This window comes from Mercenaria mercenaria, chromosome 4, assembly GCF_021730395.1.
Source record: "Mercenaria mercenaria strain notata chromosome 4, MADL_Memer_1, whole genome shotgun sequence".
In the NCBI taxonomy this organism is placed as follows: domain Eukaryota; kingdom Metazoa; phylum Mollusca; class Bivalvia; order Venerida; family Veneridae; genus Mercenaria; species Mercenaria mercenaria.
The window spans coordinates 100,461,600-100,594,661 of NC_069364.1; the positions used below are offsets into that span (position 1 = coordinate 100,461,600).

Genomic DNA, 133,062 nt, shown 5'->3' on the forward strand with positions numbered 1-133,062 from the left:
GACATTCTACAAAGTATCAATGCTAGAGACAAAGCTTTTAATTTGTACAAAAAGAATAAAACAACTGAACATTATGAAAGTTTTAAACAACATAGAAATAGTACTCAAACTCTTATTCATAATGCAAAGAAAAAATATTTCAAAGAGAGTGTAGAAAGCAATAAATCAGACTCAATAAATCTCTCTGGAAATGTTTAAAACAGCTTGGTTTGCCATCTAAGAAAGGTGTTAGTTCTTGTAGCAACATTGGTTTGAAAATTGATGGAGAAGTCAGCTTTGATTTTTTAAATGTTGCTGAAAAATCCAATAGATTTTATACAATCGTTGCATCAAAATTAATTGAAAAACTGCCAAGTAGTTGTTTTAAATATGGTTAATCATTTGTAAATAAATTATATTTATCTAAAGGTATTTTTCCAAATAGTTTTTCATTTTCAGTTGTTTCTGAAAACAAGATTCTGAAGTATCTTAATTGACTCAGTGCTAATAAGGCTACTGGTTTAGATGGCATCCCCTGTAGGTCTTTAAGGGACAGTGCTTCAGTTATAGCCAGTCCTTTTGACTCATATTATCAATCTTTCAATTATCCAGGGTTCTGTTCCCGATGATCTTAAGAATGCCCAGGTTATCCCTCTTTATAAGAAGAACGATAAAACCGATGTTGGTAACTATCGTCCTGTGTCTATTTTATGTATAATTTTCAAGATTTTTGAAAGGGTCATTTATGATCAAATGGAAGGTTACTTGATACCTGTCTTTATCCATCTTTCAGATTTTGTCAAGTTTCAAATGGATAAAGGTAACGTGGTTGGAATGGTTCTGCTGGATTTACAGAAGGCGTTTGATACAGTTAATCATAGTATTTTGTTAATGACACTTAATGCAATTGGCCTTAGTTCAGATGCTGTTCTCAGGTTCCAATCATATCTTTCTGATAGACACCAGTTAGTTGCTGTTTCAGGCGTCCATTCCAATCGTGCCCCTGTAACCTGCGGGGTTCCCCAAGGTTCAATCCTTGGTCCCCTTTTATTTTTTTATCTATGTCAATGATATGTCAGCTGTGGTCAAAAAATAAGTTATTACTGTATGCTGATGACTCTGGAATTCTTGTATATGGTAAAAGTATAGCTGATATTGAGTCTAGTTTATCTATGGAAATGGAAAATGTAAGTGAATGGCTTATTGACAACAAGCTTTCACTCCATCTTGGTAAAACAGAGTCTATTCTCTTTGGGACTAAGCCTAGGTTAAAGACACAAAATGCTTTGAATGTTTCTTGTAATGGTACAAACATTCAAGCAACAAGTTCAGTGAAGTATCTGGGTGCTATACATTAGACCAAAATCTTTCCGGTGATAAAATTGCGCGTTCAGTGGTCACAAAGTCTAATGCTCGGTTAGAATTCCTTCATAGAAAGAATCAGTTCTTAGATCTTCATACTAAGAAGCTTTTAGTAATGTCTCTGATACAGTGTCATTTTGATTATGTATGCTCTAGTTGCTATAACAAGTTTGACCAAGTATTGGAAAAATAGGCTTCAAACTACTCAAAACAAAATGATCAGATTTGATTTGAACATGGATAGTAGGTCTCGTGTTGGGTCAGAGCAATTCAAGTCTCTAAATTGGTTACCTGTCTCAAAGACAGTAGATCAGATAACTCTCTGTCATGTCCATAGAATAAAGTCAGGCACTGCACCGGAATATCTTAAGGAGCATTTTACATCCCATTTTCCAGCCCATGACCATTTTACCAGATCTAGATTGTCTGCACTTCCATCAACAAATTCTTTTGATTCCAATTATTCCTTTGTTGATACTGGTCGGATTTCTTTGCCAGAGAGGATGGGTAGCTTTGTTAGAAAGTATTTTGCTTACAATGGGATTGTTTTGTGGAATGGTCTCAACATCTTAGGGATATTGAATCTTCCCATTCATTTAAGTATGCCATCAAAACAAAGAAAAATATCAAACAGGGAGTGCCACGCACCAAAAGCGCAGCCTCCTCAAAACGAACCCCACAGCACGCAAACGCGTGCACCACACACACACTCAAAGCTTACACATCAGGACAAAACGAACAACACACACACACACACACACACACACACACACACACACACACACACACACGCACACACACACACAAAGCCAACACATAAGGACAAGACGAACAATAAGCATACACACACGCGCGCACACAAAGTCAACACACAAGGACAAAACGAACAAACAAAGGAACACAGTGGGGCACCGCCTTGGAACGGTCAGTGGCAAAAACACCACTGGGGAGCTTAAACCGGTTTATGGTGCGCACCCAACCTCACTCTTACCCCCACCATGTTCCAAAGACATGGGACAGTGTAAATAAAAGTTATCCCCTCCAGGTGAATCTCTAACACACGTAATGGAAACAAAAAGGCATGGCATGTAAAACACAAAAATGCTCGTGTATAAATACATGTATATAAAAAGCAAACCTTAAGAACCAAAAACGTATGTACTCAATGCCTTTTCAGAAGACAGAGCAACAAGAGAAACACCCTTAAGGGCCCGACGAAACAGGCCAGAAGACAAATATCAAAACAGTTCAGTCCTGGTAGGATTTAAAAACTGCTCATCATAGAGTCCTCCCCCTCTTCCGTCAGACGCAATCAAAGAGGGAAGCGTAGTGTCCAACTGTAAACGGGTTGAACACTAAACATGCGGTATGTCTCAAAACAGTTGGGTCGTAACCTCTTTTAATAAAACGTTTGATAATCTTTTCAAATACATTTGGAAAATTACCATGACCCAAGATCTTACAAAGTTTGTAAACCACATCCCCATAAAAAACGGGTTTAGAAATACCTTCTCGCAGAAGTGTCTTTAGATTACTATTGAATTTTAAAACTAAATCAGAATTACGATAATAAAATTTAGTAAAATATTTACGCAATTTGTAATAACGGTAGCCTTGCTGAAGAAGTTTACTTGTAATATATTGATTACGTTCATTGAAATGCTTGACATGACTACACGCTCTGGCAAACCGAATTAATTGAGAAATATATACCCCATAAGATGTAGCATGAGGTACATCCCCATCCAAATGGGGAAAATTTACAATACTAAAATTAAAATCATCCCTCTTGTCATAAATTTTGGTATGTATAATATTGTCATAAATAGAGAGATGTAAATCTAAAAATGAAGCATCAGTATCCGAATTGTTAGTTTTAATTAACTGAAGCTCCCTAGGATAAGTAGTACCCACCAAATGACCAAAAAACGGATTATCCAAATTAAGAATATCATCCAGATAGCGTGATCCTATTTAATGCCTAATTGATTTTAATAGTCTTTTAGTCTTTCAGTTGTAGTATATTAAAATCTTTTAATTGATTTAAACAAACAAGACTTAGAAATATAATTCTTATCTCAGTCATTTATATTTTTTATTTTTGCTACTGTACTGATTTCATTTAAATGTAGCTATACTTGCATTTTTAAAGTATAAATATTTTTATTTTCGCCAGAAGTAGTAAGTTTTCTATTTTGGCTGACAACTTTGTGATCATTTTATCATTCACTGATCATTCCTCATGAAATATTATGTGATAAATCTTTTACTGTGATACATATATGTGATCTCAATTAGCTTTCATAAATTATTTAGTATTTAAGATTATGTATCTTGCTTTATTACTCAAAATATAATAGTTAAACATGACTTTCTGTGTCATGCCGCCAATAACAGGGACCACAATGGAAATAAGAAGAATCATTTCATCTTTTTTGTGTTATCCCTGGTATTGGTGAGCATTACATGGCTTTGCTGAGTAATATGATATAACTGTCTAATGATTTGTTGGTTTGTCACTATGTAATATTTATTATGCATTGATTTGTCATTTGTTTTATCGCATTATTGCCATGTCATGTACACTTGTGCCAAATAAAACTTACTTACTTACTTGTGAGAAAAGTGAACCAACATATTTTTCGTTAAAGATTTCCGTTATCATAGTTCAACCTTATTCCTTCACAATCGTCTATAATGAAAGGTGGTATCTGCTACATACTGCCTATTTACCAGAGAATTGTTGTATCCCAATTCACAGAAATCTTGAAAGGTTGAAGGGCATACACGTCCCTTTACTACAGTAGACATTTCTAAAATAGAAAAAAGTGGAAACTCCACAGATCGACCAGCACGGCAAAAACGAAAATGTTGCGGGCTCAGTTTGATTGAGGCTGTTCATGGACGGTAGTGGAAATGCATGCTACCGTCTTCTAAAACCGGCATAAAATGGGTCTTAATTTAATCATTAAAGACACTTACTGAGTTTCTTGTATGAGAGACGGGGCAAATATTTCTCAATATAAATAGAATTTGTTCAAACTTTATATATGAACACTGTTTCATGTTAGAAACAGATCAATGCAAAAACAATCATAGGTCACCGTGCTTGTTAAGGAATTATCTGCCCTTAAATCTGGATTTTTCTTCCGTTGAAATTTACATATTCAAGGGCATATAACTCCTGAACGAGCATGGTGACCTTCGATTGTTTTCATAATTCTGTTTCTAACATGACACTGTGTTCATATACAAAGTTTAAACAAATTCTATTATTGGGATTTTTTTTACCCAAAACTGCTGCAACCGTCCTTAACAGCCTAGTACGACCTTATACACTGTTACCGGAATGTTATTTTTTGTTCATTCAAATGGGTGATAAGCTTATGATTTTATGTTCAGATAATTGCCCTTTCAATGCATTTTTGAAGGTCTATAGGTCATAAAAAGGTCGTAAATACTAGATACGACCTTATATTTCCTCGACATTTTAAAAGTCATTTGTTTATTGTAAACCAAATAACTGTACTCGCTTGTGTATATAGTGTTTACTTTTGCACATAAATTAGTCAGTTTTACGTGCAATTTTGGTGTAGAATAGCTAGAAATATTAGAAATATACAATTTTTCCTGTAGAATTTCAAAATTCTCTGAGCATCCCCACCCCACTCCCTTGTACACACACACTTCTATCTGTTCTTTACGCAGACTAGTAAAGTGTCATTTTCAAAACTTGATTTGCTGGGATTCGTATTTGTCTTAAATGGCTTTAAATACATAATTTTGTCTTGTAGCACTTCAAAAGTTCTCAAGGAGGACGTTCAAGCCCCAATCTCATCACATACATTCAGTAGCATGTAGGGCACTAGATGATTTTAATGAGATTGCGCGAACCCTAGCCTGCTTAACTGTACTTTAATTGTGCAGACTAGTAGTGTGTATTTTTCAATTTGATTTGCTGTTTTTTTCGGGGTAGCTGTCTAATCCAACTTTTGACTTCATAAAGAACCAGTAAAAGTTGTAAATTTACAATTCTTCAACCAATGAAAAAACAGTGAGACTGGACAGAATAAATACATGCATCCTTTAACTGGCTGAAATTAATATATTGTTTCAAAAAAAAATTCGTTATATACAGTAGACATTATCTCTAATGACGTTTATCGGAGAAGCACAAAAGATTACTGTAGACAGGAGGTATATTTGTACACGTAATATTGGGGTTTTACCTCAGTCATGATTGGTTTTTAGTACAACAATCTTGGAACTCCAAATTTATGTAACTATTTATTTATAGTGTAGTTGACGGTAGTGGTGAGCTCGGCTACCTCCGTAAACTCCGTAATGTACTTACGGATTAATATCTGTGGCTTGGTTAAAACTTACAGTAATAAATGCAAGTGTTTATTTTATCTGGGGACGAAATGCCGCTTTTCATGGAATTACACGCCTCAACACGTGTATCATTGAAGGTTCCATGTTCACCGCCGTTTGAATACATCTGCGTATGTCTCTAAATTGCTTTTTGTACTTTTAGCATGTGTAAATGTTGAGTTCTGCTCAACCCGGGGCTAGAGGGCGTGGACGGTAGCATGCATTTCCACTACCGTCCATGAACGTGCTCAGTCAAACCGAGCCTGCAACATTTTCGTTTTTGTTGTGTTGAGCGACCTGTGGAGTTTCCACTTTTCTCTATTTTGATATGACGTTGAATCACAAATTATGGTAAAATGTCGTCTATTTGCTGGTATATCTTCCGAAATGTGTTAATTACAATTGTACAGTAATATTTGAACTCTTTTGTAAAGCGTTATAATTTTGTCAAGAAGAATTATCGTACAGTGTATTCACAAAATTTCACCTCCTTATATATTTTTCTTTTCTTGTGGAAAAATAGTATTTTACCTCATTTGTTTTTATATATGAATGTAAATTAATCTTGTTTTAGCTAGACCGGACCTCAGAAGATTCTATTTGTATAATTTCTTTTAATTTTAATTCAGTCGACTGACACAGTGTAACAACTGGAAAGGTCATCTATGCCCATGTGTGGTGAGACTATGAAGGTTTCTAATGCCTGTGCCATAATTAACTTTATTTGAGAGAAATTACAAATATTTGTAAATATATTCATGATCAGGAATGGTTGCTTTTATTACATCTTTAAGTTTTTGTACATAATTCTGCATTTTGCTATCAGATAATTTTACGGAGTAGGTGCATGTACACTGATTCAGGTGGTGGCATTCAAATATACTGTAGTGTTTATGGGAAAGGCTACGATTTGAAAATTAAATGTGATTTTAGATAATTTGTATCGCTTATGGCTGGACAAGTCAACAATCTATCAAAATAAGTTCATTTCAATATATTTCACCGAAGTAAAGATAAGTACACTGGGAAGGAATTAATGAGATAATTTAGATGCTATATCCCCCATATATGTGTGTTTTGGACCTGGCGCGCTAAAGAACCGGCGATTCTTCCTTCTGTATCTTGTACTGTCCTCCCACTACACATTGTTAACTGGAGGAGTTGGTCATATGAATTATTGGTGGCGGCTATAAATAACTAGTAGAAACCACTCTAGCATTTTGGAGAGGTCAAAGAAATAGTGGTGCTCTTTGTAAAACTTTGGGTTAGATACATGTTTTCATGTTCTCGGACAAACAGTATTCAGCTTAAAAGCCGAACATTTCCGAAGCCGTAATGGAGTGAAAATAAATTAACGAAACAGAGCATATAATTTACAGTTTTACTTGATATTTGGACATGATGACGATAAGAATATCACCAACGCTTATTTCATTGACACTAATTTTATATGCTTTGCAATTAGAACCTGCATCATGCAAGGTAAACGCTTGTAAACAGAAGAATAGACGCATCCAAAATCATGAATGACAAATAAATTCACATACATAATTTGACAATATTTTTTTCATGAAATGAATAGATGTAGTCTTGGAAATTAGCGGTGGTCCGGTGGCCTGTGACCAGTGAAAATTTCCAAACCACTGGCCCGGTTGACCAGGAAATATTTTGGCAGGATGTGTTGATAAAGTCCTAATCTTTGTATCAAAGTGTGTCCGTCATTTTTAGCTCACCTGAGCCTGAGGCTCATGGTGAGCTATTGTGACTGCTCAATGTCCGACGTCCGGCGTGTGTCGTCCGTCCGTCAACCACAGGCACCAGTATCGGACCTGGGACAAAAATATGTTTGTTTTCATCCTAAATGAGTTAAAAATGAAAAATATGTAGTGAAATATGAGCCCCCATCAAAATATACATATGTCTACTGAAGGCCAGAATCTCGAGAATCGAGCCTGCGAGCAATGGGTTCACTTCCCGGGCCGTTGTGAAATAAATTCTCCAGACAATTAAACAAACTACCTATAACCATTTCTCGTGTACATTTAGCTACAAAATGAGACCGACCTCAAGTCTCTAGCCCTACCCATTCATGAAATATCTATCAGAAAACGAGTGCCTTTCTGCTGAAAGTTCCAGGTAGACAGAAATGTGGCACAACGAAACGGTACGAAATCACGGACTAAAATATGTTTGTCAGCCAAGCAAGGGTCAATTTCAATAAAAAATACTAAATAGTATAAATAAATACATAAACTAGGGCCACTCACAATCGTCAGTAGCTTCTCAAACACGCGATATTGGCGTTTCAAATTTTTCCTTGGTCTTTCAATTGAATGCTACGCCATTGAACAGAATTCGTAAGGTATTTTTAAACGCAATTTCTGATTGGCCAATAGCGACACACCTCCGACAGAACCGCATCGTTTCGCACAAAATTACTCTGATATTATCGTATCGGTTTCAATGGCGGAAAGTACAATTGAAAGACCGACGGAAAAATAAAAAAGTAAATATCGCGTGTAGCAGATGATACTGACGGTGGTGAGTGGCCATAATTTGCATATTTAGTAATACTTGTTATTAATGTCAAATGAATTTGACCCTTGCTAGGCTGACAAACATCTTTTAGTCCGTGATTTCGTACCGTTCCGTTGTGCCACATTTCTATCTACCTTGAACTTTCAACAGATAGGCACTCGTTTTCTGATAGATATTTCATGAACGAGAAGGGCTAGAGACTTGGGGTCGGTCTCATTTTGTAGCTAAATGTACACGTGAAATATTGATAGGTAGTTTGTTTAATTGTCTAGAGAATTTATTTCACAACGGCCCGGGAAGTGAACCCATTGCTCGCAGGCTCGATTCTCGAGATTCTGGCCTTCAGTAGACATATGTATATTTTGATGGGGGCTCATATTTCACTACATATTTTTCATTTTTAACTCATTTAGGATGAAAACAAACATATTTTTGTCCCAGGTCCGATACTGTTGCCTGTGCCGTCAACATTCCAAAATAATCTTCTTGAAAACCACTGGGCAGAATTACACCAAACTTCACAGGAATGATCCTTGGGTGGCCCCCTTTCAAAATTGTTCAAAGAATTTAATTCCATGCAGAACTCTGGTTGCTATGGCAACCAAAAGGAAAAACTTTAAAAATCTTCTTGTCCAAAACCACAGGTCCTAGGGCTTTGATATCTGGTGTGTAGCATCATCTAGTGGTCCACTACCAGAATTGTTCAGATTATCCCCCTATGGTCAAATATGGCCCCGCCCCGGGGGTCATATTGTTTATATAGACTTATATAGCGAAAACTTTGAAAATCTTCTTGTACAAAACCACATGGCCTAGGGCTTTGATATTTGGTATGTAGCATCATCTAGTGGTCCTCTACCAAGATTGTTCAAATTATCCCCCAAGGGCCAAATATGGCCCCGCCCCGGGGTCACATGGTTTATATAGAGTTATATAGGGAAAACTTTGAAAATCTTCTTGTACAAAACCATATGGCCAAGGGCTTTGATATTTGGTATGTAGCATCATCTAGTGGTCCTCTACCAAGATTGTTCAAATTATCCCCCTAGGGTCAAATATGGCCCTGCCCCAGGGGTCGCAAGTTTTACATAGACTTATATAGAATTTTAAAAAAAAAAATCTTTTTGTCTGAAACCACAACTCTTAGACCTTTGATATTTGGTTTGTAGCATTGTCTTATGGTCCTCAACCAAAATTATTCAAATTGTACCACTGGGGTGAAAAGAGGCCCTGCCCTGGGGGTACCATGTTTTATATAGACTTATATAGGAAAAAGCTTTAAAAATCTTCTTGTCAGAAATCAATTAATCATACGACCTAGGCTTTTGATATTTGGTGTGATGCATTATCTAGTAGTCCTCTACCAAAATTTTTCAAATTATGCCCCTGGGGTTAAAAGAGGCCCTGCCCTGGGGTCACTTAGTTATTATGTGAGTTATATAGGAAAAATACTTAAAAAATCATCTGATCCTATTTCCAAGACTATTTAATTATAATTACCTGATGACCCCAAGTAATATGATGTCACTTGATTGTGACCTTGATCTACTGACCTACTTACTTGTTTTTTAAGATACAGCCTTGAAATTTTGATGACTTACACAGTTTTGCACACAAATCGTAAAACTGAATTTCATTGACCATGAATGTGACCTACTGACTTTCTTAATATTTTATCATTAGTTTGACATTTGAAACATGTAGCTCATACATTTTGTATTACTCAGGTGAGCGATCCAGGATCATCATGACCCTTTTGTATGTACATTTATCGCTTATTTCTCTGTAACATGCACCACAGGGAATTCCATAGTGATGTCATTCCTATTAAAGATAACCATTCAATCCAACGCATCTTGTGGACAGGTCTAAAATGCGGTGCTGCCGGGTTTTATTTCAGCAGAGTGTGTGACATTAGTTTGGTCGATATGAATTAACAAAATGAACAAGACCATCATTTTTAGCTTGACTATTTGAAGAATAGGGGAGCTATCCTACTCGCCCCAGCATGAGCGTCACACAAATGTTAAAGTTTGCCAAATATTTTCAAAGTTCATTGAGATATTGCTTTCATATTTTGCATACTTGTTTACCATCATGACCCCAGTCTGTAAAAAGGAGGAGGCAACTCTGTCAAGCATTTTGACTGAATTATAGCCCCTTTTTGACTTAGAATATGCTTATTCAAGTTATTGTAATGTTAAAGTTTTACTCGTTGCTTATATTATACTATCAACAGTCAGGGGTGTAACTGTTTCAAGTTATGTAACTTATTTCAGTTATTTTTTCAAGCATTTTATAACCTGTATTAGTTATAAAAGTATAGTTAACTCAGGTAAGTTATTCAAAAAAAGTTGTTTTGCTGTTCTCACAAAGTGACCTTTAATGTATAATTAGTAGCAAACTGGCAAACCAAATTCTCTTTTAGTCTGAGCATGACCTGATAAGCATAATGGGATGGTAAGAGTTTTATAGCTGTAAATCTTTATCAGCCTTGCGTAAAAAAATTTACTGCATAGCTGGAAAGATAAAAGTTCAAGGATTCAGGAAATAATTGCATTAGTCTCATTCATAATGAGGAATTGGCACAGGAGGGCTTTGTTATATTTTATGATAACTGAAACAAGTTATGAAAGTATAAGCAGTAACTCAAATGGGTTATAAACTGCGATAACTTTAAACAGTTACACCCCTGACTGATCTAGCACTGAGAATAGTCGAGCGCGCTGTCCACTGACAGCTCTTGTTTGATGATCATACACAAAATATCTTGGACTTCATATATATATTCACAAGGAGCATATATTGTATTACTGTATAAAGAATAAATATGTTAAGCTTTTTTAGCTCGACTATTCATAGAATAGTGAGCTATTGCACTCGCCCATGCGTCGGCGTCCGCGTCCCGATTTTGCTTAAGGTTTTGTATGTAAGCTGGTATCTCAGTAACCACTTGTGGGAATGGATTGAAACTTCACACACTTATTCACTGTGACAAACTGACTTACATTGCACAGGTTCCATAACTCTATTTTGCTTTTTTACAAAATTATGCCCCTTTTTTCGACTTAGAAATTTTTGGTTAAGGTTTTGTATGTAAGCTGGTAACTCAGTAACCACTTGTGGGAATGGATTGAAACTTCACACACTTATTCACTGTGATGAACTGATCTACATTGCACAGGTTCCATAACTCTATTTTGCTTTTTTACAAAATTATGCCCCTTTTTCGACTTAGAAATTTTTGGTTAAGGTTTTGTATGTAAGCTGGTATCTCAGTACTTACTAATGGGAATGGATTGAAACTTCACATACTTGTTCACTATCATGATCTGACATGCACTAAGCAAGTCAAAAACTCTACTCTGTTTTTTTTCAAAATTATGCCCCTTTTTCGACTTAGCAGTTTTTGGTTAAATTTTTGTATGTAATCTGATATCTCAGTATCCACTAATTGGAATGGATTGAAACTTCACACACTTGTTCACTGTCATGATCTAACATGCACTGTGAAGGTCCCATAACTCTACTTGGCATTTTTACAAAATTATGCCCCTTTGACTTAGCAGTTTTTTGTTAAGTTTTTGTATGTAAGCTGGTATCTCAGTATCCACAAATTTGAAAGGATTGAAACTTCACACACTTGTTCACTGTCATGATATGACATGCTGTACAGAGGTTCAATACCTCTACTTTGCATTTTACAAAATTATGCCCCTTTTTCAACTTTTGTATTCATTCAATTGACAAGGCTGTTGAATAGTCGAGCGTTGCTGTCCTCCGACAGCTCTTGTTTTTGTTAGCCCTGCGTTTTCTGAACATGATTGCAGAAAAACGCGGAACAGTCGCCATTTAGACTTGTCCACTTTTTGCCCGGCTTTGTACCCTAGGAGAGACAAAAAGCCGGGTAATTTAAAGTCTTAATATTAATAAATCAGCTGAATTTTGTTGTTTTCTTTTCTTTGCTTTTATTTTGAAAAAGGAAAAAAGAGAAAAAAATATTGAATGTAAAGTAGATGTAATTAAATGAGCACAGTACCACTACATAACCAAAGATTCAGGCCAGTTGAAAATGATCCAGGCCAGTAGATTCTGCAAGCTTGGTGGTCTGTGGGTTTCAGATCAATTTCTTTGACTGTAGATGGATCTGCTGTATACCCCTGACTTTGCCTGGAACTCTGATCTTACCCAGTTTTCAATCAGGAGTGCCTCTAATTATCTGGTATAATAGTCTCAATTGCAGACTGATTTCATAGCCCAAATGGCTCTTTGATATATAGAGACTAAAACGCCCTCCACGCACAACCTGTTTGTTGTGTATATACATGTAGAACTTACAAATCATGAAGTTTAAATCACGTCGATTTCCATCACAGCTTTGATCCTAAATATTTGAGATGTAGAGGCAGATATACAGTACAGTAAATGTCAGTCTGTGAAATTGGTTGTATCCCAAATCACATAATATGCAATCTTAAAAGGTTGTAAGTGGCAGGAACGTCCCTTTTCTACAGTAGATATTTTTAAAACCAGCATAAAATGGGTCTTAATTTAAGTAACAGATACCACATACCCTTTTACCAGAATATCATTTTTTATGCACTCCCCACCCCTTTGAAGAAGGTGGGGTATATTGTTTTGCAGATGTCGGTCGGTTGGTCTGACCGTAAACCAATCCATTTACGGATGATAACTCAAGAATGATTGGGCTAGGATCATGAAAGTTGATAGGGAGGTTGGTCATGACCAGCAGATGACCCCAAGTTTTGAGGTCAGTTTGTCAAAGGTCAAGGTCACTGTGACCCGGAACAGGTAAACAGATTCTGGATGAGAACTCAAGAATGCTTGGGCCAAGGACCATGAAAGTTGATAGGGAGGTTGTTCATGACCAGCAGATTACCCCTATTGATTTTGAGGTCAGTAGGTCAAGGTCACAGTGACCTGCAACAGTTTCCAGACGATAACTCGAGAACACTTGGGCCTAGGATCATGAAAGTTAATAGGGAGGTTGGTCATGACCAGCAGATGACCCATAATGATTTTGAGGTCAGTAGGTCAAAGGTCAAATGAAAGTTCTGGTAATTGCCCTTTCAATGCATTTCTGAAGGTGTACATATTGTAAACCAAATATTAATACACGTTTGCAGTGTTTACTTTTGCACATAAATTAGTCAGTTTTACGTGCAATTTTGCAAATATCAAAACAAACATACAAATCAAGCGGGTGAGGTTTAAAAATAGACTGATCGATACACAGCTTTACATGATTAACTTACTAAGGTAGAAATTTAACGGTGTAAGCAGAAAATACATTGACATACATGGAGTTTAAATGTGTTTTGCCTACAAAATGGAGGTTTTCTCATTAGTCAAGACATATCATGATTGTATTTGGAATGAGCTTTCCAGACATGTAATTTTTAGTGTGAAAAAAATTGGTTTAAATATGTATTTGAAGCCTCCAAAGTGATTTGCGTCACTGATTATATACACTATTGTTTTGAATGGTAAGTGGGTTGTGCGCGGAAGATGTAATGGTCTCTATATATCAAAGAGCCTTTTGTGCACAGTTAGTTGGGCTAATTATCCGGTACACCTGCAGGATGTGCTGAATAGTTTGATCAAAACATCACTGTGCATTATGATTTAGGTGTACCAATCATGTGGCAATGATTGCCCTGTGTAATATGAACTAAGGCAACTACTGTGACCTGTCAAATAAGATGACTGTTGGGTAGTGTCAGTTGGAATGTTGTGTTTCAAAGAACAAATAAATTAATTCAAAACATTGTACTTGTACCTTTTACCAACCGTACCCACACACTGCTCACAATATTTGTACTTTGCATTATTAGGCATACACACATTGAAGTGCTTATATACAGGAAGGCCTTGCAGATCATTATCCACATGATGGGTGTGTCAGTAGCATTTTCTATGTTTGGCACAACAACCTATCATGCAGGGTTTCCTCTGGGTCAATTTCACTTTGCGCCAACAAATTCACCAATCAAGAAAAGTTTGCGCCAGTGGCTCTCAAGTTGGAGCCAATAGTCTGTGATGGGCGACATACCATTTTCTTTTTCAATCTCTTTTTCATTTGATTCTTTACAGTAACCATGCAATTTGCTCTTGAACCAGTCTATCCTAATATCACATTGAATCAAAAATAGTTTTTAATCTTCTCAACTATTTTCAAGAACATTTTCTAAACAAAAGTAATTGCTAAATCTATAAAATTATCCCTTTATATAGTTTGCCATTTTTAATTATCTCCCTTTAAGGGTCATTTTCACTAAATAGATGTTTTTAAAACATGAATATTTATCCTAATATCACATTGAATCAAAAATAGCTTTTAATCTTCTCAAAAAATTTCAAGAACATTTTCTTAACAAAAGTAATTACTCAATCTATAAAATTATCCCTTTATATAGTTTGCCATTTTTAATTATCTCCCTTTAATGGTCATATTCACTAAATAGATGTTTTTAAAACATGAATATTTATCTCTTTATTCTTTTAACTTTTTATTTCAAAATTTATTTATGTCATTTATCAAAAACAGTGTTGTTTTAAATTATTTTGTAACTTTTGAAAAGCTTTTTAAAATGCTTAAGTTTCATTATATATAAAACTAAATTTATATCTCTACATACTAATGTATAGCGAAAATACCATCTACAGATATTATTAGCACTTTGTTTTGAAGCTTTGGGATTGAGCTTTTTAAATTATCCCTGTGTATCTATGCTTTACGTTGGGCAAGTAAAAGAACCAAAAGAGCTGCTTTAGTTCATTTGTATCTCAGAAATTCTTTGATTGAAATTATACGACCGCGACTGTAATTTACCAACGGGCGTAGATTTATTTAAAGGCCTAGATTCGCTACTATATAAGTGTCCCCCCCCACCCCCCCCCAAATCCAATATACAACTCCCATCTTATCTGCTGCTTGTCAGCGATTATGTAACCATAACTGATTAGAGGGCAATTAGCACAGCAGGGACCCCAACTAGACCATGAAGATGTGTGCAGTGGAGTTGAAAGAAATTAATTTTTGTTCAGTGAATGTGGAATGATAATAATATTAATTATTATTTTGATATTATATAGATGATAATAAGTATTACTTTAATTTTATAACAATGATAATAATAATAATAAAAATAATCTTAATAATTATTATTATTATTGTTATTATTATTATTATTATTATATTACATTAAGGATGATTAAAGATACAGTAATAATATTGAAAATAATAATGATAATAAAACACAAGTATAGTGAAAACTTCAGGAGTTCTTTGTGCTGACAAACAATATTTTTTTAATTGGAAACTGGGTTTCTTGTATTCATGTAATCAACATTATTTGAACTTAAAATTATTGTGTTCCATCTATACTGAATTTTCATTTTCAGTATGTTGCCAAAAGTGACTTTTTTTCATGCTTTGCTATGTAACTTTGAAATGCACATACTGTTTTCAATTTTTAGACAAATGTTATTTACAGTATTCTGCAAGCTTTAGATGAGTGAAAGTCACAATTTTCTGAAATATCACAATTCTCCAGACAGACTTTGAAAAAATAAAAACTTGCATATTTCTTTAAGTAAGTTTATCAATATTTCATTATTGTGAAAATAAGTTTCTGATTATCTTATTATTGTGTTTGATCAGCAAGTATTTTTCTTTACATAGAAATGCCAAAAAAACCCAACAAACTAGTATAACTTTAAAAGTTATCAATTATATATCAATTTTACATTGTTTCCCCTTCTCACTAATTGATACACTTGTAAGGTAGACTGACTCTCCAATAAACATTGACCCTTGTTAATTGGAACCATACTGTGATGGTCATTAGCCCCCAACTGTGCTGGTGAAGACAGAAATCCCTTGGCCCACTGCCAAAATCTAGGCCTTTAACAACGCTTATGCAAAATTTATCTATTTACAATCGGAGAATATGTGTATCTTTTGATCGCGCTTTGACGTGTCATTATTTCCGGCATTTCCTCGGTCTCGATTACTTCGGCGAATCGGATTGTCATTAAAATAACCTGTAAATTTATCTCGCGTTTTTTGCATCATAAAAAGGTGGTGCATTAGACGAAGCACGCAGCTAATATTTCGTTTCGTTTGCTTTCGTGTAAGTAGGCGGGGCTAAATTTGGCGAATCAAATTGACTGATAATCGTTCTTGCGTGGAGGAACGCTCTATAGTGACTCGGAGAAGTTTTAAATTATGCCCCGAGGTGTAAATCGATATTGACACGTTGTGTATTGTCTTCGTGGAGTGTTAAATATCGGATAATCCTTTATTGCGTCCTTGAGAAAGATCAGAAGATCAGATCGACGGTTATCTTGTAGGCGCCAATGAAATTCGCCAATTGAAGATTTTTAGCGCCAGAATTTATATTTTGTCGCATTTGGCGCCATTGGCGACCGACAGCGGGAACCCTGCAGTATGATAAAGTTTATCACGGTTACACTGACAATTAAGGTCTCGGAATATAGAAATACTGTTCAGTCATCTGTTTGTCTGTCCTGTCTTTCAACCTAAAGGAAATAAAATGTTTAAAGTTTTTGCTTGAATAAGAATTGTACTATACTTTTCCTAGCTTCAGCATTGCCATTGATGTTTTTTTTCAGGTTAACTTCTCAATTTCATTATGTCTTCTTCCTCTGTCAACGTTATCATCAAACTTGATATAAAGTTTGGTTTTGTAAAATGACAGAAATCCTGTGGTTCAGGGACATATACCCAAAAGATCAAGGTCACTGCTGGTGTCAGATATTGCTATAGGTGTAGTGTCAGTTAAAGTTTTATGGCAAGTTTCTCAGTTCCACTACTTCCTTTTAACTATTGCTCTTGATGTCGTCAAACCTCACATGTGGACTGGTCTTAGAAATAGGGAAGACAAATTTTGGTTAAGGGATCCCAAAAGTCAGTGTCACTAGTGACTTGTCACACTTCAACTTTTCACTACCTTATAATTTCTCTCTATGTTATTACTTCGTTTACTTGAATTGTGTCATGTTTCATTAATTTTGTGGAAAGTGAGTATAAGAGTATATTGTGGTAAAAGGCAGATCTATGTATTGATACAATATTATTGATTTTTAAAATATGTCAGATGTTTACAGTTGATAAATTTGTTTTTAAGGATGGTACTCCGTCAAAGACGAGCTTTGAAGATGCTAGATGTAAATGTGTGTGTCCAAAGTTTAAGAAGGACGACAATAGCACACTAAGTGATAAAACAGTCTATATCAGCCCAAATGCTGACCCATCTAATTGGTATGTGGATTTTTTCGTAAAAATTTATTATATCAAATCAGTTTCTAAACATTGCGTTTTCACATGTATATGTTTTGCTGGAAATAAATTATGAGTTTTTCCTCAGTTTTGTCATCAATGTTTTCTTAACTTTCACCCTGCTAAATTTCTAAAATGGACTGGTCCATCATTCAATTTGGGCAGTACCATTTATTATTCAAAGGGATGTTCACTGAAAATTTACTGACTGACTAGCGAACAATACAATACAAATTTTATTTAAAGTCAGTGCATATATAAACAGAAAACATAAGCTATCTATAGCTATTTACTGACATATGCAGTATGTGCAGGCTGATCTTGGTCTGTACTGGTCGCAAAGGCATAACCATTTGTCGCCAGCAGGCTAAAGGTTAATACTGTCTACACAGTTCTCTTTTTCCCAAATGCTGTTATATTTTCTAGTTTGTGAAACTTGAGGATCATGGTTATTATTCAGTAGCACAAATTGAATATAATTCAAGTATCCTTAATACAGTTGAAACCCAGTATCTCAGATTCTTTTACTTTGAGATAACTGAAATTTGGTGAAAATGTGAAAATTTTCTCACTTCGAGGTGAGATATATTCTATATTCACAAAAAACAGACAAATTTTCTTTTTATTTTATGCTCAGTTACGTTGAGATGTGTATTTTGCAACTATTTTAATCTCAGCGCGGGTAACAGATGCGTGTAAACAGACATGACGTCAGACGTGCTGTGACGTTATAAAGACGCATGCAACATAAAGTACCATTTTGTTTTATTTTTTGCTGCAAAACAGTATGAAATTCTCTTTAAGTAAAATAATTTGAATCGAGAAATATACTATAAAGAACAAAGTGCGTCTACAATTTTCATGCAGTTTTAAGGAAATAATTTATAATTCATACACAATGTAATGAGGGTGCGGAGCTATATCTCGCACAGTGTGAAAATATAGATTTCATATTTTCACAGTGTAAGTGATGAAATATGAATATATTTAACTGATAGAATACAGTATTTCATTAGTTAGCATAAAATAAATATTATTATTTAACTTTAATATCTTTTCAAAAACTGTAAATGATTTTTTTTTTTTTCAGTAATTGTCCTTTTGTTGTAAACCAGCCATTTTGTTCTATGTGTGAGTGCAAGTATGAGAACAGAAATACAACCACAATCAAGGTAAGGCATCTGCTTGGAATTATTTTTAAATGTACAATGTTGAATATAGAGAATAATAGGTTAGTGCCATAGATGAGAAAGTTTATCTGGCGAGGTGGAGGAGGTTATTGGGTGAGCCGAAGGCGAACCTGATAACGTTCGGAGCCGAGCCAGATAAACTTCCTCCATCTTAGGCACTAACCTATTATTCTGTTTATCTTGTCATTTCTTCATTTTCCAATATTTGGCAATTTATTTTACAAAAATAAGTGTGCGACAACCATTTTAATGGCGTCATATTGGTAATGACGTCATTTATTTAATGACGTAATCATCGACAAAATCACAATAACTTCTTCGTTTTTGAATAAAAACTCATTATTTGACCACTCATTTTCTTACTTTGGACATTTCCAACACAATGGTGATGGTTTCAATGCAAAATTTCTTATGACAACAATATCGATCATAAGGTCACATGATCAACTGACCGTATATCACTGGTCACATGTCAACTGACGGTATATCAAGAAAGATATACGGCACCCTGATATCAGGTAGAAAATACTGCAAGTGACAGGATAAAAATCAAACAGTTTGATAATAAGTTTACATTTAGTAAAAAGATAGATGTTTGCAGTTGGTTAATGAAAGTTCAACTCCAGTTAGTAAAAAGATAGATGTTTGCAGTTGGTTAATGAAAGTTCAACTCTCTTGACATAAAATTTGTAACTGAAATGTAATTTAAACATACAAGTTAGTACAGTTCATTCTTTTATGCAGCTGGAATGAAAACCAAAGAAAACATGAACATTTTCAGGGGTTTCCTCTTATTTTTCTCTTGTGCCCAAAGTTAAGGACTCGTACAAACCCTAATTTTTTAAACACCTAGAAATTTACTGTAGAAAAATACTTGTTTGGGCACCAAAATTATCATTTTTTAATTATCTTGAAATGGGAGTTTGGGGGTAATAATCTGATACAGGGTTTTGTGATGATGGTCTCTTTCAGGATATGTTATGAATTATCTGTTACAGGTTGTTGTGATAATTATAATCTGTGTGACTTCGCTGTTGCTAGTGTACATGCTGTTTTTGTTGTGTCTGGACCCACTGATAGCGCGAAAACCAGGCGCCTACCAGGAGCACATGGATGAGGTGATTAATTTGGTAACACTTTTACACGGCTTGGGCAGCCTGATACTTTCTAACAACTAGACCAGTTATCGATCATTAAATACAGTTTTTAAGGCACAGAGGCAACATGCTATAGTTAAGTGTTGATTAGAAGATTTGATTGATGTATAGGCATGAAAGAGGCTCCTGGGTTGTTCAAGCGTTCAGTTTTATCTTGTTCTCAGTTACATTGTCTGATATACGGTTGAAGGGAACTGTGACATTGTGTCATAGATGATGCAGTGTCTATCTCAGTTTCACCTGCAGATAGACAATTATTTACTTCTCACCTTACTGTTATTAACACAAATGGATAGGGATTACAGAAATTATTTAAGGGTTATAACTTGTCACAAGGATAAAATATTAGTCTGAATCATATTTCCCAGTATTTCCTGGGAATTACCAGTATTTTCCATCATCCGAAACACGAGTATTTCCCGCTTTAATGCCAACCCTGGATGGTCTTATAAAGACTCTTAAATTTCAGAACTGTTACATTTTTCAGTTGTATTTCTGTCATGTAAGACATTCTTTCAAGATATTTGAACTAAAAATACATTTAGCAAAGCAGTTTTATCAGTTACTTCGTCTAAATTAAATTTTCAAATTTATAAGAATTCTTAAACAATTTACCCCTCACCGAAGTGGGTTCAGAATCTCTCTCAGGATGAAGAATTGTTTGTGTGAGGCAGCATTTCCAGCAGGCTTAAGGTTGGTCCTGGATGTACCAAGATGCTCGACCATGATGAAATAATTCCTGCTAGGTCAGCAGGGTCTTCTTTCACCATCAAAAGCTGGAAAAGTCACCATTTGACCTAAATTGTATTGTTATGACTTTGAATCAAATAAAAAAGTCCTAAGAATTCATGCAAATTAGGAAAGTTCAATAAAATTCAAGTGTTTACTTACTGCAGATATTGCCATAAGTTCAGAAGGACTGGGTATTGAATTGTTTGAAGTTAATTAGAATGAAAATAGAAATGTGTTTTAAAAGAATGATAGTCATTGTCAATATCATATAGATACCATGTTTGCCTTAAAATTGCATTACATGTAGTTCCCATACACTTTAAAAAATAAAATTTCCATTTGCTTTAACACTTTTCCAAATTTGAATGAATGCATAAATTTCAAAAGACAGTTTACAACAGTGATAAACTGGTCAATAACTGGTCTATATATGTTGTTGTAGAGTAGAATCATGTAATCTCTAACTTACACTTAGTATACCTCACCAGCACCTGCACGTGTACAGTGGTGAGCTGTTGTGATTGCATTTCATACCTCTATTTATAAATGGCATCTGCCCAGAAACTCCTTGGCAAATCTTGGTGGAACTTTAAAGAAAAGATTCTAATAGGGGAGAAGAAAACAATTTAATATTTTTTTTCACAATTTATTTTGGTTGCCATGTATCTTTTGGCAATACATTTATTTAAACTCAAAAAAATTAGCTGAAGCTGCTGATAGAATTAGATATGATTTACCAGAAATAATATCTAGAATAATGTCCTTCAAAATTATTAAAAGAAATTTAATAGAATTTGCTTTAAAGTATTTTGTTGCTTAAAATCATGGGTGAAAGGCATGACAGGAGTTCATGTCTTCCCCTTATGACTGCATGATGTATATAGAAAGTTTCAAATATCTTCAGATGGCAAGGCTTAGACCCAATGTATTTTACATAACCTTGTAGTCTTTTTACCAGGTTTGATCAATCCAGGTCCTGGGAGTCAGATTTGGGTTGTCACAGAAGAGTTTCTTCGCATTAGTTAAATACATATAAAGGGTGTAAATTAATTTTGTTTAAGCAGATGGCTATATTATTTTACAGAGATGTAAAAGACATTTGAAATGGTCTGTACTATAATGTATTCACTGAAAGACTATTTATGGATGATCATGCTTTAGGTTTTTAGCTCACATGTCACAAAGTGACAGTGTGAGCTTTTGTGATCGTGCAGCGTCCGTCGTCCGTCCGTGCGTCCGTGCGTCCATCCGTGCGTAAACTTTTGCTTGTGACCTCTCTAGAGGTCACATTTTTCATGGGATCTTTATGAAAGTTGGTCAGAATGTTCATCTTGATGATATCTAGGTCAAGTTCGAAACTTGGTCACTTGCGGTCAAAAACTAGGTCAGTAGGTCTAAAAATAGAAAAACCTTGTGACCTCTCTAGAGGCCATATTTTTCACATGATCTTCATGAAAATTGGTCAGAATGTTCATCTTGATGATATCTAGGTCAAGTTCGAAACTGGGTCACGTGCCTTCAAAAACTAGGTCAGTAGGTCAAATAATAGAAAAACCTTGTGACCTCTCTAGAGGCCATAATTTTCATGGGATCTGTATGAAAGTTGGTCTGAATATTCATCTTGATGATATCTAGGTCAAGTTCGAAACTGGGTCAGCTGCGGGCAAAAACTAGGTCATTAGGTCTAAAAATAGAAAAACCTTGTGACCTCTGTAGAGGTCATACTTTTGAATGGATCTTCATGAAAATTGGTCAGAATGTTCACCTTGATGATATCTAGGTCAAGTTTGAAACTGGGTTACGTGCCGTCAATAACTAGGTCAGTAGGTCAAATAATAAAAAAACCTTGTGACCTCTCTAGAAGCCATATTTTTCATGGGATCTTTATGAAAGTTGGTCAGAATGTTCATCTTGATGATATCTAGGTCAGATTCGAAACTGGGTCAGGTTCGGTCAAAAACTAGGTCATTAGGTCTAAAAATAGAAAAACCTTGTGACCTCTCTAGAAGCCATATTTTTCACATGATCTTCATGAAAATTGGTCAGAATGTTCATCTTGATGATATCTAGGTTAAGTTTGAAACTGGGTCACGTGCCTTCAAAAACTAGGTCAGTAGGTCAAATAATAGAAAAACCTTGTGGCCTCTCTAGAGGCCATACTTTTGAATGGATCTTCATGAAAATTGGTCAGAATGTTCATCTTGATGATGTCTAGGTCAGGTTCGAAACTGGGTCACATGCCATCAATAACTAGGTCAGTAGGTCAAATAATGAAAAAACATTGTGACCTCTCTAGAGGCCATATTTTTCATGGGATCTGTATGAAAGTTGGTCTGAATGTTCATCTTGATGATATCTAGATCAATTTCGAAACTGGGTCAGCTGCGGTCAAAAACTAGGTCATTAGGTCTAAAAATAGAAAAAGCTTGTGACCTCTCTAGAGGCCATACTTTTGAGTGGATCTTCATGAAAATTGGTCAGAATGTTCATATTGATGATATCTAGGTCAAGTTTGAAACTGGGTCACGTGCCATCAATAACTAGGTCAGTAGGTCAAATAATGAAAAAACCTTTTGACCTCTCTAGAGGCCATATTTTTCATGGGATCTGTATGAAAGTTGGTCTGAATGTTCATCTTGATGATATCTAGGTCAGATTCAAAACTGGGTCACATGAGCTCAAAAACTAGGTCACTATGTCAAATAATAGAAAAAAAACGATGTCATACTCAGTTCAAAACTGGGTCATGTTGGGACAGGTGAGCGATTCAGGACCATCATGGTCCTCTTGTTTAAAATGTTGAATAAGTTCAGATGAATGTATGACATCTAGTGAAAGTTTGCCCCTTTTCAAAGATTTTGTAGAAAATGGTATTTTTTCCTAAATTTCATGGTTTTAGGTCACTTCAGACTGAACATCACACATACATTGCAATATGATTAGAAGTTATATATTTCATTTCACAGTATTGTGGCATGGAATTTTATCAAGTTTGTTGAAGTTGTTCAGCTCGACTCCTTTTAGGGGCAGCAAGAGGACTTCTTACAAACCATAGTTTTGAACAATTACTTCTCACAAGACACTTGATGGGACTTCACTTAATGTAGTCTGTAGCTTCCTTGGTTGGATCTCTGAAGTTTTATAAAAATGGTTCCAGTCCTATAATGAGCCGCTTGACCTAAAAATACAAAAACTTTAAAGCATCTTCTCATTAGTGAACCACTTGATGGATTTTCACCAAACTTAGTCTGTAGCTTCATTGGATGGACCTCTCTGAAGCTTGTCCAAAATGGTTTCACTCCTTTTATGGGCTAACAGAGCTGAAAATAAATCAGTCTTAGAGCAGTTCACCAAATTTTCATCTGTAGCATCCTTCTATAGACTTCTCTCAAGTTTGTACAAATGATTCCTTTTGACCTTTTTTAAGGGCCACCAGAGTAAAAACAGAAAGATAGATAAACCTACAAAAGACTTCTTAGTTGTCTTCTCATGGAAGGCTAGATGGATCACCAATCTTGATCTGTACCATTCATGGATGGACCTTTCACATCATGTTTAAAAAGGGAAAATTAAAAAAAAAATGTTAAAAAATGCAATATTTTTGTCCTGGTAATACTGCAGTTGTTTTTCACCTTGTATGAACATATTGCCAAACCTGGTAAGCACCACCTTAAATACTGTATGGTTCGCAATTACAAGTTGTACAGTGTAATATTGTAATGTAGAAGTTTGGACTTTCCAAAGGGGATTTATCAGTTTTCATTTTGAAAATTTAAAAATGTTTTCCAAAAATGTGAGGTTTTCACCAGAGATGTTTCATTTACAATATTACCTAGTGGTCCTTTTACTTAGCATAGCTGTCTTGTTTTTAAAATCTAATAAGGAAATGCAGTGTAAATTGATATATCACTGATGACTGATAGTATATATGCTGTGAAATCTCATCCTTTCTTTTCTGATAGTTGTACGTTTATCATTTGTAGTGAAGTTTGCCATTTGTAGTGAAGTTTGCCATTTATAGTGAAGTTATTAGTAGTGTTAGTACTAACAGTGCTTTGTATGGAATCTGCATATTGGATTTTTGCTTTAAAAAAAAATCTTCTTCTTGAAAACCACTGGGCAGAATTACACCAAACTTCACAGGAATGATCCTTGGGTGGCCCCCTTTCAGAATTGTTCAAAGAATTTAATTCCATGCAGAACTCTGGTTGCCATGGCAAACGAAAGGAAATACTTTAAAAATCTTCTTGTCCAAAACCACAGGGCCTAGGGCTTTGATATCTGGTGTGTAGCATCATCTAATGGTCCTCTACCAAATTGTTCAAATTATCCCCCTAGAGTCAAATATGGCTCTGCCCCGGGGGTCACATAGTTTATATAGACTTATATAGGGAAAACTTTGAAAATCTTCTTGTACAAAACCACAAGGCCTAGGGCTTTGATATTTGGTATGTAGCATCATCTAGTGGTCCTCTACCAAGATTTTTCAAATTATCCCCCTAGGGTCAAATATGGCCCCGCCCCGGGGGTACCAAGTTTTACATAGACTTATATGGGAAAAAAAGTTTAAAAATTTTCTTTTCTGAAACCATATGACATAAGCCTTTGATATTTTGTTTGTAGCATTCATTGTCTTATGGTCCTCAACCAGAATTGTTCAAGTTGTATCCCTGGGGTGAAAAGAGGCCCTGCCTTGGGGGTCCCATGTTTTATATAGACTTATATAGGAAAAAACTTTAAAAATCTTCTTGTCTGAAACCACACGACCTAGGCTTTTGATATGATGCATTGCCTAGTAGTCCTTTACCAAAATTGTTCAAATTATGCCCCTGGGGTTAAAAGAGGCCCTGCCCCGGGGTCACTTAATTATTATATGAGTTCTATAGGAAAAATACGTGAAAAATTATCTGATCCTATTACCAAGACTGTTTAATAATAATTGTCTGATGACTCTAAGTATTATGATGTCACTTGACTGTGGCCTTGACCTGCTGACCTACTTCCTTGTTTTTTAAGATAGAGCCTTTAAATTTGGACGTCATGTACAGTTTTGCACACCGATCATAAAACTGAATTGCGTTGACTATGAATGTGACCTACTGACTTTCTTAATATTTTAGCATCAGTTTGACATTTGAAACGTGTTGCTCATATTACTCAGGTGAGCGATTCAGGGTCATCTTGACCTTCTTGGTTTTTTAGCTGGACTATTCGAAGAATAGGGGAGCTATCCTACTCGCCCCGGCGTCGGCGTTAGCGTCACACACGTTAAAGTTTGCGTACCACCCCAAATATTTTCAAGGTCCATTTAGATATTGCTTTCATATTTTGCATACTTGTTTACCATCATGACCCCAGTCTGTAAAAAGTAGGAGGCAACTCTATTAAGCATTTTGACTGAATTATGGCCCCTTTTCGACTTAGAATAAATGTTAAAGTTTGCGTACCACCCCAAACATTTTCAAAGTCCATTGAGATATTGCTTTCATATTTTGCATACTTGTTTACCATCATGACCCCAGTCTGTAAAAAGGAGGAGGCAACTCTATCAAGCATTTTGACTGAATTATGGCCCCTTTTCAACTTAGAATAAATGTTAAAGTTTGCGTACCACCCCAAATATTTTCAAAGTCCATTGAGATATTGCTTTCATATTTTGCATACTTGTTTACCATCATGACCCCAGTCTATAAAAAGGAGGAGGCAACTCTATCAAGCATTTTGACTGAATTATGGCCCCTTTTCGACCTTGAATATGCTTATTGTAATGTTAAAGTTTTACTCATTGCTTATATTATACTATCAAGCACTGAGAATAGTCGAGCGCGCTGTCCACTGACAGCTCTTGTTACTGTTGTTTGGTTAGACTGCCTAGACAAAGAGTGATCAGTTTTACTGTTTAACTCAGTCTGTCTCAATTATGAGAGCTTCAGGGTGAATTGTCAAGCTCCAATATAGCTGAGCAACTAGAGCTGTAGAGGCCCACCCACTTTGCTCAGTAGGAAGAGCGCAGATATGCAGATTATCGAGTTGTGAGTTTGATCCCCAGATGAGGTGTTTGTTCTCCATGACGATTTGAAATAAGACATTGTTTCTGAAATCATTAGTCTTCCACCTCTAATTCATGTGGGGAATAAGGCAATATTGAGCAAAAGCTATCTCAGTAATTACTGTATAAGACGGAACTGTCAAGCAAAGTTTAGCTCAGTCAGAAATGAGCACTTTAGAGTCTAGCTTAGTAAAGTGTTTATGTCTTGATGTAATTTCCTGCTCATGCTTCATATCAGATTTCAGACTTGCTTTATATAAAAATTGCTTCAATTTAGCACATGCAAAATGAATGGCACATTATATACACTCCTCACTGCTTTAAAGGCTGCTAGACAGGAAAAATGTACCTCAGTTGTAATGTTGAAGTGACTTACAAGAGGAATGCATAGATATTGATCCAGCTTGGTGTGATGAGAAGGAAACTTATAATAGAAATTTTCTTGTGCTTCATTAAGGGAAGTGTTCTTGTCATTTTTTTCTCAAAGTTGTACTTGTGCTTCATTTCTCAGAGTATGTTTGCACTGGTGTGTTTCTTTACTCATGTGTGATTTTGTGTTTCATTTCTCAAATTGTGTTTGTGTGCATCAGTTCTCAAACTGTGTTCTTGTGCTTCTTCTACAACTCAGAGTGTGTTAGTGTGAAGTGTTTTCATTGTTTGCTATGTGATAAGTTTTCTTTACAAAGGAGGAAATATCTCTTCTTCTTTTCTCTGACAATGCAAACTGGCAAAGTGTTTTATTAGTTATTTGATATTGATAACCATTTAAATATGTTGCAAGATTTTCTGACAAAAATGCTCTACTTTTAATTATGTTAATAAATTTTTAGTGTATGTGGAGCTATCCTACTCGACCTTACATATGCATCTGCATTCACAGCTTGGTTAAAGTTTTGATAAACTTTCTCTTCATTTCTATTGTTACAGGATGGATTTGCTTCAAACTTAAAATAGTTGTTCCTCATTATTGCCCACATATGACACACTAGCTCCAATATTTTATGAAGAAATTCAAATTTAAGTATTGATGCACTTTCACTCCCTCTGTGTTCATATTGAATGGATTTGATTTAAACTGAAGAAAGTTGTTCAACATCATCACCCAGCATCATAAAAGACACAGTCCATGAAGTTTAGAAGTTAGAAGTGTGTCCCATTTTTTTTACAAGATGGATGAAGATAAAAGATACATAACCAATTTTCTTAACTTATTTGAATCTATTTTGTCAATTCAGAAATGTTCGTTTCTTCAGGCAGTGCAGTATTGTAGGGTTATGAATAACTCAAGTGATAGCTCTAGTTTCAACACATGTGTCCTATTTTACTGTCAAGCATTGAACTTTGTAGAGTGCACTGTCTTCTCTGACAGAACTTGTTTGGCATTGCAGTTGAAGACTGTGTAGTGTTGTTCTTTCAAGCTGGTATATGTATGTTTATGTTTTGATGTCCAGTTATTGAAATTTTGAAGAGGCAGTGATTCATAAAATTAAAGGTCATTATTGTCTCATATTTCGTTCAGAAAGAAAAATCTTGTCTAGTTGACTCATTCCTTTCATATGTTCTAATGGAAATTTTTGTTGTAATAAAACATTCATCACACAACATCTTACCTTCAGTATATGCCTATCTCTTTGTTACAGGATGACCAGACAGTGTCACAGGTACCTCAGTTTGAAAGTGGAACGCGGCCACGCATGAATCGCCAGAAGTCCGTTATCAACTACGTCTCTGACGAGCAGAAACGATGGAAGAGTACAGTTCAAGAACAGAGAAGGAATATCTATGACAAGCATACTATGTTGAATTAAGATGTTATGAGCTGTGTCATGAGAAAATCAGCATAGTTGCTTTGCGACCAGCACGGATCCAGACCAGCCTGCGCATCCGCGCAGTCTGGTCAGGATCCATGCTGTTCGCTTTCAAAGCCTATTGCTATTAGAGAAACCGTTAGCGAACAGCATGGATCCTGACCAGACTACGCGGTTGCGCAGGCTGGTCTGGATCCATGCTGGTCGCAAAGCCACTAGGTTGATTTTCTCATGGCACGGCTCATATTTCTGTATAGATCTGGCATGTACATTCTGAAGGAACACCAAGCAATATCATAACATTTAATTTATTGAAGAATACAGTTGAATGTTGTTTGTTCGAACTCAATGGGACAGTCAAGGTTTGTTTAAGTTATTAGTAGTTTGAGCCATGGGTCAATATACACTATATAGATATACACAATATACACTGTATATTGCCGTGACCTGATGATTGATACGAGGGAAGGTTGGTGTTCGATTGATCCGAGCGTACAAAGTTTGACTTTAGGTGTCATATTTCTACATTCCAAAATGAAACTGAGTAGTCTAGAAAACTTGAATTGATTTATTAATATTTTTCTGAAATATTTCATGAAAACTACATAAAAAGCTATGTAGAATAAATTGTTCAATTTATTAAAAAATATGATGAAATGTATATAATTCCAGGAGAGTAGTCTGTGAAACAAACTATTTCTGATAAATGCTTTGGTTAATGGCACTTTCAAACAAAAATATATGTAAACTATTCAAATTTCATCTACTTTTCTGTGTTCAAAATTCTTAACAAAGCAGGACACAGTTACATCTAATACCAGAAGTAAAATTGTAACTGGGCACTTCAGGTAATCATATTTCAAAAGGATTTGGATTTAAAATTTGCAGTGTAATAGTTTTTTAAGGGTTTATATCACAGTTACTATATAAGAATGATCATGTGAACATAAATTTTGGTGTTTGATATTGAAAAAATCATCAAACTTCAAGCACCAACATACAGAATAATATGTGTTTGACTGTCTTCTGTAATAGTAAATTCTGTCACCTTAGATTTAATAGTATGCAAAGTGTAATGTGATATTTTTATTTAATGTAGTTTTTTATTTGACATGGTAGAAATATACTGAACAAAATACTCCCTAGATTGATTGCTAATGTTACATGTAGTACAATTTGTATGTACTATTTTATCTTGAGCTTTTGAATGAAAGATACTTATAGCTTCTGCTGAAGGTCAGTATTGGTTTTCAGTTTTTCTTTCAAATTACCTATGGACGTCATGATGGAAATCTGGAAAGAAGCACCAGTCTAAAACATCTGGATCATTGAAAGCTTTGAGACCCTAGGTTGACATTTTTTCATGTTCACTGTTTGCTGTTGCCCTCAAGTGCATGTGATATTTATAGTATTGGGGATAGTTTTGTTCAGTATACTGTCTGTATGTAGACACCATGCATTTCTTATTTCTATTGTGCAATAAACATAGAATCTATCTAATTCATGTTGTATATATAGGTTTCAGAATGTAATGTTAAGACTTATTAATGATTGTAATATGTATATATGTATATGTAATTATATAGGTGTTGAAAGTATATATACACTATCATTGTATTACATAGTTAAAACTTGTTTAGAATTGATTTTACATTAGAAGGGAGTAATATTTATAAAAACGGTTGAGGTTAGTGAAAAAGTTAAAGCCTTTAAGTATTTAGAATGTTCTGCTGTTCATTTACCTTTATTTGGACTAAAAACCTTCATAAATTTTAAGTAGACAAATAAGTACCTCATACAACTTGCACAACATTATAGAAGATTTAGTTTAATTGAAGAAGAAGTGTTAATTTGTCAAGTAAAACCTGATTTTCAGTATATTTATATTATGAAAAAAGCATTCCACAGCTGATAGTAATGTATTTATATATATTGTATTTGTTTTGCGGGAAAGTTGAGAAAGGTGAGTCAGTTTTGACATATTTGAGAGGCTGCAATTTCAATACTTGTATGTGTATGTGTACATTTAGTTAATCCCTATTCATAAACCTGGCTTGGGGTGTGGAATTCATTCATGTGAGGATACCTGGCTTGGGGTGTGGAATTCATTCATGTGAGGATACCTGGCTTGGGGTGTGGAATTCATTCATGTGAGGATACCTGGCTTGGGGTGTGGAATTCATTCATGTGAGGATACCTGGCTTGGGGTGTGGAATTCATTCATGTGAGGATACCTGGCTTGGGGTGTGGAATTCTTTCATGTGAGGATACCTGGCTTGGGGTGTGGAATTCATTCATGTGAGGATACCTGGCTTGGGGTGTGGAATTCTTTCATGTGAGGATACCTGGCTTGGGGTGTGGAATTCTTTCATGTGAGGATACCTGGCTTGGGGTGTGGAATTCTTTCATGTGAGGATACCTGGCTTGGGGTGTGGAATTCTTTCATGTGAGGATACCTGGATTGGGGTGTGGAATTCATTCATGTGAGGATACCTGGCTTGGGGTGTGGAATTCTTTCATGTGAGGATACCTGGCTTGGGGTGTGGAATTCTTTCATGTGAGGATACCTGGCTTGGGGTGTGGAATTCTTTCATGTGAGGATACCATTCATCTAGCTTACAGATGGTCGGTGGTTCTACTTATGTCTGCATTAGTGCCATGAGAGATACCTGGGATCTTCCTTCACCACAGAGAGCTGGAAAGTCACTGTATCACCTATGATTGTGTCTGTGTGATGTTAAATGCAACAAAAATCTCAATACATAATAATAAATATTTTTCTAAAAAGTGTTTAACTCAAACACTGAAATAAAGAAGCAAATCCTGCACAATCCATACAAGTATTGGATCAGAACCTCAGTAATGTCTCAAAGTACTTTAATCCTGTGTGTAAAGAAGAGAATATAGAAAATATACAAGTAATCAATTTGATTCATGTTTGTTCATGTAAAGAGAATTTGTGATGTAATTTATGAGCTAGTGCTGCCATAACCTGGACGTTTGTTGAGTTTTATATTTTACTTCTGTTATTGTCATGCAAATATAGCTGTGCACCAAATGGGCATTTTAATGTATCTCTTCAGTGATATGTAAACAGTGTTTTGATTAATAGCTCTATAAATATAGCCATCACTTTATGATTTTATTTGCAAAACATCACTGCCTGTCCACTTGTTTCGGTAGGGAGAGGGCGAGTTTGATCCAGGGGTGAGGCTAATGTTCATGTGACATTTTGATAGAAGACATTGCTTCAGGAATCATTTCCTCATCCACCTCTGATTCACGTGGAGAAGTTGGCATTTACTTACAGAGAATAGGTTTGTACTGGCACTGGTACAGAATCCAGGAGTATTGGACCGGGTAGTTTAACTGCCTACCGTTACATAACTGAAATACTGATGAAAAAATGATGTTAAGTCCAAAACAAAAAAGGAAACAACAAAACATCACTGTCACTTTATGCTGTTAAGATGTGTTGTCATTTTTTACTGTTCATTCCCAGGCAGCAGGTTTTGTCACGCTCCATGTTTGAAATACAGATATAATGCTTTTCCTTCATATGACCTTATTATTTATTTTAAGCACAAATTCTTGCATTTTGTGTGCTATTCCAACTTAAAACAAACATGACTGTTTTCCAAATGGATGAGGGTTTTGTATGTAGGAGTTAGGAATAGATTCTTGGATTCTTAGGGCATGTGACCTTTCAAGAGAGAATGTAAGTACATTAAGTTGATATCAGTAACAAATCCACGTGTTGTTTGCAGTGTACTTTTAGCTAGCATAGATATGTACAGTTGACTTTTAATGTGCAAGGATATTGTCCGAGAACAAAATTGTAATCATGTTTAGACTTACATTATTTAGCCTATGTAAACTTGTTGATGATGTAACATTGTCTGTTGTTGAATAAATTATTAGTAAGATTAAAACTGTTTTTTATTTTTAGCCAGGTTTTAGAAAAAAAAACGGTTATTAGAATGAAATTTGTCATTGTTTGGGCGGTGGATGGTGTAAAATAGATCATTTCTGCTCAGTAACTTAGTTTGGGTTGAGATATTGGACTGAAATCTGAAATTTGGCCTTTATACCCCAGTCACACATACGGCGCGGATAGCTATGTCTAGACAGAAACGTAGTAATCCGTATCGATCCGTACCTGAGCTGTACCTCAGAGTAGTCATTCGTACTAATCCGTACCAAAACGTGGTCAAAACATATTCAAAACTTATTCCAAACTTGCAAGTTTCTCCAACTTTTGAACATGCACAAGTTTGAGCGAACCGTAGCCATTTGAGCGTGACTTTAGTCCAACTTGGCTGAAACTTATTCATCCGTAAATAAACGTACTTAAACGTAGTTATCCGTGCTGTTACGTATCTCGCCGTAGCCGAATGTAGTTATCTGAGGCTGCTCGTACTTCAGCGTAGTTCAACGTAGTTTACCGCAGACCCGTCCGTGCGCTGGGCAAGTTGCAAGGTGCAGTAAAACGTAATTCAAAGTAGTACCTCGTGCCTATCCGTACTTATTCGCGTCCTGTATTGTTTTGTTTGTTTCCTGTTTCTCGCCATTTTTCCCGTAGTAAGGCGTACTGCTCCGTAGTTATACACCTACAGACTAATCTTATCTGCACCGTACCTCAACGCACGGACATATCCGTATGTGTGACTGTAGCTTTAGGTAGTTTATAGTAAATTCAAGATTGGGGCTGATCAGTAGAAAAAAATGTCGGCTCAAGAACATTGGGTTGATGTATTGAAATAGGTAGCCTATTGGAAAAACCTTGATTTGGATTGCATATGGGGTCATTCAGGTCAAAGGTCAGGCTAATTTAATTAATTTGCAGACTGTTCAGATGGATTCAGCAAACACAAAATATCTTGTTTCATGGCATTGTCACATTTCTTTTGTAAAATGAAATGGTAAGCTAGTGGTAATGAATGTTTAAGACTCCATTTACTAGTAATCTTGACAAGTGTTTTTAGCTCACCTGTCACGATGTGACAAGGTGAGCTATTGTGACCACTTGATGTCCGTTGCGTCGTCCGTCGTGCGTCAACAATTTGTAAAAAAATCTTCTTGAAAACCACTGGGCAGAATTTCACCAAACTTCTCAGGAATGATCCTTGGGTGGCCCCCTTTCAAAATTGTTCAAAGAATTGAATTCCATGCAGAACTCTGGTTGCCATGGCAACCATAAGGAAAAACTTTAAAAATCTTCTCCTTAAAAGCCAGAAGCCCTAGAGCTTAGATATTTGGTGTGAAGCATTGCCTAGTGGACCTCTACCAAGTTTGTTCAAAACATGACCCCGGGGTCAAAATTGACCCCGCCCCAGGGGTCACTTGATTTTACATAGGAAAATCTTAAAAAATCTTCTCAAAAACCAGAAGCCCTAGAGCTTAGATATTTGGTGTGAAGCATTGCCTAGTGGACCTCTACCAAGTTTATTCAAATCATGACCCCGGGGTCAAAATTGACCCCGCCCCAGGGGTCACTTGATTTTACATAGGAAAATCTTCAAATTTTTTCTAAAAATAAAGCAGAAGGCCTAGAGCTTAGATATGTCACATGTAGCATTGCCTAGTGGACCTCTACAAAATTTGTTCAAATCATGACCTCCGGGGTCAAAATTGACCCTGCCCCAGGGGTCACTTGATTTTACATAGGAAAATCTTAATAAATCTTCTCAAAAACCAGAAGCCTAGAGCTTAGATATTTGACCTGTAGCATTGCCTAGTGGACCTCTACTAAAGTTGTTCAAATCATGACCTGGGGTTCAAAATTGACCCCGCCCCACGGGGTCACTTGATTTTACATAGGAAAGTCTTCAAAATTTTTCTAAAAATAAACCAGAAGGCCTAGAGCTTAGATATTTCACATGTAGCATTGCCTAGTAGACCTCTACAATATTTGTTCAAATCATGACCCCCTGGTTCAAAATTGACCCCGCCCCAGGGGTCACTTGATTTTACATAGGAAAATCTTCAAAAATTTTCTAAAAATAAACTTGAAGGCCTAGAGCTTAGATATTTCGCTTGTAGCATTGCCTAGTGGACCTCTACAATATTTATTCAAATCATGTCCCCCAGGTTAAAATTGACCCCGCCCCACGGGGTCACTTGATTTTACATAGGAAAATCTTAAAAAAAGTTCTAAAAATAAACCAGAAGGCCTAGATCTTAGATATTTGACATGTAGCATTGCCTAGTGGACCTGAACAAAAATTTTTCAAATCTTGACCCCCCCCAGGGTCAAATTGACCCAGCCCCAGGGGTTACTTTATTTTATGTTACTATAAATAGCTTATTTAGTAACTTCTTTATTTTTGGCCTTAGGTAAAAACCAAGACCACTTTTCTGTGGTACAACATGGATGATACCTCCAATTTTTAGGTGTATTTTGACATATCTGTACCTTTAAGAAAATTTCAACTATATTTACTCATGATTCTTTTGATTGATCTTGATTACGATTTTTTGACCTTCTTGTCCTGAAGTGCAATGATAACAGGTGAGCGATATAGGGCCATTATGGCCCTCTTGTTAGCACATCTTGCCTTTTTCATAGAGAAATGGATTTTGTCTGTCCACCATTCTCATTGCCCGGCCCTTGCACTGTGTCCTGTCCAAACGTCCGATAGCCATCGAGGGATTTTGAATTACTTTGCACAAATGTTCTCATAATGAGTTGTTTCGCGCACAAGATCAACATCCTCAGCTCCAAGGCGAAGGCCACACGGAGTTCAAAGGTTAACAGGACCTGTTCGTGTTTTGTTCGTAACTGCCTTCAAAATTACGAGACCCAAAATATTGCAAATAATAAAGACGATGGGTCCGAACCCCTTACTGGTATCTAGAGTCATTGACACTTCATCCAATAGTGATATACCTTGATAACGGTGATGATATAGTTGCACATTCAAGTACAAAAGTAGTATCTGAATTACTAAATCATGATTCAGCTGTTGTTAAGCAATTATAGAGAAGGCATGTGTGGAAAGTGGAAAGTCTGTGCCCATCTTAAGTTCATTAATTACTGTACAGACTCTCCTACAACCTTATACATGAATATAAAGATGTTCGATTTGGTAACTAACCAGTAAACCATCTATGATATGTAGGAAAGCTGGAAATATTTGAAAGAGGCCAGGGTAAGGGTGTGCGTGATGGAATAGTTGGCGGCGTTGTAAAGAGAAAGCAGACAATAATTAAGACGGAAAGTAAGCATACAAGTAGTTGTTCATAGGTAGAGAACAGTATGAAGAATTCAACGATACAATTGAAATACGCGCGGCACAGGTCAGAAATGCACAACGAAGCTTCACAGCGATGTAGGACTCAATGCAGAGCAGGTCATGTGCAAAGATACAATGTGAGTTTGCGGAAGATGCATTTGTTTAGCAGGAAGGCATCCAGCGAAGTTGAAATAGGTGTAGCATCTGTAAGTCTGAAACACTATGCAGAGAATACAGACAATAGTCTTAAGTCCAAATGAAGAGCCATAGAAACTAGAAATACAACTGTGCGGTTTCTAAAGAAATAAGACTTTGTATGAATAGCTCAAATTGCCTTCATCTATATGCTGATGGACAATCTTCACCCTTGCGGTCAGTAGAAGATATACGACATTCTGAGCCTCATTTACACTTTGGCTTTGCATTTTATTTCCTACGATGGGACAGATGTGGCATAGGTGATTTTATACTATTGCGTGTACACGTAAAATTAGCACATGCGGACACAATGTATAAACATTTATGTCAGCCCTTTTGTTATACATATTTTTATGTTAACATCTTTGATAATAAATCCCTTTTAACCTGGTAGTTATGGACCGTTTTTCACACCATGTGACATTGGTCTAAGAAACTACGGGCTGCGACCTCGTATGCCGCGATATGTCTTTTTTGGAATCGTTGTGCCGAGCATATCAAGTGAAGGATATATTGCCAGGCATTACAAAATCCCTACTGCTTGGAGGGAATGTTGTTGTTGCAACTTTTCATCAAAGACAGGTAGATAGATCTTGAGAAATTGTCATTAAACAAGCAAAACCTAATATCTTACTGACAACGAAGTGTTGAGACACGATGTGTTTAATTTCTATTTCCACCTAAATCGGAAACGTCGGAGAAAATAAAGAAACAAGCGTTAAACTATATAGTAACATGTATTTAATGCATTTGTCAGTAGTTGACAGAATATCATCAAATATTTATAATCAGAATTAATAAATCTTTTTCAAGTTACAAAGTTTAAACGTTATTACGTATTATGTTCAAGTAAGACATAAATTTGAAACGATCATTTAGAAAAAACGTGTTTTTTGTTCCTTCGGAATATTTGAAGGAACTTTGAATCAGTACAGACTTTGTCATACAGTTTATATTAATCACAGGTAATAGTCATAGTAAATGAAAGACTCACATATAACCATTTATCTGCATGCAAAACAAACACAACATGCTTATAATTGAAGAATAAAAAGAAACATGAATGTATGGTTTAAATTCCATATGCCGTCTTTTTGAACAAAAGCTTACTACTCAGAAAAAATGTTTCGTGTAGATATAATCAGTGTTTAGTCTTTCGCGTCTAATATGTATAGATCTTGTTTGAAAATTAGTAAATTATTACTATTTATACTTGTTATTGCTGACTTTTTAAAATGTCGTAAGGCTAGCTTAAACATTTTTTCCGGACAAAAGGCCGCTTCTCTGAATTGGCCGCACATTGGTCACCGTACATGTATAGGCTCCCAGGCCTCTAAAGCCTGAATGCGGTGTATATGTTGGTCTGACAGCTAAGGTCTGAATGCGGTGTATATGTTGGTCTGACAGCTAAGGTCTGAATGCGGTGCATGTGCCGATGCGGTTGTTATGGTTTGCATGCGGTGCATGTGTCGCTACTGCCGCTAAGCGGCGCATTTGTAGGCCTGGCCGCTAAGGCCTAAATACGGTGCACGTGTCCATGTGATACTTATTAACGTCGGAGAGACACTCGCGCTATCAATTGGTCTGTGAAAGCTAAACTGAAAGAATTGCCATTAGAACTTGCACTCGGCACACTTTTATGGAGATCAAATCGAGGGGTGAATGCGAAAGAAGTCTAAGTGCTTCTTCAGTTATATAAACTTAGACCTCTTGCACTTCCACCTCTTGAAATAAGCAGGTGTAGCTGCACGTGTCGCTGGTCGGCACTGGGACATATAGCGACTATCCGCCGAGAAGAAAATGCTAAATGAAAGAAAATCACGTTTCTATCGTAAATACAGCATCTATTGTCCGGAGAGCAGCTCCATTAGTACATTTATTCATTGCTTTTTTCTAGTAATTGAACGAGAATTATGTATCTGAAGTCATGATGATAATATGCAAATGAAAGTCATTTTCGCAAGTAAATATTTTCTGCCCTGTACGAGTAACACATTAATTTACATATTCTGATACATGTATTTAGTAGTTTTACTTCATATAAAGCTCCTCAAATTAATTTTATTCCAAGTAATCCTCTTGTGTCTAACGTTTTATTTAAACACAGTACAATTATACTGCTTTTTGTTTGATTTCAAATAATTCTCTTTCTCATTTTCCATTCCATACATCCTCTTCAGCAGTAAGTCTGAATTTCAGTATCTTTACTGTAAAAAACTTTCCTCATATTATATATCATGTAAATATCTCCTGTAAGATGTGTGATTTTTTTTTCATGTTAATATTCCACAATTTACTTGTATGTTTTTCCATGTAAATATATTCCATATGCATGACATTCCGTGAAAAATCTTCCTTCAGATGCGCGAATTTCAATAATTTCATTCCATGTTATAATCTTTCTAATACATGTTAATCCATGTAAATATCTTCTGACAAATGTGTTATGCAGATTACTTTATTCCATGTAAATATTTTCCTTGTATATGTTATTCCATGTAAATATCTTCTGTCGGATGTGTAAACGCCATATACTCCTGGTAGAATCTTTTAAAAGCTTGCCTGAAATATAAATTACATGCAAATGCATCATATATGTTTTAATGCTACATAATACATTATTCATTTTTTTTTTACATTTTGAAAAATAATTTCCCATAGCATATTTATATAAAAATGTTGCAATGTGTAAGACATAAAGCACGCTAATGTAGGAATGTACATAAAACACATTTATATAGGAATGTTGCAACGTTTAAGGCATAAAGTACGTTAATGTAGGAATGTTGCAATGTCTTATACACGAAACACATTTATATAGGAATGTTGCAACGTTTAAGGCATAAAGCACGTTAATGTAGGAATGTTGCAATGTCTTATACACGAAACACATTTATATGGGATTGTTGCAACGTTTAAGACATAAAGTACGTTAATGTAGGAATGTTGCAATGTCTTATACACGAAACACATTTATATGGGAATGTTACAACGTTTAAGACATAAAGTACGTTAATGTAGGAATGTTGCAATGTCTTATACACGAAACACATTTATATGGGAATGTTGCAACGTTTAAGACATAAAGTACGTTAATGTAGGAATGTTGCAATGTCTTATACACGAAACACATTTATATGGGAATGTTGCAACGTTTAAGACATAAAGTACGTTAATGTAGGAATGTTGCAATGTCTTATACACGAAACACATTTATATGGGAATGTTGCAACGTTTAAGACATAAAGTACGTTAATGTAGGAATGTTGCAATGTCTTATACACGAAACACATTTATATAGGAATGTTGCAACGTTTAAGGCATAAAGCACGTTAATGTAGGAATGTTGCAATGTCTTATACACGAAACACATTTATATGGGATTGTTGCAACGTTTAAGACATAAAGTACGTTAATGTAGGAATGTTGCAATGTCTTATACACGAAACACATTTATATGGGAATGTTACAACGTTTAAGACATAAAGTACGTTAATGTAGGAATGTTGCAATGTCTTATACACGAAACACATTTATATGGGAATGTTGCAACGTTTAAGACATAAAGTACGTTAATGTAGGAATGTTGCAATGTCTTATACACGAAACACATTTATATGGGACTGTTACAACGTTTAAAGCACGTTAATGTAGGAATGTTGCAATGCACTTTTATGTAGGTATGTTGCCATGCCTAAAACTTAGTGCATTCATGTAGGAAAGTTAAGCCCTCTACAGACGGTAGGTTTTTGTTGTACAACACTAATTATCTCAAAGATGTACAATTTTGAAATTGTACATTTTTCACATACAGACAGTATTCCATTCTAATATAAATCACAGAGATTTACCTATATAACGTATAGTGCATCAGGTACTGAAAAGAATGTAACCATTAATAATAAAAATGATATTCACCTTTTTATGTCCCATGAATTTGATTACGCATGACACAAATAAGCCACGCCATGAGAAAACCAACAAAGTGGCTTTGCATGGATGCAGACCAGCCTTTGCATCCGCGCAGTCTGGTCAGGATCAGTGATGTTTGATTTCAAAGTCTATTGCAATTAGAGAAACCATTAGCGAACAGTATGGACCAGACTGTGCGGATGCTGGTCGGAAACGCACTATGTTGGTTTTCTCATGGCGCGGCTCAAATCATTTAACTTTTCAGTGTCATCCTTTTTCCATTATGCATTAGAAGCCATTTTATATTCAGATTTGTGTTTATTTTTTGGACAATTGTTTCTGGAATTTCATTCACTTGCCTCTTATCAACTAATTATTTACCAATTTGTTGCTTGTCAACGTGGGTGGTACGTAAGGCAAAACTTACGAAATAGAACATGTCCTAATCTGTAAGTCAAGACTTAAGATTTACGAAATCAAGGAATAGCATCGTACACACTATAATAATTGGCTGTACATCTTAAATTTAATTGGTGTTGTACAACAAAAACCTACCGTCTGTAGAGGGCTTTAGTGTCTATGGCATGAAACGCAAATATGTAAGAATGTAGGCCTAAACCGAGTTATAGTAGAAATATCTAAGACATCAAATACATTAATGTAGGAATGTTGCAATGTCTAAGGCTTGATACACATCCTCAAAATCATTTTAAGAAGTATTAAAAATTCCCAGGTTTTAATCAGTATAAAACTGTATTAAAACTAATCTGTTTTGTTTCATATAAAACGCAGTATTTCATTTCTTAAAGAAAGTACAATCAGGATGTGCCTACAGACATTGGCAACCTCTTATTAAATACCCACGTGAATTAAAGTATTTGTGGAATATTGTTTATCTATAATGAAAAAAGTATGCTAAGGTGCATGTTACGAGAAACAACTCACCCGACGGCGTCTGTGACAGACCGTGTAGATTTTTCTCCAAGAAAAACATGACACGCATATCTGTACTGGTTGGGGTGTTTCGTGATGAAAGCAAAATATCTATAAAAGAGGAAAAATGTTACATTATTAGTATAAAGAGGTTTATTTGTACATGATGAATCTTTATAGCTTACATGAAAATTTTGTTTTAATTTATATATGGTTATAATAAAAGGTGAAATGGAAGAACCTTATACCGTTATCGAACATTATGATAACAGTGTGGAAAATAAATATTTCCCCTCATTGTATAATCAATTATATAATCTTACGAAAAACAAAACAATATATTTTCCAAAAGGTTCCTGGTAAAAGTTCAGATGTAAATACTTCATGACCTTACCGTTCATTTCTGGGATGATGTCCACAGAATGTTATATTTTTCAAAGCGAAGAAATGTGCAAATGCTTCTAAATGTTCATGCTGAAAAACAAAATCACAAGTTTTAGAAAATGATTATAAAACACAGGGTATTGACTTAGTAGATTTTCAGGACTTTCTGCAAATTGTTAGTAAGGAATTCGATTTTTTAAATAATAATGTTAATTATGATATAACTTAATAAACAAACCACTCGCCAACGTGCACTGATCCATCCAAGACAAAGTTTAATTTATACTCAATAAAATTGTGAGAACACAACTGTAAACTGTTAGGGCAAATATTTCGTTATCAAAAATTTCTCTAAAATGATTATTTGCAAGGTGCTTTCGAGACTAATGCGTCTAAACTGTGTCTTTCATCGTTAATTGTTCACCCCTAATCAGAACAAACCATATGTTCGAGTCCTGCTCCTTTACAATTTGCCAGTTGCTGACAAAATCACTCTATATATATATCAATAAAGTACCATAGTAATCATGTAAACCGCAAGGGAACCAAGCATGCTAAATATTTGTCTTTGTAGAGGTCTGTTGAAAAAAAGAAAAGTATAACTACTGTAGCAAATTCATTGGTTCTGGTCTGTGAAAGTGACATTGTAATTTATATACGTATACATACCCCAGATTTACTTTTGTCAAACATACGTATGCCATACTGGCTCACTTCTAATGTACATATAGGGGGAGGTAATGAAGTGTTCACTGCTCGACGTGATAAAGCAACCTGAAAAATAAAATCTTTAGTAGGAATCTTTAGGAATAAATGATAGTTTTGAAACTTGTGTCCGAGTTTGGACGAGAAAAGCATTCTCTCAAGGTTCAGCGGTTCTTGTTCTAAGCACGTATGATTTCCGGGATCGCACAAACACTGGTACGCAAGGCCACGGTGGACTTTGAAATGCCACACATATAAAATCAATGATATTCTCTGGAAGTTAATATATATTCAGCACTGAGACAAAGTCTTACATGCTTTTATTTAAAAAAATCGATACAATTCTGTTGCAATTTCATTCACTTTCCTGTATTTAATGAACATTTTCTCCTTCAATATCTTTTTTGTGTTTTCAAGCATATTTTTATTTCACGTCTGCAGCATGCATTCTTCATTAAGATGATTTTGAGCACGCAGAGATAGCATGCTATTTGCCGGAAAAGAATGTGCTCATTTCATGTAACAATTTTTCGGTCAATATAATGATTCCAAGGCAACACAAATACTCAAATTGTGAATATTGGAAAAGCTAATTCAATTTGCATAAGCTATATTCATTGTGATAATGTAATACTGGTATATTGTCCTGTTCCATCCCACTTGTATCTAACTTAAAGTCTGATTCACATATTCCGTAACAGTTTCTTGTATTTCAAAAATAATTTTCATCAACAATTAAAAAAAGAGCTATGTTTAGTCCTTTAACCCCGCCTGCTACATTTCTAAAATGGACTGGTCCATCATTCAATTTGGGCAATACCATTTATTATTTGAAGGAGTGTTCACTGAAAATTTACTGACTGAGCGAACAGTGCAGACCATGGATGTGCAGGCTGATCTTGGTCTGCACTGATAGAATCACTTGCCGCCAGCAAGCTACAGATAAAACAAGTTGTTTAGGAACGTTTCTGTAGAAAACTACCAATGAGATATCTTATTTTATGAGGATATATAAGAAAATAAGAAACACTAAGATAGTTTTTTTTTCTGATTTTGGTTGAATGGTTTAAAGTGTACTTTTTAGGTCAACTTTACTGGCATAAACCTTATTGTTTTCGTGATGACTTTCATCCCCAAAGGTTGTGGACCCATTATGACACTTTGCAATTTCTGTGTGATGACGTATTCTCGTCAGGTCATTCGGCATATTTCGGACATAAATGTAGGTCAACGCGCACATGTCTTTTCGTAAAAACCGGAGATTCCCGATAATATATTATTTGCCAATTGTCATTACGGGTCCATCACCTTAACCATTATCATGCTGGACACGAGTTATTCTGCCTTTGCGACCAGTCAGTATCTTTTTGGTATGCAACCCTTTTAACAGTTAATGGTACTGTCCAAATTGAAAGATGGACAAGTTCGTTATAGCAATTTAGCAGGGTAAGGGTTAAAAGCAACCAAGTATAAAATCTTATAAGAATAGCCACATTCAAGGAACGCTGTCGTCCCTCAAACCGATACGCCGCAGCAGCGTATGCACGGTCAATACACAAATAACATAAAGTTAAAACATACGGACACCGGGGACCAAACAAGCAAGGATCAGTTTAGAACGACACAGCCTAGTGGCCACAAATGGTGAGTTTAAACAGTAAAGGTCCACCTTACGCTTCTTTCAAATAACAGGACAGTATCAACAAAAGTAATACCCGCCAGGTAAATCCCTAACATTATATGTAATGGTAAGACAAGACAAGCAATATTGAACACAAAAGTATTCGGGAATTTCATTTTATCCCCAAATATAATAAAAGGATCATAACATCACATAATTTTAAACATTTACGAAAGGAAATAAAAAACCCCCAACCTATTGTATCACTTTCAGAATAATGTATCACATTGAATTAATGCGGATATTATACATTCAGAAAAAATAAGAACTCAACGTAACTACAAATGGATCAATCAGAAAAACCCACTTCATCTCGTTCAATTTCCTGTCTCTAAGTTAGAGAGAACATGATTATTGTAGGAGACGCCCACCACATTCTCTGATATATTCTACTCTATCGATTTTCTTATATATAAAACTGCCCACTGTCTGTTCCTAATGTTGAACTTAAGTGTCCTTTGACATGAAAATCCGATCTTTGGTTTGCGACATTTTATCGCAAAATATTGACAAAAATAATAGACATTCTACGTACAGTAATGTACTTTAAAATATTTTTTTTTACTACTGACATTATTTGACTTTTTCATCAAAGAAACAATATGATAATCAGATCTACTGTTTGTAAAATTAAAGATTAGTTAACTAATAGTTCATGTTCACAAAGTCATTCTCAATAATTAAACTATTTCATTATTCATTTAAATGCGAAAAAAGGGACAATAAGCTAGATCCACGATTCCAGGCAATTGGATAATCTTTGACACTAGCTCAAAGACGGTAGGCCGTAAAACGTCGAAAGGACTAAAATAAATCGCAAAAGAAAAGGAGGATTGTCATGTTATAAAAACAAATTAGAAGGAGTAGGATGTGTTTGGTTAATCGTTGACGTCATTCCTTGACAGTGTTTATACATATTGGGAAAACAATTATATGCGAACCTGTATTCAGTCACACGGATGCCATTATTCCAATATTTGATGTCAAACGCAGTCTCCAAGGATATGTTCTACCAGTCTTAATGTAATCAATTAATCTAAGTTTTATCCCGTATCTCATCTCGGGCGTCAATATGATATTGGCGAAATATGCTTTTCAGCTAAAATTTACAGTACATTGTTGTGTGCATTATGGTGCAAATATATGTTTATAACACTTTGGTCTTACCTGCTCTCTAGTTATGTTCAGCGTTTATTACGTAGTAAACAGATCTTCTCCTATAGTTAAAAGTGGAATATGCAACATCTGGGTCGCATGAAACGTTAAAACTGGCGAAAACATATGAATATCGGGCTTCACCCTGAAGGATATGGCAATTTAAATATTATCAATAATAATGCCCATGTAAAAAAGAACAATGACGTATCTCTGCTCAAATTGCTTGAATTTTATATCCAAACGGCCAGACTTGTCTTGTTTATTATCCAATTTTGTTATATTAAATTTTTAATCCGTCACCAAGCTCTTTCTAATGAGAATTACAGCCAAAATGTTGCACATGCTTTCTTTCAAAGATAAACCAGAATACATTGTCGCTAACAAAGCCGTCAATCGGTGTGTCAGAGTCAATAAATATCTTTCATCATTAGCAAAAGCCAAGTGCCCTTCAAACATTGACCAATACTTATTCCTAAAACTTATAGACAGAAGTGTTACTAAATAGGGCAAATGACCTTTTGTGACTGACTCTAAGGAGAATAATACTTTAAAGTTTGTTTCATTGCATTAGCTGAACTGGATTGAAAGCAAAAACAGGAACTTTCAGATTCATGTCCTCCAGTATTTTTGTTAGTGAGGTGATAAATGATGTTTACGACTTTGGTACAGAACATTAGTCACAATTACGGAAATAATCTTGACATTTACATTCCACAGATATGTCATTACCACTGACCTCTGCAGAACAAATTCCAAAAATCCTGTTAACCGGGACTGTCTGACATCCACAGTAACTAGATGATATAGTACAGAAAAAAACGGGAATGAAAAAATCCTACTCCATTAGAAATTATTCCAAGCATGGATGTTGTTACCCTTAAGGAATAGAAATATAAGAAATCTGAACTGGCATACAAGGCGTTATCAAAATAGAAATGCCCTATTTTTGTTTCTTTAAAAGGATCCGTTGCAAGCTTATGACGCAAAAAAGACAAAACCAGTTGTCACATTTTCATTATCTGATAGATAAGATAACAAACTACGGTAAGGTGTTTGTGGAGAGAGAAACCAGGGAAACAGCTAAGATTGCCGCCTAGTTTCCAGTAAGGATGGTGCAGCTACCATCTATTGAGAACCTGTCTTATTGAAAAGCACGGAAGGAAACACCTGAACAAGTTGTTAGTTAATCCCATACATGGTGTAATTTGATACCGCCATTAAATAGAATCTGACGGAATCTCTCAAGGAAGACTGACGATGTAGAAATGATGAATTTTATTACTATCTGGCATGCTATTTTAGGATCGATGCCAGACAAGACAGATCAATAATGCAGTGAGACAAGAAAGCCGTGTTAGATATCATCTCTGTATAGGAATGAAGTACATATAAAATGTATAGATCTATATAGAGGATATTTGTTTGTTTCAGTGAAATATCAATTTTATTTCACAAGTGAGCATCAAAAACTGATATTTTCACGAGTGGCGTAGCCACGAGTGAAAATGACTTTTTTGGTGCTCACGAGTGAAATAAAACTGATATTTCACTGACACAAACAAATTTTCTTTTTATTTCATGTGTAAAACTCTACTTTTGTCGTGTAATTTATAAAATGTCGAAAATCGCGCGAAAGATCAACAGAAAGCATAACGCAAATGACGTCATTTTAACGACGTCATCGTCATTATGGTCCCCGGTATTCACAACGCTCGGTATACAATTTGATTTCAATCGCGACGGAGGACCGGAACTAGTTCGGCAAAAACAGTGAAAATAAAAATGATAATCTACTGTTTCAAAACTGTGGATTATCACTTTTATTTCACTGAGAAAACTCTATAATTCACTTGAAAACATAAAATAAAAAATTGTACTTTGAAATATAAATAGACTGTCACATTGATTTTTGTGATAGAGTTAGAATATCACATGGTATTCTTTGAATCACTTGATCTTCTTTGAAATGCACATAAATATATAAAATTTAACTTTGAGTTATAGTTTTACTTCTTTGAAATATAGCTGTTAGATTATCACATATTTACATCATTATATTCATTATAAGAAAAAAGTTAGATACCGCATAAATATAGATCTAATAGTCTAACTTAGAAATATACGTAAGCTATAACTACATGTTCCTTGAAAAGTGTACGTGAGGGATGTTACATGTTAACCTTATATGAAGAGACTCGGTCAATCCAACTCTGTTTTTATTTTGCTCGGTTGCATTCTCTGCTCCCAAAAGTTTTTTTATAGGTTTTATTAGCCTAATACATCAATATCAAATGTTTTCTTTGAAAGTACTACGACTATATCACGAATATATAAATTTCATTTTGAAAAAAGAATATAGCTAGACTATCGCATAAAAGCGTATAATTGTACTTTTCTTTTTAAATATAACTAAAATATCATCTATATATACAATATAATTGAGAAATATAGTTAGCCGATCACATGTAATATATATAAAAGTTTACTTTGAAATATAGTAAGACTATAGAATAAAATATTGAAATATTACTTTGAAATATAAAGCAGACTGTCACATAATTTTCAAACATTTACATAGAAATACGGTTATACTGTAAAATTAATATACACTGTATACTATTTTACTTTAAAATTAAGTTAGAGAAAATGAATATATATATTTGTACTTATAAATGTTTTAAATTGATATATACAATTATAGTTCGATTATTACAGATGGTTGTATGGTAATACATATAGAAGACCCTCTGGAAGCATAGGAACATATGGTAACATTTTATGTGAATCGAGGATGCCATACATATAGAAGACACACTGGAAGCAGAAAAGCACATGGTAATGCTTTATGTGAATAGAAGGAGTGCCATACACAAAGAATATACTTTGGAAGTATAGAAGCATATGGTAAAATATTTTGTGAATCGAGGATGTCTTTCATATAGAAAACACTTTGGGAGCATAGAAGCATATGGCAACGCTTTATATGAATAGAAGGAGTGCCATGCATATAGAAGACACTTTGGGAATATAAAAGCATATAGTAACTCTTTATGTGAATAGAAGGAGTGCCATTCATATAGAAGACACTTTGGGAGCAAAGAAGCATATGGTAACATTTTATGTGAATCAAGGATGCCATACATATAGAAGACCCTTTGGAAGCATAGAAGCATATGGTAACACTTAATGTGAATCAAGGATGCCATGCATATAGAAGACCCTTAAGAAGCATAGAAGCATATGGTAACATGTTATGTGAATCGAGGATGCCATGCATAAAGAAGACCCTTTGGAAGCATAGAAGCATAGAAGCATATGGTAACACTTAATGTGAATCAAGGATGCCATGCATATAGAAGACCCTTTAGAAGCATAGAAGCATATAGTAACATTTTATGTGAATCGAGGATGCCATGCATATAGAAGACCCTTTGGAAGCATAGAAGTATATGGTAACATTTTATGTGAATCGAGGATGCCATACATGTAGAAGATCCTTTTGAAGCATAGAAGCATATGGTAACACTTAATGTGAATAGAAGGAGTGCCATATATATAGAAGACACTTTGGAAGCACAGAAGCATATGGTAACACTTTATGTGAATAGAAGGAGTGGCATACATATAGAAGACGCTTTGGAAGCACAGAAGCATATGGTAACGCTTTATGTGAATAGAAGGAGTGCCATACATATAGAAGACACTTTGGAAGCACAGAAGCATATGGTAACGCTTTATGTGAATAGAAGGAGTGCCATACATATAGAAGAGACTTTGGAAGCACAGAAGCATGTGGTAACACTTTTGTGAATAGAAGGAGTGTCATACATATAGAAGACACTTTGGAAGCACAGAAGCATGTGGTAACACTTTTTGTGAATAGAAGGAGTGTCATACATATAGAAGACACTTTGGAAGCACAGAAGCATGTGGTAACACTTTATGTGAATAGAAGGAGTGCCATACATATAGAAGACACTTTGGAAGCACAGAAGCATGTGGTAACCCTTTATGCGAATAGAAGGAGTGCCATAGATATAGAAGACACTTTGGAAGCACAGAAGCATATGGTAACGCTTTATGCGAATAGAAGGATGCCATACACATAGAAGATCCTTTGAGAATATAGAAGCATATTGTAACACTTTATGTGAATAGAAGGAGTGCCATAGATTTAGAAGATCCTTTGGGAATATAAAAGCATATGGTAACACTTTGTGCGAATAGAAGGAGTGCAATAGATATAGAAGACACGTTGGAAGCATAGAAGCATATGGTAACACGTTATGCGAATAGAAGGAGTGTCATACATATAGAAGACACTTTGGAAGCATAGAAGCATATGGTAACGCTTTATGTGAATAGAAGGAGTGCCATAGATATAGAAGATACTTTGGGAGCATAGAAGCATATGGTAACACTTTATGTAAATAGAAGGAGTGCAATAGATATAGAAGACACTTCGGGAGCATAGAAGCATATGGTAACACTTTATGTAAATAGAAGGAGTGCAATAGATATAGAAGACACTTCGGGAGCATAGAAGCATATGGTAACACTTTATGTAAATAGAAGGAGTGCAATAGATATAGAAGACACTTCGGGAGCATAGAAGCATATGGTAACACTTTATGTAAATAGAAGGAGTGCAATAGATATAGAAGACACTTCGGGAGCATAGAAGCATATGGTAACACTTTATGTTAATAGAAGGAGTGCAATAGATATAGAAGACACTTCGGAGCATAGAAGCATATGGTAACACTTTATGTAAATAGAAGGAGTGCAATAGATATAGAAGACACTTCGGGAGCATAGAAGCATATGGTAACACTTTATGTTAATAGAAGGAGTGCAATAGATATAGAAGACACTTCGGGAGCATAGAAGCATATGGTAACACTTTATGTAAATAGAAGGAGTGCAATAGATATAGAAGACACTTCGGGAGCATAGAACGCAAACAAGCAAAATAAATGAAGACTCAGTTTGACTGAGATTTGTTTACGAGAGCTAATGTACACTGATATCAATCACTGTATGCTAGATAGACACGTGCCGAATTCTTAATTGTTTACATATAGATTATAATACTGAAAAATGAAAAATAAAAGACAACAAGAAAACAACAACAACAATAACAACAAAAACAATGCCACTAAACAAGCCTTTCGACAACGAAACTAGGTTCAGAAAGTTTTGTGACAACAGTGCTTAGAATTGTTCAAGTAATGATGCATAGCAAGCTCATATGATTAAGCCTTCATGAGCAGTCGGCATCCATAACAAATATCGATAACTTAGTAGTCAGACATGCAAAAAAGAAAGTATAGTCCTTTTCAAGGTTGTGAGACAGTGTCATCGATTTTCCTGCTTTTTTTGGTTTTACAGGTGTTTCCTTCACCATAGCAAGTTATAAGCTTAATATTTATAACAAGAAACAATTATGCCTCGGTCATTTTGGGTTATACTTGTGCTACTTTAATATTTGTTTATATTACCCAACGTAAGAATTAAGTTTTTGCGGAATATGACAAGGAAAGGGAAGAAACAACTTGTTTGGCTATATACCTAATTAGAAAGCTAAAAGGACATTTAACAACAAAACTAGATTAACAGCATATTATGACAACCGTGTAAAAAATTCTGCTAAATTGCAACTGCTTTTTGACTTATGAAAAGACCTAAGACATGCAGTGTCGTGTTAACATTGTAAAGGCATATAGCTAATGCAGCGAATACCGGTTATGAGAGCAACACAGTCATATTCTATAGCAGATATTCTTACAGTAGCTCTATATCAATATATCATACACAACTGAAATAATTCCTTTTACAGTTTCAGAACAAAAACAGTTTTCTTGTTCTGTCAATGAAATACAATCACAACATAATTAAGAATCGATATTCCTTTATCCGTTTTTTTGCCGCCGAGTAATTGCACACTTGCTCACCAAAGACAATGGTTCTTTTGTCCATGTTTATTTAATGATGCTTTACACGATCTATCAAGCCGGTGCTAGTATTACGCAACCAATTATGACTATTTCTAGATTTGGGTTTGAAATTTCACACGACGTATAATGAAAGAGATTAACGAATCTTTAGCTGAAAAAAACTTTATGTATTTGAAAAAGTGTATGCGTAGTGTTCGGACTCCAAAGTTTTAATAATGCTGGCTAATTCTTTTAGAATATTACAGAAACAACAAGAGCTGTCTCCGTAGGATGACAACATGCACCCGATGGCACTTTGAATGAATAGTTATGGCCGATATTAAGAGTTTAGACTTGACTACGAGCTGGTCTGCGCGCGACACATCGTCTTACTGTTCACACATTCATCATAGTATTTAAACCTGCATGATGACAAAGATATGGACGACATGCCATCAATGCACTATCATGAAAAATGATCTTACGTCTAAGTGTGACTTGACATTGAGCTCGGACCTGGTCTTGCGTGTGACACTCGTCTTACGTGGTACTATCATGCCAATTTTTGAAAATCCATCATCGATGACAAAGATATGGACCGACACGCCACATGCACTATCCTTTACGTCTAAGTGTGACCTTGACCTTTGAGCTACGGACCTGGTCTGCGTACTGCACGTCGTCTTACTGTGGTACACATTCATGCAAGTTTTGAAATCCATCATCGATGACAAAGATATGGACGACACGCCCATCAATGCACTATCCTTAACTGTAGTGTACCTTGACCTTTGAGCTAGGACCTGGTCTTGCGCACTGCACGTGTCTACTGTGGTACACATTCATCAAGTTATTTGAAAATCCATCACGATGACAAAGATATGACCGGACACGCCATCAATGCACATCCTTACGTGTAAGTGTGACCTTGACCTTGAGCTAGGACCTGGTCTTGCGCACTGACGTCGTCTTACTGTGTACACATTCATGCAAGTTATTGAAAATCCATCATCGATGACAAAGATATGACCGGACACGAAAATTGCGACGGACCGACAGACAGACAGACGGTTCAAAAACTATATGCCTCCCTTCGGGGGCATAAAAATATACATCTTTTACTTGTAAAATGGAAAATTCTGCATGTATGTATTAATGTTCAGATTACCTTGACTAACGTGAACATACCGTGTTCAGTTATGACCTTTTAACTAGAATAATAATACCTGTACGAGTATTGAATTCGCTTTCAAGAAGATTGATTTTTGAGGTTGCCTAGGAGAATGACTGTGACTAACACTATGCACGCGTTAAACATGTTCTTGACATTATCTAGTTAATGCAATATTTAAATCGATCATTTCAGCTGACGTGACTCCTTAATATTTTGTATACGACTATTTTGCATATACATTGTAAAGTTAGTGTTTGCAAAAATTACCTTGTTTATAGCTTGGCACAATATTTCATCTCCCTTATGGTAATTGACTTCTACCGATCCAAGAAATCGTAGAAAAAATTTTGAACACCCGTTGTCTTCTAAAACAGTAAAATCAAATACCATATTATATAAAAATAATGGACTTAACACATAAAAAAGAAACAGAAAGTAAGCAATTGTAAATGTATTGTTATACTTATCTTTGAAAGTTTGGCCAACAATCTTTAGAAAAGTTAATTCATATTTACAACTGTTGTAATTAAGTTTCGACAAGATTTACGCAGCTAAAGCGTTATGATATTGGTTTTTGTTGAAATAAAAACGGGAGAAAAGATTACAAAACATGTATAATAACTTAGACATTTAGGAGAAAGGCCTTAATCTGGAGGTAGCTGTGCAAATAAAGCACATATATATAAAAAAAGAGATCAGCTACCCTTCTTCCATTCGTTTCTTCATAGAAATTTCAGAGGTCCTGGTATGCGCTGGTTACCCTGTAAACAATGGGTTTAATCATACTCTCATCTGTTCGTGCGGAGTTAGATGACACCTGAAGGATACACACAAAATTGAACACTTTCATTATATTATTGATTTCATCCTTACATGCTAGTATAAAATGCTTGAAAATAGCTTGATTATAAAATAACATGATTATAAAATTATTATTTGATAAGGTATAACGACAAAAGCACACTCTACATACTTTGTAGTCCCTTTCCTATTAACGTAATTTATACCATACCGATTTTGTGAAGTGTGTACTGTACCTTCAAATAGTCTGAATGACTATATCCCTCTAGATTTTTGCTGAACATGTATTTAGTAAAGTAAAAGCGAAAGAAAACAACACATACAACTGAGGACATTCTCAGAGAAGATCTTTAAAAGTCACTAATCTGTGCTCTTTTAAACTTTTTTAACAGAGTTAGTAAAAGTGAGTTTACCTTCACACCACAAATCATCGTCTGTTTTCGCGACATGTATTGGATCACCTATCTCTATGCTTATTTCATCCTTGTGACGGGGTATGAAACGATGCATTCCTCGATGAGTAACAACTAAATCTTGATATTGTGTTGCTGGAAAACCGGAACTATATCGACGTGAATCTGAAAAAGATAATATTAGAAGTATTCATATTTGTATACATATAAAAAAGTGAACCTGATCCACGTAGTTCTTTAAATGCAGTCAATCTGACTTTAGACATTCTATGGATTTGTTTAATCTTCTAGGAGTAAAACTGTAGATTTGTTCGACTTTCAAAAACATTTGAATAATGTTAGATAACAATGGGGAGTATTTTTCTAACCCGGTTGCCCAATTTCAAACATATGTGTAAAAATAATAAACGTATATCAATTGACTTATGAATTTTAGGCATATTGAAATTTATGCATAATTATGTTAACAAACTAGAAAACAAAATATATATCTTTTTTGTAAAAAGTTAAAAAGAAAGTTTTATGACCGTATTCATGTCTGTCTTGGTTCCTCTATCAAATAAACAGAAAACAACAACGTTTTCTTGAAATTGGAAGATAATTGGTATTTAATAGAATCTGTAAGATGACCGTTTAGAAGCATAGAATGCAACTATGGAAAATAATAGCAGACTCGTTTAGATCGTGTCTGTTCATGAGAGGGGAAAGTGCAACACCTCTCACGGTCCCTAACACCGGCTAGTGGTATTTTATTACAGAAATATATTGAATGGAGTCCAGGGTCTCAAAGGTCCAGAAATATATCAAGATTGAATACAAGTAAGTGGATACATTTTAGCACTTCAACTGAGAAGTTGTCAATGGAATTGTCTATTTGACATTTATTAAAATGATCAACACTACTACAAACTATCTCGGAAAATTGATCACTGTGACTAGGTAAAATGATTTAAAGCCAGATATTATATTAGATCTATATAGCATATCAAAACCACAGCCTTCCTTGCAAAATCAAGAACATTTCCTTTAAAATAAGCATTTTCTATCCACTGACCACGAGGAAAGTGATGCAATATGGATTTCTAGTCATCATCAATAATGTATGCTTCTTGAGAGTACACTGCAGTTTAAATGAACGTTTATTATGTAGTATCATACCTCCGTTGCCTTCATTGTTCCCTTGTCCGCTGGAGGAAGTGCACACCTCACGCGACTTCTCACGTGAAACATCATTTGATTTTTCATGCGCAGCCCGTTGTTCATCTGACCGTTCAGTGGAGTCTTCCTTTAGATACATATTATCCGAGTTTAGAAGGGCTCGGGTATTTTTTGACACAGAATTAAATTTCACAGTTTTAAGTTCCTCTAAATATTTACAACTATATTTAGGATAAACCTTTGGAAGTTGTTTTCCAGAATTTGGAAGAAAAACGTCATCATTGTCACTGTCAATGCTTTGTTCAGTTTTGACAAGGGCTTCTTGAAGTTCATCAGCAAGACATTTTTCATTGTTAATAACTTTAGGCTTCAGTGGTACAACGGGGGCTGAAACATAGAAAACAAATGTCAGGTAGAAGACAAACGCCATTGTCAGACATATTTTGCATCATTCAACCACAGTTTCACTTTTCTTTCAATCAAAGCCCTTTCGTTCTTCACGCCGTGTTTTATAAAACCATAACAAATTCACACACCCTTTTCCAATAACCTTTCATAATATCCTTCTTTTGCTTCCTCAGCTGAACACTAATCACATTTCCTTGTCTAACTCTGACTTGTTAACAAAATAAAACAACAAATCAGTGTTAACATTTCTCTGCATTCCTTGACGTTCAGTTACAGGATTGCCAAAATCGATGTGCACGCTGCACAAACACATACAATAACCGATAAATGCAGTAATGCAACACTGATGGCAAATCTGACATATGCCTGGCATAAAATGGATTTGTTGCCACGTGCGCGACAGCATAGGAAGAAAGTTCAAAACCTTTTGAAAACATTAATGTTTTCCTAATTAATGTACACAAAGGGCACAAATATTTATGTGGGACAGTTTTGAGAATAACAACAGTTTTGCAATTCAGAACTATTATCGTGTACTGATCCAGATGGTGTACAGCATATCTATTATCACTATTAGATCTGTCATAACCAGTACATTAAGAATATGTGTCATTTTAGATAAAGTTGAAAAACATTTAGTACCACTGGATCATACACAAACGGTCAAAGAAATATTCACCGTTTTGGAATCTGAAACAGAGATTAGTATACGTTAGTTGATAGTAAATTGCTACATGGTAAAATCGCTACTGCACAACAGATAATAACAATAAATTATAATTATGCAATTACGTTACGAAGCATGTATTACAAGGATGAGTTTACCTTGCACTTTCTTTGGTATATCAGGTAGTTTACGGGGTCTTCTGGCGGCTTTTGTAGTTGTTGCTGGGCTCTTGTGGGAGGGGGAACATGGCCGAACATTCTCTTTGTCGCTCAAGTCATTCTCGCAGTCAGAGAGCTATATTTATAACAAAATTAAACATAATGTATGTAAAAAAATCACACAGACCTTTCATGTTAAGATTAATGAAAACTAATTACATTTGTTATTCAATTGTCTGCCATTTTGCATAATGCTGGTATAAATTACATAAAGTAATAACGGTAATTACTCAAAAATTGCACCATTTAATTGAACAATATTGGTAAGATCATTACTGTTACTGAGAAATGCATTGAATATAATGTTGCATACATTACACGCTGAGTGCACTTGCAGTTAACATACATTTTCTCGTTTGAGCGATATTTCATGTAACGAAAAATATTTTCCTTCTCAGTTTGAACTCAATTTAAAAAATGGCTTTTTCATTGGAAGGAATTTGTGTGTTGTAACAACATCGAATACATCAAGTGTATGGTCTGATCAAAAAAGCATCGCCTGCGACTGTTAATGCTTGTCTGCAAGTGTTTGGCATTACGCAATATGCAATAAAAATATCATGGTTCTTGACCTTCTTACTCACATATTGTTGGCAGAAAGTGCATGAAGTTTATAGTATATAAAAAAGTGAACCAATACCAATTAAAATAACCATAAATGTCATAATTTTAACAAATTATAGTTCTTGACCTACTTACTTATCTTATGATAATATACAAGTTTCAAAGTTTTACTTTATAATACTCATGAAAAAGGACCTAAACAAAACATTTGACAAAGAAATTCCTATTGTCAAAGTACATGAGGTCCGTTATTCTGACAAAATACATATCAGAGTTATGGCTCTTGGTCTGCATACTCACATAAAGATAAAAACCGTTTTCAACGTATAAAAGCTGTTGCTCTCAAGTAAAATGGACCTAAACAAAAATTTAACCAAGAAAATCCAATTTTTATAAGTAGAAAAAGGGTAATAATTGTGTGAAAATGCAAGCGAAAGTTATGGCTCTTTAGAAACGTATTCATCTAACAAGTTTTAAAGCCATAGCTTTTATAGCTTTTGAGAATAAGTGAAAACTAAACAAAAGAAATCTTAACCGGCGCCGAAGCCTGTGGAAACACCGAAGCCGGCGGACGATCAAGTGATGAAATTACCTCGTAGATTCTTTTGAAAAATCAGACAAACTAAAAAGTTATAATCATCATTATACAGGACACCAAAACACACAAAAATACCAAAAAATGTACCTGTAGAAAATTGTTGTTAATCAGATTTATATTTTGATAAGGACTGTCGAGCACTTTGTTTAAATGTTGTTCATTTATATGATTGTTGATCCGCTCTAAATGGTTTTGTTGCCATTCTAACTTTGCGTATGTGTCTTTGATGGTTTGTGTTTTATCACAAAATCTATCACACGTGGTTTGTGTCACGTGGCTAATACTGTTGTTATTGTTTATCGCAGACTGTGCCAAGCAGCTAATGAGGAAGCGTTCTCGCTGTATTTCCAATGATTCGTCATCATCTTCATCCATAGAATCTCCTGACTCGGGACTGAGGTCGTGGACCAGTCTGGAAGGCAAGTGTTTATAAATTAAAGATATACAAAGGACCAATTGTAGACATGAATAAGAACATTTCTACGTTAACTTTCAAATTAATTACAGACATATTTCTAATTCGCTAACGTGCGTGCGCAAACCTGACCGTAGAAATGTGAGATTAGGATATAAGCTGAAAATTTATTTAAAATTTAATATTAAACATCCTCAACACCGACCAACTGAACAAGTTTAATTTTGATCAAAATATTATTTATTAGAGGGTTTCTTTCGAGGGGGATATCCGGCATACTGCTTTATAATAATTATATAATTCCTTATTGTATTTGTAATACAAGAGTGATATCTTTCATGTGCCGTTGTGCTGTTTTTCTTGTACGTTTATGCAGCGTTATTATATGCCTGATGTCTAATCACAACTACATATCAACTAGTTCAATGCGTAATACAAAACAATGAAAGTCTCATGTCCCTCTCGCGCTTTGTGACCGATTGTATCTGGCGAAAGTTATATTGAAGACTTTGCAGTGATTAATAGCAGAACGATGAGCAAGTGCCATGGACATTTCGCAACCGCAATACGAATACTTTTTGAAGACCTTGAAATATTCTTTGGCCTTGTATGACTTCTAAAATATTGTCTGAGATATATTAGTAATGGTAGAGAAAATTTGATCATTCTAATTTTGAATCGGATAAGTAAGTATGAATATGGAGTGAAAAACCAGCGTGGCAAAAATAACTGCAACATGTCTAGTAAGATTTTTTTTTGATTTTTATTTTTATTCTGTTTCTTTTGGGTGAGTGAAACAGATTGAAAAAATCATTCATCTGTTTTATGATAATAGGCTCTAATATTCTTTCAAATACCTCCTTGGGCCCTTAAAATGTTGGAGAAATGAAAAATATAATTAGTGAATCGGGACATTAAAGTATTTATTTTGAAGTGTTAAGACGAAAATCACTAACTACAATTGTAATTTCATTAAAGAATTAAAACAAAGTAAGAAGAATATTAACATGGAAATGTCAAACTATCGAGAAAATTGTAACACAATGTATGGGTCCAATGACAAATAACACTATTTATTAAAGTTCAAAGCATCGCTCGATTTAGTAAATAAGCGTTGGTCCCGGCGCTATCAATGTTTGTAATAAAAATACAAAGTACATAATATAAATCGACTACTCTCTGACAATCAGCGTGCATAGTTTTATTGCACAGTTTGTTTTAGTTATTGATCAATTCATATCCGAAGCAGTGTTTCAGCTGACTTTCAATAGTTTTTCTCGAGAACGTTGTAGAGTGTTTAGACTATATTTCTTCATATTTTCTGATTCCCTCTCTAACAAAAATGAATGTATATCATATAAGCTTATGAAAGAAACACACTCAATGTAGTGAGATCTTAGTCAGGTGAGACAGTACTACTAAATGAATGACATTTGATAATATGAGACTGTTTTTTTTTAGTATACATGCACATAGGTCTTTATGTGAAACACACGCATAAAAACCAAAGACAAAAATCCTCAAGAAATAACAGCAACGTTCCTAGAACGTAGCTTCACACAGATGAAACCCTACACAGTGTATGTATTGACAATTATACATAGACAAAGAAAAATGATTAATCAACAAGGACAAAACCAAACAAATTTAGGAACACCAAGGGACACGGCCTTACAACCGTAAATTGCAAAAACACCACTGGTAAGTTTTAACGCAGCAAATTTTACTGTTAATCCTGCTAAGTTGCAATGTTACAGAACAATGTAAATAAAAGGTATCCCCTGGCAAACATATCGGATACAAAAATACAATAAGCAAACCACAAAATGCCCGATAAAAGTATGTATATAAAAAGCAAACCAAAAGAATAATATACACATGTACACAATGCCTTTATAGAAGGCGGAGGAAGAAAATTATTTTTTATATTGGTGGTTTATCTCGGCAACTTATTACTGTCACATTTCTATTTGTATTAACAATTATCTTTTTATTTTGATCTATTTGATTTATTATAATAACATGTAAGTCCAGAGCACTGAAATTCTGGTTTAAAATCATGAAAAATGTAAACTCACCTATCCATACAGTTTATATTGACTTGTGTAATAACGTTAATTCAAATTGTTGGACAACGCGAATACACTCTATAATTGACCACTTAGGATATCATAATGTACGTGTTAATTTTAATGTTGATATACATAAATTTGATATGTTTAAGACACGATTATTCGATCAATACATGCAAGATTGGAATGCATCCGTAAATGAAAGTGCCAAGCTAGATACTTATTGTAACTTTAAAACTACTTTCTGGTTTGAAAGTTATATTGTTAAATTATCAAATGATGAACTTAGAAAATGGTTTACTCGTATAAGACTTAGCTCACACGCCTTAGCCATAGAAACTGGTAGATATAACAACATACCAAGGGAAAATAGAATATGTGCTTTGTGTAATAAGAATATGATTGAATCTGAATACCACTTTATGTTATGCTGTACAAAATATCATGATATTAGAAAGAAATATCTAGGTAATGTATCATGGCCTAGTAGACAGAAATACTATTCTTTGATGTCAACTAATAATAAAACTAAACTAGTTAACATAGCCAAATATATAAAAGAAGCTATGAATATACGTATTAATACCCTTGAACAATGAACTGTTTCTGTGATTATTACATGTATATATTGCAAATGAAATGTTTTTGTATTTGTACCTGTCTTTGCCATAATGTATTATGTTTTGTAAATGGCCAAAGGCTATTTTATATTGCTGAATTTTGCCAATAAACTTGTAACTTGTAACTTGTAACTTGTATTATGTAACATCCGTTGAAACTAGACGTAGATATTTGTTTAATGAGGCATATATTCCAGTCTAAAATAATTACGCAGGACTAGGGACGTGATGTTTGGTGTACAACTCTCAAAAGATGTAATTCATATAGGTATGCATATGCTGATATATAAAAGAATCCCCTGGACAGTTCCAAGTACGGGAAGACTTAATTAGACTCGACCGGTTATAGGGGTTGTGAGGGATGTTACATATTACATTACCCCAAGGACAGAAACAATATCACTCAAACCAAATCTGCTTTTATTTTGCCCGATTACGAGAGATCGTTTAAGTTTTATTTGATAAGTATTATCTTCCTTTGAACTAGCTTCTGTATACAAAGATTATTATTTCTAAAAGACATTGTTTTACCTAATCGTAGCGGGGAATAATTTCACATTTTACTATTTTTATCAAACAAGTTGAGTTTTGGGTTAGACATGCCTTTTCACCAAACAATCACTTCACTTACTCCCAATTTCCAAGACGGTGTCGCTTTTTGTTCGCATTATATGTCATTATTATTATTTTATATGATCATGGTGTTGCCCCATCCTCATATTGTTGTAGCCTCTATTTTATATTCATTCTATATTCATGGTGTATCTTCATGTTGTGTATTACATGTATAGCACACTCTGTGTTATATTTTTACATTACAATGTCTATCTGAGGGTTGCTTAGTGTGCAACAGGCGTGGTTGTGAAAGTGATCATGGTACACAATGCCTTATGGCATTCCATTCTACATTTTCTTTGTTTTGACCTAGTTTGAATGTGTAAACTTGTTGAAACAGTTGAAATTAACTGGTATTTCGTGGCACTAAGATGGCTTGTAGGTCTGGTAATATATTGGAAACAATGCTAATATGATTTCATTTTTCAGTTTCTCTAAATGAATCATCAGGCTTTTTATTTGTTAGTAACATTTTTAATCGGGATATGTTTAAGATTCATTTACTGGAATCACTTTTACTTATGACAGGTTCTTATAAGTTACATTCAATTCGACAAATTACCTAAGACTCTTGGCAATGATTCCATACTAAGGAATTTACCTACAAAATATTCGTTTTCATGTAAGCAACATGACCTCAAACAACTTGATGAAATACGGGAACCTCAGTTAATTGGAATTATAGACATTAATTATAAACATTAATTAAACCCATTATTGAGGAAATTACGTATCATCTGTTTTGTTTGATCTTAACATAAAACAGTTGTATGATTCATTAGAACATATGCATAGATATATTACAGTGTTTACATGTCTGGCTCTAGAATAACTAGTATCCAGCTTTTTAAATCAAATAAAACAAATGTTAGAGTTTGCACCGACGGCAGAATTGATAACTTCACGTAGTAGATGGGTCTTTATGGATATAGGACGGCAGAATTGATAACTTCACGTAGTAGATGGATCTTTATGCATATCACGTAGTAGATGGGTCTTTATGGATATAGGAACAATTGTACTGCTAAATCATTCAACGTAGGATCGAAGTACATTTACTAAAATGTACATCTAAATTATCTTTTCTGCATTTTTGCAATGAGTACATAGTGTCACTGACCTGGCTAACTTTACACTGTAATATATATGCTCTCTTTACAGAACTCTGTTATACTCACATTTAAAGATGGATTATGCTCATCTCTCACTAAAATATATTTATCTTTTAGATATTGATTTAAAGACACATGCTGCAGTTTCTTGTATGAGAGATGGGACACAAATTTCCCAATAATAGAATTTGTTCAAAGTTTGTACATGAACACAGTTTCATATAGAAACAGAAAAATACAAAAAACAATCATAGGTCACCGTGCTTGTTCAGGGGTTATCTGCCCTTAAAACTGTTTTTTTTTCAAATTTGCACATTCAAGGGCAGATAACTCTTGAACAAGCATGGAGACCTTCGATGTTTTCATAACTCTGCTTCTAACATGACAATGTGTTCATATACAAACTTTGAACAAATTTTTTATTGGGATTTTTTTTTATCCAATACTGACGCAACCGTCCTTAAATACAAAGATTACTCATCAATGTATATTTTGGCTACATATAGAAACTGACTACTTATGCTGAGCTTCAGTCACAACAGTATGTTATTTGATTATAGTCATTTGCTAAAACAACTTCCAGTTTCTAAGTGATAATCCGTATTCGTACAAACATGTTCATACTGTGTTTACTTACACATGTATAGCCTTGATACAAAATTGTTTATAATTATTTCCATGTTTTTGTATGTTTACATCAGTACATACATACTGTGTGGTAACAATTTCTATTTTGAAATATGAATTTGGGGCAAGAGATATCTGTAATCAGAATAACATTGTCACTTCGTACATTTCTAGTTTAATGGACATGTTTTAAATACTGATGCTAGCACTTCAGTTACTTAAAGTCTACTTAAAACTATGCCGAAATATTAGAAGTTATGTTTGGAAAGATGCTGCAGACAATCAGAAGATAGATAAAGTCATTTTTCGTTTATTTCTTTGTACTGACTTTTGTCTTATGATTAGTTAAGATATTTAGAGATTTCTATGTGTGTGAGAAGCTGTTATCAAACCAAGTCAGGATTTTGTGTACATACAGATACATATATGTTTCATCTGATTAAAAATGTGTTTACCTCTTTTTGTGACTTCCTTTAAAACAAGATTGTATCTAGTTCAAAGGCTCGGTTTGCTGTATGTACTTTCAAAGCATGAAGTATGTACTGCGTAATCATAAAGTATGTACTACGTAATCGAGAAGTTCTGAGATATAGTTATAATGTTCGGTGATGTGAAGATATAATATCTTTAATAAGATCTTGTTTGCACTTCATTATGGAGAAAGTTATTTCAAAGATACAACAAACTGCGACTGAAAAAATCAATGTGAAGTTCTGCCTTCTATTGAATACATTTGAATAAGAATTGATTCAATACATGAAACAGAATATTTTAAGAATATGTTAGTATTATGTTCACAGTAGTATAATGATTTCATATAAAACTTATACAGTCGTACAATGGTTTTACAAATGTACTGTAAAAATATATGTATAGATAATATGATAAAACGTTATGTTAGAAACCAATATGTTAGTACCTCAGAGTTAATTCTGTCCGGATAGGTCTCTGAATCTGCATCATGTTTCTGGTTTAATTTTGTCGTCTGCTTCGTCTTTAAAATCTATTTCTTTTATTTTTAAATTCTTACTCCATAATTCCGTTATGTTTCAATTCCATTGAATCAATACACACTTCCATACATAATAGCATTCATAATTTAGACCCACACACCCGCCATGTTTCATATATTTGTTCCGCTGCTAGAGATCAGCAGACGTATAGATTTTTCCTCAGAATAAATTATGCAGAACAACAGAACGTGCGCGTATATTTAGCTTCCAGTATTTCCATGACGTAGATCTTATTCATAAAAATCAGGTGACACTTGATATAAAGTAACGAAATATTGGACATGTATTACAGTAGAAAATAGATATTTGGACAAAGGATGTCCTTTAAGACTTTAGACCGGAAGTGACGCCAGCAGAATCGATTGTTTGAAAACCAATACGCCTCGTTTCAATGACTTAGAACTATTATCTCTACTTGCTGCCCATTAGTGTTTACGTAATTGATTCTTGGATAATTAAAGGGACAAGGTGCTGCAAATGATTACACACGCTTGGTCTGGGATATCGTATTCAGTTTGAGTGGACTTTCTCGCCTCGTTTAACCAGCCTTGTGGAGGACCCAGATCAAGCAACTTTTATGATAACTCTAAAAGACATATTTAACTAGTAGAAATCGCACTAAATCGCTTATCTTGAGTACCATTTGTCTTCTCTCAAAGTCAGGCTCAAAAATACCCAAACTTTATGAAGCAAAATAACACATCAATTCATATTCTAAGTATATTATAGTAATGCAACAGTTACACTGCTTATTGTTCACATGGAAATTATTATTAAATAAAGAGCACACAAGTCGACAGTCAGTAGTACTCCTACTTGACATTGATTTCACACATACACAATTTGAGAATTCAGCATCCATAAAAGTAATATGTTCACCCATACTTCAATTTTACATGTATATCTTGTAATCAACAAATTATACTAAAATGATATTGTATTCTTACTCAATTGTACATTTTTATCAAGTATTTCGTATCAGTAATGAATACAAGCGAGTTTTGAATCTCTATAACTAATATTTCCTAATTTACAATGATGTTTGAAACAAGTGTTGATATTTTTACAGAATGCTCACATTGCATTTACCTTTTACCGACATACTTAAATGCAAATTTAACGAAAGCATTTTGCTGGTCAAGACGTGATTAAAGACGCTGTAACGTAGTATCAACGTGCGTGTCAGTTGATAATTAGCTCCTGGCAATAAGACAATATTCATATCATAATTGTGCCGCGCCATGAGAAAAACAACATAGTGGCTTTGCGACCAGCATGGATCCAGACCAGCCTGCGCATCCACGCAGTCTAGTCAGGATCCTCGCTGTTCGCTTTCGTCTATGTTGTTTTTAACAACCATCGTAAAAGATAAAAGAAGCATACAATTCCCTTGTTGATAATTATTGGATCGATACGCAATATTTCAAAATGGGGAAATGATTGTTATATCCAAAATATCTGTTCTGTGTTAAATTGCATTAACTTTTTACTAAACCTCTGGGAATTATATGCGGAGAAACTCTTTTTCTAATCGTTATTTGATGTTTAATATTTAATTCCTGTAGCATGTAGGATCATTTTACGGCTGCTTCGTAGTATTCGATCATGATCTTATGTTTGAAACGCGCCAAAGAGAAGAATTGCTCGCTATTCCACCCTTCGTCGTCACGAGGGTATATCATCTGTGACCGTGTTACCTTGGTGCTAACATGACTGTTAGTTGGTGTTCCTATTTTCAAAGTAATATTTATACAAACCGTAGTGTTCGGTGTGTGTGTGTGTGTGTGTGTTGTTGTTGTGCATTGGACGTGTCACTTGCATGTTACGTTTAATGTATCTTAATGATAAGTTCTTTACATGAAAAGCAGCCAACTATCACGTTTATTTGGCATCTTAGTCTTGAGATTAAGGTACGTCGACTTTTCTAGTGCTTACTAGAGCTCTCTTCTTATCTTTTTGTGTGCAAACAGTTTTGTGAATAAACTTTAAATACATCGTATTATCACAACTGGAAAAATAAACACAACTGTATCTAACACATTTATATACCCTTTCCGTTGTTACTGATAATTTGACATCCGAGTTACCATGCTGGTCTTTATTTATTCATGCTGTTTTGATTTCTAATATGTTTTACCCTAAATATTGTGTAAGAAATGAAAGTTATGAAATGGTTGTAGTTTAGATGTCATCAGTCTACAAAATTGCTTGCATACATGAAAAGTATACTGCTAACTTCTTGCAAACCCAAACAGCTTGTCAATTAATGACAAGATTAAATTTCTGTCGGCTGCATGTAAAGGTTACAAATGAGCCGTGCCATGAGAAAATTAACATAGTGGGTTTGCGACCAGCATGGATCCAGACCAGCCTGCGCATCCGCGCAGTCTGGTCAGGATCCATGCTGTTCGCTAACAGTTTTTCCAATTCCAATAGGCTTTAAAAGCGAACAGCTTGGAGCCTGACCAGACTGCGCAGATGCGCAGGCTGGTCTGGATCCATGCTGGTCGCAAACCCACTATGTTGGTTTTCTCATGGCACGGCTCAAATGTTTTGGAAATTACAGAGTCAGTACAACTTGGATGCAGTCTATGCTTCCAGAGAAATTTTAATAGCTTTGATTGCAAATAATTCTTATCGTTTGCAAGCACAGCATCAAATATATAAGATAAATCCTTCGAAACAAAGAGCGTAATTTAGCAACGTAATAGAAGCTCGCTTTCATTTTTCGGTTCATGGGAGGCAATGAAATGCGCAACAGCCACGATTTGGTACCTAGCATAATTTCTCGCTGTACCTCATTCAAAAACAGTGCTACTGTACAGATGAAATAACAGCCTTTATCTTTTATTTCAGACAGATCGAACGAATATAGAACAAACAACAATTAAGCAAACAATAGAATGAAAGCACATGCACTAATCTATTTTAATTGTTTGTATTGATTACCAGCGCTATAAAGTACATCTTGAAACTGTAGGCGATATAACAAACGTGGAAATATTGGTAAAATCCAACTGCGCATCATATAAAATCACAATGAAATAATGTCAAAACAACTCGTTTAGCTAAAATTGCAATCCGTCAACATTCTACAGTAAAGAAAACAGGCATATTCAGTCAAAATGTTATTATAATGTTTTAATTTCTTTAACCATTGCAATATTCTACTGTTAAAGTTAGAATATTCAGGAATAGGCATACGAATCAGTATCTTAGCTGGTTTGTCTCATTATTTTGTCACACTTTTGTATACTTCTGCGAATACACTGTCCCCTTCCGGTTGTCTTTTCAGCCTAGAAAAATTACATTTTATCACAGACAAATCAGTAAAACGTGATGATAATACAATAAGCACGAGTCTTTTGCTGCTTTGCGCATACAAATGTTATATATCAGATTTCAAGGATATTTTTAGTTTTACTTTTTTCAATGAGCACACATATATACGTGTAACAAGACATCCAGTTAGCAATAATTCACAAATGCATACTATTACAAAGTTACAATGTTACGCATGACAATTAGTGCCCTTACATAAAAAACTCACAAACCAATTATATATATTTTCAAAACATTCTTAGACAAATATGTACATGTGCTAATTATAAGTAGTTGAAATAGTTACCATGCTCCAGTCATCATTATAACATAATCTGCGTCTTCTTTCAGATTTATGTCCTTCAGCCCATCGACCAACTTCTTCAAGGCATTTGCTTTATTGTTCATACCCATTCGGAAATGGTCGAAGATCTATAAAATATTATCTGACATTAAAACCAGTTCCATTTAGTGCTAAAATCATGACTCGTAGGTCAATGATGCGTTTTGTTTATGTTTAAGCACTTGTTTCGTTTTATTGGAATGTTGCTAGGAATTATACATAACTAGATATTGTACTCCGTGAAGCACACAATTCCATTCGGAACATTATGTAAGAAGTGAAGGTACACAACAAGTATATGAAATCAATGATATATTTTTAAAAAGTCTCAGTTCAAAAATATAACTAAAAGAAATCAGATGTACCTTCATAGTTTTTATTCCCTCCGTTGGATAAACTCTGTTGTTTGCAAGAACATCAGAAATGGTTCCACCAGGAATAGATAGAGCTGCAGCGAGATCTGTTGATGGCTTGATGCGATCCGCTAACATTGCCAAGAATGTATCAGACATTGGACTGTCATAACCTGGTAACATTATGAATAATTATTTTTGAATTGTTTGATTTCATGTCATCTCGACATAATAGGTCATCGGCGGAGACCATGGTTGATTCCTGACCTTAAACAAGCTACCTTACACAAAAGAATTATTCATCCCTTGCGGCGTTCGAACGGTAAGAACTAACTCTAAAATTTAAGAAATCAAGTTGATCTTAACAGACCAGGGGTCATAAAACAGATTAATAATGTTTATGCAATTACATAAAACAAACGATTTCGGGCAAAATATATATAAATAAAAATAGTTATAATTACACATCATGTACATAATTTTGCTCCAGTGTATGTGAAGAATATTACTGAGAAAAATCTAGAAAAGGCAGGCCACTGGAATGCTACTGACAACAGGTACCTAAGATGTCCCTAAATCATTGATTAACTGACATATGTTATGCTGAAATCAGTCAAACCCAGTCTTCTATGCTTCTAGAGGATTTGTAAAGCATTGTTTTTATTGTAAAATTCTAAAATTTCCGGAAATTATTATAAGTAAGAGTCAAAAACACTTCTGCGGCAAATTGTTATACTTTCATAAGCTGCTTAAATATTATGAAATTGATTTAAGTCATATGTTTTTGCCAGAGAAGTTATACATATATGTGTTTTGCCAGAGGATTCATACATATATGTATTTCCTTGAGAAGTCATACATATATGTATTTCTTTGAGAAGTCATAAACATATTTGCCAGAGAAGTCATACATATATGTATTTTGCCAGAGAAGTCATACATATATGTATTTCCTTAAGAAGTCATATATATATATATGCCAGAGAAGTCATACATATATGTATTTTGCCAGAGAAGTCATACGTATATGTGCTTTGCCATACTATAGAATATACAAACTTACGTGTTGGTATGAGAAGGTCATACTTGTAAGCGGTCATAAGCCATTTATAGAAAGCATCGTTGCGGTTTGCAGCGTCATTTTTCCTGGAAGAAAGATTAAAGACGGGAACAATCTCTTTTTTCGTTCTGTATTTACTTTGAAATATTGTTAGGGTCCCGTGAATAACAACATAAAGGGGTTCTGCTGTAAAAGTGTTTCGCGTGATTTATCTACGCTTTTATGTACTATTTTACTATCTAATGCAACATTTCAGGTCCAGTTCAGAAGTATTAATACGATGCAGGTATTATTATAACGATTCTTTAATTTCATAATCTCAGTATATAATACCAACCATTGAAGAAGCTGTCTCTGCAAATCATTGACGATGAGGCGTTTACCACAACGACATAGTGCTGACATCAGGATAGGCAAACCACGAGATTTGTCACCTCGATTCTGTTCTTTCCAATCAAACAAAAGCTGAAAAAAGTCAATAGTTCATAATCAATAACATATTGCAAAATATGAATGAAGGTGAAACCCAACGGTACAATTTTGATGTCAGGTACATACCTGGAAAAATAAGTTACTAGCAGCTAACAATATGGACCTTTGGACGATGAACTGTGTATTGCTTGAGTTGTACAATATGCATATGACATGCTGAGATTCCACGTCAGTTTTCAGCAATGACCATGTCTCTCATTAGTGAACTTCGATGTTTATCAGTCAGAACAAGTCTTGCAGTTACATGGGTTCAACATGTTTGGTTTGTGCAGGGGTTGTCGTGGCCAAGTGGTTAAGGTCGCTGGCCTCAAACCATTTGTCCCTCATCGATAAGCGTTCGAGCCGCATTAGGGTTGTCGAAATCTTCATGTAAGAAGCTATCCAGCTGGCTTTCGGAAGATAGTGGTTCTACCCAGGTGCCCGCCCGTGATAAAATAATGAACGGATGGGGGAAACTGGGGTCTTCCTCCACCATCAAAGCTGGAAAGTCGCCATATGACCGTGTCGGTGTGACGTTAACCCCAGCAAAATGTATAAACTAGTTTGTGCAAGTTGATGTTATACTCAGTTCTGACACATTATCTAAGTAAAAAAATGCGATTTACCATATATACATTAACAGTGTAAAAATAATTACCCCATTGACTTTTTCTTCGAGGCTACCCGAGTCACCTAACGTTTTCTCGATTGTTTTGAAAGGAATATCCATCAGTATTAGGATTTTCCACCAGACATCAATAATCTCTTTTTGTAGTACAACCATTCTTTTGTAAGTCAGAAATGCTGATGATTTCAAAAAGAATCAAGGTTTCATTTAAGTCTTAATATCATCCATAAAATTATTTAGAGAAGACTAAAAATGAAAAAGTAGCCATACCTTACTTAAAAGGCTTTATATGTCTAGTGATTAATTTTCAAATATTAAAAAAAACATTACGTTATAAGTTCATCTCTTTTGAAACAAAATTCGACCAACATTTTAATGAGACCCACGCAAAACAAACTATTAGTATTGCCGGGCAGCAAATCTATTCCTAAAATTTCATAACACAATCGACTTTATTTTGGTAACTGAGCTTAAAAACGTATGTACAGACTTTATTTTGCTGTGAAAGCTCGATTCTCTGGTATGGTACAGATAATTAAAAATCCCAAAGTATCAAAAAATATATCAACATTGAGTCAAACTTACATCTTCCGTCAAGTTGTTCCATCATTTTGGGATTGAATGCTAAGAGAGTTACTTCAGTTAAAGCAATCTTTTCAGTGTCGTTAATTTCAGCATCGTCATCTGTCTTCTTTTCCACTTTGTAGAACTCCAGCTGACCTGTTGTAATATTCTGACCCGTCGGAATTTTCACTGTTAACGTCCGATGAGACTTTTCTAGTTTTGGTTGAAAATCTATAATGTGTTCCTGTTCATCAACCATGCCTAGAGTTTGGCTAGTTATCTTGAACCGTTGTTTAGCTCTTGCCCTGATCTCCGACTCATTGTTCAAATGTTTAACTTCGCCATGATTTTCAAACCCTTCTCCCTCCCAGTAGGCAACATTCTTTGCCCTTTGGTCTAACTTGCAGCACATGACGACAATTTTAAACGTGTTTGAAGTACCGACTCTTCTAGACATACACAGAAACGTGACTGAATGTTCCTTTCGTCTAGACTTTCGGTAAATTCGGCTTACCTGACTGACGAGGCTGGAGAAACTTGACGTACTGCCAAATTGCGACATATCATCCGCCATGGTTGAAGATGTTTCAACAGCAACTTTACTGAAAGTCAGAGTATTTTTAGATTTTGTCATACGATTTGATACTTTTAAGTCCTACTTTTCAACAAAATAGATACTTCATGTATATTATATATGCCTCTACAATTCCTATTTGATTAAGTTTCAGAACTGCAACTTTAGATATATATATATATCATTTACAATTTTCAACATATTCCCTACATACTTTTAAAAAGTACTAATGTTTAGAATGCAATCATCGTTGTTTTTACTTGTTATTTGTACATACTTACATAGAAAACGACGGAACATCAAACTCGATCCTGCCTGTCTTGATATTACTGCCTTCTGACATCAGCTTCCAGCTTTCTGGGCTTTCTTTGGTAGGTGCATCGTTCATTGTAAAAAGTAACAGCTTTCCTTGACCCGTAAACGTAGTGGGAAGTGGCACCTGTGTATATGCAAAGTCGCTAAGCATTTGCACGTACACATATTCATTTTAGATTGACCTTATCTGATGACGAAGAACTTGTCACAAAACAACGACGGCCATTTATTAGTTAAAGCTAAATCGAAGCTAGTAGATCAATATCACAAACAAAACTGTGGTAATCAGTTGCTATTTGCACATAAATCACAACATCAAATGCAGCTATATTTTATACAAAAGAAACAATCCGTTTATATAATGAAATTTTTGGGTGAACACTGTCCTATCCTGTCTTTGTTATATCAGTGCAATAGAAAAGTAACCTATCTATGCTAAATGCTATGCAGGATAAGATAGTCATGTATCTAGTCCTGAAATTGATTTGATTTTCTCATATTTCTAGATATTTTTCTTATACTTTGACGCATATATATGGGTAGTATAAATTGTTCAACTTCTATCAGTGGCCTTTTTTGTCTAATTCTGTGGGTTTTGACTTTTTCAAAAAATCGTCTGTATGCTGACAAATTTCACTACAGAAAATGTCACACTTGTATTCTATTCAGATTGCCAATCCTTGTGGCAATTATGCATGCTTTTCTCCTGCCTAGAGGTAAAAAGTGCATAGTTTGCACGAGATACTAGGTAAATAGCCACCTAAGCCTACCATAAAGTCTTAGTGGAGTTGTCTCAATTTTTTCCCAAATATTTTACCCGGGATCATTTTTTTCAGCTAAAATAACCTTTTTTTTTTCCAGAAAATGATACTTTGATAATCTTTTCAGTCTTTGTACTTTGATGCAGTTAACTACACATATATCTAAAATTGACAGTTCCTACTTGAAGTTTGTATTTTCAGCTTCACTGTCTAAAATAAGCATACTACCCTGAAGGGTAGAAAATGATTGTTTGATAGCAAAGTGGCGGATTTACAAACGTGGAAAGTATTATGTTTACTATTTCTATGTGTTCAAATATTGATATTTCCTGTACATTTTATCTCGATGCACCTATGTACAATGACTCTAAAGTAATTCCATATTTTAGACATAGTACTATATTGTAGAGATCAATCAATAACACCAATAACAAACCTACATGTTATTTATTTTTGAATCTGTGTGACACCAGTTAAAAGAAAAAATGAAATGTCCATATGGTTAACTGTAATAATGGATCATTTAATCTTAACGTACTGTGTGACAAGGTATTTAATTTAAAAGTTAATACAAGAAAGTGTTTTGAGGTTTATATGTAATAAGTTGCAAATTTATCACATGCTTGAGAGTGAAATGAAGTCATTAGATACTTTTTTTCTATTACTTTAAGCTTTGACATTGACGTCGTTTTAAGTACAGGAAACGTTGGTTGAATTGGTTGGATCTATAACTAGAAAAGGCAGAAGAAACTGATGTTTCAGCAAGAAAATCTAACATGTGATTAAAAGAATATAACATCTGTACCTTTCCACACTGCATTTATTAACTTCGTTGAATTAAATTGATAAGACTGCTCGACAAAACCTCTTATTCTTCCTTCCCCTGAGAAGGAACACTTACATTCGGTAAGTCACACTTGACTGAGCAACTGACCTCGAAAGCTGTTGTCATTACAAGCTGGCCAATCAAACTCCGTGATCTTAATAATAATCTCTGACGTAAAAATTATTCTTTCCTATTTGAGGCAACTTCCTGGCTGAACTCATTAAAATTAAACACTTTTTTTTTTGTATTTTGGGGCAGAAATAAACGCCCCTTGGTGCAAAATGTAAAGCCCCGGGGCGTTTAAACGGGTGATACGGAATGTCAGTAAGGTAGTATGGTCTTGTCATTGCGTCCAATCCTAGGGTTCCACACACTGATTACCAATATTTAAAACAGACATTGCAACCACAAGATGATCATTATATATTTATATAGGTGTACCCTAGAAGTTTTAACTTGTTTAATTACTCTATTCAACGAGTTTGATAAATTCAGTATGAAAAGACACTATCCTCTTTTTTAAATTATCTATATTTCAGCTTATATAGTGCTTCTGAGTCTGACGACGGCTGCCACTTTAACAAAGAGCCCGCCAGCTTAGCTTAATATAGTGATCGAAGATCACGATTTGCTGGGTACAGAATCCACGAACACTGGTTAGGTTAACTGCCCGCAGTAACATAACTAAAATACCTATGTTAAAACAGCATTAAACCCAAAACAAACAAACAAAATCTTTATTAAGGGTAGAGCAGAGTAAAATCATAAATGAAAGGGACACTTCCGATACGAAAAATTAACTAGATCATACTTTTGACTGTTTCCTCATACTAAAAAAAAATCAAATATATTTATTTTTTGTCTGTCACTATATGAACAGCGTACGGATTACACTGATTATTTTAACTGAAATTTACTCAATCATAATGGGTCATTCAATAAATCGATTAGTAGTGAAATTTTGAATCAGACCTGTGTTAATCTAATTATAATCCGTTTACAAAGAAATCACCAGACCTATCTGTATCGAATGCACTTTTCCAGTTGCACGAGGACTTTAATGTTTATTTTGTTCCAAACCACTAATAGCATAACATAGTTTTAAACGCATTGCAAGGGAACTGAGTTACATCAGACATTTCATATCAATAGTTTATACGCAATTAGACACAGGAATTAGGACAGGAATTTCGAGACGTACTTAAAGCGTGCTTTGTATAGACCGTGCTTTCAAGAAGTTAAGGGATTATATACAATTTAAACTAATTAAGTGTTTAAAGATAAGTAAGCAGTTTATGTACCGATATATACTCGAAACATATACACAGAGAATAGATAAATTAAAACAATGGAGAACGAGCAGAAGAACACAGATGGACACCCTCTAGGAACAGATATTGTTAAAATAGCACCTGAAAGTTTAACCGATTAATTATGTTCAAACTCTCACAAAATATCATCCAAGATGGATACCATACAAACGAGACGATATTTTAAACGCACAAAAATATAAAGAAACACATAATGAACAAGAAACACATATTCCCAATGCCTTCGAAGAATACGTAACAACAAAAGAAACACTACTGAGGGCCCGACGGAAAAGACCAGAAGACAATAGAGGGCCCGACGGAAAACACCAGAAGACAAAAGACAAATATCAATGAAGCTCAGTCTCAACTGCCTAGCATGGGGCTTTCGCTTTCACCATCAATCACAACCAAAGAAGGAAGCGTTCCGCCCAATTGCAAAAGACCTGAGCGCATATCTTTTAAAAATACATTTCATGATTTTATCAAATACAACTCGAAAATTCCTAAGATCCGGAATCTTACGAATTTGTAAATAATATTCCCATATTCAATTTTGTCTTGTATACCCCTATTGTTATTTGGATATCATCTGACGTTATGGTCAAAGGGAGAAAATTATTGTCACTCTAAAGTATGACTTCCAATGACTCAATATGTGATGTATTAATATGATCCTATTATCATGCCTTGTTTCAAACGACCCGATGTGCTGTTATTTATCAGAAAGCTTAATCCAGCAGGGGATTATATTATTTTCAATGTTTTGAATGACCAGTTGTTTTAGGGAGAGTTATTGTCAGCCACAAACGCATTCGAACCTTATGTTCCTTAGTTTTAAAATGACTGATCATTTTAGGGTGTTTTTCCCTATTTTTTACATTGCCATATCGATATATGTATAATGTATGTCATTTGTATGTTAAAGCTTCGTATTCTCAGTTAGGCTAGAATGTATATATGAAAATGTGAGAGAAAATATGTGCTAGATATTGGTAAATATGCAAAGAAAAACGTTGATTTTCTCCATTATTTTGAAAGCATTAAAACGGTTGACTCTCATTTGCAAAATTTATTTTTCAGTTGATCAGATTTTCTGTAAAAATAAGTGTTAACCAGTGATTACGTTCACAAAACCAACATTTCATTGGTTTTTGACAAAAAAAAAACCTGTTCGATTTAAAGGTGTGAACGAGCTGTTTTAAATGTGTAACTATCCCGCACGCATTTTACAGTAACATTGCATTTCTTTTCAATGTATATATAAATATTTCGTCTGTTACAAGGAGAATTCAGAAAATTTTAAGACAGTCCATATAAAATATAGAAAAACCTGTATTTAAGCATATTGTTTACACGGCAGTCTTTCAAAATATTCACCCTTAGTAGAAACGCACGGTTCCATCCGGGCTACCATGAACTGAAAGCCACAGAGAAGTCTGCACCTGGTATACTTTGCAGACACTTATACTATACTTTAACGAGGGTGCTTCTGGAATTGTAGCGACGTTTCCCAGCATGTTATTCCGCCAAAGCGAATATAGAGGATGCGGCAATTGCTTGACCTGCTGGCCCTGTAAATACTGCTGTACAATATTGCTCTTGAGGCAGAAGCCCCGTAAATAAGTTTGTAGGTCACGTTTAACGTAATGTTTTCTGACTGATTTTAGAACCTTGTCTTGTTAAACTTTCCAGTAATAGATCTGCTAGATGCACTGTATATTTGAAGAAAACTGTGTAAAGATTCTGTTTGCAAACTTGAGGTTTTTGCTATACTTGATCGTTCTTGCCTTGTCCCAAGTCACAGTTTATTTTTTATCCGACTTTGTGGTTCGGAATAATATACCCATGTTTCATTCCCTGTGAGAAGTTCATTGCACTTCTTTTCATCTGTGTGGTAGATTTAAGAAGTGTTATTGCATCAGTTGTGCTTTTTGCTCTTTGGTCATAAAATGGGGTACCCACCCAGATTTGATAATTACAAGTTTAGTCAGAATGTCATGAACACTTCCCGATGAAATGTCCACTTATACAGCTATATGGGAAACTGTACATCTCTGGACTTCTGCTGCAAAGGCTGCTACAGCAGAAATATTATGAGAGGATGCTGTCGTTTTAGGGAACCCTTCACGAGATTCTCCTTTATTAAATACCCTTACCCACCTATTCACAAAACCTTTGAATCACCGTTAATAGTTTTAAATTCTTGCAGAGTCTGGCTGCCTGGTATTCTCAGAGAACAACGCGTCTTTATGCGGGACATAATTTCCTTCCTACCTGGACTGTCTATGCTTAGGATAAAATAACACCAGTGTATAGAGTGTGGTGCATTAAACCGCTTCTAACTCAGCTATAACAAACCAACTGTGTTGAAACTGTTCATGTTTTATCGGTGTGCTGAACTGGTTGAGTTATATATGTCATTTGCATTCAGGGATTCTAATTTTAATCATTATTTTTCTAAGAAGATGCATGCATAAAGTTTGAATGTGAAGACAACTAAACACCACAGATGATTCCCAGAAACTCTCATCACAATTTGTGTTTTATATAAAATATTTTGCTGATATTTATAAATATGAAGACAATTGTCACTTCATGTAATACCTTGACTGAGACCGGTTTAGACAGTGTTGTTCCTCCGCTGTCTAGAGAGTAGAATGAAGTTGTTGAAGATATATCAGCACACTGATTCATCACTTTTGCAAGTTCTTCTTTTTGTGGAGGATCCGTTATCTAAAATAGGTGCAAACACATTGAATAACAAATTTAGTTCCTGTTACAAAATAACGATTACCTTTAAACAGCCTTAATTCTATTACTTCGATTTTTTCCAGGTTTGGTCAGTAAATAATGACAATTTATAAATTATATTCATTTTTATAATCACTCAAACATGCCAGAGGTTTATGAAAATTATATATATGAACCACGCCATGAGAAAACCAACATAGTGGGTTTGCGACCAGCATGGATCCAGACCAGCCTGCGCATCCGCGCAGTCTGGTCAGGATCCATGCTGTTCGCTAACAGGTTCTCTAATTGCAATAGGCTTTGAAAGCGAACAGCATGGATCCAGACCAGATTGCGCGGATGCGCAGGCTGGTCTGGATCCATGCTGGTCGCAAATCCACTATGTTAATTTTCTCATGGCACGGCTCATATATCATTTCTAGAAAATCAGCACTATCAGTTTTAGTGATATCATTTTGAATACGTTTCGTGTGTGAAAACGTAATTAAATACAACGTGTCCATTGGATAGCCATATTAGTTAGTTAATTAAAAGCGAACCTCCATCGTAATTGTGACTGGTTTGTCAAACGTTCCTTTAGGTATATCAAGTTCTACTCTGTCATCGACAGTAGACTTTATATTTGCAGCGCCGGAGCCTACGCTGAATTTCTCAAGTTTTGGACGAGAAACAACAACAAATGAATCTAATGACGTGACATCAACGGAAGCAATACATTGCCACTTCTGAAATACAAAAGGTAGTTACCGAGAATTTGTCAAAGTATTAAGCTTAAGTCAATCAAGAAACCCTGTCTTCAAATTTAGAAAAGCAAAAATCGGTATCTGCTTAACGCTTACATATGAAATACTTTACTTGAAAAACCTAAACATTGCCTCTACATTTTAAAAAGCAAAATTTAACAGTTCTTAAAAATGTGTTCGTGTCCCAACAATCTGCATGAAGATATAAGAAGGAGTAACCGTGTCCTCTTCTTTTATGTCTGTGAGAACGATTTCTCCCCCTTTGTCAGTCTTCATCACAATTTCTTCTGCAGCATTAGGAGCAGTAAGTATCGGTATGCTGATGTCAACATTAGTTGGTCCATTTGTCCGGGCTGTCTTCAGCGTAAATATATCACTACAGACTTCTTCTGTATCTTCCAAAGCTGGAAATGATTTTGAAAAGCACATTTAGTCAATTAAGTATCAAATTGTTTTTCCTATAAAAGTACAAAGAATTCATTTACAGGACACTTACGTAATCGAGCGTGTTGACCAGCAGGGTTACGACATTTACATCTGATTTTTGCATTAAATATTAAAATTGGTGAAACAGCATTTAGAAATCGATAAAATTCTCCCTCAAAAGCAGCTATGTTAATGATTCTTAATACCCAATACAATTAGTTTGTTTCTTATTGTTAACAGGGCACTGAAATGCTTTATTTGTACAAGCGTGCTCACTGAATTTGTCGTCTAATTTATCAGCAGATGTTTTTCTGATTGACATTGTAAAACATGTGTTTGTTTCGTCCTTCTCGACTTTTGTATTCGCACCCTGTGCGGATGTTTGGACCGGTGTGACCGTGAGACCAAGATTTGGAAAAGGTGTTGGCTTGTCCATTCGGATGTCCATTGTTTCAACAGTCAGTTCTCTGAAATGACAAACGCACAATTAGATACTGTAACTTACGTCAGTAGTTCATCATATAACAATTTGTGTAGATTTACGTAACATTTATGAATACGTTATTAAGACAGAACAAAATGGTATATAAAAAAATGAAACTATTTTATCAAGATTATACCTTTTTAAACTCTAGGTTATTGACCAAATGCCAAGTCTTTTTTTCTCTAAAAACCTCGACCCAGAAAAAGACTATTGTCTTAATTTAAATACTAGTAAATTTAAATGTTTTGAAAGCTTTTCTGCAACTGACCCAAGTTCGTTCTTTTTGTTAAGAGCTGCCGTTTTTAATTTGTCCCTCATATATTCATTTCGGCAGATGTCTGCTGCTGTCTTCCCGTCCTGAAAATATCACATCAAAACGGATGTTAAATTGGATATTATATGTGTTCCTATTATTTGCTAAAATGTAAACATAAAATTAAGATGGTAATATGTAATATGTAATAAGGCAATGCCTTAAACGGGAATGGTTACAGTCCATCAGCTTGCCCAGAAATATGTATCTGTATCCATTTAAAGGTAGACTTAAGATGAAAAAACAATACTGCCCTTATTTGTACTGATATGCAAGACGTTGCGGCTCGGACAAGTTATGTGGACGCTTATTACGCACTAGGAAAAAGCGTATTCTTCCAAAAAGTCAGACGCTCTGTGCACGTGTATCTCATTCGGTATATATCGTATGTTACCGTAGAGGGATCGATAATATTCGTGATGAAAATCGGTAAGATCGATTCCCAATTAACAGTACTATCCATTAGGTTTAAAATAGTACGTACTATATACGCGTATAGACCAGTTAAACAAAGCATAAATGTGTACTACCGTTAGAAAACTTGACAGTTTTTAACAATGCTTGTAGCTCTGCATATACACATATAATTAATTTAAATATTTATTATTTGGAGGAGGATTTTCTACATTTGAAGTAAATATCTGATGACAAAATATTTTAGTGAAAGGTGACCATTCGATGTTTTAACAGCTGCTGCTCTAATATTTCATATATAGATTTATATTATTTACAGTTTATACAGTTCATGATGTTCCAATGTCAATCATTAAAACTATATTCCATTGATATGAGACCGATATTTGATAAAGTTAACAAAACCATTCAGATACATAAATCAACACATGCTCTATCTAAGCAATAGTACAGACTAAATAAAAACATCATGTTTACTACAAAATAGTTATGACGATAAAACCACAATGTTAAGTACAGATCAGTTATGGTGATAAAACCATCATGTGTAGTAAACAGTAGTTATATTGACAAAACCATCATGTGTTCGATTCTTACATTATAACATGAGCAGTAATCGTGTGAAATTAACATAGATTGAGAAAACTGTCTCTAAAACTGATGTGAAATAAATAGGTTTGGACGACGTAGAAGATCTCAGTGACGCTCTCTTTAAATCAGTTTCAAACGCCATTTCTCAGCTACTAGAGGTGTTGCACATTTCATTACCTCTCATGAAGACTCAATCAAACCGAATATGCTGTTATTCTTCGTGGTTGCATTCTATGCTTCCAAAGGACTTTTTACAGATTTTATTGTTAAATAGGAAGCAACGGAATAAAAATCTCTTTACTGCCTGCCTTTAATATTTTATGCCGTTTTATAAATTATGAAACCATACCTGATCAGCTGCATTAGGATCAGCTCCACAATGTACTAATGTTTCCACGATATCTTGGTGATTTCTTGATACCGCAAGGTGAAGAGGTGTACGACCCTTTTGCTGAAGAACATAATAGTCAGTTTAAAGCCGTGTTTAGTACAGTCAATTAGTTAATTAGGTTAAAGAGGAGAATCAATTCCAGTTTATTAAACCTGATTAAATTGATAACACGTTGTAAAAAATGCTGACGATAAATCCATGATATTTTGTCAAAGGGTAAGGAGAAATTTTTAGCGAATCATGAATTTGTATTTAAAAATGTAAGTATTTGTCTTCGTTTTATACTGATAAGATAACTCTTCTGTATTCTTAAACAAAGACTTGTACTTTGAAATGCTTAAAGTAGCTTCTACCCTGTAATTGTAAATCTTGAACGGTTTTTAATGAAACTTAAGTCGAACATTCCATATACTATATCAAAAAGCAACGTAAAGTTTCAGCAATATAGATTTGTTACAAAAGAATATTGAATTTTAAGAGGTATAAAGTTTAAATATAAATTTCAGACTTAATACTTTGAAGAATTTAGGTCCAGGTCTATTTTTTTTTGGTTGGATTTAACGTCGCACCGACACATGATAGGTCATATGGCGACTTTCCAGCTTTTAATGGTGGAGGAAGACCCTAGGTGCCCCTCCGTGCATTATTTCATCACGAGCGGGCACCTGGGTAGAACCGCCGACCTTCCGTAAGCCAGCTGGATGGCTTCCTCACATGAAGAATTCAACGCCCCCCAGGTCTAACACGTCCAGCTATACTCACCAAATCAGGCTTATTAGCATCTGCTCCATAATCAACGAGGAGCTGTACAACGTCTGTATTACCTTTCATTGACGCATAGTGCAATGGAGTCCAGCCAATCTAAAAAGGTCAATGTATTCCTTAAACCGGACGAAATCGTTAGGAATCGAACGTCAGTAGTAAAGTAATTGTTTGTGCGAAAACAGTATAACCTCATTTGACCTTTTGACCCTTGGTCAGGACTGGTCAATGCCGGACAATTTAAAATCCACAGGTTTTAAACCCAGTAAAAACCTCTGATTTAACTAAAGATGATTTAATTAAAGATGATTTAAAATGAAGAAAACATATGTCTTTATTTAAAAATAGTTTCCACTTAAAAACTTAAAACACTACACCGAGAGACAAAATGTAGAATAAGTTTGGCCTAATATAACATACAGGAAGTAAAATATAATGTGGTTGAATTTAGACCACATTTATTTTCTGTTTAAATAACTCTTTTACTTCCTAGTTTTGTAATCCTTCTACATAGATAAAACAACTGTTAAAGACATTAGAAATGACACAAAATGTACACAATACCAATAAATACATTAATAATTATCCATGAAACAAGAAAATTTCAAACTAAAAATAACACAGACCGGGAAACCAAATGCTAAATATAACAAATATAACAAGGTCAGGTTATTTATAAATCTATCCCCCTTTTTATTAAAAAACAAGTAATATCTCCCTTTGATAATTGAAATTCATACAAATTATTTTAATTAATATTGGAAGAATAAAATTACTTTAGGAGTTGTTATTATTTAAAAACAAAAAGTAATTGAATAAATTATAACACATGAAAATAAAATTATGATAATTTCAAAACCATAACACTATTATAATAAAGAATATACACTATATATAACCGGTTTCAACTTTTATATCAGTGAGTCGTGTTATGTTACGCTTAGTTCCGGAAGTCTATCTGACGCTTCCTTGTCTGTTTAAAGGTAGCTTGCAGTATGGTTTGTGTACTGGGTCGCCTTGTCTGTTAACGGTTACAGCCTGCTGTTATGACATTGACTGGTTGTGCACATAAAGAATTCTTCCGTCAATGTTGTAATAGCACTGAATTGCCTTACTTCGTTCTTGTCTCTAGTTTCGAAGGTTTCGGGAGGCACGAACAATGGGGTTGAAGGTGATTCTGGCTGCAAAACCGGGCAGGTTTGATGATTTAGGAAAAACCAGCTGTATGGTGAGCCTACAGATGAGGTCTCTTAGGAAAGACTAATGGTTCACCCCGGCGTCGGGTGTGCACGTAATAAATTCTACCTGGCGTCGGGGTTAAAATAAATGTACAGAACACGGCTTTTGCATTTTTTAACAACTATTAAACAAGTATTACAAGATTTAAGTACAAACATCACTCAACCGTTTGAGTATGCTATAGGTATACACATGATTGAATATCATAATACTTTTATGTTATGAAAATCACTCAATCGTTTGAGTATACCATAGGCATATACATGATTGAACATACGCTTTTGAGAGTAGTATGGAATATTCCCATTATATTAATTATTCCAGTTAAATAAAAACACAATAATTAATAAATATAAACTAAAGATTAACTTAAAAGTTTGTTTACAAATTCAGGTTCATTAAATATATGTTCATCCGATATGTAGAATCTGATGTAACTATCCTTCATAAGGGTAAATGTTACTTCTGTAGATGTTGAATCGTTATAAGGATGAATGTCAATCATTGTCCCTTGTGTTAAATAAATTTTAATTTTTTTCTTATACATAGATATTAACTGATCAGTGTCATAGTCCTCAGCTGCTATATTTACAGTATTGATAATTGTACTAAAAATTAGATCATCATCATTATTCCACCACCTAAATATAAAATGTGATATTGGGCTTTTAGTCGGTTTATACGGTTCGCCTATAGGGCTCGAACCCGTTAATAAAATCTTAATATTTATTATATAAATTCCGGTTTTTTCGACCACAAACACACCTCTCAAAAGCACATCTGGTACAGCTATTTTATGTTTTTGGTTTATTTGTATAAAATCTTTATAATCTACAATAATTCCAGGTTTTAATTCAAATATATTTATATAGTTCAGACCGATCAGATTTTCATATGTTGAATATATTCAGGCACCATGACGGTTAAAATACTTTTTCATTTTTATGTAATCAATAAAACTGTTATTATAGTATTCGAAGAGAAACACTTCATGTCCCACTTCCTCTAACCTTTCTTCTATTTTCCTGTCTTTCTTTTTAAGTTGAAGAATTATTTCAGCTAAATCATCAAGTCGTTTTGTTGTAGCAACTTCAAAAGCAGTTTAGATTGTTAACAGTATTCTTTGTTCTAGCTAATTGTGTTTCTTGTTTTAGAAAAGCATTTTTTACTTTTGTAATTTCTTGGGTATTAGTAGAAATTACTTGGGTATTAGCAGTGATTGATTCTCCTTGTTTAGCTGATATTTCAACTACAGAGTCCAGATCATTTATTATTTTTTTAATTTCATCATTAATTTTATCATTAAATTTATCTTTAAATTCATTAATATCTTTTTGTAATAAACCTGTAAGTTTACTTAAGTCTGCATACTTTATATTGTGACGTGTGTCAACAGTACTAATCAAGTTCTGAAATTGTTTCTTAAAATTTTCTAGCTGATCATTAATTGTGTTAATTGCTTTAGTATTAGCAGTGATTGATTCTCCTTGTTTAACTCATTTTTCAACTACAAAGTCCAGTTCACTTTTATGTTTTTCAACTTTAGCATTAAATTCATTAATATCTTCTTGTAATTTTTTGTAATATTACTTAAGTCTGCATACTTTCAATTATGACGGTTGTCAACAATACTAATCCAATTTCGAATTTGTTTTTTAAAGTCATCTATTTTAGAATTAATTTCTTTTTTAAGGTTATCTAATGCTGTGTCACGATCATCACCTCTTTTTGAAGCTGCCTTTTCCAGTTCAGATTTATATTCTGCAAGTTTATTTGAAATTAATTCTAATAAATCTTTATGTTTTTTTTTCAGTTTCAGTATTTAGATTATTTATTTCTGTTCTGATTTCTAACTGATACATATTTTGTAACTTTTTCTCAGCCTCAATAATCTTGTCTTTTAGTTCTTCATGTTTAATCATACTATCTTTTAATTTCTTGAATTTGAGTGAATAAAATGTTTAAATTAACTCGAAATACTTCTTTTATGTTGTCATCTGTCAAATCAGATTTCTCTTCAAGTTCTTTAATAGAATCAACCATAGCTTTCATTTCTTTTTCAATTTTATCTTGTAATTCAACTATTAATAATGAATTCTTTTTAAAATCTTTTGTTAATTCTTCATATTCTTTACTTCTTCTTCTAATGTCTGTTTTATAGATTTGATGTCTTCAAGATTATAGTCATCTATTACACTTTGAACTTTTTAAACATAAATCGTCTTGAAACTGCATCGTTGGGTTATCTGGATCTCCTAGGTTTATAAGGTTATTACCTCCCATATCTAATGCTCTGTTCATTGTGTTATCAAGTTCCTTATTTCTGTGAAGATACGATTCCGTTTCCTTTTTAAGTTTTTTGAATTGTTTTTTAGTAGCATAATCACTTAAATCAATATCAAATTTAACTTTACTTATACTGTCAGGTTCACTTATTTGTTCTATATTATTAAAAACTCCCATTATATAATTATTATATATTACCATAAAGTTTTTCTAAAAAACTTCCTTGGTTGTTAATATATAAGAAATCATATTTTTGATTTGTTGCATTAGCAAAAGATTTAGGGTTAATATTTTGTTCATTACAAATCATATCATTTTCTCGTTTACCTGGACTTTCAAATAAAATATAATGTGAACAGTTAATTCGGATATCTTTTGGTGTTTTATAGTAAGACTGGCTTAAATAAATAACACAACAGTTTTTGTGACGTCCTTGAATAAAATATTTTGTTATTTCATTTTGAACTTTTTTATCTTCACATACAAAATCAAATATTACTACTTTTTGTTTTTCTGATTCAAGATTCTCACAAGGTTCAATTTGGTTAGGATCAGCTGAATATTCAAGTATTTCATTTGGATCTACTTTAATTTTTTTTGCAATTTGACTTAATTGGTTAATTAAATCTTGATATTTAGATTGTTCTAGGTTTTTAGCATATAAGTATAATTTATCATAATATATAAGAGGTTTTCGGAGTATATGCATTAATGTATTTGTTTTTCCAGATCCAGAAGATCCACATATTAACATTCTAAAACATGAGTCCGGCATAAAAGGATAACGTTGTTTAAAGTTATTGGATTTATCACTTTTTGTATCATAATTTGGAATTTCCATTTATATATAATAATACATTATCTTACATTATCTTACGTTATCTTACATTATTTTACATTATCTTACATTATCTTACATTATTATATAAATGCAATCAAAACTTAATGAAATAAGAATAAGAAAAAAATTAGTCGGGCAAAAGATGAGAGATCTTAGAGAAGAAATAATGAGAGAAAAAATTAAAAAAGCTACAAATCGGGACATGTATACTGAAATTTATAAGCCAATTACTGAAAAAATAGAAAGTCAAAAAGAACAATTATCAAGTCAGTTAAAAGCATTACCTGGAATTAAGGAACAATTAGCGCTACTTCCAAAAAGTATATCAGAAGATCTGACACAAGGTATTGCTGAATTAACTAAAGGAATACAAAATGAATCTGTCGGATGGGTTCCTCAAGATGAACTTAAAAGATTAGAAGATTATGGAAGAGAAAAGATGGGAATAACTGAAGAATCAGAAGAATTAGAAGAAGAATTAGGAGCAAGACCAAAAGAATTTGATCCGGAGGTATTTAATAAAGAAATTGATTTAGATCTTTTAGATGAAAAACAATATTATACACCACAAGAAGTGTTTGATTTTTTTCACACTGAATCTGAAAATCCTAATGAAAAAATGACTAGGGAAGAAGTAGAGGATATCATAAAAAATGTATCAGAGGATATAAAAAAATTGGGTAATGAATCTGGTGCAATAACCAGAATGAAAAATCCCACAGATCTTGATTTAAAGCAACAGGAAGCAATTATAGCTAAGTCGGATAATTATAAAAAATATAGGGAAGTAATCAATGATATTCTAAAACAAGGAAAATATATGGGAAAAGGAATAAGATATCATAATCAAAAACAAAGTTTTCTTAAAGAACCAAAGGTTCTGAATCCATATAAAGTTTCACCAAATGGACAATATGGTAATTTAATTATTAACTTAAATAAACTTTATGGTCAAAACAAATTAATTGCTAAGGATCAAAGAACTGGAAAAGAAGTAATTAATACTGAAGTAGATAATGATTTGATTGATTTGATTAATAAAAGATATAACAATAATAAAAAACATTCAATTCATTCTAGAAAAATATTTAAAGAATTAACAGAAAAGTCAGGATTACCTATCAATAAAAGATCTATGAAATTTAAAAAAGTAATTAGAGGACAAGGTTATGACGTTTGTCCATGTAATCCAGAAGAATTGGTTAATGAGTTGGAGTTAATTTGTGGTTCAATTAATGCTGGAAATAATAATGAAGAACTAAAAAATGAAGGTATTAGAATAATTGATGAACTATTAAAAATGAATTCACTCTTACCAAAAGAACATGAAATGTTATATAAAAAATATTTTTCTTGAATATATAAATGGAACAAAAAATAGTATTAAGTTCTGAAACAGTTAAAGATGATAACAAACATACTCCAAGTGATTTTACAATTAGATTTAGTCGTTCTTTAATTTTAGATAAAAACAAAACTTATGTTGTTGGTTTGGATAGTATTAACACTATGACCTACTCTTGGCATAATATTAGTGATGAATTTTGATAATAAAAGAATTCGTTATAATATTGGTAAGGTTTGGGAAAGATATCATATTACAAATGGTTCTTACAGTTACACAGATATTAATAATTATATTAGGGAAACATTAATAAGTAATGGTGATTATGAATTTGATAAATCAGACATTGCTCCAATAAGTTTGGAATTTGATTTAAGTAGTTTTAAGATTTTGATTTCAATTCATGATAATTTTATGTTGGATTTAAGAATGTCAACTTTTCATACATTGCTTGGATTTAAGAAAAAAAAAATTGGAAAATACTGAATGGGGAACTACAACACCAAATATAACTAACTCTGTGGATACAATTTACATTCATTGTGATCTTATTGATAATTCACTTGTAGATGGTAATTTCAGTGATATTATTTATGCTTTAAGTACTGCAGATTTAACAAGAGCTTATCCATTTACAAAAGAACCACAAAGAGTTGGATATTCTGAAATTAATAAATATATTATAAATTCAATTAGAATATATATTACAGATGTATTTGGTAGAATAATTAATTTTAATGGGGTTGAAACAAGTTTTACACTAATTTTAAAAGAAATTAATTTATTATGAAATGATAAATTTTAGTTTTATATAATGTACAAAAAAGTTTATGACAAAAATAAAGGAATATTTATTTATGTTGATGCTCAGACCGAAGAAGAAATCATACACGGAACAGGTATCTTTGACACTTTAACGAAATTGTTTTCAAGTGGAGTTGCATCTTCAATTAGCACAGCTGGAAAAAAAGCTTTGGAAACAGCAGGAAAAGCAGCACTAGAAAGTGGAACAAAAAAGGTTGGAACAGAAGTTGGAAATTTAGCTGTAAATAAAATTGTTGAAAAATTTAAAAAGAAACCTGCTCCGGCAGTTGGTAATTTAATTGCTAAGGAATTACAAGAAAAGAATAACAGTAAAAATAATAAAAATAATAATGACAAAGAGGAGGATATTAATATAAGACTAAATAGATTATTGTCAGGATCGGGGACGCGTAAACGTATTAACAGATTAATTTATAAAAACTAAAGTTTTAACTTTAATAAAAACTAAAGTTTTAACTTTAATAAAAACTAAAGTTTTAACTTTAATAAAAAAATAAAATAATATATAATATATACATGTTGAGAACAAAACAAAATTGTGAAAGATATGAATTAACTCCTATTCAATTAGATACAGCCTTAATATCTGTCCTGGGAAATAATGTTAAGCAACAAAAAAACGGATATCACTTTACAATTAATGATAGAAGTTCATATTTTGATTGGTTTAATGGTTATTTTGAAGTAAGTTTTAAAGTAAATAAGCTTGCTAACGGTAATAATTATGCTGATGGAGATCAAATTGCTTTGATTAATAATGCAGCTTCATTAATTGATCAGTTAGTGGTTAAACAAAATGGAAAAATTGTTTATGATTGTAATAATTTATATAAGGTAGTAAATGTAAAGAGTTTGGTTGAACTATCTGAAGATTATGCAAAAACAACTGGAACAAATGAATTTATCTCTTTAGATACTTCTACTGTTGCCGAGAGCAGGAATGATCAAGCTGAATATAATGAAGGTTTTGCTACTAGGAAGTTATTAATCCAAGGTGGTGCTGAGGTAAATACTAAAATTCCATTAAATAATTATTCATTTTTTCAGGGTTTAGAAACTAATATTTTACCTCCAAGTCAAATTCAAATAACACTTCAGCTGACAGATGATGATGAATTAATTTTTAGAGCTAATGCTGCTGATTCAGGTAGGGTAATTGTAACAAAATTAATTCTATGGGTTCCACGTTTGGTTTTTAATGAATTTGGACTTAATTTAATTTCTGAAAGATTTACAAAAGCAAGATGGTCATACCTTCGGGAAATGATGATGCAATCAAGTGACACACAACAGATTAATACAACTTTTAGAATAACGGCTGGTGTAACAAAACCACAACATGTATTTGTTTATTTACAACGACCTGATAAAAGTAATGCACAAATACATAATCCACATTTATTAGATACATTTAAACTTAATGCAGCAAATGATGATTATAATTGTACTTTGAGTTCTTGTCGTCTTGAAGTTGGTAATGGTGTTTTTTATCCAGAAACAGAATATACAAGTATATCAAGAATATATGATGATGTAATTAATTATTATTATAAACAAAATAACAAAACTACTGGAAGTCTCTTAAATAGATTTAATTTTCAAAGTTTGTATGGATTTGTTCATTTTAACTTGGAATATAAAAAGGAAGTAACTACAGAAGATCCTAAGCAGATTACATTAACAATTAAGTTAACTACACTTCCCATTGCAAGATATCGTATTTACGCAATTGTATTATATGAGGAAACAGTTGAAATAAATACTATTGGAAATGAACTTGTTATTGTTTAAATAAAATAAATATAAATTATATATAATGGTATCAAATTATATTGAATATAAAGTTAACCTTACAGATGGACAAAAGAAAAATTTAGCACAAGCTTATAATAATAAAATTCCACATACTTTTAGATTAAAACATGAACAATTACATGGAAACTTTCCTTTACTTTTAACAAAAACACAAATTAATCAAATTAAAAAAGCTGTTGCAATAAGAAGGGATTAGAGATTAAAATTTCAAAAAAACAAATGTCCAGTCAAGGTCAAAATGGTGGATTTTTAGGAGCTTTGGCTGGTTTGTTAGGAAAAACAATTCTTCCAATGGCAGCAAAAATAGCTCCAAAAATATTAGCCCCTCTAGGCATTGGAGCCCTTTCTGGACTGGCCAGTACTGGTGTTAGTAAGTTACTTGGGAATGGTATTATTTCAGTAGCTAATGATAAGAGAAATATGATATCGTCATATCTTACACCTAATCAAAGAAAGCAACTAGTAGGATCTGGAGTGATTAAATTAACACAAAAACAGAAACAAGACGGTGGGTTTTTAGGTATGTTGGCTGCTAGTCTAGGGATACCTTTGATTACATCTTTGTTAAGTGGTAAGGGACTACAGATTGATTCTCAGAAAAGACCTTACAGACGAATTCCTATAGTAAAAAAAAAATTAAAATTTATAAACAAACCAATTTCTAACTTTGAAATTGAACAATGGGTAAAACAATTAAAAATTAAAAACTTTAGGGGTGTATTTAGTAGAAATAATTTATTAAAATTAAAAGTAAAGGACGAGTGTGGAATTATAAATTTGGACGACTCTATTGGTCCTGGAACACATTGGGTCTGTTACTTAAATAATATGTATTTCGATCCATTTGGACTTCCTCCACCAAAAGAAGTAATTCAGTATATACCAAATGTAAAATACAACAATGTTCAATATCAAGACAAAACAAGTACACTTTGTGGTTATTATTGTTTATTTTTCATTAAAATGTTACAGGATAAAGTACCGTTGTATGATTTATTGTATAAAATACTAAAAGTTAACAATCAAAGAGTAAATAAACAAACTATTATAAATTATTTTAATAAAAAAGGTTAAAACAATAGTTTTAATTAAAACTTATTAAAACTATGCTTTTATTTAACTGGAATAATTAATATAATGGGAATATTCAATAATATAAATGAAAAAGTAAATAAAATAGAAAGACAATTAATAAGAAAACCTCCATTGTTTTTAACATGTTATACCCAAGATACCGATAGTGGATTATTTCAATGGAAAACTGTAAATGCTAGTCCTGGTTTAGTTCAAAATGGTAATAATGTAAGAATTAGTTTTAATTGCATTTTAATTATTCTTGTTGATGCAATTAAATTAGATAAAGGAGAAGCTAAATTACAACTAAAAAATAAAGAAAATGTAATTCTTCAAAGTTACGATGTAAAAAATAACAGAAAAAATGAATCTATTTCTATTAATTATGCTAATAAATTTAAAATAAATGATGTTATTTATATTAATTCTTTAAACGTTAAAAATATTCAGTTAACAATTTATGGTTCTATAATTTAAGAGTTAATTTAAGAGGTAATTTAAGAGCTAATTTAAGAATTAATTTAAGAATAAGCTAATGTATCAATACCATTATCAAGAATATATCTTTTATCATCATAACATGATAAAGATGTTTTATTTATAACATAACTGGAAAGATTGTGTTTATCAGAACGAATAACTTTAAAGGTGTGATTAGTTTGGGTTGAATTAAACAAAGTATCTTTGTAATTTTTATGAACTATTGTTTTCTTAACAACAAGTTTTTTAATTCCTTTACATTTTTTAATATTAACTTCGTTTTCTAATAAATATGAATACATTTTACTTCTTAATCCGACAAATTCAACAGTGGGAATGCCGGCAGCTTCATCTTTAAATTTTCCAATTACTTTTTTATTATTGTCGAAATAAAATTTTGAGTTGTTATCGTAATCACTATTATCAAATAAATCTTTGTCCTTATAAAAATCCTCATATGCATCTTTGGTTTTAATTTCATAACATAATGAATCAGTGTCAGTGAATAATAATTTACAATTACCCTCGTACTTTTCCCTAATGTAATTATAATGAAAATCATACATTAAATATTTAGATAAATCTAAAATGCACATTCCAACATAACAAGGTCTGTTTAATAACAAACTTTGTTTTATTCTATGAATACCAAGCAAATTCTTGTTAAACATCGTTGAACTAACAAATGAAGGTTTGGCTATATATTTTGATAAAAGGTTTTCATCATGAGTTAATTTAATATTAATCCTCTTGCGAAAATTCTCCATCGTCTTACCGAATACAGAGTTGTTCATTAACTTAAAAAAGTCTTTTTCAAACGAATTTTTTGCTTTAGATCTTTTTTGAGTATTAAAATCAATATACTTTTTTAACCAAGGACTTTCGTCAAAAGTTAATATTTTGTGTATTTTTGTTACTTTTAACCCTAATTGTGTATATAGTTCAAGATTTTTATAATGAACTACATAATTTTGTTTTTTCATTAAAGTTGGAACTAATTTTTTTACATTACTTTTTCCTATTTCAAACTTTGTTTTAATATTTTAACTATAACTGGAAAGCCATTCGTCTGGTATTTTAATTTTTTCAGGGGCTAAAGGATAATCGTTGTGGGTTTTATGTAATTCTTTTGGATATTCAAGATCACATTCAACTATAAAGTTAGTTTTACCTTTTGCAATTAATTTCTTGAATTGTTTTTCGGATATAAATTTAAAGTTTCCAGAGGGTAAAGGTTGACACATAGCCCAACCGTAAACGTTATTGGCGTCGAGGTACATAATGTATTTGCTGTCAAGTTTAGGATCATAATCTTTCATATATTTATTGTTTGCTTTACTGTATCTGTTTGAAATATAACTTATTCCTCCTCTCAGTCCCTTTTCAATAAAAAGATACATATCAATATCAGTTATTAAATCTACCTTAATTCCAGTCATTTTTAACATTGCATCCCAAGCTAAACCAGGGCTACTGAAATAATGACAAGGATCTAATTTGTAGTACTCTTTAACATAATTTTCTAAAATTTTCGAATACATCAGCTAAAAGTAATACGTCAGTTTTTAAATATAGAAACGTGATATTCTCCCATTGTTTTAATTTTAAATTTTATTCCAACGGTTTTAGCATGTTCATATTCGTTGTCAGATATGTGTGTTTCATTTAAAATTGAATAAAAATCTTCTTTAGAAGGTAATTTTGTTTCTTTGAATTTTTAAATGAATCCATGGAATCATATGGATAAACACCTTTTGTTTTTAATAAATTAATGCTTTCACAATCAAATTCTTGAGATAAGTATTTAAATTCTGGAATATTTTTTTACTAGGTTATCCAATGATTGAGACAAAATTGGAATGAATCAATAAAGACCAAGTCAGAAATCATAAATGCCATATTCTTTCCTATTGTTAGGAATAACATTAATTTCTTTTTGAATTTCCCTATTTGTTGCATAAATAAAATGACCGTCATAACCTCTTAAATTGTGAAAAATAACAGGAATTTTGTGTGTTAGTCTAAAATTAATATTACATTCTGAGTGAGCACTTCCTCTGAATTTTCCTGTTATATGACAATGATCCGACAGGATTTTCCTTTTCCTTATATTCTTTTTCACAGATTGACAAACTTTTGTTTTTTAAATTCACTTTCATCTTTTTAGACATTCTTAGTTTCTTTGTTAAAATGTTCTTTAAATATTTTTTACAATATTCCTCTTCCTCAAGCATTTTTTTTCAATAAACTTATAAACTGCATTAGGACCTCTATAAATCGGGTTGGTTTAGTATATTTATCGTCATAGCAACAAACAACTTAATAGCCGTAACCACAATCTATAATGATTTTGATATGGTTCAGTAAATGAAGATTCAAGTTGATGGTAAGCAGTTAAAACTTTTTTAGTTATTGATTCAAAATCAGCATAAATTACAAAAGGTACTGCTAAACCTTTATGGTAATTTTTAAATTGTACTTTACTTCCCTCTTTTGGCATTTTTACGCCTTGGGTACCATTAATAGCTAAACAATTTGTATGTGTTCATTTATATATTCTTTCTTGATAAAATGTTGTAAGCAACTCTTAAAAATGTTTCTTTTTGTAATTTTTTGTTTGTTTATCATTAATCTATTAAAGTCTTTTATCCAAACATAATGTTGGACTACAGTGGTTTTAAACCCTCTTACAGTCATCATCAGTATTTTATCATTATATAATTAGCAACATGTCACAGTGTCTTCGTATTGATATTTGATATGTACAATGGATAAATTCCCGTAGGTTCATTCATAACCAAATATATTAAATGATATTTCATTTAAAACTTCAATTTTAGGTATTTGATTTATTTTAACAGGAAATTTAATTCCAGTATAATCAAGATCGTTTATATGTTTTTTATATTTTGAAACTCTATGAGGGTTTTCTTTAACAGGAAATTTATAAGCTAAATGACACCATCTAAAACATTCATTATCATCGTTCTTTACATTTATTAATCCTTTCATTGAATTTTGTAGTTTATTGGTAATTCTAAATAACTTGAAGCACCAATGGACCTAAATTATATCTATTTATATAATGAGCATCAACTGACTCTATTCTCCAGCCACTTCCTTCAGAAATCCAATTACCAATTCTATTTTATTATTTCATCAAAAGCTTGATGTAAAGTTTTTTTTTATTCATTTGTGTTAATAATTTTCTAAAGCCTTTGATTGAAAATAAGCTGATTTATATATTGTATCATTTTATCCATTTTTGCAAAGTATTTTTAAACAAACGTTTAATTTTATACCTTTTAAAGTTTTAAGTTCAGATTTAAGTATTTCATAAGAGTCGTTTATAGTTAAATATAATTGATTTTTTTTATCTGTCTATATGTAATTTTAATTCAAATTTCTTATAATATTGTTTTGTAGATCCTCGATTTCCATCTATAATTATTATTTAGAAATAAAATTCGTTAAGCAAAAAGGATTAAAAAAATAATTAAAAAAAAAATAATTTAAAAAAATAAATAAATAAATAAAGTTTTGAATTATCTTTAAGAAGAATTAAAATATTTTAAACTTATATCTTTTCCATTAGTTTTTGATATTCCACATTTTACTCGGTTTTTCTCCTTTGCAGCACATTGTTATTAACCCAGAATTAATACCAAGGTTTTTAGACGCTGCATAATTGCTTTTATATGTTTTTCTTCATTAGTATCACAGTCGGTTACAATAACTTTTTTAGGATTGTTCGAATATTATTTGGTCTGGGACAATCACATAATCTTTCAGCATTTTCTTCTTCAGTTAATAGACAACCGCAGTTCCATTCAAATAAATTATTTTTTAAAGATAAGGGTCTATAACATTTTGTAATTTATCAATGACATGATTTTTATTCATCGCTAACTATTTGATCAAGTTTTGATTTAATAACATTTCTTCTTTTAAGAACTTTCTTATATGAATTTTTTCTGGATTCATTATTTCTCCTAAAGTGCTAGATAATTTTGGCATAATCATTCTATCTACCTTTCTATTAACCATCTTATATATAATACTTATAGAAAAAAATCTTTAAAAACGCACCTAATGAAATTATATTGATTTGAGAAATTTGTTTATATTATCTATATCTTTTGAATAAGATTTTAAAGTCATTTTTTCTAAATTGTTATCAACTGTTAAAATTTTAATACCTTCTTGAGACATTCTGTTTAACCATTCTTCGTGTAATTTGTGTAGTTTTTCTAAATAATCTAAACCAACTTTGTTTTCTTCCGTTCTGTTTCTTTTTTGAAGTCTTTTAAAACATATTTTTGGTTTTAACATAAACAAATCCATCAATTGGGTTTTTTCCGTATGGTTTTATAATATGATCATTAAGAAAAGATTGTATACTGCCCACTCGGGTCATTTATAACACCGTTGTCGTGATGTTGTTTGTAAAAACGTTACTGTTAGTTAAATAACAACGTTCAAGAACAGAAACACCATCAAACTGTTTAGCAGAAGATAACATTTTTATATGATTATTTAAAGTTGTTAGCTGAAAAGGAAATAAATATTTGGAAGGTTCTTGAGCAGAAAGTTCAAAAAGGTTATATGAATTATAATCAGAGTCCATAACATTTTGCCATTCGTGAATTGGTTCTGGAATTATATTAAAATTAGGATTATATTCTTTAATAATATCTAAAAACGTACTTTTTCCTGATGCAATATTACCTTCAACTGATATAATTTTTCTCATTTATATAAAATACTTATAGAAAAAATCTTTAATTAAAGTTAAAGTTAATACAGCTCTTCTTCTTTTTTACTTTTATATCCGTTAAGTTTAAATTCCTTCATATGCATTTCAAGAGGTGTTGAATAATTTTTTTCTTTCTGCATTTCTAATAGTATTGTAAAAATATCCTGAATAACTTTATTTGGATCTTCTTTATTTACTTTTCCAATCTGTGCTTTTGTTATAAGTTGTTTTATTTTGTGATGATGTGTTTTTAAAATAAATTTCTTGTCGTCAAGTTTTAGTCTGTTAGTAAATATGGTAATTACTGATGGAACAGCACCAGCAACTGCTACAAATACAGGAATAGCTGGAACAAGTGCTAATGCAGCTGAACAACCAAAGACACCTGCTGTAATATATAACCCAGTACTTACTCTCCCACAAAATTTATAACTTTTTCTGTAAGCAGCAGCTAGTTTAGTTAAGTGAATAATTAATTGATCTATTGTTTCTATTCCATTATTATTAGAAATTAGATTTTTATTACTCATTTATATAATTACACTTTTTATTTTCTAAATTAAATTTGTTCAAGATCGCTAAATGGAACCCAACTATTAAATTTTTCGCTATAACCCTTCCATTTTACTAAAGCTTGTTTTTTCTTATAGTCTCGTCTAATAACTTTTTCAATTCTAAAAACTTCTTGTGTAGTAGGTAAAAGTTCTTGTCCGTAAAATGAACCTTGAATTATTTCATCATTTAAATCTTTAATAGTGTATGTTCTGGGATTTGTATTATTAATTTTATAAATTATAAATATTTCCTCTGTCCAGTTTGGTGTATATCCTTTTTCGAAATGTCTTTTAAGTTTGCTTAAGCGAACTCGATCACCAATTTTAAATTTTGCTTTGCTCTTTGGTATCTTTAAATCACCATATAAATTAAAGTAAACAGTACCTTTATTTAAGTTTTTACTGGCTTCGGTTGGTGTCATTTTTATACTAGAATGTTTTGTTTTGTTATATTTATCAACCATATCCTGCAAATTATCTAAATAAGTATAAGTATTATTTGTTGTAAAATATTTCCACATTATTCTTTTTAAAGTTTTATTGAATCTTTCAATTACTACAGCTTTGCCTTCATTAAATGTATGATACATATTAATCTTATTTTTATTCAAAAATGATTCAAACTTTTTATTATAAAATTCTTTTCCTTCATCCACCCATAAATTTATTGGTAATCGCACTTTTAAAATTATTTTTTCAAATGCTTCTGTAACAGATTCTCCGGTTTTATTCTTTAATGGAATAACCCAAGCATATTTACTAAATATATCAATAACGGTTAACAAGTACTTTACTCCTTTATTATATTTTGAAAAAGCTTGCATGTCAACTAAATCAGCTGACCAAGTATCATCAATATCATTAACTATCACTCTTCGTTTCCTAAATTTCCTTTTAATTGGTTTGTGTAATTCTTCTGCTAATTCATCACTCCAATTTATTTCGGGGGTAGTAAAAGTTTGCTCTACCCCCTTTTCCCGTTTTTTGATTTTTGTCTGGGTGTTAAACCCATAGGGAACTGTTGTTCCTGTCCGAGACCAAGTTTGTATTTCGTTTTGATAGCTGGTTTTACAACTAAATGTTTTGCAATCTTTTCTCCAAATGTTTTTGACTTAGTGTTCTTTAAATTGGAAAGCATTTGTTTATCACATTCACTTTTACTTAGTCCTGAGTCGTAGCAAAAGTCATGATTCATACATACTGCATCTAGTTCGTTGACAGGAGGTCCGTTATCTAAAGGATTTCCTGGTCCACAATAGTTATATCCTGGAAGTGTTAAACCTTTTTTAGGTAATAAAGGTAACATTGCTTTATGAATATCTAAATTACCTGCTTTGATAGTACTTTTAACAAATTTTGCTTTCATTTTCCCACAAGACGAACAGGTAGCTTTTATCATTTTTCTCCCATTTTTTGTTATAACATAATGGGGGTTTATATTATCAGTAAATCTTCTTTCTTTCAAACAATATATTTCATTTTGTAAACTCATCTATATCATATGTATTTAAAACTTCTTAGTTGGTTTTAACTGGGTTTAAAACCTGTGGATTTTAAATTGTCCGGCATTGACCAGTCCTGACTAAGGGTCAAAAGGTCAAATGAGGTTATACTGTTTTCGCACAAACAATTACTTTACTACTAACGTCATGAATATGTTCCTGTTAGATAGTGTTTATGCAGATTCTTTTTTATAGAAGTATTGTTATAGGGATTTTTTATAGAAAGATAAGAACATTTTCGTACAGGTCTGAAATGTTTCCAGCTTGAAGGCGTCGCGTATTTTTTTATTACGTATACATTTTTGCGACAATTTTTACTTTTTATCTACTATACTTTATCAGAAAATTTATGAAAATAATGGGTATTTTCAATTATTGCTGGTCCTGAGCAGCTATATAAAATAGAATAAGTGGAAACTTCACAAGTCGCCCAACACGACAAAAACGAAAATGTTGCAGGCTCGGTTTGATTGAGCCTGTTCATGGACGGTAGTGGAAATGCATGCTACCGTTCACGCTCTCTAGCCCCGTGTTGAGCAGAACTCAACATTTACCCACGCAACAAGTACAAAAAATAATGTAGAGACATCTGCAGATGTGTTCATACTTAAACTTAGTGTTAAGACTTTTGATAAGCTGAACATAGCTTTATACTTATATCATCTTCTATTAATTTATATATGTGACATGAAGTGCGACAAATGCTCATACATTACTAAACATCTTGACAAACATGTTTTCGGATAAAACATTTTGAGGATTTGTCTCTTAGATAAGATTTTTCCAGCTTAAAGAACACATGTTTAGCTTACTTTATCCGCTTTATTGACGTCTGGTTTCCGTTGTAGACAAAGTGTAATCTCCGAGGTGTTTCCTAGGTTACATAAGTAATGTAATGTTGTCTTTCCCACCTAAATGATAAAAAGAGCACCGTTTATCATTTCTAAAGGACAATACTGCCCATTGAGAAGACGTTTCCCCATTGCCAGTTTGTAGTTGTTTACTTTTGAAGCTAACTCGACATAACATCAATAGTCATGTGGCAAACGCTCAGCTAGACCTTTATCAAAATGTTGTTTGTTTTCCGCTTAATTTGTTTTTATTTCAGTTCATTAATACTTTTGTCTGGTATCTTCCCGTCGCATTTGCTTTAAAATTCACGTTATTCGTGACTTCTTTTTTCTGAATACAATTTGTGGAATAAAAGACTTAAAGAATCGTGCCGCCGGTTTAATTAGTGTGCCACGCATTAGTGTAATAGTAAACTAAATCCGACTTGGACATGCGCACTCGTTTACCAGTTATAAAAGTCTGCTATTATTCTTCTTGCTTGCATTCTTTGCTATCAAAGGATCTTCTTACAGATTTTATTACTCAGCATAATAAGAACACCCTACTCAGTTTTGATTGGCGCACACGCTTGCCGTTGTAACCTTGCGATATTGGATTTAGCCAGTGACAGATATTGCGGCAATGTTAAACTGAGTTTTGTTTGAAGTTGTTCAGAGACAGACGTACGCCGGCAAAACGTCAGTAGGGAAAGATATCTTACTGAGTTGTAATTGTACACATTTTTAGAATTGATCTTAGAAAACAGTTTACACTTGACACACGTCGACACAGCGCAACAACTTAATGGTAATGCAGTTAACCAATGTGCTCCGCTGAGATGTCTGTGTGTGCAAGCAATTCATTGGAATTTTCCAGTTAAAGATACGATATAACGTGTTTTTGATACGATTCCATTTTCCAAACCAAAGCTGAATGTTGCCACTGACATATTATATGCTATCTCTTAAGTTCCAAAGCGGAACTATCTAAACTTATCGTTGTCGTTGACAACATCATAGGTTTAGATGCTGATAATTATGGAACTTTTCAATTTAAGGAAGCCACTTAAGAAAGATTGCTGGTTGTTTCAGGGTACTCGGAAACAAGGAAACTGTCGTGAGAGACGGTTAGTGGTATTCATCCACCAATAAAAGCTCACAATTTGAATATGATAACATAGTTCTTAGGATCACGTCAGTTATTAAAATCTCATGGTCTTGCAGACCGATAAATAAACAATTCAATTAGAAATAGCATATACTAATCAAAATCATGACATGAAATTTACTTACTTCGTCTGTTGTATCAATGAGCAGTTTAGGACTTTCCTGTAATATAGCAGACACAAGGTCGAAATTCTTTGCCTTTGTAGCTTCCAACAACTGCAAATGACAATGGCGGTATTAGATCACCCTTGTAAGTCAATGGAGGACCACAGCAGAAAGCATTTATATTTCCTCGGCAACGGGCATTAATTCTTGCATATTATCGTAGACATGTTCAAGACTTAACATACTTACCTTTTCTTAAGAAAAAAAAGATAATTTTTCGGGCTTTAAACAATTAATAATGCTTTTTATCATTGTCTTTCATATAGAAGATTCATCTAGATCTACTGACAATTTTCAAAACCTCATCAAACATGTAGTGTGAGATTTCGGTAAACCATCTCTGGAAAACATAATATCATGATATACAGCTATTCATTTACAGGTGTTTTGGTGTCAATGTATGAGATATATTTTAAAATCACTTGTTTTTGTTGAGTTCATTGTTGCAAATATCCATGAATTTTAATAAATATAAAAATGGTATTCTCGCACAATATACTTATAATTGTAATTTAAGTAAATTATCAAAGACTTCTTGTCCAAAAAAATATTCGTTTTTGTCAAAGCCCTAAATCCAGTGCCAAAGAAATTTATCAAATTAAAGAAATTATTTCTTGAGATATTTCATACAGAAAAATGAAAAAGAATTGAAATCGGTATTAGATATGTGTAATGCTGTTACAAAATCAATCTTTAATTTTAATCTTTGCTGTCAAATCAAGCCAGTTGTGCTGGTGTATAAATTTGTTAATTGAGGGGCCCATAGTAATAAAAATCGTAACTAGCCAGCCAGCTGGGGGGCCCGGGCCCCCTGGCCCCCCACCTGGACACGTGCCTGTTTATTTCCTTAATTAAGGACAGGTGCTACGCTTTTGAATGTTAAAAACGGACTGGCATTTTAACAGGACACATTATAACATGGGTGAATACATTGAAACATGGACTTTTACTCTTACACAAAAAATGGACTTATAATGTTACATGGTACTTTGAAAATAGACAGTAACTTAGCAGGATACTTTAAAATATGGACTTGTTCTGGAATAGGATATTATAAAACAAACACGTGTAATGTAACTGAATATTTCAAATACGGAATTGCATTGATAAAAGATACATCTAAACACAGATAATACTTTTGAACACGGATTTGCACTTATCAGGAAATATCAGGTAGAACTATAACATGACACTTTTAAAGCATTTATAAACATGAGAACATGTGCTTGAAAAGAGACTATTACGGACAAGTGTTACATTTTCATCTCGAACATTTGCTGTATATTCTGAGATAATTTGACAGTATCTATTCATTTATGCCATTTTTTTTTCAAAATTAGAAAAAGAAAGATGAAATAACTTCATGTCTATTACTAAACATCTGTAAACGACCACTCGCTCCTATAATAACAACATGCAACAAAATCTAAGGAAATTGTTCTAAAGAACTAACTGAGACCGTTTAACCAGCATGTTTACAAGCCTTTAAGATACAGTGTCTCTGGAACAGCTTTCTCATTAAGTTCGTATAAGAACATTTAATTGAAGACCACACAATATTGACTGCCAGTGCTTTTAATTTCTTATTTTACTTTGATCTTTCTCAATAGCATACAGATAAAATCACATAACGTGTTAAGTTGTAATTTACTGAGAGGAATCCTATTAATGGAAGGCTTAGCATCCATCATAAAAATAGTATTTCCATCTTTAAAAGTTGATATTTCATAAAATGTTTATTGTAAACATGCAAGATCTTCGTGCGATCATATGCAAATTTATATGTCTAGTTCTATTAGGATAAATGCGTTATACATTATGATATGACAATAAAAGCGGAGACCATCTCGTCATATAACATTTCTAATCTACATTTGCATCTCGTTCGGTACACTTTTACACGATTCATTCGTATGAGAGGACATTTTCATTGTCGTTAGATCTGTGTACATAATGTTAATCTATCTTAGCTTATTTAGTTGAGACTACGAAACCGCTTTTCCTTAGTAGCTTAAGATGACATATTCACAATGCATTCATGCGACAAATATATCAGAAAGTCAAGTAAATGTAGTGAAAAGGCTTTGCATAACTGTTAAGACAATGTTAACTACGAGATACAACATCATTTTGATTCCTATAACATAACTATTATTTGATAACTTTAAAAATCAACCAGATGAAAAGACTGTACTTACCTTCATTGAATCAACTTTAGGACCTTCACTTTGAAATTTCTTCTCTGGTGTTTTTTTATCAGATAAGTCAGCACTTCCTTCATCTGACTCTTTACTTTCTTCTGCATCTTCTGTCTCGGACGTCTTTTTAACATCTTTGTCAATTGCAACATCATTCTCGGCTTCAGTCCCGCTCCGTGAGGTATCAGTTTTGTTACTTATGTCAGTCATGATGTATTGCTATGTGTGGCTGTTTAAATTTGTAACAGTGATTAAAACCAGGAACATTCCCAAATAAAAATAATCAAATATGAGATTGTTACTTTATTTTCAGTTCATTTGGAATCAATTCAATAAATTTGTATATCAGAGGTGCTAGTGTTGCACGTCTCAGTAGAGAGTTTGAGATTTCAACCTTCCCCTTCAACGTCTCTCATATATATTTTGGGTAACACGTCACCGATATGCGTGTATTTTATTTATATCAGACGTTGCTACTAAAGTTTTCCATGTAATATCAAGTAAGCCTAAGACTTCTCTTTATTACTATGTGAAATAAAAAGATTTGTTTCAGGATTTGTGCTTATTAAGTTATTCGATTATCCATCTGTATAATTAGACTAAATTTGATGCGAAACACTATCAATAAGTATAAGAATAATGAAGTTTTGTATGGCTAATAATTGTAACTAAATACATTGAACTGAATCTGGAAGTATGAAGTTATCAATTGATTTTGAGAAGCATTGAGATTTTGTTCAAACTTTAACTTCTACGGCATAATTGTGAAGTTTTGAACGTCCGAGGATGTGATATCACGAAAGTCAAAACTTCAGTCTTTTTTCATTTACTATGTCTACATACTCGGCATCAAAGACTGAAATCTGGATGGAGGCACATGGCAGGACAGTCATTTTACTTGAAAAATAAATTATTACGCGCGATTATCGTTTGGTGGAACATTTTATTTTCACTTCCAGATAAAAACAATCCGTTTCTGTCTGACACTTTATACGACAGGTGCGTTTTAATTATAAACATAAAATGATACTAGTAAGACGGAAAATTCCTCGGAAGTATCAGACAATTTCAGATCTATGATATCATGATGCGAGAAGTTTCCTGTTAGCCGGATGGGATAACTCCATTCTTTACATGCACGGAGCCAGAGCCTGGCAGAGGGGCATTGTGGGTCAATCCCCCCTTTGATTCTTACATTTTACAAAGAAAATCGGTCTTGAAACTCGGCGTGACCCCCCTCCCCCTGAAATGGGTGACCCCCTCTTTAAAGTTGGTGTCCCCCTAACCGAAATTCCTGGATCTGCACATGCTTTACTTATAAAATAGTATATTCAAACAAATACATGTATATGCCCACATGTTATTTTGTGCGTCAATTTCCGTCTCCATCTAGCATTTCTTGACTGTTTCGCTAGACACATGGTGATTTGGCACGATTATATTGTGCTGTCTGAGAGTTTGGCATTATATAAAGTCATGCAGAGTGTCATGATGCCAAAACGTATGATATCACGAGAGTATCTTACATTTGTTTCAATTCGCTTGTTAAATGTATTCATAACTTGTGTATATTGGCTCATGTTATCAACATATCTTTTAAAAGGTTAAATTTTCATCAGGTACATTGTTTATGAGTGTCTACAAGTAAAACGCGTCTTTTAAGGAATTCGATGTACAAAGTACCAATTCAAAGTGACAAAACCTTTAAGAAAAACTATGAAATACTAGTCCACAGCATGACGGATGAATCTGTCCTTTATATTTTATGGTCATGCCTTTTGTGCTTGCTTTATCGCATAGATTTAACTTAATTTCAAAGTATTTCGACAAATGCATTTGTAATAGTTCGTGTTTCATGTTTTTGTTTGAAAAATATTAACTGCTTCATCTTTCAAGAACACCATCAACAATAAATACGTTGATATGATTATCATTTTTATAATGCACGAAAAATAAACCGATCTAATTACGGATAAATTGAAAAGATTAAATGAAGTAAGGTTCATTCTAAAGTTTGAAATCTCAAGGAATTTTAATCGAACTTCAACTTCATACGTTAACTTCGCAAGAGACGTTGAAGGGGAAGGCGAAGGTTGAAATCTCAAACTCTCTATTACCTCTCATAATGAGACTCTATTACATAGAGACTGCTATCATTTTATTTGGTTCCAAAGGAAGGTATCCAGATATTTTATTGATAAGGACTTTAATGGAAAAATAGTTTGTTAAATAATTTCATATAATTTCAAATAGTGGGGAAATATAAGCATTTAGATTAAAAGTTTGGTGAAAATTTTCTACTTCAATATCAAACCCAGTTGTTTTCTTCATAACCGTATCAATTATATCCTCATCTCCAACCCTAAAATTGTATGAAATTTCCAACTCATGTCCTTTAGAAAAAAAATTCTCAGTTTTGGATAAATGTAACAACTCGAAAAGAATGTAATGCTAATTTAGTATAAAACTTAAATATAAAACTACAAGCGATTCTTAAACCTATAACTTCTAATCAAATAGTTTACAAAATGGATATTCATAATAAGATAATGATACTTTTAACCAAATAAAAAAAATATATATATACCTTACTTTCCTTGCCTCCTTACAAAATATAATTACAAAGACATTCACACAGCAAAAGCAACATTTAAGCATTTATATTTTGCACAAAAGCAAAACTTGACAGACCGCTAGCTACCCGTACCGCTTGAATTGATTAGACCAAAAACAATAATTTTAATTTATTTAATCAATAGATTAAACTTTCCATTGTTTTATGTTGTCTTACCACACTGTGTGTGTTAAATCAGATCGTATCAGATCGTACTAAATTTCAAATCCATTCATGCGTCACCGACTTCCTCGTTCTTATATCTAATTCAACAATGCCTTTTTGAAAAAGAATTTTGACAATTATCCTGTCATTATTAAAATTCTATAACTATGTGATGGATCAATTGATTTGTTTCTTAACTGTTTTTAAAAATTCTAATGTAGACCGCCATTCTCAAAAATACATATGACCCCGATTTTGTTTTCTCTTACATATATTAGTTACGTTAGTGTATTTCGTATGATAAAACATGTGTTTCATTTTAGAAACAGATAAAAAGTTGTTAATCTTTTAAAACATATAATAAAATTATGTTTTAACAGACTTTGAAAATGCAAAACTGTATGAACCCAAATAAATATTAAATATTGGGTTGTTCTATCGCCTCTTACCTTCTCAGTGTCAATAAAACGGACCGAGCTAAGGAGGCTAAAAATGTTGAAGGATCCAGGGAACCTGTTCCCCTGGAATTGGCTTAGGTTCATTGTGTAGAACGTCTGCCCTGCATTCTGTAGTATTTCCTAAATATGAAAATAAAATATACCGTAACTATAATTTAAACTGTCGAAAAACCTTTTACACATGATAAATGCCTGAATGATTTTCTTAAATCGCGGTATTTATTGTTTATTTTGCGTTTATAGTCATGCATTATATAGTAATGACGTATTTATTAAAATGGCGCTTTAACTTTTACTTTGTTAACTTTAAACTTAGTAAGATAATTGTCATTATACATGTTACATGCATACCTTGCTGGCTTTAAAGGTACCTTGGTAATATTAAAAAAACTGACGTACGCAAAAATAAAGCAAAATAGATCTATTTATAAAATTGTAATTAAAAATTTGAAGCCATTCACAACAGTCATCCAAGTTATTGCATGGAATCATTACAGTTTTGAAAGTACAACATTCAGATGTAAGGGATACTTAAGCTTATGTACTATACATTGATCATATAAACATGGGCTCTTCCTCTTCAAAACATTCGCCTCCGTCTTTGTCAATGGCTCAACCATTTTTTTTCTTCAAATTCTCTAAACAAAAGTTAACATGTTACATACACTCTTCTAGAAATTGATTCATTATTATTCGATCTACCCGGCCTTCTCCATGCCCAACCGTTCATGAATTTGTTTTCACAGTCGAAAAAGTGGTTAGGTCTTATTTTGCAAATTTAGTTTGCTCTGACGCTTATAATATTCTGTTATTGTTCTATACTTCACTTCCCGCCGGACGTTAGGTATTTTTATTAGCGACGTAGATACACAATTGCTATCATTACTCCCATAATGTACCTTAAACCCCCCCCCCCCCCAAAAAAAAAACAAAAAAAAAAACAACAAAAAAAACAACAACAAAAAAAGAAAAAAAAACAACAACAAACAACAAAGCACACAGCGAATTCCAATTCCACTTGCATCGATTTATAAAGATCTCTTAAACCTGGTTATTGGCAAAACATTTAGTATGAGCGGCTATTGTTGAAATAGATATCTGTCATAATCTTTACCATACGAACTATCGTCTTAGAGGTAAAATATTAGTTGTTAAAAGTTGTACGAGGGGCATTCAGTACGTAATGCAACTGGTTCTCTTTCTTCTTTATGCTGCACGTGAATATCGAGAAGTTTATATAAAATGACATTTGTTATATAACCTTTAAAATGATACCATACATGTTTATATACCGTTCATTTTAATACATCTTTTTTGTAGAAAAGTCCTATTCGTATACACTGTTAAAAATGTTCGGAAAACGTTCACTGAAAAGTGTTCAAATTTGAAGCTACATTTAACTGCGCTATAAACAGGGTTTATGTCCGAAGGATATTTTTAATGAATTGGGTGCTGTTTATGGACATAATAATAAAGTTTCCTATTCCACAATAACTAGGTGGATCAAAAAAATTAAAAGCGGACTAGAGTCAATTGAAGATGCCAAGAAATGTGGACGGCCATGTTCAGTAGTGACAAAAAGGAACATATGTTGTGAAACATGATGCTCGGTATACAGTTGAGGACATACCTAGAATGATTGGGATTTCAACAGGGTCAGTTCATGTAATTCTGAGGAGGAATCTTCAAGTACGACGGATTTCAGCTTGCTGGGTCCCTCATTTGCTGACCGACAAAGAAAAACGCCAGCCTGTACAAAATGCTAAACAACTTCTGAAAATGTACCCCAAATACGACTTGTGGAAATTTGCTGACATCTGTACTGGTGACGAAACGTGGGCACATTACTTTGAGCCCCATCGCAAAGTAAACAATGAAATATGGGCAACAAAACATGCTCGTAGGCCTTGTATTACAAAGATAACTCAGAGTGCAAAGAAGATTATGTATGCTATTTTCTGTTTCCCGCAGGGTGTTGTTTTTTGTTTGTTTTTTTTTTGTTTTGGGTTTACGTCATTTGTAACATTATTTCAGTCATGTAACGGCGGGCAGTTAACCTAACCAGTGTTCCTTGATTCTGAACCAGTACGCACCTGTTCTCCGCAAGTAACTGTCAACTTCTCCACATGAATTATCAGAGGTGGAGGACGAATGATTTCAGACACAATGTCTTTTATCAAATCGTCACGGAGAACATACGCCCCGTCCGGGGATCGAACTTGCGACACCGCGATCCGTAGACCAACGCTCTTCCTACTGAGCTAAGCGGATGGGCTGGCAGGGTGTTGTGGCAGCTATTTCGGTACGTAACGGTCGAACGGTCACTGGACACTAATATAAAGCAAGTTGAAAAGTTTTATAATAAACGTCGCCCAGCAACAGGTTTTCGTAATGTTTGCCTGCTGCACGACAACGCTCCAGCACACATGGCCCACGTTGTTACGCAAGTTTTGGAAACGAAAACGGTCAAAGTGCTTCCTCACCCACCGTATTTGCCAGATTTGGCGCCGTGGGACAGTTTCCTTTTTCCCACTTTGGGAAAAAGTTTCTTGCTGGTTCGTCGCTACAGTCCAGGAATGCCGTCGGGTCTGAGTGCATCAGTCCTCAAGAGTGTATCCGAACAAGACTATCAAAAGTCATTTCAGAACTACATTAAACGCCTGAAAACTTGTATTAAAGTTGGTGGACAATACTTTGAAGAAAATCATAAAAGATTTTGGTAGTTTTATTGTTTGTTGTTTATCTACAAGCGCAATTTCATTACATACTGATTTCTTGGTCTAACTAGAGTCAATGTGTATTTCAACAGTCTCTGCGGAGAAATGCTAGCATATTATGCATGTTTGGGGAAAGAAGTCGTTATAAAAGGGGATGCTTTCATGTTTTGTTTTGGAAATTTAAAGGACTCCAGATTTTGGCTAAAATGATCTGTTGTTAAAAATGAAATTTGATCATATTATGAACATTAGAACATGAGGTTTTGTTTCGAAAATATTCAAAAATGCCCAATTTATTCAGTAACCCTAGTAATGTCCAAACAAGTAATAGGCACACCCGCATTGCGATCGGAATAGTATGTCTTATGTACTCATAGAAATTGTTCAATTTCGAGTCAGATGTTCTAAAATTTAGTTTTTATTGTTAGTTAAATCAAACTATTTTGACTTACTTGGTGTGAATATACTTGATTATAATCTCTGGTATAAGTATGCAGCAACTATGATATGTACAAAACATTTTACTATTCAATAGGACAAAAACATTAAGTGTAGTTAAAACATGAATGTAACGGATTGGATAACAAGTGTATACCCGTTTGGATAACTTTGTCTCTTCAGATGTATGCAGTTTGGACTTTCCTTCTAGCTGCTAATGTTTGTTTCTCCACCTCTGATTAATCATGTGGGGAAGTTGGCAGTTACTTGCGGAGAACAGGTTTGTACTGGTTCAGAATCCAGGAATACTGGTTAGGTTAACTGCCCGCAGTTACATGACTGAAATACTGTTGAAAAACGGCGTTAAACCCAAAACAAACAAACAAACAAATTGTTCCTAACTTATGTTTTAATAGCTTGCATTGAAAACATAATCGGTTAGTGGTACATGTTCAAATACATTTCCCGACAAATGAAGCATGGCCATCAATCGCATATTGTTAGATTTTTATAAATGTTTATGCTTATGAAATTGAGATGTAAACATTCAAAGAAATAATCTGATATTTCAGTTTACCATGACATTACCTGTTATTGAAATAAATTAAGAGAAATGTTCAAGAAAAATCGGCAGTTTGACACCGCGAGCAGACTTTCGATTTTAAAAAAATTTAGAAAAAGGTAAAGCCAACGTATTTTCTTATCTTAATTTGATTGCGATTGATATTTATTGATTGGAGTAGTAAAGTAATTGTTTGTGCGAAGTCAATCTAACCCCATTTGACCTTTTGACTCTCGGTCCGAACTGACCAATACCGGACAATTTAAAATCCACAGGTTTTGACAACTCATTGTGAAAACCTTCGGTCTGATGAACGTAAGTCCCTGGGAGCTTTTAACTTCCATAAAGTACTGAGAAAATACATATTTAACTTTCAAAATATCTTAAAAAAGCCTTAATAAAAACGTTATACCCAGACCGAAAAACAATTTACAAAATAGTTTTAGCCCCCGGTTTAAAGCTGATATTGACTTACGTGTAAACAGATATTGGGTTTCCATTATAGTATTCGCAATATTGCATCACCCGGTTACGACTAGTTTTATAAAATACACATAACATTCTTTACTGTTTTAAGTATTTTAACGAAAAAAAAAGTGGAATTTAAACAACTGAAATGTAAGTTTTATTTTATTTATTTTTTTATTTGTTAACAAGCTTATGTGGGTGTCGGGTTTAACGTCTTTTTCATAATTTTTCCGTCATATAAAACGACGATGTCTGCTTGTAGCAGTGAGCACAATGCCGAACTTTATTTTGCTGCCTCACTGGAATATCACCTTTAGACACGTGGCATGATACCCCACCAGTCCCAGCACTATCCCCATAATGCTGGCGCCAAGTGAGGAAGTGCTTGTGCCATTTTTAACGTCTTTGGTATGACTCGGCCGGGGATTGAACCCACGCCTCCGCATTTTGAAGCGGAGCTCACCACTAGGCTACCGAGGTGGTTTTTTAAAAAGCTTAAGAAAATAATTATATGTTTAACTCTTTCCCAGTTTTTTATATTACTATTTATACGTTGTAGAATAAGTATGTTGATATGGGTTTTTAATGTTATTTTGTTTATTTTATAGGTATTCAAGAATTCTACAAAGATATTATTAGCCAGACGAATTAAAAACGTGAAAAAATCCAAGACTTTAAAAAAACAACGAACTTTTAAACACAAATATATCATCGGAAGACTTCAAGAAAAGAATTTTAAACCCAAATAGCATGTTGGGAATTCATAATATTTCATGGTTGTGAGAATTACTCAACCATAAAAATTATACCATAATCATACGCATGATTGAATATCATTTACTTCTGTTGTGAGAATTACTAAACCCATAGAATTATACCATAATCTTTACGCATGGCTTAATGTTATGATATTTTGATGTTGTTGAAATCACTCAACCGTTTGAGTATGCCATAGGCATTTGCATGATTAAATTATACGCTTTTGGGAGTAGTATGGAATATAACGTTTATAGGTGCATTTTTGATGTAGTAAAGATATTATGTTTTTGATACATTTTAACCTTTTTATTAAAATAATTTATAATTGTTTGTTCATTATGTTTTACATTGGGTTTACTCTCAGTGTTTTATACAATAAATCATAATGTTTATACCATTTTGTAACATTTTAATGAAAAAAAAAACCATAATAACCACAAATGTGTTTGTTTTGTCTTGATATTGTATGTATTATACTTAACCCAGGTATATATATCAATCACTGTCCTTTGATTCATCCGATAAAATAGAATTTGATGTAACTATCCCCCAAAAAGCGAAAATGTTACTTCTGTAAATTGCTGAATCGCATAAGGATGAATGTCAATCACTGTCCCTTTTTTTTAGATAAATTTTAATTTTTTTCTTATACATAGATATTAATGATCAGTGTCAAGCCCTCAGCTGTTATTTTACATTATCAAATACATCTTATATACCAAGAATTGTATGATATTCAGCATTCCACTTTCTAAATATAAATGTGATATTGGGCTTTTAATCGGTTTATTTGGTTCCCCTAGGGGCCTGGCCCCCGTTATAAAATCTTATATCTATTATATACATTCGGATTTTTAACTTTAAACACACCACTCAAATCACATCTTGTGCAAATAATTTATATTCTTGGTTTGTGTCTATAAAATCTTCATAATTACAATAATTCCAGGTTTAAATTTAAATGCATTTTAAATAGTTCAGACCGGTCATATTTTCATATGTTGAATATATCCAGGCACCACGACGGTTTAAAATACTTTTTCATTTTTACTAATCATAAAGAGTGTTATTATAGTATTCAAAGAGAAACACTCATGTCCCACTTCCTCTAGCCTTTCTTCTATTTTCCTGTCTTTTTTTTTTTAAGTTGAAGAATTATTTCAGCTAAATCATCAAGTCGTTTTGTTGTGGCAACTTCAGAAGCAGATAGAATTGTAAACAGTATTCTTTGTTCTAGCTAATTGTGTTTTTTGTTTTAAGAAAACATTTTTACTTTTGTAATTTCTTGGGTATTGTGGTAATTTCCCCGACATTAGCGGTTATTGCTTAAGTATTAGCGTAATTACTTGGTTTAGCAGTGATTGATTCCCCTTTGGGTTTAGCTGATATTTCAACTACAGAGTCCAAATCATTTTTTTATTTTTTTAATTTTAAACATTAAATTTATCATTAAATGTATTTTTAAAAATTCATTAATATCTTTTTGTAATAAACCTTTAGTTTACTTAACTCTTCGTACTTTATATTGTGATGTGCATCGACATTTTTTAATCATGTTTACAAGTTGTTTTCTCAAATTTTCTAGCTGATTATTAATTATGTTAATTGCTTCAGTTTTAGCAGTAATTAAACTCTCCTTGTTTAACTGATTTTTCAACTACAAAGTCCGTTCATTTGTTTTTTTTTTAAATTTGATCATTAAATTCATTAAATATCTTCTTGTAAATTTTTTTGTAATATTACTTATTCTGCATATTTTAAAATTGTGACGGTTGTCAACAATACTAATCCAATTTCGAATTTGTTTTTTTAAAGTCATCTATTTTAGAATTAATTCTTTTTATGGTTATCTAATCTGTGTCATGATCATCACCTCTTTGTAAAGCTCCCTTTTCCAAATCAGATTTATATTCTGCAAGTTTATTTGAAAATAATTCTAATAAATCTTTATGCTTATTTTCAGTTTCGGATTTAGTTTATTTATTTCTGTTCTGATTTCTAATGATACTTTATTTTGTAACTTTTTCTCAGCTTCAATAATCTTGTTTTTTTATTTCTTCATGTTTAATCTACTATCTTTTAATTCTTGAATTGGGTGAATAAAATGTTTAAATTAATTCAAAAAAAAACTTCTTTTATGTTGTCATCTGTCAATCAGATTTTCTTCAAGTTCTTTAATAGAATCAACCATAGCTTTCATTTCTTCTTCAATTTTACCTTGTAATTGATTAATTATTAATGAATTCTTTTTAAAATCTTTTGTTAATTCTTCAATATTCTTTACTTCTTCTTCTAATGTTGTTTTATAGATTTGATGTCTTCAAGGGATTATAGTCATCTATTACATTTGAACTTTTTTAAACATAAATCGTCTTGAAACTACATCGGTGGTTTATCTGGATTTCCTAGGTTGATTATTTTATTACCTCCCATTTTCTAATGCTCTGTTCATTGTGTTATCAAGTTCCTTATTTCTGTGAAGATATGATTCATGCCCTTTTCTAAGCTTTTTTGTATTGTTTTTTAGTAGCATAATCACTTAAATCAATATCAAATTTAACTTTACTTATACTGTCAGGTTCACTTATTTGTTTTACATCATTAAAAACTCCCATTATTTTACCAGTAAAGTTTTTTCTTAAAAACTTCCTTGGTTTGTCAATATATAAGAAATCATATTTTTGATTTTGTTGCATTAGCAAAAGTATCACGATCTATATTTTGTTCATCAAAATCCTATTATTTTCCATTTTACCGGACTTTCAAATAAAATATAATGTGAACAGTTAATCCGAATATCCTTTGGTGTTTTATAGTAAGACTGACTTAAATAAATAACACAACAGTTTTGTGGCGTCCTTAATAAAGTATTTTTGTTATTTCATTTTTGAACCTTTTTATCTTCACATACAAATCATCAAATATTACTACTTTTTTTTTTTTCTGATTCAAGATTCTCACAAGGTTCAATTTGGTCGGGATCAGCTGAATATTCAAGTATTTCATTTGGATTAATTTAATCTTTTTTGCAATTTGGTTTAAGTTGTTAATTAAATCTTGATATTTAGATTGTTCTGGTTTTTGCATATAAGTATAATTATCATAATATATAAGAGGTTTTCGAAGTATATGCATTAATGTATTTGTTTTCCAGATCCTGACGATCCACATATTAACATTCTAAAACATGTTTCTGGCAAAAGGATAAATTGTTTAAAGTTATTGGATTTATCTTTTTTTGTATCAAAATTTTGGAATTTCCATTTATATAATATTACTTTATTTTACAATATCTTACATTATCTTACTTTTTTACCATTATTTTACATTATCTTACATTATTATATAAATCCCAATCAAAACTTAATGAAATGATAATAAGAAAAAAATTAGTTGGGCAAAAGATGAGAAATCTTAGAGAAAAAATAATGAGGAAAAAATAAGAAAAGCTACAAATCGGGATTTGTTAACTGAAATTTATAAACCAATTACTGAAAAATAAAAAGTAAAAAAGAACAATTATCAAGTCAGTTAAAAGCATTACCCTGGAATAAAACAACAATTAGCGTTATTAGGTGATGAATGAAGACATACAACATACCAGGGGTTTTACCACGCTATTCCAGAAGAACCAATCCAATTACGGGAGTCTCTAAAGATGAAGACCTGTTGAGGGAATTTGAAAATGGGAGGAAAAAATACATGAAATAGTTTGAATGCTGGTTTGGATTACTGATGTTTTAAAGAATATGGATATTCCAAACCGTCTGAAATGTTTGACCTTTTTACTGCAGAATGAATCTAATCCTAATAAAATATATGAAGAACAGTCCAAAATACAATAGGTAATGTTATAGAATATTGTGAAGCAAAACGGTCTGATAGCTAGCAAATCAAGATCAAAGATCCATATAAACGGAAATAAAAAAGAATTAAAACATAAACAAAACGAACTGGTAAAGTACAAAAAACGGTTGATAAATACTTTTAATTTAGCTCTATATTTAGTGGACAAGGAATAAAACATCATAACCCATATAAAGTTTCACCAAATGGACAATATGGTAATTTAAATTATTAACTTAAATAAACTTTATGGCCAAAAAAAGTTAATTGCTAAGGATAGAATAACTGGAAAAGAAGTCATTAACACTAAAGTTGATGATGATTTAATTGATTTGATTAATTAAAAGATATAACAATAAGAAAAAGCATTAAATTCATTCATAAAAATATTTAAAGAATTAACAGAAAAGTCAGGGATTCCCTATCAATAAAAGATCTATAAAATTTTTTAAAAAACAGTAATTAGGGGACAAGGTTATGACGTTTGTCCATGTAATCCAAAAGAATTGGTTAATGACTTGGAGTTAATTTGTGGTTAAATTAATGTGGAAATAATAAAGAAGAACTAAAAAATGAAGGTATTAGAATAATTGTGAACTATTAAAAATGAATTCTCTTTTACCAGAACAACATGAAATGTTATATAAAAATTATTTTTCTTGAATTAGATTTTAATTAAAAAGATATGTTTGATAATTATATAAATGGAACAAAAAATAGTATTAATTTTCTGAAACAGTTAAAGATAATAAAAATAAACCGAGTGATTTTACAATCAGATTTAGTCGTTCTTTAATTTTAGATAAAAATAAAACTTATGTTGTTGGTTTGGATAGTTTAACACTATGACCTACTTTTGGGCATAATATTAGTGATGAATATGACAATAAAAGAATTCGTTATCATAAGGGTTTAAAGAATGGAAGATATCATATTTACAAATGGTTCTTACAGTTACACAGAATTAATAATTATATTAGGGAAACATTAATAAATAATGGTGATTATGAATTTTGAATAAATCAAAAATTGCTCCAATAAGTTTGGAATTTGATTTTAAGTAGTTTTAAGTTTTTGATTTCAATTACAGATAATTTTAAGTGGATTTGGAAATATCAAATTTTCATACATTGCTTGGTTTTGAGAAAAAAAAATTAGGCAAAACTGAATGGGGAACTACAACACCAAATATAACTAATCTGTGGATTCAATTTACATCATTGTGATCTTATGATAATTCACTTGTTGATGGTAATTTCGCGATATTATCTATGCTTTAAGTACTGCAGATTTAACAAGAGCTTATCCTTTTACAAAAGAACCACAAAGAGTTGGATATTCTGAAATTAATAAATATATTATAAATTCAATTAGAATATATATTACAGATGTATTTGGTAGAATAATTTTTTAATGGGTTGAAACAAGTTTTACACTTTTTTTAAAAGAAATTAATTAAAACTAAAGTTTTAAAACTTTATTAAATTTTAGTTTTATATAATGTACAAAAAAGTTTATGAAAAAAATAAAGGAATATTTATTTATGTTGATGCTCACACAGGGAAAAGAAATCATCACGGAACAGGTATCTTTGAACTTTAACGAAATTGCTTTAAAGCGGAGTTGCATCTTCAATTAGCACAGTGGAAAAAAAAAAGCTTTGGAAACAGCGGGGAAAAAAAGCAGCACTGAAAGTGGAACAAAAAAAGGTTGGAACAGAAGTTGGAATTTAGCTGCAGCTAAAATTGTTGAAAAACTTAAAAAAAAACCCTGCTCCGGCAGTTGGTAATTTAATTGCCAAGGAATTACAAGAAAAGAATAAAAATAAAATTATAATGAGGAGGATATTCTTTATGAGAATAAATTGAATTTGTCAGGATCTGGGACTTTAGCTCTTGCTGGAACTTCAGCTCAACAAAAAGTAATTAACGATTAATTTATAAAAATAAAGTTTTAATTTTAAATTTAAAAAAAAAAAATAATAATAATATTTATACATGTTTAGAAAAAAGAATTTGGGGAAAGATATGAATTAACTCCTATTCAATTAGATACAGCTTTAATATCTGCCCTGGGAAATAATGTTAAACAAAAAAAAAAAAACGGATTATCACTTTACAATTAATGATAGAAGTTCATATTTTGTTTGGGTTTTTTAATGCTTATTTTGAAGTAATTTTTAAGAAAATAAACTTGCTAATGGTAATAATTATGGTGCTGATGGAGATGAAAAATCAAATTGCTTTAATTAATAATGCAGCTTCTTTTATTGATCAGTTAGTGGTTTTAAAAAAGGGAAAAAAAAATTGTTTATGATTGTAATAATTTATAAAAAGTAATAAATGAAAAGAGTTTGGTTGAACTATCTGAGGATTATGCAAAATCAACTGGAACAAATGAATATATTTTTTAGATACTACTGCTGTTGCTGAAAGTAGGAATGACCCAAGCTGGATATAATAGTGGTTTCGCTATTGAAAGGCATTAATCCAAGATAATAAAGAGGTAAATGCTAAGTTTCCCAAATTAAATAATTATTCATTTTTTCAGGGTTTAGAAACTAATATTTTACCTCAAGTCAAATTCAAATACAACTGCAGCTGACAGATGATGTGAATTAATTTTTAGAGCAAATTGCTTTTGATGCGGGTTTAGAGAAATTTGGGTAACAAAATTAATTCTATGGGTTCCACTTTTTAATTTTCAATGAATTTGGGTTTGATCTAATTCTACTGAAAGTTTTAAAACAAAAAGAAAGATGGTCATCCTTGGGGGAAAAATGATGACGCAATCAACTGATACACAACAAACTAATATAACCTTTGGGAATAACGGTGGTGAAATAAAACCACAACATGTTTTTGTTTATTTACAAACGCCCTGATAAAAGTAATTCAAATACATAATCCACATTTATTAGAAACATTTAAAATTAATGCAGCAAATGAAAATTGCATTTTGAGCCCTTGTCGTCTTGAAGTTGGTAATGGTGTTTTTTACCCAGAAAACAGAATACCAAGTATATCAAAAATTTATATGATGATGTAAATTAATTATTATTATAAACAAATAACCAAAATTTACTGGAAGTCTCTTAAAGATAAAAATTTTTTGAATATTTTGGATTTATTCATTTTAACTTGGAATATAAAAAGGAAGTAACTACAGATGACCCTAAACACATTCCCTTTAAAACGCTAAATTAAATATTCCACCAGCAGCTAATATTCGTGTTTACCAATTGTATTATATGAGGAAACAGTTGAATAAATACTATTGGAAATGAACTTGGTTTTTTGTTTAATAAATAAATATAAATTATATATAATGACATCAAATTATAAATTTAATATAAAATTAACCTTACAGATGGACAAAAGAAAATTTAGCACAAGCTTATAATAATAGAATTCCGCTACTTTTAGATTAAACATGAACAATTACATGGAAACTTCCCCTTTTCTTTTAACAAAAACACAAATTAATCAAATTAAAAAGCTGTTGCAAATAAGAAGGGATTAGAAATTACAATTTCAAAAAAACAAATTCCAGTCAAGGTAAATGGTGGTTTTTTGGAGCTTTAGCTGGTTTGTTAGGAAAACAATTCTTTCAATGGAGCAAAAAAAGCTCCAAAATATTAGCCCTTTGGCATTGGTGCTTTGTCCGGGCTAGCCAGTTGGTGTTAGTAAAATACTGGAATGGTTGATTTCAGTAGCTAAAGATAAGAAAATATGATATCACCATATCTTACACCTAATTCAAAGAAAGCAACTAGTAGGATCTGGAGTGATTAAATTAACACAAAAACAAAAAACAAGACGGTGGGTTTTTAGGTATGTTGGCTGTAGTCTAGGAATACCTTTGATTACATCTTTGTTAAGTTGGGAAAGGACTACAGATTGATTCTCAACGGAGCACTTACAGACGAATTCCTTAGTAAAAAAAAAATAAAATTTATAAAACAAAACCCAAAATCTAACTTTGAAATTGAAAAAAACCCCCAATTAAACCAATTAAAAATTAAAAACTTTAGGGGTGTATTTTAGTAAATATTTATTAAAATTAAAAGAAAAGGTTGAAGTGGAAATTTTAAATTTGGACGACTCTGTTGGTCCCGGAAAACATTGGTTTGTTACTTAAATAATATATACTTTGATCCGTTTGGACTTCCTCCACAAAAAAAGAATTAAGTATTATACCAAATGTAAAATACAACAATGTTCAATATCAAGACAAAAAAAAGTATGCTTTGTGGATATTATTGTTTATTTTTCATTAAAATGTTACAAGATAAAGTTTCCGTTGTATGATTTATTGTATAAAATACTAAAAATTCATAATCAAAGAGTAAATGAACAAACTATTATAAATTATTTAATAAAAAGGACATTTATTTAACTGAAATTAACTGGAATATTAATATAATGGGAATATTCAATATATAAATGAAAAAGTAAATAAAATAGAAAAACCCAAAAAGAAAGGCAATTAATAAGAAACCTCCCTTTTTTTAAAAAAGTTATACCCAAGATACTGATGGTGGATTATTTCAATGGCCCAAAATGTAAATAGTCCTGGTTTGGTTCAGGGTGGTAATATTGTGGCAATTAAACAAAATTGCATTTTAATTATTCTTGTTGATGCAATTAAATTAGATAAAGGAGAAACTAAATTACAACTAAAAATATAAGAAAATGTAATTCTTCAAGTTACGATGTAAAAAATAACAGAAAAATGAATCTATTTCTATTAATTATGCTAATAAATTTAAAATAAATGATGTTTTTTTATATTAATTCTTTAAACGTTAAAAATATTCAGTTAACAATTTATGGTTCTATTTAAATTTTAAAAAAAACTTTAATAAAAAAATTTAATAAAAATTTAATTAATTTTAAGAATAAGCTAATGTATCAATACCATTATCAAGAATATATCTTTATCCTCATAACATGTAAAGATGTTTTTATTTATAAATAAAATGGAAAGATTGTGTTTTATCAGAACGAATACTTTAAAGGTGTGATTATTTGGGTTGAATTTAAAAAAGTATTCTTTATTAAATTTTTTTGAAACTATTGTTTTCTTAACAAAAAAGTTTTTTAATTCCCTTTTCAAATTTTTTAATGTTTACTTCATTTTCCAATAAATATGAATACATTTTACTTTTTTATCCAACAAATTCAACAATTACTACACCAGCAGCTTCATCTTTAAATTTTCCCAAATTTCTTTTTTATTATTGTCGAATAAAATTTTTTAATTACTATCATAATCATATTATCAAATTAAATCTTTGTCCCTTTTAAAAATCCTCATATGGGATCTTTGGTTTTAATTTCATAAATAATGAATCAGTGTCAGTGAATAATAATTTTTCAATTACCCCGTACTTTTCCTTAATGTAATTATAATGAAAATCTACATTAAAATTTTGGATTTAAAATCTAAAATGCACATTCCAACATAACAAGGTCTGTTTAATAACAAACTTTCTTTTATTCTATGAATACCCAAAAAAATTCTTGTTAAACATCGTTGAAACTAACAAATGAAGGTTTTGCTATATATTTTAATAAAAGGTTTTCATCATGAGTTAATTTAATATTAATCTCTTGCGTTAAATTCTCCATCGTCTTACCCAATACAGAATTGTTCATTAACTTAAAAAAAAGTCCTTTTCAAATGATTTTTTGCTTTAGATCTTTTTTGAGTATTAAAATCAATTACTTTTTTAACCAAGGACTTTCGTCAAAAGTTAATATTTTGTGTATTTTTGTTACTTTTAATCCTAATTGTGTATATAGTTCAAGATTTTTATAATGAACTACATAATTTTGTTTTTTCATTAAAGTTGGAACCCAAATTCTTTACATTACTTTTTTCCTATTTTTAAATTCTGTTTTTAAAATTTTTACTATAATCAGAAAGCCCTTGATTTGGTATTTTAATTTTTTCAGGAGCTTTAAAAGGGTAAATCATTGTGGGTTTTATGTAATTCTTTTGGATATTCAAGATCACATTCAACAATAAAGTTAGTTTTACCTTTTGCAATTAATTTTTAAATTGTTTTTGGATTAAATTTAAGTTTCCAGAGGGTAAAGGTTGACACATAGCCAACCGTAAAAGGTTATGGCGTCGAGGTACATAATGTTTTTGCTTTCTTCTTTTGAATTTAATCCTTCATATATTTATTGTTTGCTTTACTGTATCTGTTTGAAATATAACTTATTCCTCCTCTCAGTCCTTTTCAATAAAAGTACATATCAATATCAGTTATTAAATCTAACTTAATTCCAGTCATTTTTACATTGCATCCCAAGCTAAACCAGGATACTAAAATAATGACAAGGATCTATTTGTAGTACTTAAACATAGTTTTCTAAAATTTTCGAATACATCAGCTAAAGTAATACGTCAGTTTTAAATATAGATCATGATATTCTCCCATTGTTTTAATTTTAAAATTTTTTCCAAACATTTTTAGCATGTTCATATTCATTATCAGAAATATTAGTTTCATTTAAATTGAATAAAACTCTTTTTAGAAGGTAATTTTGTTTCTTTGATTTTTTTAAATGAATCCCTGTAATCATATGGATAAAACACCTTTTGTTTTTAATAATTCTTTATTTTTATCAAATTCTTGAGATAAATATTTAAATTCTGGAATATTTTTTACTAGGTTATCCAATGATTGAGACATAAATGGAATGAATCAATTTAAAAACCAAGTCAGAAATCATAATGCCATATATCTTTCCATATTGTTAGGATTTAACATTAATTTCTTTTTTAAATTTTCCTATTTGTTGCATAATAAAATGACCGTCATAACCTCTTAAATTATGAAAAATAACAGGAATTTTATTTTGTTTTGTTTAAAATTAATTTTTACATTCTGAGTGAGCACTTCCTCTTGAATTTTCCCGTTATATGACAATGATACGTACTGACACTTCACCTTCTATTATTCTTTTTCACAGATATGACAAAACTTTTGTTTTTAAATTCACTTTCATCTTTTTTTTGACATTCTCAAATCTTTGTTAAAATTTTTTCTTTAAATATTTCTTTACAATATTCCTCTTCCTTTAAGCATTTTTTCAAAAAAACTTATAAAAATGATTAGGACCTCTATAAATCTGGGTTGGTTTAGTATATTTATCGTTTATAACAACAAACAAACTTTTTAGCCGTAACCACAATCTATATGATTTTGATATGGTTCAGTAAATGAAGATTCAGTTGGGTGGTAAAACAGTTAAAACTTTTTAGTTATTGATTCAAAATCAGCATAAATTACAAAAGGTACTGCTAAACCCTTTTTGATAATTTTTTAAATTGTACTTTACTTCCCTCTTTTGGCATTTTTTTAAACCCTTGGATACCATTATAGCTAAACAATTTGGAATATGTTCATTTAATATTCTTTTTGAGTAAAATTTGCAGGCAAGATCTACAAAATGTTTTTGTTTGTATTTTTGTTTTGTTATTCATTAATCTATTAAAGTCTTTTTATTCAAACATAATGTTGGACTACAGTTCTTGAGGGGGCTTCAGTCATCATCAGTTTTTTTTTATTTTATCATTTATTTTATCATTAGTAATTAGCAACATGTCACAGTGTTCTTCGTATTGATATTTTGAATGTACAATGGATAAATACTATTTTCTTCATATCAAAATATATTAAATGAAATTTCATTTAAAACTTCTATTTTAGGTATTGATTAATGTAACAGGAAATTTTAATTCCAGTTTTTAATCAAGATCGTTTATATGTTTTTTATAATTTGAACTCTTTCAGAATGTTTGTTACAGGAAATTTGTAAGCTAAATGACACCATCTAAAACATTCATTATCATCATTTTTTATATTTATTTATCCTTTCATTGAATTTTGTAATGGTTTTGGTAAATTTAAATAATTGAAGCAGCCAATGGACTTTTACTTATATCTATTTTATATAATGAGCATCAACTGACTCTATTCTCCAGCCACTTCCTTCAGAAATCCAATTACCAATTCTATTTATTATTTCATCAAAAGCTTGATGTAAAGTTTTTTTTTATTTCGTTTGTGTTAATAATTTCTAAGCCTTTGATTGAAAATAGTGATTTATATATTTGTATCAGTTTTATCCATTTTGCAAAAGTTATTTTTAAAACAACATTTATTTTTATACCTTTTAAAGTTTTAAGTTCAGATTTAAGTATTTCATAAGATCGTTTATAGTTAAATATAATTGATTTTTTGGTCTTGTCTATATGTAATTTTAATTTCAAATTTTTATAATATTTTTTTTGAAGATCTCTCGATTTCCATCTATATATTATATTTAGAAAAAAAATCTTCAAAGCAAAAAGGATTAAAAAATAATTAAAAAATAATAAAAAAAAAAATAAATAAATAAAGTTTTAAATTATCTTTAAGAAGAAATAAAATATTTAAATTTATATCTTTTTCCATTAACTTTTGTATTCCAATTTTTACTCGGTTTTCCCTTCAACACATTTTATTACCCGAAATTTAAAACCAAATTCTTTAGGGTGCTGTTAATGCTTTTATATTTTTTTCTTCATTAGTATCACAGTCGGTTACAATAACTTTTTTAGGATTGTTTCGAAAAATTATTTGGTCTGGGACAATCACATAATCTTTCACATTTTCTTCTTCAGTTAATAGACAACCCAGTTCCATTCAAAAATAAATTATTTTTTAAAAGATAAGGATCTATTACATTTTGTAATTTATCAATGACATGATTTTTATATTCATCGCTAACTATTTGAAACAAGTTTTGATTTAAAACATTTCTTCTTTTAAGAACTTTCTTATATGAATTTTGTCTGGATTCATTATTTCTCCTAAAGTGCTAGATAATTTTGACATAATCATCTATCTACCCTTTTTATTAACCATCTATATATAATAATTACTAAAAAAAATCTTTAAAACGCCCCTAATGAAATTATATTGATTTGAGAAATTTGTTTATATATCTATATCTTTTGAATTTAAAATTTTAAATTTATTTTTTCTAAATTGTTATCACTGTTAAAATTTTAATACCTTCTTGAAACCCCTTCTGTTTAACCCATTCTTCGTGTAATTTGTGTAGTTTTTTCTAAATAATCTAAACCAACTTTGTTTTTTTTCCGTTTGTTTCTTTTTTGAAGTCTTTTAAAACATATTTCTGGGTCGGTTTTAACATAAAAAAATCCATCAATTGGGGTTTTTTCCCTATGGTTTTATAATATGATCGTTAAGAAAAGATTGTATACTGCCCACTCGGGGTCATTTATAACACCGTTGTCGTGATGTTGTTTTGTTAAAAACGTTACTGTTAGTTAAATAACAACGTTCAAGGACAGAAACACCATCAAAAATGTTTAGCAGAAGAAAATTTTTATATGACTGTTTTTTAAAGTTGTTAATGAAAAGGAAATAAATATTTGGAAGGTTCTTGAGCAGCAAGTTCAAAAAGGTTATATGAATTTCCCCTTGGGTTTATAACATTTTGCCATTCGTGAATTGGTTCTGGAATTATATTAATAGGATTATATTCTTTAATAATATCTAAAAACGTACTTTTTCCTGATGCAATATTACCTTCAATGATATAATTTTTCTCATTTTTATAAAATACTTATAGAAAAATCTTTAATTAAAGTTAATACAATCTTCTTCTTTTTTACTTTTTTTATCCCTTAAGTTTAAATTCCCTTTATGTGCATTTCAAGAGGTGTGAATAATTTTTTTCTTTCTGCATTTCTAATAGTATTGTAAAAAATATCCTGAATAACTTTATTTGGATCTTCTTTATTTACTTTTCCAATCCGTGCTTTTTGTTATAAGTTGTTTTATTTTGTGATGATGTGTTTTTAAAATAAATTTCTTTGGTCAAGTTTTAGTTGTTAGTAAATATGGTAAATTACTGATGGAACGCACCAGCAACTGCTACAAATACAGGAATAGCTGGAACAAGTGCTAATGCAGCTGAGCAACCAAAGACACCTGCTGTAATATATAACCCAGTACTTACTCTCCCCCAAAATTTATAACTTTTTCTGTAAGCAGCAGCTAGTTTAGTTAAGTGAATAATTAATTGATCTATTGTTTTTTATTCCATTATTATTGAAATTAGATTTTTTTTGCTCATTTATATAATTAAACTTTTTTTTCTAAATTAAATTTTTTTCAAGATCGCTAAATGGTACCCAACTATTAAATTTTTCACTTAACCTTTCCATTTTACTAATGCTTTTTTTTTCTTATAGTCTCGTCTAATAATTTTTCTATTCTAAAAAACTTCTTGTGTAGTAGGTAAAGTTCTTGTTCATAAAATGAACCTTGAATTATTTCATCATTTAAATCTTTAATAGTGTATGTTCTGGGATTTGTATTTTTAATTTTATAAATTTTTAATATTTCCTCTGTCCAATTTGGTTGTATATCCTTTTCCAAAATGTTTTTAAGTTTGCTTAACGAACTCGATCACCAATTTTAAATTTGCTTTGCTCTTTGATATCTTTAAATCACCTATAAATTAAAGTAACAGTACCTTTATTTAAGTTTTTACTGGCTTCGGTTGGTGTCATTTTTATACTAGAATGTTTTGTTTTGTTATATTTATCGACCATATCCCGCAAATTATCTAAATAAGTATAAGTATTATTGCTGTAAAAAATTTTCCACTTATTCTTTTTAAACTTCTATTAAATCTTTCTATTACTACAGCTTTCCTTCATTAAATGTATGATACATATTAATTTTATTTTTATTCAAAATGATTCAAACTTTTTTTTTTAAAATTCTTTTCCCTTTATTACCATAAATTTACTGGTAATTCGTTCCTTCTAAAATTATTTTTTCAAATGCTTCAGTAACAGATTCTCCAGTTTTATTCTTTAATGGAATAACCCAAGATATTTACTAAATATATCCAAAACCGGTTAACAAGTACTTTACTCCTTTATTATTTTTTGAAAAAGCTTGCATGTCGACTAAATCAGCTGACCAAGTATCATCAATTATCATTAACTATCACTCTTCGTTTCCTAAATTTTCTTTTAATTGGTTTGTGTAATTCTTCTGCTAATTCATCGCTCATGTGATTCCGGGGGTATACTCTACCCCTTTTCCCGTTTTTTGACTTTTGTTTTTGTCCGAGACCAAGTGTGTATTTCGTTTTAATTTTAGGTTTCACAACTAAATGTTTTTCAATCTTTTCTCCAAATGTTTTTGATTTAGTTTTATTTTTAAAATTGGGAAAGCATTTGCTTATCATATGTACCCTTTTTTACATCACTGTCATAGCATAAATCATGGTCCATACATCTGCATCCCGTTCATTGACAGGGGGTCCATTATTTTAGGGGATTTCCTGGCCCCCAATAATTATATCCTGGAAGTTTTTAAACCTTTCTTAGGTAATAAGGTAACATTGCTTTGTGAATATTAAATTACCCCCTGTACTTTTAACAAACTTTGATTTCATCTTTCCACAAGATGAACAGGTAGCTTTTATTTATTTTTTCTCCCATTTTTTGTTTATCATAATGGGGGTTTATATTATCAGTAAATCTTCTTTCTTTCAAACAATATTTTTTTATTCTGTAAACTCATCTATATATATTTGTATTTAAAATTTAATTTAAAAACTTTTAAATTGGGTTTATTTAAACCTGTGGATTTTAAATTGGCCGGCATTGGTCGGTTCGGACCAAGGGTTAAAAGGTCAAATGGGGTTAGATTGACTTCGCACAAACAATTACTTTACTACTGATTGGAATTAAATATCTGTTGTCTGGATTCGTGTTTTATACGGACATTTACCTCCGTCCGGAAGCCTGACAAGCCATTTTCACGTGCAAAGCACGCGGCACTACCGCGCTATTTGTTTCATAGATTTGGAAATAGGATTAAAATATGTTACGTTTGCAAGTGCATTTAATTAACAAACATTTGAAGTTTTTATTCAGGTGTTAAACAACTAGATTCTATTTGGTCGAAGATTTACATCATCATTATCAGTTCAGCTGGCATAGCTTTTAGCACGTGCTCAGCGACAGGAACGGCAGATTGATTGTATTCTTCCAGAACTTGGTTGTACTTCGACAGAACTAAATATTTTGAATTTGCAAATACAATGATAAGACAAATACTTATTTGTCATGTATTTTACAGGAGACTGTCAGCCATCTGAAAAAATGATTTACTATCATATTATAAGTAAAATTAGACTTTATGACATGAAATCTTTAGCTCACCTGTCACGTATTGAGAGGGTGAGCTTTTCTAATCGCATTTTGTCCGTCCGTCCGTCGTCCATTGCGAACACCACATTTTGCAATCAATTTTAATTAAACTTGCACACAACTTGTATTGTATTGGCACAATATCTCGGTTCATTTTGAAAACTATGGGTTCCAGAGTTATGGGACCCTTAAAGGGCCAAAATGTGCTATTTTTGGTTTGTGAACACAATAGAAACCACATGTTGTTATCAATTCAAATCAAACTTGCACACAGCTTGTATTGGAATAAAATCTTGGTTCCTTTCGAAACCTGGCCAGATCTGATCATGGGTTCCATAGGTATATCCCCTTAAAGGGCCACAAATTGCTATGTTTGGCTTGTGAACACGATAGAGACCACATTTTGCAATCAACTTTAATCAGACTTACACACAACTTGATTTGGCATAATATCTCAATTCTTTTCGAAAACTGGCCAGGTACCATCATGGGTTCCGGAATTATGGCCCCTTCGAGGGGCCAAAGTTTACTATTTTGGCTTTTGCAGCCATATAGCGGCTTCATTTATGGTTTGATTTGATACAAACTTGCAAACTATCTTCAACAACAATAAATCTTGGATTCCATTATGGATCTGTCAGATCCAAGCATAGGTTCCGGAGTTACCAGTCATAGGTTACGGAGTTACAGCCCCTGATTGACCACTGAAAGAGCCAAAATTTGTTAATTTTTACCATGTGAACACGATAGAAGTGACATTTTATATTTGATTTTAACAACACTTACACACGACTTAAGTTCTCGGTTCCTTTGGAAAATCGGCTAGATTCCATTATGGGTTCTGAAAATGAAAATGAAAAGCTTGTTAACAACATAGAGGCCACAATCATGACCCTATCTTCATGAAACTTGGTCAGAATGTTTATCTCGATCTTCATCTGGGTCATATGGGGTCAAAAACAAGGCCACCCGGTCAAATCAAAGGAAAAGGTTGTTAACATTCTTGAGGCCACGTTTATGACCATATCTTCATAAAACTTGGTCAGAAGTTTGTGTGCATGAAATATCGTATGACTTTTCATCTGGGTCATGTAGGGTGAAAAACTAGGTCACCAGGTTAAATAAAAGAATAAGTGTGTTTAAACTCAAGAGGTCACGTTTTTTGGTCCAATCTTGAAAATTGGTCAGAATATATGTCTCCATGAATCACTAAGTAAAACATGTTTACACTGTTATTGGGTATTACTCGGTGAGCGACATAGGGCCATCTTGGCCCTCTTGTTTCATATATATATATATATATATATATATATATATATATATATATATATATATATATATTAAAGAGTCTTTAACACAACACAACAACATACACTAGTATTATTCATACAGCGATATTTTGTATCTAATTTGTCAAATTGACCTCAAGTCTCCCGTATTTCCATATTAAAAGTAGAAAATAAAAAGTGCACATCCGCCCCATTTTTCCCGAACTTCGGGTTAGAATCTAAACATTTATTTTCCCCGGTCTTACTACGTGGCAGTCATAATTTATCATCAAATGGTGACAGATGTTAAAAGTTATCGTTAAACATTGTGGTAAAATGGATTTATGTTTCTTTAGGAAAGTGTTTCAAATAACAGGGTTGATCCTGACATTCCCCAATAACTGGAATATGACAGCTTATGCCTCAGTAGAAGCAACATGTATAATTAGAGGATTCGACAAGGTTGAGGGCAACGTAATGCTAAGCAAAGAGGTATGTTTTGGATGAAGTTTTTTTTTCATGGGGTATGTCCCACGCGAAGGTGGATTTGTTTGGGAAAATATGTCATCCATATTCTGCTAAGACGGAGGAAGGGTCTATCGAGGGAGCTATATACAGTTTATCCAAGCGTTCTAGAAACAGCCTGTCAATATGCATCGTTTCAGCAAACTGTCTTCCATAATCTTGTCCAATAGGGACGGAAAGAGAGGGGGTTTCAAAGTTTGTCCCAGGAGTTATTTTCCGACTAAGATTTTCAAATCTTGTCTAGTGTATGTAAGGTGGTTGGGGGGAGGAGGGGGGGGGGGGGAGTGGTCTGGAAACAGCTTGTCAAAAGGAGTCATTTTAGGCAGGAATGCCTTCGAAAGTCATGTCAAGGGAGAGAGAGGTCTAAAAACACATGTCCAAGAGGTCTTATCGGGAAAAAATGGCTTTCTAGCCTTGCCCAGGCGTCTGTAAGCAGTTCTTTTTCTAGTAAAAATGCTTTCTATAGTCTTGTCAGAGTTGGTCGGGATGGCGGCGGGTTGGCCGTGGGTGGTCCTTTAAGGAGGTAGGTTACCTTATTACCAGGGTAAATTCAAATAAGTTGAAGCGCAGCATTTGTTTTGTATTTTTGTGTAATATGATGTTTTAATTGCTACAATGTCAATTTCGTTTAATTCTGTCCCTTCAAGTTCAATTTTTATCCAGGTTCGAAGAACATGACCCTCCACAGGTATTAAATATTGAAAGAAGAAGGAAAATACCGATATTTAACACTTTTCAAATGTATTTTTGTTTCATTGATATCCGTAGAAGTCTACATAATCGATAATTTTACTACTATGCGCGTTAGCTTTCTAATGTTTAAATGTATATGTCGCGGGGCTCGTGTTTCCATGGGTAACGCATTTTCTCTCATTTTTAAAAAATAATTAGAAAAACGGGGTTTTCGACGGCTTCAGTGCTATGTTTAATGACCAACATGGAATATTTGGTTATCTATTATTATCAAATAACAAGCACTTTACAACCCTTATTTTTCTTACAGTTTTAAGTAGTAACCATGCCAACCGGTTACAGAGATGTTGAAAATAGCTTAATCATGCTTTTTGTCCCGTAATTTATTATGATATATCTATTGATAAAATTATCTTCTTGTTAGTAGCTGTAAATTTATCAGTTTAACGTGTGTTATTTTTCGGTATTTGCATTAGTCAAACAATTCACAGATTAGATACTTACAGAAGTACTTGTCCTGCAATTTTCCAGGAAAAAATTGTTCGGATGCTTCTATATTCAGCATGGATAAGGTTCGAACTGAAAATAAAGGCCGAAGTGTGTAACCTTAAATGACCAGTGTCAGCGGATTTTGAATTTACATTTAGATATATAGGTCCACGGGCTTCGTTTCCATTCTACACATTCAATAATCAGAAACACAATTTGTACTGAATTGAATAATATAAAGGTAGTTTATATTTAAGGCAAAATATACTGGAGAACTGAACAAGAGCTGTGTCTCCATAGGATGACACATGCCCCGCTGCACCTTTGAATGAATGTTATGGCCGAGATTAGAGTTAGGACCTTTGAAATACGGATGGGGTCTTGCGCGCGACACGTAGTCGTACTGTGCACACATTCATGCGTCTGATTTTAAAATCCAGCATGATGACAAGTATGGACCGGACCACGCCATCATGCACCTATCAGAAAAATGACCTTTTAACGTCTAAGTGGACCTTCACATTTGAGCTTACGGACATGGGTTTGCGCGCGGACACTCGTCCTACTGTGGTACCACATGCAATGCCCAAGTTATTGAAATTCCATCCAGGATGACAAAGATATGGAACGGACCGCACATCCATGCCACTTATCCTTTAACATATAAGTGTGACCTTGACTTGTGAGCTACGGACCTGGGTCTTGCGCGCGACACGTCGTCTACCGTGGTACACATCATGCCAAGTTATTTGAAAATCCATCCATGGAGACAAAGATAGGTACCGGACGGACAGCCAATCAATGCACTATCCTTTAACGTCTAAGTGTGACCTTACATTTGAGCTACCGGACCTTGTCTTTGCGCGCTGACCAGTCGTGTAATGTGAGTACACATCTGCCAAGTTATTTGAAAATCAATCCATCGATGACAAAGATATGGACGGACACGAAAAATTGCGGACGGACTGACAGACGACAGACCGACAGGACGGTACAAAAACTAGATGCCTCCATTCGGGGTGCATTAAAAATGGTATTACAAATCAACTGCCAGTTTCGTATTTTATTGAAAACGGCCGTAACCCGGTACTTTCCCAAACTCATATTCCAAATAACATGGTTACAATCAGCCATGTTCTTCATTCGCATAACATTCAATAAAAAACATAAAAGAAGCAAAATATTGATTTGTATTCAGAGCAAAAGACTCATAAAAATATTTCAGCAAATTATGGCTGTTGAAAACAGTTCAAATAAAGAAGCAAATGCACAGAATTACGTACTTTCAAAAATGATCGGCGACCGTTGGGATTAAAGTATGAGGAAATTGCAATCGAAGGAGAAATATTGCAGGGCAGAAAAGGAGGAAATGTTGGGTATGTGGCATGCGGGTCCCCTAAAATATTCCAGTTATACTTTCTAGATAAAAAAGTAACTAAAAGTTTAAATGCAGAATGGAGCCAAAGGGGAGGACGGTGGTGTGTGCGGGGGGTGGGGTGGGGGGGGGGGGGGTGGGGCGGAGGGCGAATGTTTGGATGAGGGATACCAAGATACGAATACAAGAAAACTGATTAAGGTAAACCTGGGGGTGGAGGGGGTGGATACCAAGATACGATACAAGAAAATGAATAAGGTAAAACAATGGGTGAGTAGCATTATTGTCAGGATACAGTATTGACCCGCTTTTTGTATCTTGAACATCAAATGGGTTCCAACGCTGAAGGACTATGCCTTAGGACTAGCCTGACAAAACTCATAGATGCCTGTTAAAACGTAGAGCTAGTAGACCAAAATATCTCATACATTTAAAGTTTCCTCCGGTACCTTTCCAAAGATTCGGTGTACCAATGATTTGTAAACGATTTCATATGAGCGATAATTTCAGGGACAGGCGAATCACTAAATGTTTCAAAACTAACATTATTCACATGTAATAATTAATTAGCTCAAATGCATAAGGTGAGATCTATACTTGACTGCTTGGTATTTGTTGAAGGAGTCCAGTCAGAAAATGTCTTTGAGGCAAAAACATACGAGTCCTATCGCATAGATGCGCGGCCTCTTGTCCTATTATTGAAGTTTGCAACTCTTATGATTGCCTGACCTGGCGCTCAGCGCCTCTATGCTTATCACATGTAGAATTCAACTACCAGTAGGTATATCATCGATGCCTGGCTGTCTTCGCACAAGTCTGGACATAATAGGGCCGGCAGTATGGTATCGCTTAAAGGACATGTTCAGCAAATAAATTACTTAAATCACTAAATTATTTTGTTCTTCTATTATTACTATTTAGGTCTGTTTTACTAAAAATAAAACGTAACCTTGAGCTTGTTTCATCACGAGCCTTTAGTTATTACTCAGTTGCCCGGAATTACAAAACAAACTTTTGAATTGTAGATTGTAATTTTCCCTGACAATTTAATGGACAGTACGTTTGTCGTAGCCAAGAAGCACAACAAAACACCGATTTTCCATGTCTTATAAACTAACAACAATTAAAATTATTTAGTGTCACTAATTCAGGTCTTAGCATCAGCAGCGGCTGTATAAACGTACTCAGTGCCAAAATAGGTGTAACAACTTTTATTCCAGGCTTTTGGAAAACCAGTGCATATTACAGGAGATTATACAGGTACTTCACTTGCAAGCATGGATTCTTGTGCATGAATTGGTGACATGTCTAATGGAATGATTATATTATACTTGTTTCTGCACAGAGTACACAACACACTGTACAGTTTTTAGTGTTCTACATTGAGACATTTACTTGCTATGTGACAGCAGAAGTTATCAAACACGCACGTATCCAGCAATTGTGGAATTCTGAACTAGTATAAGAACACACAAACACTTTTATTATTTTTGAAATTATAACTAGAAATTGATCAGCGCAACATGAAGACACGGAGAGATGTTACAATCTCATAATTTCGTTCATTACATAGGTTAAACAACAGTTGCAACCATTTCATAAACAAAGGCTAAAGGCATACTGTAGTTCTATAGTGCCTATTATTCACGCGTACAGTAATTATTTTTCTTTTATGAAAGTATATGTATATTCAAAGTATAGTTTCTCAGAAACTATGCTTTTGAGCCTTAAGTGCAACATGATGTTGTTAAAACAAGCTGCCCAATGATAGTTGTAGTCTGTAACGGTGCGTACTTCTCAGTTTAGAGTATGCCGACTTGACTACTTTCCCCCATTACAAAGATAATCAGGGATCAGACTTGCAACTCCAGTTACTGACCTCGAAACAAATAAGAGTTGATAAATGACAAAGGCAACTATCGATATGAAGTTCCGTCTTAGTAAGCTACTGATCAGAAACTGATGTGCAGTATGGAGGTGACATCGTCTGGAGCCATGACCTTAAAGTCATTAGGCGGTCAGCATTGAACACAGGTAGTTTCCTTAGAAGTTGAGCGTGGCCTTGACTTCTCAGTAATTTCGAGCAGAAATATTTTCATCACAGAGCAGTTTTGGACCTTGACTTCATAAACTGGAGAAAGAAATCGCAGGATAATCACCTGGCCAGCAATCATCCTATGAAGTTTAACAACTTAGGATCAAATTTTCTCTATTGAATGAGTCAGTGACATGACCTTGATTAAGATATTTTCTATGTGCCTATGATTCATTATTCATCAGGTTTGGCTACTGTAGGCAAAGCCACATTGGGCAGGAAACCTTTTCAGACTGTACTTAGACCTTAATCATAATAGTGTTATCAATGGCCACAGACACATTTACAAAATGTACCCACTGTATGTCCAGCCTTCTGCAATTATGATATCATGGAGAATATGTGTTTGAAGTCATTTTCGATCGTGTTACCCAGTAGTGAAATGCGATGATATAACCCGCCGTTGAGGTTTTTTTACATATTGATCGGTGAAACTTGACAGGTATTATCGATCATGAATGAAATTCTTATCATCCCACAGGCCTAAATATTCAGGATTAATCTAGATATAACATGTCTGTACGAGCAACAAGGGGGGGTAAATTTCAAAGAAGAAAAGAGAGAAACACAAGGGAAATTGTCTCGATATACGCCCCGCTAGGGCAAATACCTTACAATTCTAAAATCCTCAACACGCTTTAGTTTTGCGTTGGACCAAAATGTAAACATTCCGTTTGCCTAGATGTAAAGACAGTGATGTCAACAAGCCAGGAT

The 133,062-nt window shown here is 32.9% G+C and overlaps 3 protein-coding genes across 6 annotated transcripts; 1 reads left to right on the plus strand and 2 right to left on the minus strand.

Moving 5' to 3' along the window:
• Nucleotides 1–7,026: 7,026 nt before the first annotated feature.
• On the plus strand, nucleotides 7,027–31,901 carry LOC123552516 (proton-transporting V-type ATPase complex assembly regulator TMEM9-like). 3 transcript variants are annotated; one of them, XM_045342231.2, is made up of 6 exons: nucleotides 7,027–7,197; nucleotides 17,427–17,560; nucleotides 18,669–18,750; nucleotides 19,767–19,898; nucleotides 28,347–28,518; nucleotides 28,758–31,901. In XM_045342231.2, exons 1-5 carry the CDS (start codon nucleotides 7,114–7,116, stop codon nucleotides 28,512–28,514), a joined length of 600 nt encoding a protein of 199 aa, XP_045198166.2. In that variant the 5' UTR covers nucleotides 7,027–7,113; the 3' UTR covers nucleotides 28,515–28,518; nucleotides 28,758–31,901. The 3 variants fall into 3 exon arrangements, with proteins under 3 accessions (XP_045198166.2, XP_053398021.1, XP_053398022.1); XM_053542046.1 differs by having other exon boundaries at nucleotides 28,347–31,901; XM_053542047.1 differs by having other exon boundaries at nucleotides 19,767–19,886; nucleotides 28,347–31,901.
• Nucleotides 31,902–36,670: 4,769 nt separating this feature from the next.
• LOC123552515 (JNK-interacting protein 1-like) lies at nucleotides 36,671–63,487 on the minus strand. The gene is given in 10 exon segments (XM_053542048.1): nucleotides 36,671–38,509; nucleotides 40,805–40,903; nucleotides 41,187–41,266; nucleotides 41,846–41,950; nucleotides 52,098–52,192; nucleotides 52,958–53,209; nucleotides 54,203–54,589; nucleotides 55,436–55,571; nucleotides 56,745–57,069; nucleotides 63,038–63,487. Coding segments are annotated over 10 exon segments (1,596 nt in total). The 5' UTR covers nucleotides 63,082–63,487; the 3' UTR covers nucleotides 36,671–38,436.
• Nucleotides 63,488–65,962: 2,475 nt separating this feature from the next.
• Nucleotides 65,963–104,347, minus strand: LOC123552514 (uncharacterized). 2 transcript variants are annotated; one of them, XM_045342227.2, is made up of 19 exons: nucleotides 104,200–104,347; nucleotides 101,613–101,841; nucleotides 99,376–99,465; nucleotides 98,065–98,163; nucleotides 80,536–80,634; nucleotides 79,732–79,833; nucleotides 78,333–78,421; nucleotides 77,857–78,047; nucleotides 77,374–77,558; nucleotides 76,951–77,136; nucleotides 76,265–76,393; nucleotides 70,727–70,884; nucleotides 69,893–70,473; nucleotides 69,338–69,483; nucleotides 68,546–68,673; nucleotides 68,212–68,294; nucleotides 67,161–67,321; nucleotides 66,760–66,884; nucleotides 65,963–66,427 (listed from the first exon to the last, which is right to left on the minus strand). In XM_045342227.2, the coding sequence occupies exons 2-19, from the start codon at nucleotides 101,820–101,822 to the stop codon at nucleotides 66,364–66,366; spliced, it is 2,826 nt and encodes a 941-aa protein (XP_045198162.2). In that variant the 5' UTR covers nucleotides 101,823–101,841; nucleotides 104,200–104,347; the 3' UTR covers nucleotides 65,963–66,363. The 2 variants fall into 2 exon arrangements, with proteins under 2 accessions (XP_045198162.2, XP_045198163.2); XM_045342228.2 differs by having other exon boundaries at nucleotides 104,205–104,328.
• Nucleotides 104,348–133,062: the final 28,715 nt, after the last annotated feature.

Coding starts and splice junctions, on each gene's coding strand:
- LOC123552514 (XM_045342227.2), bottom strand. CDS start 101,822: ATGACTGACATAAGTAACAAAACTGATACCTCACGGAGCGGGACTGAA. Junction 99,466..101,612: donor CTAAAGTTGATTCAATGAAG/GTAAGTACAGTC, acceptor TGTCATTTGCAG/TTGTTGGAAGCTACAAAGGC. Junction 69,484..69,892: donor GGAACAACTTGACGGAAGAT/GTAAGTTTGACT, acceptor TGAAATCATCAG/CATTTCTGACTTACAAAAGA.
- LOC123552516 (XM_053542046.1), top strand. CDS start 7,114: ATGATGACGATAAGAATATCACCAACGCTTATTTCATTGACACTAATT. Junction 7,198..17,426: donor TAGAACCTGCATCATGCAAG/GTAAACGCTTGT, acceptor TTTGTTTTTAAG/GATGGTACTCCGTCAAAGAC. Junction 19,899..28,346: donor TGGATGAGGTGATTAATTTG/GTAACACTTTTA, acceptor TCTTTGTTACAG/GATGACCAGACAGTGTCACA.